Source organism: Amphiprion ocellaris, chromosome 11 (genome assembly GCF_022539595.1).
Source record: "Amphiprion ocellaris isolate individual 3 ecotype Okinawa chromosome 11, ASM2253959v1, whole genome shotgun sequence".
NCBI classification, from domain to species: domain Eukaryota; kingdom Metazoa; phylum Chordata; class Actinopteri; family Pomacentridae; genus Amphiprion; species Amphiprion ocellaris.
In genome coordinates this window covers 5,081,109-5,197,701 of record NC_072776.1, presented here as the reverse complement: position 1 = coordinate 5,197,701, position 116,593 = coordinate 5,081,109, and the positions used below count along the sequence as shown (strand labels likewise).

The 116,593-nt window shown below is 39.1% G+C and overlaps 4 protein-coding genes, 4 long non-coding RNA genes and 3 other non-coding genes across 15 annotated transcripts; 8 read left to right on the top strand and 3 right to left on the bottom strand.

The window, feature by feature from the left end:
* Window positions 1-3,574: 3,574 nt before the first annotated feature.
* wdfy2 (WD repeat and FYVE domain containing 2) lies at window positions 3,575-26,415 on the top strand. Of its 3 annotated transcripts, none has more exons than XM_055015282.1 (12): window positions 3,575-3,862; window positions 6,172-6,239; window positions 8,930-9,003; window positions 9,843-9,897; window positions 11,272-11,422; window positions 12,854-12,966; window positions 15,285-15,411; window positions 16,104-16,269; window positions 18,339-18,440; window positions 21,980-22,110; window positions 22,232-22,340; window positions 23,623-26,415. In XM_055015282.1, exons 1-12 carry the CDS (start codon window positions 3,726-3,728, stop codon window positions 23,650-23,652), a joined length of 1,263 nt encoding a protein of 420 aa, XP_054871257.1. In that variant the 5' UTR covers window positions 3,575-3,725; the 3' UTR covers window positions 23,653-26,415. The 3 variants fall into 3 exon arrangements, with proteins under 3 accessions (XP_054871257.1, XP_054871256.1, XP_054871258.1); XM_055015281.1 differs by having other exon boundaries at window positions 16,104-16,299; XM_055015283.1 differs by having other exon boundaries at window positions 3,577-3,862; window positions 16,104-16,209.
* A 1,586-nt stretch (window positions 26,416-28,001) lies between these two features.
* LOC129350059 (uncharacterized) lies at window positions 28,002-32,305 on the top strand. The gene is made up of 3 exons (XR_008603275.1): window positions 28,002-28,550; window positions 30,865-30,990; window positions 32,090-32,305. It is a non-coding gene; the product is annotated as an uncharacterized LOC129350059 (long non-coding RNA).
* A 6,485-nt stretch (window positions 32,306-38,790) lies between these two features.
* LOC111574477 (CD209 antigen-like protein E) lies at window positions 38,791-44,952 on the bottom strand. Its single transcript, XM_023279104.3, has 6 exons — window positions 44,736-44,952; window positions 44,553-44,651; window positions 43,540-43,707; window positions 42,806-42,948; window positions 39,919-40,022; window positions 38,791-39,503 (listed from the first exon to the last, which is right to left on the bottom strand). Exons 1-6 carry the CDS (start codon window positions 44,803-44,805, stop codon window positions 39,353-39,355), a joined length of 735 nt encoding a protein of 244 aa, XP_023134872.2. The 5' UTR covers window positions 44,806-44,952; the 3' UTR covers window positions 38,791-39,352.
* Window positions 42,051-48,421, top strand: LOC118470923 (uncharacterized). Of its 2 annotated transcripts, XR_004848102.2 has the most exons (5): window positions 42,051-42,426; window positions 42,858-42,908; window positions 43,579-43,720; window positions 45,363-45,423; window positions 48,285-48,421. It is a non-coding gene; the product is annotated as an uncharacterized LOC118470923 (long non-coding RNA). The 2 variants fall into 2 exon arrangements; XR_004848101.2 differs by lacking the exon at window positions 42,051-42,426 and having other exon boundaries at window positions 42,857-43,004.
* On the bottom strand, window positions 47,547-56,156 carry dhrs12 (dehydrogenase/reductase (SDR family) member 12). 2 transcript variants are annotated; one of them, XM_035952299.2, is made up of 10 exons: window positions 55,876-56,156; window positions 54,113-54,246; window positions 52,955-53,037; window positions 51,504-51,596; window positions 51,309-51,390; window positions 49,854-49,915; window positions 49,607-49,711; window positions 48,870-48,960; window positions 48,352-48,489; window positions 47,547-47,910 (listed from the first exon to the last, which is right to left on the bottom strand). In XM_035952299.2, exons 2-10 carry the CDS (start codon window positions 54,171-54,173, stop codon window positions 47,798-47,800), a joined length of 828 nt encoding a protein of 275 aa, XP_035808192.1. In that variant the 5' UTR covers window positions 54,174-54,246; window positions 55,876-56,156; the 3' UTR covers window positions 47,547-47,797. The 2 variants fall into 2 exon arrangements, with proteins under 2 accessions (XP_035808192.1, XP_023134870.1); XM_023279102.3 differs by having other exon boundaries at window positions 55,941-56,156.
* Window positions 49,374-53,250, top strand: LOC129350108 (uncharacterized). The gene is made up of 3 exons (XR_008603349.1): window positions 49,374-49,758; window positions 51,480-51,649; window positions 52,788-53,250. It is a non-coding gene; the product is annotated as an uncharacterized LOC129350108 (long non-coding RNA).
* A 297-nt stretch (window positions 56,157-56,453) lies between the features above and the next one.
* On the top strand, window positions 56,454-56,562 carry trnal-caa (transfer RNA leucine (anticodon CAA)). Its single transcript has 2 exons — window positions 56,454-56,491; window positions 56,517-56,562. It is a non-coding gene; the product is annotated as a tRNA-Leu (tRNA).
* Window positions 56,563-57,632: 1,070 nt separating this feature from the next.
* On the bottom strand, window positions 57,633-57,751 carry LOC111574485 (5S ribosomal RNA). Its single transcript, XR_002746631.2, has one exon. It is a non-coding gene; the product is annotated as a 5S ribosomal RNA (ribosomal RNA).
* Window positions 57,752-58,080: 329 nt separating this feature from the next.
* Window positions 58,081-58,190, top strand: trnal-caa (transfer RNA leucine (anticodon CAA)). The gene is made up of 2 exons: window positions 58,081-58,118; window positions 58,145-58,190. It is a non-coding gene; the product is annotated as a tRNA-Leu (tRNA).
* Window positions 58,191-63,854: 5,664 nt separating this feature from the next.
* Window positions 63,855-101,977, top strand: LOC111574480 (uncharacterized). The gene is made up of 5 exons (XR_008603311.1): window positions 63,855-64,100; window positions 79,784-79,920; window positions 88,198-88,259; window positions 99,844-99,944; window positions 100,194-101,977. It is a non-coding gene; the product is annotated as an uncharacterized LOC111574480 (long non-coding RNA).
* A 3,879-nt stretch (window positions 101,978-105,856) lies between these two features.
* On the top strand, window positions 105,857-107,636 carry olig2 (oligodendrocyte lineage transcription factor 2). Its single transcript, XM_023279106.3, has 2 exons — window positions 105,857-105,986; window positions 106,310-107,636. Exon 2 carries the CDS (start codon window positions 106,314-106,316, stop codon window positions 107,133-107,135), a length of 822 nt encoding a protein of 273 aa, XP_023134874.1. The 5' UTR covers window positions 105,857-105,986; window positions 106,310-106,313; the 3' UTR covers window positions 107,136-107,636.
* Window positions 107,637-116,593: the final 8,957 nt, after the last annotated feature.

The window sequence follows — 116,593 nt, the reverse complement described above, 5'->3', positions numbered from 1 at the left end:
GCAGCTCTAAGATGGCTATACTTTGTCTTTCTTTCCCACACCCAAATGTGCAGAAAGCGACATATTTATTCAGAAATGATGCATTAAAGCCATGATTCTGAAAGGGGAGGTAATAAAAAGTAGAACTTCTATCGTCCTTCACTAACAGGATCTTGTGTGAGGTAATGTCTCAACTAATCACACTTATTTCAATCGATCCCTGACATGCCGCACATCTTCCTGACTGATTAGGTCCACTCTGGTGCCACATGACACCCGGCCAGGCGTGCACGGTTGTGCAACAGAATTTACATAATGTAAGTGCTCGGAAAACAGCATCACTTCCGCAGAAATAAGACGAAACCACCCGGTGGCCTGAGATAGCAGAAGAGGAGGAAGGAGGTCTGCTGGGTTTGATAGACTTCTCTGGAGCAACACGCACTCTCACACGCACTTCATGTTCCTGTGTCACTGGCACGCTCTTCAAAGTAAAAGGATTCATGTGGTTGGGGGATGTAGGACACTAGAAGAGAGCAGCAGTAAAGCAAATTATTATAACATGTACTGCACTAAATTACACACATTTATTCAAATAGTAAATATTTCAGTATAAATACAAGATGTTTGTTTTCCATTTGTGCCACTTGGACTGTTATTTAACCCTCGTGTTGTCCTGCGGATCAAAATTGACCGTTTCAAGTTTTACTGTGAAAATATATGTATTTTCACAGTAAAACTTCTGATGTCCACATTTTCAACATTTTTGGGAAATGTTTGAACATTTTTTGGTGGAAAAAAGAAATGTTAAAAATGTTTCTTGAGAACATTCACAAAGAATCACAAAAAAAGAAATTCGCTGGATTTTGGTTGATTTTTATGTGAATGTTCTTAAGAAAATATTGGAAGTTTTACTGATATATATGGAATCACTTTAGATATTGTTAGGATTTTTTGGAAGACTTTTATTCATTTTTTGAAAATATTTACAAGAATTTTCTTGCCAAATTTGGGTTTTTGTTTTTTTTTAAATAAAACTTTCAAGGGAAACTTTTAAGGAATTATTGGAATTTTCTTCCTGAAGGTTTTGCAAATTTACAGAAATTTGGGGAATTTTTTTGTTGAATTGTTATATTTATTTAGTCAAGAAAACAATATTTTTTGATGCCCGTAAATGAGGACAACAGGAGGGTTAACTGGGATGTTGTCCATTTTTTCTTACAAAACACTAAATTTTCTTATAATATAGGACTGATAGATAATAATAATAATAATAATAATAATAATAATAATAATAATAATAATAATAATAATAATAATAATAATAATAATAATAATAATAATAATAATAATAATAATAATAATAAATAAATAAATAAATAAATAATCTAGCCATAAGCCTCAGCAGACGCAGCACTGGAATATTTTTTTATCTGTAAAGCAGTGCTGCTAAACAGGGAGTCCAGGAGCTCTCCCTCAGAAATAAATCTTATCCTCCAGGGCCTTCCTGATTAAATAACGGCTATAAAAATGAAATATGTCACACACAGAAACAGCCCTGTCAGATGGGCTGCTCTGAAACTTTCTATGTGGTACAACAGCTCTATACCTTCTCTATAAAACCCCAATATAATTTAAAATTTTAGCTTGAATCCTCACTGCAAGAAAATTGTTCTCTGTTGTTTTAATTTTGTTTCAATTCTGCAAGCAATATATGATGAGCAAAAATATTTACAAATGTGTCTCAAAAACTACAAATCTAACGTTTTTAGTGGCACTCCACTCTTAAAATGTCTCTTTTTTTTAAAAAAGTGTCGTTTTTTAAAAAAAAATACATTTGCATTCTTTTAGACTTTTATTTTGAAATCAAGACAACGTGTCTGGAAGTAAATGTTTTTAGCTTTACCACTTGTTGTTAACAGCTCACCAGAATTAAGAGTCTTTATGTAAGGTTGCTTGCTGATGTTAACACTAAACCTAACGTAGAACCCATAGATTAGATGGACTAAATATTAATTTCACGATTGTCCGTGGGTGGAGGAGTTTCCAAAACATACTTGATTGCGTTTTCTTTACTGGTTTTACTCTGAAAATCATGAGAAGAAATGAAATATTTATTTGTAAAGGTAACTTGATGATTGTCTGTATTTTATGTTATTTATAATGAATATAATAATATAAAACTAAAATTAAAGACTTTTATTCCGTTTCAAAGTAAGTAAAATCTCGTCTGTTTGTTCAAATAAGGACTCTGATCTGTTCTGCTTCAGTAAACTATATTAGCATATCAGCTTTTTATTTGTTTTTCATGATGTTTTAGTTTTAAAAGCTGCTAATCTATATGAAGTTTCCCACTTTCTAAACGGGAGTAAGATATTAAAATAGTGTCACTAGAATCTAAAAGACCTTAAACAGACAAAGCACCATGAGGGAGGACGATTTTCTTCATCTTGGCAATAGTTTTTATAGTTCTCCCTTTCAGCGGCTGTATAAAACATTTAAACAAATTTATTAAGTGTTAAAAATAAACTGCAGCAAGTTTAAAATTTAAATCCAGTTCACTCCTCATATGCTTAGTTCTGCTCAGCTGTCGAAAGTAAAAACTCGATGATGTCATCAGTCTGAAGAATGGTGGATTGTGGGAAATGAAGGCTTTACTTGTTTGTTGGCATTTGACGTGCAGGAGACCAAAAGTCAGTTTTTACTGATATCAGTGGAGCCCCCCCTTAAAATATAAAATATAAAATATCATGAACCCTACATGAAAGTACTTTTTGAAAAATAATTATTGCTTTTGGTTTATGTCATTCTAAAAACTACCTACGTGTTTTTGAACACCAAAAGTTGTACTAGTCTATTTTTTAATGTAATAATTAGTCAGTTTTTGTACTGATTCAATCAATCAGTCAGTTGATATTTAAATGCAGCTTGAAGTACTTTACTAGTGACTAAACACAGCGTGGTACAAATGAAAGAAAAAAAATGAAAGTCAATAAAACAATAAAACCGACAAGACAACAGAACGTTAACACTAGATGAGATAATGACAGATTAATGAAATATTAGAGAAGTAAAATCAAATAAGAAATATATATTTCAGAAAAACTTAAGTTGAGTTTCTAAAAACTTCAATCTTGTCAGCCAAAGAAAAAAACTGAAGAACTGTGCACTAACCCTAAATAATAAATAATAGTAATAATAATAATAATAATAATAATAATAATAATAATAATAGTAAAAAATTATAATAATAACAAAAGAGCTCAACCCCCCAAAAATATGTTCAAAAAGTAATAATTTTACAAATATTTCTACATTAAACAAACCGTAACTCAGAATAATAATTTTTCGGCATTAAAAATAATTATTAACAAAAACAAATAAATAACACTGCTTTAACATAATAAAACTGCTTTTTACCATCAGAAATGGACTTAGAGTCTCTGTGTGTGTGTGTGTGTGTGTGTGTGTGTGTGTGTGTGTGTGTGTGTGTGTGTGTGTGTGTGTGTGTGTGTGTGTGTGTGTGTGTGTGGGTGTGTGTGCGTGCGTGTGTCTGTGTGTATCTCTCTCTCTCTCTCTCTCTCTCTCTCTCTCTCTGTGCGTGTGGGTGTGCGCGGTCAGCTGACTACCCCCTCCACCACACCGAGCAGCTCCTCCAGAGCTAACAGCTAACAGCAGCCCGCCGAGGCTGAGCCGCCGGACCGGGAGGTTATGATTGTCAGACACGGAGCTCGGAGCACCGCGGCCTCATGGCGTCCGACATCCAGCCCCAGCCGCAGGCTCGGAAGCCCTGCCTGCTGAGCAAGATCGAGGCTTTCCAGGAGGTGGTGAGCACGGCGGTGATCATCCCCAAAGAGGACGGAGTGATCAGCGTGTCGGAGGACAGGTGAGCTCCGGAGATACACATGAAGCTAATTAAATAACGGCTAGCACACACATTATCAGCCTTCAGAGGACAGGTGAGATATGGAGCTGGTTTAAAATAACGGCTATCTGCTGTAGCTAACAGATAAACAGTCCTAAAGGTTCACTACCATCTTTACTACAGTCAGCTGACACACTGGCTGCTAGCTGTAAACCATAATTCATTTCTTTATGTTCATCACTAAGGTGAATACAACGTTGTTTAAAGGTGCAGCTGGTTCTGATCACCTGTGTAGAGGCTAACTAGCTAGCTGTAGCTACCAGGACTGAACCATTCATTAGAGGCAGCTGGTTACTGGTGTGTTTGATGGGATATTACGGACCAAGAGGAGCCTGGAAAACAGAATCTGTGAAGCCTGAGGTATTTAAAGTGCTGTAGTTATCAGGTGTGGGTGTATTTAGCGTACCGCAGGTGCGTGAGGTTCATCTGTACGTGCACAGACTGCTGTAACCATAGCTGTTCACCATCCTGCTGTCTTCATTTATGAGCACCAAAAATATTGTCCCCTTGTCTGAAAAAAAAATCCAAAAAATCTGCAAAAAAAATCCCCCAAATTTCTGAAAATTTTCAATAAAGTCCAATAATTTCTTAAAAGTTTCCCTTAAATGTTTTTTTTTAAAATCTTGTAAATATTTTCAAAAAATGAGTAAAAATTTTCCTAAAAAATCCTCAAAATATCTAAAGTGATTACATGTATATCAGTAAAACCTTTAATATTTTCTTAAGAACATTTACATAAAAATCAACACAAATCCAGTGAAATTTGCTGGATTTTGGTTGATTTTTTTGAATGAATGTTCTTAAGAAACATTTTTAACATTTCTTTTTTTCCACCAAAAAATGTTCAAAGATTTCCCAAAAATGTTGAAAATGTGGACATCAGAATTTTCACTGTGAAAATATTTTTTTCCCCCACATTTTCAGACTTTAAAACAGGTTAATTTTGACCCGCAGGATGACATGAGGGTTAATGCCATTACTTACAGCTGGATTTAATTATTTTCGGGATGTAACTGAGTAATATGATCCATTCACAGATCAGCATCAAAACCACTGACAGGTGGAGTTTGATCATCCTGGACAGGTAACAGTCTATCACAGGGCTACATATACAGACAAACAATCACATTCACACCTACAGACAATTTAGAATCACCAATTAACCTCAGCATGTTTTTGGACTGTGGGAGGAAGCTGGAGAACCTGGAGAAAACCTACACATGAACAGGGAGAACATGGAAGCTCCATGGAGAAAGATCCCAGGAAGGCCGGGACACAAACCGGGGATCTTCTTGCTGAGGTTCATTGGTGATTCTAAATTGTCCATAGGTGTGAATGTGAGTGTGATTGTTTGTCTCTATATGCAGCCCTGTGATAGACTGTTACCTGTCCAGGTGTCCCCTGCCTTCACCCTCAGTCAGCTGGGATAGACTCCAGCCCCCACTGATCCTAATGAGGATTAAACGGTATATAGATGATGATGGATGGAAATATTGAGCAGAATACAAGAACCATCACAGATGAAGCAGCGAGCACTGATCATCTGATATCAATCTGCTTGTGGGATGTACAGTTAGCTGATAAATAAGAGGTTTATCCCGTTTACACCACTACAGGGTTTATCTAGCACCACAGAATTAGAATTAGGAATAAAAGTAGCTTCGTATTTGTTGACTAGTTTCATCAGTTGAAGTCTAATTTAATCAAGTTTTTAAAACTTTCAGAAAGACCAGAAAAAAGGCCAATATTTCTGTCAAACCCAGACTCAGCAGCTGTCATGATTCCTGTCCTTGTTGTCATTCAGCACCAGGAAGCACTGTGAAGGAACAGTTGGCTCTTTAATTGACGTGTCAAATACAGGAGAAATGAGCAGAGTGGGTAAAAACCTGAGTTTATCAGACTGTTAGGGTTAGCTGAGGCAGTGTGCTGAGGAGAGACAAACCTCAGGAAGTTGAGGGATGTTCTGGAAGTGTAATCCGTAGGATCTCAGGTGTAGCAGCATATTCCACAGGGATGGTCATTACTGTATGCATGTTTCCCCTCTGGATGGCCTGCTGAACCTCCTTTACTTCCTCACCAGCAGAAATGACTTCAGTGCAGGTTAATCTGTAGAGCCCTGCTTAGATTCTGAGCCTTCACATACTTGCAGTGGCATTTAGCAGACTGGAGGTGACTTCCTGCAGCTCATTACAGCTCAGAGTGGAGAAGGTTCCACATCCAGATCTCCTCACATTCACTGAGAGCTAAAATGTGCTGCTTTCCCCCTGCAGGACGATCCGGGTCTGGCTGAAGAGAGACAGCGGTCAGTACTGGCCCAGCGTCTACCACACCATGCCATGTAAGTCTGTATGAATCAGAATCACAATCAGAGTATACAGGGTGTCCATAAAGTCTCTTTACAATTTTAAGAATTTGTTACAAAGGCAGCTGATAAGATATCTTAACCAGATTTGTTTTATTGCACTGGAAAAAATGCCCCTCTCAAAACAAGAAAAAAAAATATATTTCAAGGAACTTTTACCTTGAAATAAGTGAAAAAATCTGCTAATAGAACAAGTGAAAAATGGCTTGGTAAGATTTCTTGAAATACGATATGATATTTAGAATCTTGAGATCTCAAAATTAGCTGGGAAAACTTACTTTCAGCTATATTTTACCAGGATTGTCAAGCTTAGGTGTCTGAAAATAAGCCAGACATGCTAAAAAAAAAAAAAAAAAAAAAAAAAAGCGGTTTTGCAACCCTGAGTTACTGTGATCTCTAAGTGGGATTTGGATTGTTCAGAGTTACGTTAGAGATATCTGGAATACAAACTCTTAGTCATGGTGTAATTAGTCAAAATCCTGGGAAATTAAACTCATTCATAAAATGTTCAAACTGCTGCTGTAGTCTTAAAATGTTAAACTCCTTCCTACAACTAGAGATGTCTACCACAGTTTTAGTGCAAAATTCAAAAGTAAAACGATGCAAAGTTTTAGTGCAAAATTACAGTGAAGTAAATATCTATATCCTAATATAATATGTGTGTTTGAATAGTGTGGCCTGTTCAGTGGAACCAGATAAGTCATGACTATGTATGAGTGTCTCTGAACAGCCTGTCGTCCTGATCCTCCTCTGAGTGACCGTCTTCATGATGGATGAATCACAGCTTCCTCAGAATGACCTCCTGTAGGATCGATCTCTCTGCACTCTCCTCAGCGCTGCACATTGGTGGCGGTTTGTCCTCGTTTCCCTCCAGTTGTGCAACTGAAGGAAATCCTATGCAACGATCAGCAACATGTGGCTGACAATAGAGACTGCATGTTCAGGGTTTAGTCAGACTGAAAGTGTCCCCAAACTGCACAGTCATCACTGCTTCTCTGAGGTGGAATCAAATCAAAGTTTATTTCTATAGCCCTTTACAACAGCCCAAAGGGTGACCAAAGGGCTTCACAGTAAAAAACAAGAAAATAACTGAAAAAACTACACGGTAACTTAAAGCAGGACAAACAATCACTGCAAGAACTGAGTGAAAATGGCTTAAAAATGTAAAGTTTAGATCTAGTTCCTCAGTTCCAGATGCTCACACATACCAGACATCTACACCTGTTTGAGTTACTGCACAACTTTTCTGTGTTTGTTGTGTAAACTTCTAAATGAGGTCAAACTGTACAGACTTTGGTCACCGATCTACTGTGTGTCCGTGTGTGTGTCCCCGTGTGTGTGTCCGTGTGTGTGTCTCCGTGTGTGTGTGTCCGTGTGTGTGTCCGTGTGTGTGTCTCCGTGTGTGTGTCCGTGTGTGTGTCTCCGTGTGTGTGTGTCCGTGTGTGTGTCCGTGTGTGTGTCTCCGTGTGTGTGTCCGTGTCCAACACATTCAGGAAGTTGCAGCAGCTCAGTATTTTCCAAAATAGTTGACTGGTCACTATAACTGACCAAATTATCTGCGGTAAATCAGTTATTTTTCTCTCTGTTAACCATCCCAAGAGGTTTTAACAGACAGGATGTTGTTTCTTAAGAGCTACATTCAAAGGGATTTGCTGATTCTAATAAGTAAACTGCTGCTTGATTACAACAGGATTCATTTTAACCTCCTTTCATTTATTAAATACTAAAAGTACAGTAGTTAATTTGCTTTTTGATAACATGTTAAAATATACGAGATGATAAAAAGAAAATAGCGAAAATGCTAAATAAAAGGCCAAACAAAAAAATTTGATTCCTTCTGATTGAGAGGCTGAAATAAAGACAGACTGCTTTGTGTTCAGAGCTGTTATTGTTGAGCTCTGAATGCTGAAACAGTCTTAACAACTCTTGCGGCTGTTTCAGAGGGATGTTGACTCACTTCAGTGATAGATTTGGAACGCAGTGCAGATGGTTGTTATGAATGAAAATGATTTCTGTGCATAACTACAAAGTAGTTTAACAGCTGGAGGACATAATTTAACAGCACCGACGGGTGATGCTCATTCAGTGATCCGGACTAAATCAGAGCTCATGAAGCACATTATTATCAGCTGATTTCTGTGTTTGTGTCGACTGATTGGTAACAAGAAAACTGCAGAAACACCAGAGTTATGAGGGAGCTGATTTTCTATCAGAGCACTTAAACGTGGATTATCTTAGCTGCAGTTCTTAAATATCTAAATTTGAGCTTTTATTCTATATAATGAAAATGGGGTGAATATGAAGAGGTTAAAAAAGCAGTATTTGATTTATTATCTGTTGGTATCTTCCTCAGAACTCTAACCAGTATTAATATAGTTTTTTTTTTCTGAATTTTTTTTTTGTCCTTTTGCCAAAAAATGACCCAGAAACTCTGGAGGTTTGAGGTTTATCAGCTGGTGTTGAAGTGAACTTCAATCAAATGAGGAAAACTGTAAGATGCAACTGAAAGCGTCGTTAATATTAAACTTTTAATCCAAACTAATATCAAGAATGAATTATTTGTTGTCGGTAAACCCTTATTGTGTCAAGGTTGGACCAGAATACCAGTCAGAAACATTTAGAGTCAGCGTGTTGACTAAAATCCTTCTATTTCTTTGTGTTTCCAGCGTCGTGTTCCTGTATGTCTTTTAACCCAGAGACCAGGAGGCTTTCTGTGGGGATGGACACTGGAACTATCTGTGTAAGTCCAACCATCCAACCTGCTTTCCTCTGGCCTCTGGTTTCCTCCTCAGCTTTTCTTCAGTAGTAATTATCTGAAGTGTGCAGGTCATCCCACTTGGTTGTATGTTTATGCAACACCAAGATGCTATGAAATCTCCTGTGGATCCCTAAAACCTCTGATGACCCGGAGAACTTCCTGCTGATGTGAAGACCTGGCCCAAACATCCCTTAATGCTTTGGTCTCTGACAGACTATCAGAGTACAACAAAGTTACTGAAGGTTCTCTGGAATTCTGGGAGTTTTTCTTCAGATATACGCAGCACTTTCATGCTTCCCAGAGGATGAATCCTTTTAACTCTAAACTCTTCATCAACCTTCCTGTAGTTCCTCTGTCATGTCAACATGTTATAGAATAGATTCATTTACTAGATAAAGGCCTTTCCTTTCAGTCTCTAAAAACCAGAATAAGGACTGAGTTGTAGAGAACATTTCAGCCTCTAGTGGCTGCTAGTGAGCTTTTAGACCAGTGGTTTGTTTTTTTTGACATAATGACAAACATCTCCTACACTGAACCACTGAGACTTATATTTATTGACCGATGAACACGCAGTTGCATTTTTAGCAAGTCGTACTGATCTTTCTGAGACAGCAGGGAAATGTCTCATTCTGGTGATGAACATAAAGCTGTAAAATGAGTAAAGCAAGAATCCAAACCTCCTTTGCCCTGGTTCTGTTTAAAACACTGAACTCTTCCAGTGTTACTACAAACTGATACTTAAATACAACAACATAATTTATTCTGCTATTTATACATCTGCTTATCAACGTGTACTCTTCTCTCCACTTCCTGTCTTCCAGGAGTTCGTCCTGGCAGAAGACTACAACAAGATGACTCCAGCTCGAACCTACCAGGGTGAGATATGAAGAGTGTGGGTCGATTAATATCAATATAATACTAGTCAAATATAACAAACCTCTTCTTTAATCCTATAATACCTAAAAATTACTTCATGGAAGAAGACCGGAAGTGAGGCCATCTACTGTGAGATGAGTCTTATTTTGAAGGAGCAACAGGAAACGTTTATTAGATGTTGGGGATTATTGAAATGAAGGACAGACTTCTGACACATTCCTCTATTCTAAAATATAACACAAAGCCTTTTTGCTTCCTGTTATGTTCATCAGAGTTCAGTTAGTTTTTCATTCACACATCAGGAGGTCACAGGAAACAGGAAGTTCATGTTCAAGAGATTTCAGTTTCCTCAGAAATGGTCATGATGAATAAAATCTTCCAAAAGTTTTACTGATATATATGTAATCACTTTAGATATTTTTTAGGATTTTTTTGAAGATTTTTACTAATTTTTAAAAAATATTTGCAAGAATTTTCTTGCCAAATTTGGGGGATTTTTTTTAAAATAAAACTTTTAAGGAAAACTTTTTAGGAATTATTGGAATTTTCTTCCTGAAGGTTTTGCAAATTTTCATAAATTTGGGGATTTTTTTTGCTGATTTTTTGGAGATTTTTTTCAAACAAGGAAACAATATTTTTTGGTATCTATAAATGAGGCCAACAGGAGGGTTAAAGAAGGTGGAGCTGCAGAACCATCAGATTAAATGCTGGCACCGCCTTTCAGCTTTTGAAATATGCTGTTAAACTGTTCTCTCCATTTTATTTCTCAAATATACAGTAGTGGAAAACAATTTTCAGACGCCCCATACATTTGCATGTATGTAACATTAAGAATCACTCTGAGGTCTTCAGTGTAATTTCTTTTAGTCCAATCACAGCCATAATACCAAACAAATCCCAGAACAAAAACATTACAAACTTAAAACTAATTGGTTCCATAAAAATAAGACTTTTTGTGTATTGGATCATTTTGGTGGAATTTAGTTTTCTTAGTTTTTCTTGTTAACACTAAACAAAATAAATATAGAGTCTATGTGTTTGTATCTGTCTAATGCAGCCACACCTTTAGAAACACAAAAAAAAAATTTACACAAATATTTCATGATAATATTTGAGATTGTGTAAAATTTTAAGGGTGTCTGAAACCTTTTTTCCACCTCTGTATACTGCTGATACGCTCTTCTGAAAATGATTCCAGCCTCTAGATTCATGTCAGTAGACCTCCTGCACTGGGATTGAAATGTTAAAATGGATCTGATGAGTTATTTTCTACCTGCAGCCCACCAGAGCCGGGTGACCGTGGTGCTGTTGGTGTTAAATGGATGTGATGTTGTGTGTTTTAAATGGTTCTGGTTCTGTTGTGTATCTGTGCAGCCCACCAGAGCCGGGTGACCGTGGTGCTGTTTGTGTTGGAGATGGAGTGGCTGCTGAGCACCAGCCAGGACAAGAACTTCACCTGGCACTGTTCAGAGAGCGGCCAGCAGCTGGGGACGTACCGCACCTCGGCCTGGGTCTCAGGACTACAGTATCCTTCAGAACCTCCCTCTGGTCCCTCTCTGGTCCTACTGGGCCTTCTGCTCCCTTCAGAACCTCCCCTAATGATCCGTCTGTGGTCCTACTGGTCCTACTGGGCCCTTTGCTGGGTGAACTGGACAGCTGAGTGGGGTGGACGTAGTGACGCTCCATCTTTGGTGCTTTTGAACCATCTCTGTCTTTTATTTTGATAACACGGTCTATTTTCAGGCCACGGCAGCAGAAAACAGACTGACATTAGCTTCTACTGCGTTTGTGCTAATGGGAAGGCTAACAATAGGCATCAGTCATGCTGTTGTCAAGGAGACGGAGTGAGGAGGGTTCTGTAAAGGCCAGATGAAAGGCTGTGAGTGCTCAGAGCGACTCTGATCCATACCAATGAGCCTGCTGGCCTGCTAGCCTGACATGCTAACCTTAGCATGGCAGGAGAACTGGTGGGAGACGGAACTCTTTAGATACGATGATTGGACACTGGGATCAGCAGGTGAAAGAGGAATAATGTGTGAATGTTAAAAGATTGTTAGACATCTTTAGTACATTAAAAATGATTTCTTTAGTAACTTTTGTTCAAACAGCAATCATACAGTCAGAGAAAAAACTTACAGCCCTCTTATGAAACTCTAATTGTTAAACAGGTATTTCCTGAGTGCTTCTTAACCCTCCTGTTGTCCTCATTTAAGGCCACCAAAAAATATTGTTTCCTTGTCTGAAAAAAATCCAAAAATTCTGCAAAAAAATTTGCAAAACCTTCGGGAAGAAAATTCCAATAATTCCTTAAAAGTTTCCCTTAAAAGTTTTATTTTAAAAAAATCCCCCAAATTTGGGAAGAAAATTCTTGTAAATATTTTCCAAAAATGAGTAAAAATCTTCCACAAAAATCCTAAAAATATCTGTAGTGATTATTTTTATTTTTATATTTATATATATATATATATATATATATATATATATATATATATATATATATATATATATATATATATAATCAGTAAAACTTCTAATATTTTCTTTAAGGACATTCACATAAAAATCAACCAAAATCCAGCGAAATTCGCTGGATTTTGGTTGATTTTTATGTGAATCTTCTGAAGAAAGATTTTTAACATTTCTTTTTTTCCAACAAAAAATGTTCAAAGATTTCCCAAAAATGTTGAAAATGTGGACATCAGAAGTGACTGATCCAGGTCAAGAGAAGAAACCTCCAAGAGTCCTTCACCGACAGTTATTCTTCTGCATCGACTTCCACTCACGTCTTCATTTAATAGTTTAGACTCTGTTGAATCCAGTTAGTTCTGGAGTTTTCTGAGCGGTAAAGTCTGTCTCTGGGGCGTTGCATTGAAGTTCAGTGAGATTTGTGGTTCAGTGACAGTTCAGAATGAGTGCATCAGTAGTTTGTTGTTCTTTAACTTGAATCCTAACCCAGGTTCGATGTGGAGACCAGACACGCCTTCGTAGGCGACCAGTCTGGACAGGTGACCATCCTGAAGCTGGAGCAGGACAGCTGCAGTCTGGTCACCACCTTCAAAGGACACACAGGTAAATCGCACGCTCTAAACATGCTAGTTCATAGATTTAATATGTCTGTTTTCAGCTTCCCTGTCGCTATAAATTGGACATCTTTGGTTTGCACAAAACAAAACATTTCCAGATTCCACAGTGTGCTCAGGAGGACTGTACTGAGCATTTATCCTTATTTTCTACCATTTTAGAGCCTAAAAACAAGATGCTGGCAATAAATAAAATGGTCAGCACATTAATCAGAATGAAAATAATTGTAAAATAATTAAGCTCTGAGTTCCTGTAGCCTCTTTCTGTCTTAAAACTTCACATATTTATTCAGATATTGTCTGGAACAAGTAGAAATAATCGGTAACAGAAATTGCCTTCCAGCTACGCTTTGGATAATTTTTTCTTTCCTTCTTTCATTCTCTCTGATCAATATTAGTTCTTGAGGATCAAACAGCATCTTCTGCTTGGAGCCTCATGGGTTCTTCTGCTACTGAATGCAGAACACAGACTGATATTTTTAAAGTTTTTTTTAGTAATTACAGCGTTATCTTACCAAACAGTGTTAAATGTGGATTTAAAAATCATCAGACTGTACAGATAGGACCTGCTAATAAAGTAATTGCTGCTTTTTTGCAGTTGAGCTTTTTCTGGGAAGGAAATTAAACAATTTTTGTGTATTTAGAGGAGTTTCACATTAACCAGGCTTCATCAGGAGCTTCATTAAATTCATAATATTGACGCTGATTTAACTCCTCTGCCCACAGGCTGGTTGCAGATTTACTGAGACAGCTGGAAAAATAATTGAAGAACTATGAGTCCATTCTAGAAATATGGTTAATGGCTGTCCTTGTTGAATCTGCTTCATTAAAGGAGGAAATTAAAATGTTTTTTTACAGTTTGGTGACAACGAGGCGTCTGGATTAGTCCTAAACAGACCTGGAGTCAGTGAACAGAGATGACATGCAGCAGATGTTATTTATGAGTCAACGAGTCCAGCAGATTGTCTCTTCATCACAGAGTCATTGACAGAAGAAACTGTTAATTTTTTTAAACTAAATCCAACCAGTCTAGTGAGAACCAGAGGGAGTGAAGCCTCGGGCACCAACCCGCATCCTGAATGAATCCGTCTGGAAGCACGACCAGCAGATCTTCTATCATTTCTGAGTTAGATGTTCTAAATCACAGGACTCAGTCTGCTGATCTGTGTTCTGTTAGTGGTCAGATGATTATTTTCAACAGTAATCCATTACTGTAGACAGTAATCTGCTGCACTGTTCATTCCTTTACCACTGCATTGCACTGTTCAGATTATAACATTAAACTTTGCATCCCATCTTCCTAATAAGGTGGACAGACTCCAGATCTTTCTTTTATGCTCTTTAATAAAATCCACCAGGATGCCTCCTATATTATTAGTACTATTGTACCTTTTACTGCTTCTCTAATTCTCTGTTTTATTGTAAATACCTACAGTTTTGAAACCTTTATCCCAGGAGCTTCAGTAGAAATCAGCTGGACTTCTCTTCTAGGTTCTTCACCTCTCGTCCAGGAGGCTTCTTCAGTTCTTCAGAGGTGGAACGTCTTCAAGAACCTAAAAGAGAAGTCCGTCTGATTTCTGCTGAAGCTCCTCAGATTAACGTCATCTGAGAGACAGGAGAATCTACACAGTTTAGCAGCTTATAACTCCTCTAAGGAGGCGGAGTTATGAGACGATCTGTCTGTCTGTCTGTCTGTCTGTCTGTCTGTCTGTCTGTCTGCCTGCCTGTCTGTCTGTCTGTCTGTCTGTCTGTCTGTCTGTCTGTCTGCCTGCCTGCAACATTACTCTAAAACAGACTAACAGATTTGGATGAGATTTTCAGGGAAGATCAGATATGACACAAGGAGCAAGTGATTAGATTTTGGCAGTGATTCGGCTTATAGTCTGGATCCAGGGATTTGTTAAAGATTTCTGCCGTTGGAAATGATACGACTGAGCAGCCTTGGCGGAGTACTGCGCTCTCTGAGGGCTTTTCTAGTTTCTACTTCTTTGACTTGCACGATTTGCACATTAATTTGCACATCGTTTCCTTATCTATCCTTATCAACACATATGGATACCTTGAAATGAAGGTCTGTCTGTGTGTGTATCACTGACTAACATGGTTTCTAAATACACCAATAATAATGCGCTACATTACTGCATTACATATAAACATAATGTGATTATTTGTTGTTTGACATTCTCTGTGAGTGCAACTTGATGTGTTTGGTTCATTTATTTGTGTGTTCTCCAGGTAATGTGAAGGATTTATCTATCTAGATGTGTTTCGTTGACTTATTTGTGCATGCGTCGTGTCTTTCTCCAGGTAACGTGACGGCGCTGTGCTGGGACCCGGTCCAGAGGGTTCTGTTCTCCGGCAGCTCAGACCACTCCATCATCATGTGGGACATCGGAGGACGTAAAGGCACCGCTATCGAACTGCAAGGACACAAGTAAGAATCCCAGTGTTCCTCTGACTCTAGCATTAATTCAGCCGAATGAACGACGATGATTTAATTAGAGGATGTGTTTAGTGTGGATGGACTATAATTACTGAGCTCTTTATACCATTTAGACTGCACTAGTTTAGTGCTTGAAGGTCATTTCTAAATCAAACTGCCTCTGAGGGAATATTTCAGCCTTTATCTACCAAACTGTAGCCTCTAACAGCTTGTTCTGTAAATGTGATGGTGTCGTGTTTAAATCAGCCCCAGAGTATTTTCTAACGTGGACCTGGTGACATTTCTGTAACACTAAAGAACAAATTAAATGTTGTCAAATGAACATAAAGTCAGCAGCAGCGACGGTGTTCTGCTTTCTAAAGAGGACTGCAGTGAAGCTGTAATTCAGTCTCAACATGTTTTTAATTGACAATAAAACACTGTGAAGGAGCCATTTAACCCTCGTGTTGTCAAAATTGACCCGTTTTAAAGTTTGAAAATGTGGGGAAAAAAATATTTTCACAGTGAAACTTCTGATGTCCACATTTACAACATTTTTGGGAAATCTTTGAACATTTTTTGGTGGAAAAAAAGAAATGTTAAAAATGTTTCTTTAAGAACATTCACACAAAAAACAACCAGAATCCAGCAAATTTCCAGCTCTTTTAGTCTAATCATAAATGCTCGTGTGTTTTTATCCACAGTGATAAGGTCCAGGGTCTGTGTTACGCCTCTCACACCCGGCAGCTCATCTCCTGCAGCGCAGACGGAGGCATCGTCATCTGGAACATGGATGTAACACGCCAAGAGGTGAGAGACATGGATGGAACACGCCAAGAGGTGAGAGACATGGATGGAACACGCCAAGAGGTGAGAGACATGGATGGAACACGCCAAGAGGTGAGAGAGGACGGAGATAAACTGCTGATTTTTGCTCTAGATGTCTCAAAGGTCGCCTGATTATCCAAGTTTTCTTTGATTTTCCGTCTTACAAACACCCAGCGCAGCTCCAGCTTCTCCGTCTGCTCGTCTCCACTCACTCAGTTAGGAAGGAATCGCTTCTTTATTTCATTCTGTTCCACCTCTGTCTCCATTATTTGGCCCAAATTCTCCTCAGTTATATTTTCTGAATCATTACTTCTGTTGAGGCTGAGCTGAGCTTTAAAACAGCGTCAGGAGGTTATTGTTGTTCCCCAAACCATCCGTCAGTGCTGCTATATCAAACATTTTATTCTACTTCTGTTCTAATTCTAATTCATTTTACTGTTCAGCAGCTAATGCCAACAGGATGCTAACTAAAATCCTGAAAGAAACCTAAAGATGTAACACTGCTTCAGTTTTTTTATTAATTCTTCATATGCTTTAGATTCACAGTTAAGAATATAATTTAATATTTACAGTATATTTTAAAAATAAGCTAAATCTGTCCTTGTCACCAAAACATTGACTTAGATGAAAAGAAACTTTCTTAAACTACACACAAGTGACAGTTAGATGTTTAAAATGAAAGTTAATCCGAAGTATTTTGTTTTTTGTAAGAGATGACTCTGAGGTAAATCCGGCTTCAGGACTGGAATGAGGGGAAGCAGCTTCTTTTCTCTGTCCAGAGTTTACAGCGATGGCTAACACTCCTCTACATGACGGGTTCTAACTCATGATGTTTAGACGAACTGTTCCAGGGCGTGACCTCATCTAGGACTGGAATTTGGCTTTTTACACGTCTGTTTGTACAGAAACGAAACCTGAGGAACCGCTTTGGTCAGCTCACAGGGTGACTTTCTGTTTGTTCTAACATGTCTGGACGAGTTTCTCTGTGAGCTGGTGTGCTGGAGCTGCAGTACAGGGGAGGGATGATAGATCTGCACATTCTAGAGCAGGGGAGTCAAACACTTGTAAAGTGTAAAAATTACAGACATCAACTGCAGTTTGTATATTTGTAAAACTATAAATTTAAAATAATTTCTAGACCATGACAAGTTGTTTTGATCATAAAGTAAAATACTAGATTGTTCATTGGTTTTTTTGTCTTTTTGTGTCTGATTTTGTCGTTTTGTGTCTTATTTTTGTAATATTTTGTGCTGTTTTTGTTGTTTTGTTTGTTACGTTTTTTTGTCTTTTTTGTCATTTATCTCATGTTTTTGTCATTTTGTTTCTCGTTTTTGACGTTATATCTATTTGACAATAGATCTGCACATTCTAGAGGAATGATTGGTAGAGATAGACAATAGATCTGCACATCCTAGAGGAATGATTGGTAGAGATAGACAATAGATCTGCACATCCTAGAGGAATGATAGATCTGAACATTCTAGAGGAAGGATAGGTGGAGACAGATGATAGATCTGCACATTCTAGAGGAAGGATAGGTGGAGATAGAGGATAGATCTGCACATTCTAGAGAAGGAATGGGTGATGATAGATCTGCACATTCTAGAGAAGAAATGGGTGGAGATAGATGATGGATCTGCACATTCTAGAGGAAGTATAGGTGTAGAATGTGCAAATCTATCATCTATCTCCACCTATCCTTCCTCTAGAATGTGCAGATCTATACCATAGATCTGCACATTCTAGAGGAAGCAGCAGTGAAAGGTTAGATCTGTGCCAGCTTAAGGCAGGAGAGGAAAATGATCTAAAACTGTGACTTCTCGACACACACAGATCTTCAGACATGAGTTCTAAGGATTCATTCAGAAACTGGAGACAGAAATGAGGTTCATATGGATATTTTCATTTCCTCTGTTTCTTGAAACGGGTTTTTCTTTTCAACAAAAGCTCAAAGCTCCGTAACACTTTGACTTCTGTGTTCTACGGTGTGTAAAAATCACCTCTGTTACAGCTGACGTTGTGGGTTTAAAATGTAGTTTTAAATGTTTCCCCGTTGTTCGTCATTTTAACACGGAGCTTAGAGAATAAAACGTGTGATTCTGTGTGCTCAGACCCCAGAATGGCTGGACAGTGACTCCTGTCAGAAGTGTGAGCAGCCTTTCTTCTGGAACTTCAAGCAGATGTGGGACAGTAAGAAGATCGGCCTCCGACAGGTACCAGACTCACCTGATGCTCTTTCATTACACCTTTCTGTATGGAGAGTCCTGTTACTAAACATCCCAGTTTAGACGTCAGCAGAGATCTGCAGCTCCACCAGACCTCCTTCCAAACATCTTCCCACTAAAACACTCAGAACTCTTCACTTCTGCCACACAAACATTCAGCGGTTTTATTGTTTTATTCTCAGAAACAGAAAACAATGAATAAAGCAAAACACAAAATGAGAAAAATAAGACACCAAATGCAAGCATGACAAAAAGGAAACAAAACGACAAAAACAAGAAACAAATGACAGAAGTCAGGCAAAAAAGACAAAAAACAACAAAAACAAAACAAAATATTACAAAAATGAGACACAAAGGGACAAAAGAACAATGAGCAACATAGTATTTCACTTTGTGATCAAAACAACTTGTCTAGAAATTATTTTAAATTTATAGTTTTACAGATTTACAATCTGCATTTAATATCTTCTCTGTAATTTTTACTCTACAAAATCGTCCACGGGAACCTGTTGGACCCTCTGGAGGGCCGATTTTGGCCTGCGGGCCGCATGTTTGACACCCCTGATGTAAAGTTTCCTTGTAGATGTCAGGATATAAAAATGAAACAAACATCAAACATAATAACAGGAAAGTCCATCAAAGATTCAACTCTTGTTGGCTCATTTTCACAAACAGTTGGTTCTATTTTAAATATTTCTATTACATTTATTTAGACTTCTCTAAATCCACCTTTCAGCCCAGGTCCCTTCTGTCCTCCAGCAGCTTGGTTTAGAAGTTACTGATGAATATTATATATACTGATGACCCAGGGTCCCTTCCAGCCAATCAGAATGCTGCTGAATCAGTAATAATGTGGATGAACTTTTCCTGTTTAGACGTGGAATTAGTTCATATCAGTGGGTCCAGAGTGCAGCCAATCAGCTGTTTATTTACCTGCAAACAGAAAAGCGTTGAATCAGTCTGACAGCAGCCAATCAGAGAAGCTGAAGGTGGAGGTGTGTTTGTTGGATCTGATCAGCAGATGGACAACAGATGAGACATCAGCTGATGACGTCCAGATGTAAACAGAGTGTAGTAAACGTGCACTAAAAGTACTTCAGAAACTACTAAACTAAGTAAGACTTCATCTGTTTGCTGTCAGTTGGTGTGAAGTTTATTTCACAGTAATAAATGGAGATGTAAAAAGTATTTTTGTAGATTAATTCTGTAATTGTTGCTGTTTTAAAATGGTAAATTTACTGTATTTGGTAAATAGAACACCGTGACTTGTTTAGCATTCGAAGCACTAAATTCAGGGCTTTGATTGGACATAGAGCTGAATACCCAGAACATGTCTGTAGGATTCATCATTTCAACGCTTTTCATTTATCATTTCTGTACGTTAGAGGCTGTACAGGACATTCTGGTAGCACAGCTTTGTGTTTAGAGAGATGTGTTCTTATATTTGCCACTCCTCAACGGCATAAAGTCGACTTTCTGTCCTGCGTGGCTCGCTTTTTTCTATAATTTATTAGATTTATTTCAGATGTGCCACCGTATCATAAAGTAGAAAATACAACACACTAAACAACCAACCAAACCAAATCCAGAAGCTAAAATAATAAATTAAACTTATCGTCTCCTGCTCGCTACTTGTCTGTACATCTCAGATCTTACTGTTTCCTCTTATTTTTATTTAGTTATATTTATATGTTTTTTAAACAGTCTTTAAATATTTTTGCAGTTGTTTTGAGATCATCATCCAGACTGTTTAACCCACGAACTGCTAAACATTGACTCTCTGTGGTGTAAAGGACTTTAAAATCCAAATTCTTCCTAATTCATGCTTGTGAACATCTGCTGTATGTTACCAAACAACTTGTTAGTTTGCTGATTAAATCCCACATTATCTTCAATCCTTCCGGCTTTTCTTTCTGTAATGTTTTTCTGGATATAGTATTAAATGTGTTCCACCACACTTCTGCACAGTAGGTCTAGTCTGCTAAAACCAGTGATTCCGCAGTAGAGATGATTGATTATTGATTATCGGCCTGATTGATTACTGGGGCTGATATGTGGCATTTTTCAGATTATCGGTCTCTGTGATTTTGTTGACTGATTATTGATGAATACTTGAGGTGTGATACAGCCTCCTCTGTCTGTCTGTATCACTCTGTGGTCTCACATATGTCTCTGAACCAGGAACTGAAACACAAACCAGGAAATATATTATTGTTACATGTGTAAATACCAGATTAAGTGTTGTTAGTACTTACCTAATGAACAGTAAATTCAAATTTGAATTCAAAACAGAAATTGAAATGTAAAGTTGAAATATAACCCACCAAAAAATTTGATAAGGTCAAAAAATTTTAATGCTCAAAGATTGTTTACGTTGCTATACACATTGCAGCTGCCACTCCTGGGGTAAAATCTGAAAATTAGTGAAATCTGCTGGTTTCACCCATGATGGATCCTCATCCTTTACTGAAAAGCCTTTGAAACATCCTTAACTCAGCCAGAACATAAAGGCTTAAAGTAACAAGAACAACAAATGAGAAGTGATCAAAAATTAATCATGCCGTAATCAATACTTGTAAGCAACCAAACATTGCAATACATGACATTACTGTGCAGATATGCAATATAGAATACATTCTATCAGAAATATACAGGTTCCAAATATCACTTCTCCACCTTTCCTGATCACCAATAATCAGCATCGGCCCTGAAAAACCTCGTATCAGTCAGAACCTGCTGCTGTTTATTCAGCATCACTCAGAACAATCCATAAAATCAACAGGATATCTTCCACCTCTGACTGTTCAGTACCTGTTCCACCTTTGGGCAGTAAAAGCTCCGACTCAGTGGAACATCTGATGACATGAAGAACAGTTTCTATAAAAACCAACTAAAAACCCTGCTGAAGGACTCAGAACTGAAAACACTGATGTCTGTTTAACCCTCATGTTGTCCTGCAGGTCAAAATTGACCTGTTTTAAAGTTTGAAAATGTGGGAAAAAAATATATTTTCACAGTGAAACTTCTGATGTCCACATTTTCAACATTTTTGGGAAATCTTTGAACATTTTTTGGTGGAAAAAAAGAAATGTTAAAAATGTTTCTTAAGAACATTCACATAAAAATCAACCAAAATCCAGCGAATTCGCTGGACTTTGGTTGATTTTTATGTGAATGTTCTTAAAGAAAATATTACAGGTTTTACTGATATGTATGTAATCACTGTAGATATTTTTGGAAGATTTTTACTCATTTTTTGAAAATATTTACAAGAATTTTCTAGCCAAATTCAGGGCATTTTTTCAATATAAAACTTTAAAGGGAAACTTTTAAGGAATTATTGAGGTTTTCTTCCTGAAGGTTTTGCAAATTTTCAGAAATTTGGGGATTTTTTTTGCTGAATTTTGGATTTTTTTTCAGACAAGGAAACAATATTTTTTGGTGCCTGTAAATGAAGACAGCAGGAGGGTTAAAAGAAGTCGTTGCTGATGATAGCTGATGTGTTGGAATCTCTGTGTATCTCTCAGCACCACTGCAGGAAGTGCGGCCAGGCGGTTTGTGGTAAATGCTCGTCCAAACGCTCCACCATCCCCCTCATGGGCTTCGAGTTCGAGGTGCGAGTGTGTGACAGCTGCTACGAGTCCATCAGCGACGAGGAGTGAGTAAAAACCAGCCTTTGTCCTCTACTCAGCCTCTGTCCTCTACTCAGCCTCTGTCCTCTACTCAGCCTCTGTCCTCTGGGCTTTTCTCAGTCACCGGTTTCCCTTCATGTCTTCCAGCCGAGCGCCCACGGCCACCTTCCACGACAGCAAGCACAGCATCGTCCACATGCACTACGAGCCCACCGCCGGCAACCTGCTGACCTCTGGCACCGACAAGGTTATCAAGGTCTGGATGGAAACAGGAAGTCTCACATGAGGCCTGAAAGCACAAACACTGATATGTAGCCAGAGAGTTCACACCTGAGGCAGGGGGAGGTTTGATTTCAGTTGGTTTTCTAGATTTTTACATCAGTAAAAGCTGAATTTAGCTGCTAATAACGTGTGCTGTATTTATATCCTGTTATGTGTAAATCTCAAGTCAGATACACTGAAAAAACACACAGTTTTCTGACATTACAGATGTTAAAATCACAGGAAAAAAAACTATTAATTTCTATATTAATCTGAAAAAAAATCTGTAAATAATTCCCAGAAAAGTCAGACTTTTCATAAACTGTAATTTTTTTAAACTAAATATTTTATTTCTACCGATATTTGAGTAAGAATAATAATAAATTTTATTTGGAATGCAGTAAAATGTCAAAGTGCTACATTAAAGATATAAAAGGATAAAAACAAAACAATCAGGTAAAGCAAAAATAAAAATTTCAGGGACACATTTAATTAATTAATTGGCGCCATTTGAAAGAAAAAATATGTTCATTAAGGTTTGATTTTTTTAATAATTACATTTTTTTACAGTATAGAGATCAACTGTATTCAAATCAGCTATAAAATCTAATTAACTTGCAGACAGTTCGCCCTATTTAAATTATTTATTTTAACGATGGCGAGTAATATTTTATATTTGATATTTAGCAGTGAATAGTTTATCATATGATGGAAAATATTTTATGAACTCTTGTTTTACAGATTACAGACAAAAAAATCAACCAAAATCCAGTGAATTTCGCTAGATTTTGGTTGATTTTTATGTGACTGTTCTTAAAGAAAATATTAGAAATTTTACTGATATATATGTAATCACTTTAGATATTTTTAGGATTTTTTTCTCTTTACAGGAGTTTTCTTGCCACATGTTTGTTTTTTTAATAAAACTTTTAAGGGAAACTTTTAAGGATTTATTGGAATTTTCTTCCTGAAGATTTGCAAATTTTTAGATATTTGGGGGATTTTTTGGCTGAATTTTTTATTTTTTTCAGAGAAGGAAGCAATATTTTTTGGTGCCTGTAAATGAAGACAACAGGAGGGTTAAGCCTGGAAATCCAGCTCAGTGAATCCAGTTTCTGAAGTCCATTTGCAGCTTTAAGCAACGATCAGACAGACTTTTACACCTGTTGAATAATTTCTGAGTTCTGTCTGACAGTTTGGCTTCTTCTCTTGTATCTGAACTGATCTGTTCTGGTTTGTCTCTGAACCAGCTGATTGTGTGTCCTGTTGATCTGCAGCTCTGGGACATGACTCCTGTGGTGTCCTGAGGTCAAAGCAGCCGGCAGTCAGCAGGAGAATCTGTTCAAACTGCAGCAGAGGAAGAGTGAAGGATCAGCGACAGCATCGATGTCATCTGGATAATATTTAACAGTTATTCTACACCAGGCTGTTGCACGTTCAGTGAGCAGTGCAGGCCGGTGAAGAATGAGGCCTGGGTTGGAACGAGGTACCAGAGTCGGTGTTTGCTGATGCTTGGTGGATCTCTGTGGATCTCTGTGTGTCTTTACTGTGGAAGCAGGGAAGGAGTTTGACTCTGAAAGTAATTCACACACCTCATTTGCTTAATTTTCATGCATTCCTTACCAATTTTATATTGAAAACCCATAAAACAGTCACTAAAACTTTTCTGCACTGAGTAACGTCAAATCTGAGCTTTTTAGACGTGAAGCAGCTCATTAACCTGGACCTGAAATCAGATGTTTGTGCTCAGCAGACTTCAGATTCTCCATATGAAGGAGATGTTTGATCACTGACAGATTGGATTCACATCATCAGCAGGAGTAAAAAGTAAAAACTGACACTTGAGCCATCTGCAAATGGTTTTAGCTGCTTTTCACATCCTGTGTGTTGCTGTCTTTGTGTTATATCACATTTAAATTAAAACTCTACCACATGTTTGCTAAAATCCCAGTCTGACCTCCAGCTGATCTGTAACTGAAATACACTTCAGCTTGTGACTGCAAAACAATGAATTTTGAAGATTCTGTAATAGTGTTTCTTGATATGTGTATTTTAACACATAGAAAACATAAAACATGAAACATTTTTAGCCATGTGACCCTCAGACAGAGCCAAAGTTTTGCCTGATAAAACATGAATATTTCCATTTAAAACAGTCAGCGTCACACTCAGCCTCATTTTCTTTTGCTTTCTTTTCCGTATTTATCCCACAAATATATTTTATTTTATTTTCTGCATTTATTTTTTAAGCTTTTGCATTTTGTGCTTTATTTTTGTCCTTTTTTACATTTTTATTTGACTCTTTTCCAGGTAAATGCTTATTTTTTTCCCCTCTTTGGGCAGATTTAAGGCAGTTAAGTCTCTCCTTTACTAGCTGTTGACACAGGGTGGCAGAGAGCGGCTCATTAAAGCTCGAACCACTTTAATATTCTACAGGATTTAAATGTAAAACCTGTAAAACTAACACACCCAACAGCCACAGTTGGGGAAAAAAAGGACAAGTGGAGTTGTCTCTTGCAGGTGGCTCTTGTGTCAACACTAGAAAATGTTTCCATCTGGCCTGCAGGTGGCGCTCATGATCGCTAATCCAGGTTCAGGTGCTTCACATCATGCTCTGAAGAAATCAGCTGCTTTCTAAGAATCGTCCAGTCTGACCGTCTGAGAACTTTAACCAGGTGACTCTGAGGAAGCTGCTCATGAAGCTCCCTGGATGTCACCTCATTTAGTGTCTTCACTCTAGTTCCACCTCCATCAAGCACCAGAGGGAAGAACTGGCCTTCTGAGACGAGGCAGGGAACTAAATTTAGACAAGAGGGTTGTGGAAGGAAAAAAAAAACCAGAGTGTAGTTCATTTAATTTGAAGGTCAGGTGTGGCTGCTCTTCTGGAAGCTGCAGATGTTGATGCACAGAAAACTGAGGATCATTCAGACCTACTTAGTTTGGTCCTGTAGGTGTTAAAGTTTTCACAGATACAGAAATATGTCAGGCTGGAATCTGGAGAAATCAATGCAGAGGACATCTAAAAACTGCAGCTTTGGTTTGACGTTTGACTCAGTGCAGCATAAAGCTCTGGAACAAGCAAATGAACAACATTTATTTAACAGTGTTCTAATTATTTCTCCATTTAAGCACGAAATGAAACATTTAAGATGACGGTTTTGCAAACTCTTGTCATATTTTTGTTTAACTTCGCCTGTCATGTCCTGTAATCAGTAACCAATCAGACGGCTTCTGATCTTTAATGTATGTTTTATCATTTTATTTATTATTATTCTGTACGTGTGGTTGAAATGTTTTTGACATGTAAAAGCACATATCATGAAGCTAATCAGTGGCAGCACAGACTGAAACTAATGATTTGATTTGTTCTCCTTGTTATTTACTGTACGCTGACGTCGATGCACTGGAATCAAGAAGCAGAAATAGCTCATAAATTGCTGCTGTGAAGAGAATTTCAGACTTTTTATGATCACGTTTGTGCTTTAATGATCGGATGAATACGTTTAATGCTCAAACAGTTCAAACCCCACAGAGGATTATCCAAAGATGGTTGATTTTTTGATTGAAAATAAGATTGCACTGCGGATTTTCACCAACAACAGAGAAATAAAAACTTGTAGGCTGTTTTCTAAAAGGTTTGTCTGTACTTTCAGTTACCATGAAGGTTCAGCACCTGTTAAATGATTGTGAGTCTGGAGGTACTAAGATCCTGAAGGTCCATACTGAGGTTTTTACTACAAATCATTTTGTTTTTCATGACTAGTTTCAACTGCATGAGAAGCCAATTTATTGTCACTCTGTGCTGAAATGATGTAAGACGGCTGCCTGGAATAAAAAAAAATCCCAAAGAACTGAAACACAGCAGCGTAAGATCATATCCATGTGATTTAAATGAGCTAAATGTAAAAACCCACAGGAGATAGAAAGATGTCAGATGAACAGCACTAAATCCATCTGTGGCCAGTAGTCTGTTTTCTGTTGCAGGGATTGTTGTGTTTCAGTGTCAGTTCATGTAACTGCGTGTATAAATGACCGATTAAAAGAGGAGATGTTCTCCAGTCAGAATCGTGTTTGTTGGACTCCAGTGCAGCTTTTATTGTGTAACAGGAACCAAACCATCACTTTCTTTTCACCTTTCTTGTGCATTTTTGCATTTTCCTCTGCAGTTTCTCAGTTTCCACGCGTTTATCCACAAATATTTCTTCTGCATTTACCCCCTCTGGAAGTTTTCACGCTCTCCTGCTTTTCAACACTGAACTGTTGTCAATATAATTAGGCTAGGATTGACAAAAAAAACAAACAAAAAAACAGATCTCTAAAAACCAATGTTAAGTAAAAATGTAAAATATGAACAGTGTTTTTCAGACACAAAACCACGGGAGCACGATGGCGGCAGTATTATGACGTGAAGCATGGGAGTGGCAACGTCATGATGTGAAGCATCGTAGTGGCGGCATCAAGACGTGATGCAGACTCCAGCCAGACAGTTGTGAAGCTCCTGATGTTTCACAAAGCCTTTATTTACGTTCAGCTGCATGTGCGTTTCTTTATTTGTAGCTTGCATTTGATTTGTCTTCATGTTTTCGTCTTATTGCAGCTCTCAGTTCTATCTGGTCAGATGATACATGTCTTTATTCATATTTGCTTTCATCTGTTTCATTTTTATTTTTAGTTGACATTTTAGTGATGTCCAGTCATTTTTTGCTAATAAGTGATTGTTTCCTCAATAAATAATTACGGAGTTTATAAAGACATGATCATAATGAACATTAAAACTTTTTTTTCCTTTTTAACAAAAATGTGCAAGATACATACCATGGACTTCAAAGTCCTTCAATTGACCCATTTTCAAGCTAAAACTTGATGTATTCCTTTCAAAGTTGTTGTTTTGTTGCACTACTGGCACATGAAGAGGTAAAACCACCTATCCTGAAAAGACACACACACATACATAATTAAAGCTGCAAGCAGCGTTGGACGGGTCCTCGCATCCGTGCTGGTCGGCAAATCCACGCACGTCCACCAGGTGGCGCTGCGACCGAGAGTGTATGTCGGCCTACGGATGTGATTAGGGTCGGACTCTGATCACGCATATAAAATTTCAGGCAGATCGGACCATGTACAGGCTAGTTATAGAGCTTTTCCTTATATCCACCAGGTGGCGCTATGACTGTGGCTGTATTTCAGCATGTGAATGTCATCAGGGCAGGATTCTGATGATACATGTAAAATTTGAGGCAGATTGGAGCATGTTTAGGGCAGTTACACAGCAGTTGATGTTTCATGGCGAAACATCAAAGTTCAGGAGAAATTCAAGAAGTGTATTTAATAAATAAACAGGAAATTTGTAAATAAGTGTTGTAGTCTTTTGCAGTTAATTGATGGATAGGCGTAGTGAGAGACAGCCAGACAATGGGGTAGAAATAAGAATGAGAACAACTAATATAGCACAGGGTTGCGAGCGGGAATCAAACCAGGGCCTCAGCATTGAGGACCAACTACATGCGTCAGTGGCTTAACCCGCAGAGCTATATGATCACACATGTTGGCTGTCAGCAAAGGTGTATCAATCCAATAGAAAGTCTAGGGGTAGGGTTCGGATTACAGAGGAAGGTCCTGACAGTAGCAATGTACCAAAAACATGGATATAAAATTATACATTTTTTCATAATTTAATATTAAGTCACACTAGCCAAAAAATTCTTAGAATAAAGTTGGGGTTTTTCCTTCAGCCGTTGTGGTTGCACTGTACCTTTAGGTTATCTAGATCTACAACGGCTGAAGGAAAAACCACGGATTAATTTCTCAGAATATTCGGCTGCTTAGTATTAACATTAAAAATATTTATGTGTAATATTAATTACCCTATTTTTTTCATTACAACTGTAAGGACCTTCCTCTCCAACCCTAACCCTACCCCTAGACTTTCTATTGGATTAATACACGTTTTCAAGACCAGAACATGTGTGCTCATGTAGCTCTACGGGTTACGCCTGTGATGTTCAGGACTCATTCTTGTATTTTACACTCTCTGATGTTTTCTTTTCTTCATGTCTAGTGTGTGAATCATTTCTGGTTTGTCTCTTCAGTGTCTCATGTGGCCCTGCAGCTTCTCCTCCTCCACCTCCTCCTGAAGCCTTCATCTTCTTCATCATCAGCTGCTCAGTGACTCTGTTGGACGTCTCACCGTGTGGCAGCAGCTCAGGTCAGTGGTGAAGATCCTCTTTATCAGCTCCACACCCACAGACGTAGTGAACGCAGCGTCTGTTGTTGTGCTAATAAGAAGCTGCATCTGAGCAGCAGCAGCTCTGTTCACTCCAGCCTCAGTCACACATGGAGTCAGAGCAACACTCTGTCAGAGCTGATTCCTCAATGTTAGATCTGATTAATCTCTCTCTAGTAACAGGTTATGTACCACAGGCTTTTAAGGTTGCTGTAATCAAACCTTTACTTAAAAAGCCCACTCTAGATCCAGATGTTTTAGCCAACTATAGACCAGTTTCCAACCTCCCATTTCTCTCCAAAATTCTGGAAAGAACAGTTGCAAATCAATTATGTGAACATTTACAAAGGAATAGCTTGTTTGAAGAGTTTCAGTCAGGCTTCAGAGTGCATCATAGCACAGAAACAGCTCTGGTGAAAGTTACTAATGACCTTCTCATAGCGTCAGATAATGGACTGGTCTCTATACTTATTTTATTGGACCTTAGTGCAGCATTCGATACAATCGACCACAAACTTTTATTACAGCGACTAGAACATTCTATTGGCATTAAAGGGACAGCACTGGACTGGTTTAAATCCTACTTATCAGACAGGTTCCAGTTTGTGCATGTCAACAATGACTCTTCTGAGCATACTAGGGTTAATCATGGAGTTCCTCAGGGTTCTGTCTTAGGACCAATACTGTTCACATTATACATGCTTCCCTTAGGCAACATTATTAGGAAGCACTGTATTAATTTCCATTGTTATGCTGACGACACTCAATTGTATTTATCTATGAAGCCAAATGAAACTAATCAGCTAGCTAGACTGCAAGATTGTCTTAAGGACATAAAGACCTGGATGACCTATAATTTCTTACTACTAAATTCAGACAAGACTGAAGTCATTGTATTTGGCCCCAAACATCTTAGAGAATTGCTTTCAAAGCATATAGCTACTCTGGATGGCATTACATTGGCCTCCAGTACTACTGTGAGGAACCTCGGTGTTATCTTTGACCAGGACATGTCCTTTAACTCGCACATAAAACAAATCTGTAGGACTTCCTTTTTCCACCTGAGAAATACTGTGAAAATCAGGAACATCCTGTCTCAGAGTGATGCAGAAAAACTAGTCCATGCATTTGTTACTTCTAGGCTTGACTACTGTAATTCCTTATTATCAGGTTGTCCCAATAGCTCTCTGAAACATCTACAGCTGATCCAAAATGCTGCAGCCAGAGTACTGACGGGAGTTAGCAAGAGAGATCATATTTCTCCTATATTGGATTCTCTTCATTGGCTTCCTGTTAAATCTAGAATAGAATTCAAAATCCTTCTTCTGACATATAAAGCTCTTAACAACCAATCTCCATCATATCTTAAAGACCTGATAGTACCATATTATCCTAGCAGAACTCTTCGCTCTCAGACTGCAGGCTTACTTGTTGTTCCTAGAATCTCTAAAAGTAGAATGGGAGGCAGAGCCTTCAGTTATCAGGCGCCTCTCCTGTGGAACCAGCTCCCAGTTTGGGTTCGGGAGGCGGACACCCTCTCTATTTTTAAGACCAGGCTTAAAACCTTCCTTTTCGACAAAGCTTATAGTTAGGGCTGACTGGGGGACCCTGACGGGGTATGCTTGTGTTTTCATTTGCACAACTGACTTCCCCTCTTGACGTCCCTTAGTTCTGCCCCTAGTTATGCTGCTATAGGCCTAGACTGCTGGGGAACCTCTCTTGATGCACTGAGCCCTTCTCTAACTACCTATGTATTTACTACATATACCATTATTGCATTACATTCACTCTGTTTCTTTCTGTGTCCTTTCTCCGAGTGTCCCTGGTCCCAGAGCTGGATGCTGGATGCTTCAGATGTGTGGCTGTGTTTTATGGTCCTTGTGTCCCACCCCCCCACCTCTCTATCTCTACCCCTCTATCTGTATCCCTCTATCTCTACCTCTACCCCTCTATCTCTACCTTTCTACCTCTTCTGTCCCTCTCAACCCGCCCGGCCAGCAGGCAGATGGGTCCCCCCACATTAGAGCCGGGTTCTGCTCGAGGTTTTTTTCCCTGTTAAAAGGGTGTTTTCCTTGCCACTGTCGCCTTTTGGCTTGCTCTGGGGGTCAGGCATATGGGTTCTGTAAAGCGTCTCGAGACAATTTGACTGTAATTGGCGCTATATAAATAAAATTGAATTGAAAATTGAATTGAACTGAGAGCTCTCAGCAGTTTTCTACCCATTTAAGAACAGGACAAACCGAACAAGCTGTTGTATCGATTTGTCCACGATTTCCTCTCATGTGTCCATTTTAAGGAGTTTGCAGTCAACCAAGGCCGACTCAGAATCACTCCCACCGGGAAGATCTGTGAAGGAAGGTCCACCCGGCTGGTCCAGAAGCTCCGGTCCAGCAGAGCAGCGTCAGGATGGAGACGTAACCGGGTGAGTTAACTAGAGAGGCGACACATTCACATAGAAAATCCAACAATTCCTTCTGTTTTTACAGTTTGTGACTCTGGTAAATGGTGTCATTTTTCAAAGCTGGTGGGTTTTGGGCTTCACAGATTGAACCTAAATGCTTTTCTTAAACAAACTGCTGAGCTGCTGCACAGTGAAATGTTTGAGTGGAGCTCAGGATGAAAGCATCAGAGCTGTTTTACATGTTTTTATGTTCAGCTAATATCATTTCCTCTGGACAATGTTTGTGGTGTTAGAAGTGGACGTTTGTAGGGAGTTTTCAGTTGTAATACTTAAATGCATAAATATTTGCAGTGGTGGTTTCACTGCAAGCATCTACTGATGTCACCAGTGAAGTAAATAAAAACAGCATTTGTTGAACTTTACGCCTCTCAGTGTCTGCAGTTAGTTTAGCTGAATCAATGCAAAGATATTTCTATTTTTCTACATGACAGGAATGTCAGTGAAATCCAAATGCTAAGAATAAACAAGTGATCTGCCTGGTCACAGATCCCACTTTAATCCAAAATAAAGACTTTGCAAGGAAATGAACTTGAAATATGAGCCACCAGTAAAAGTTGTGATCAGACAGAAGGGCCTGTATTTTATCTTTGGAGAAGTTTAACATGTAAGTTTGTGCAGCTGATCAGTGGTGAGGCCTGTGGATGACTGGAGATGTGTGTGGACACTTAGACGAAGCAGCAAATGTGTTGAAAATGAGTTGTCTTCTCAGAGTCTTGAAGATGTTTTGTCAGAGCTAAGAAAGAAGTAAGAGATCCTGCAGGTGATTGTTGAGTGGTGTTGAGGAATTTGAATGTAGAGGAATAGCAAAGAGATTTTGAAGATATTTAAGCCATAAGTTGTATTTTATTTGTTTGCTGTTCTCTCCCATTTGTAGTGAAGAGAAGTGATTTGACATGAAGAATGTGATTTGTGTGGCTTTGAAATTGTGTTAAAATGTAAAAATGAGTGATGAGGAGAAGAGTGTGACTTTTTAGTATTGTGTTTTTTAGCGTGTTCTTTAAAAGTTGTAGGTAGATTATCTTCTTTTTTTGATTTTGTGGATTGTTTTTTTTTCTTTCAGTGTTGATGTCACCGCCTTGACGAATAGAAGAAAAGCCTGTATTTGGGTATGTAGGACTGGTAGTCCAGAGGTAGTGGTGGTGGTTTGGAACCTGGAGAGTGCAGGTTTGATCCCCCACCCTGCTCAAGCTTTTTTTTTACATTTGGGCAAAATTTGCCAAAAATCTTCTTGAAAGACAGGTGCCTTCGTGCCTTCGTGCCTTCGTGCCTTCGTGCCTTCGTGCCTTCGTGCCTTCGTGCCTTCGTGCCTTCGTGCCTTCGTGCCTTCGTGCCTTCGTGCCTTCGTGCCTTCGTGCCTTCGTGCCTTCGTGCCTTCGTGCCTTCGTGCCTTCGTGCCTTCGTGCCTTCGTGCCTTCGTGCCTTCGTGCCTTCGTGCCTTCGTGCCTTCGTGCCTTCGTGCCTTCGTGCCTTCGTGCCTTCGTGCCTTCGTGCCTTCGTGCCTTCGTGCCTTCGTGCCTTCGTGCCTTCGTGCCTTCGTGCCTTCGTGCCTTCGTGCCTTCGTGCCTTCGTGCCTTCGTGCCTTCGTGCCTTCGTGCCTTCGTGCCTTCGTGCCTTCGTGCCTTCGTGCCTTCGTGCCTTGCTTATGGGTAAATCTCCTGGTTTTCCTTTTTTCCAGGGTCAGGTCCAATCCAGTGACACTCCACTACCACCCTCCACAAGGTTCCCAGCGGGGATTCGAACCATGACCATCCACATGACAGACACACACCCTCTGTGTGAGCTATCTGTCACACAAGGTCCCTGGTGGAGTTTGTTGTAATGATGGTTGCAAGAGGTTGTCATGCAGCCAAAGTGTAAAAAGAGCCTTGAGCTGGATTCAAACCAAGGACCTCCTGGATGAGAGGCAGATAACTTACCACTGCGCTATCCTTCCTACTGGGTATAGCTGTTAGTTTTCGTAAATGATGGTACACAAAAGTATTAAGGAAGTGAAGATAATAAAGGTACTAAGGTACCGGGGAGGCAAAAAACTTACCTCTACACCACCTGTCCTACAAGATGTTGCTCTAACTTTGCTTAAATGATGCTATCAATTAGTACTGGCGCAACCAAACGACAAATAAAAGGTGTGAGTGGAGATCTGAATCATGTGAGGTTTGTTTGAGACTGAATACACCCAATCTCATCTGATCTGCAAAGCTAAGCAGGGTTGGGCCTGGTTAGTATTTGGATGGGAGACTACCTGGGAATACCAGGTGCTGTAAGCTTTTTACTTCTCCTCACAACCTGAACAACACACTGCTAGCGACAGCTATCAACTAAAACCTCTTGGTTTCTTTATTATACACTCTATGAGGTGGATAAGCTGCAGCTCATGCTGATTTATTGCTGCTTCTGGTTGGAGCCAAAGAACAAAGGCTTCACCTGTTGGAGCAGCTGATGTCCTGCAGCCTCTTCACCACAGAAAGCCTCTGACAGCTTCAATTCTTTACACTCTGACTGCAAGACACCAATCACATAGGAACATTTACATGTATGGAACAAAGAGCTGAGCTGACACTCAACATATGTTTGAGCATTTATTGATAAAGACATTCAAACATGTCTAGAGATAGAACACCAACGCACGGTGTAAGAAAGGTCAGAACAGACTTCACCTGCTCAGGAAACTGAGGTCCTTCGGGGTGCAGGGAGCAATTCTGAGGACCTTTTATGGTTGTGTGGTGGTATCAGCCATCCTGTATGGAGTGGTCTGCTGGAGCAGCAGCATCACGGCTGCAGACAGGAAGAGACTAAAGAAACTGGTTAAGAAAGCAAGCTCTGTCCTGGGCTGGTGGTAGACAGGAGGATGATGACAAAGCTGTTGTCTATCATGGAGGACATCTCCCACCCCCTGCAGGAAACAGGACCATCACCGGCAGCTCCTTCAGGGACAGACTGCTTCACCCAAGATGTTTGAAGGAGGTCCTTCCTTCCTGCAGCAGTCAGACTGTGTTCAATCAAGCCTGCTCCCAGTAGTTCAGATCACCCATGAAGTAACTGCAATAAAATGTAAATAAGTCAATATGTGCAATTTCACAGGGTTTTTTTTTTACGAGCATTTCTATTTCTTCTCTAAGGAGAAAGCATCTATTTATATCTGTGCACTGAGTGCTGCTTTTCTTTTTACTTTTTTTCCTATCTGCTACTGCCACACTGAAAATTTCCCCACTGCAGAATCTACCTATCCATCCATCTATCTATGGTCCATCTACCTCCCTACCTATCTATCCATCCATCCATCCATCCATCCATCTCTCTCACAGGTGTGGGGGTTGATTCAACTGTTCTCAATCACCTTAATCCACGAAGGCCCGGTTCTTCATTCTTCCGCTCTCTGCCAGACCACAGACTTTGAAACCAGAACCTTTCTCCTACAATTAGTCTGGTTTCCCCTTTTTGTTTTCACCTTGGTTTAGTTATCCTTTCTGTGTTGGTTTTAGTTTCATTCGTTAAATAAACTCCTTGTAATCTTTGACCTGTGTCTGCAGATGTCCTGTGACACCAATGATCCCATCTGATATTTAGCATGTTTTCAATTATTGGTCCCATTTCTTAAAAAAAAAAAAAAAAAAGCCCCCTGAAATCTGATCAGATAAATGAATGTGAAACTACTTTGGGTCTGCTGCAGCTGCCTCCCTCTGATCTTTGTCCTGCCCACAGCACAATCTGATCAGTGAAACACTGAAGGACAACTTCAGCATGTAAAACATAAATAAGCAAAGGCTGCAACTCGTGATTATTTTAATTTTAACTTAACTTTATGTGCTGTTCAAAAACTTTATTTTTTCTGCAAATGTGTAGTGATTCCAAATCTTGGTTATTGATCTCCTTGATTACAAAAAAAATCTGTATCGACCCGGAAAAAAAACAAACATGTCAGGCACCCTATGATGTTAACTGTTTGCCTGAATGTTTTTGTTTAAAATCCTCAGTAATAACCTTTGACTGGTTGCTCTTAACCCTGTAAAACTCACTGCTGCAAAAATACAACATCAGCTTATTTTTTAATTACTATTTTCTATTATATATATCTGAAATAAACCCTAATCTGTGGGTCTGACAGCAGCGTGAGGTCAAAGAAGCTGCCATCAGCTGCTGCACTTCTGTCCGTCCAGCAGATGGAGCCATGGAGCTGCAGTGAAGTGAAGAGCAGCACAAGGCAACCACCACTTCCATCCACTGACGCATTCAATTTGACTGACGCTAATGTTTTATTGACTTCCAACCACTAAACCAATATGATCACTGATGCACTGAGCTGAAGAAGTAATGTTACATTTCAAACATAACTGGGGAAATAACAGAAACTTCTTCCTTAGGAAAGGAGAAAGTATAAGAGTATAAAGGCAGTGCAAGAATAAATAAGAAAAAAACGGTGCAAAAATTGCCCATAGCATTATATACAGATGACTTTATTCTTAAAAAAAAAAAAACAACAAACATGTAGAAGACTATATACAGAGGATCAGGTTTCAGGTATAGATAGATCGACAGATGAATCCTTACTGTGAAAATATTTAAAGACATTGAACATTGTGCAATATAAGGTCAGTCAGAGGCCTCAGTTCATGCACCAAGAAAACTTTTATGCATTTTTTAAAAATAAATTTTCTCCATTTACAAGGCAGGGAGATAACCGAAACTTCTTCCTTAATAGTTCCTGTTTAGTTTGTATGCTGTGGTGTCAGGATTACTACACGTGGAAATGAATATCAAATTAAAATCATTTCCATATCTTGACAAGTTGTTGCGATCAAAAAGTAAACTAAAGCTGCAAGCAGCGTTGGATGGGTCCTCGCATCCTTGCTGGTCGGCGAATCCACGCACATCCACCAGGTGGCGCTGCGACCGAGAGTGCATGTCGGCCTATGGATGCGATGAGGGCTGGACTCTGATCACACGTGCAAAATTTCAGGCAGATTGGAGCATATTCAGGCTACTTCTAGAGCTTTTCCTGTCCATCCACCAGGTGGCGCTGCGACCGAGAGTGTATATTGGCCTATGGATGTGATCAGGGTCAGACTCTGATCACACGTAAAATTTCAGGCAGATCGGACCATGTACAGGCTTGTTATAGAGCATTTCCTTCCAACCACCAGGTGGCGCTGCGACCGAGAGTTTATGTCGGCCTATGGATGTGATCAGGACTGGACTCTGATCACACCTGTAAAGTTTGAGGCAGATTGGAGCATGTTTAGGGCAGTTACACAGCAGTTGATGTTTCATGGCGAAGCATCAAAATTCACGAGGCCGCCATGGCCACGCCCTCAGACTTAAGGTGAGCATTTTGATAACTTTTGATCACCCATGCCTGGACTACATCCTGGCCGAATTTCAGCTCTCTCGGTGTTACCCTATGTGAGTTTATAGCTTTTGAAAATGTACAAAAATGACCCAAAATCGTCAAAACGTATGACATATAATTCAAAATGGCCGACTTCCTGTTGGGTTTTGGGCATGGCTGTCAATTACATTTTGGTGTGTCTTGACGAGTTACATATGCCTACCAAGTTTCATAATTCTAGGTGACACGTACTGGCCGTAGTAAATGTTTGAAATTTTCCAGGTGGCGCTATGGAGCCATTTTGCCAAACACATGTGCAGTTTCCCTAAAATCTGAAATGGGTTGCCGGTCCAGATATGTGTGGCAATTTTGGCGAGCATTTGAGCATTTTTAACCTGTCAAAAAGTACTTTGTTTATTCCGGCAACGATACGTTGCCACGGCAACAGCATTTTATGAATCGTCAAAATCTTCACACTGTGCCATCGTCAATGTGTGGTCACTCACCTGACCAATTTTCAGAATCATATGACAAAGTATCAGGCAATGGCACGTGCAAATGTAATGACAATTTCTTCCTGTTGCCAATAGGTGGCGCTATGAGTATTTCTAAATTTATTAGTGTGGATGTGTTCAGAACCGGACTGGTGTCCATCACATCAAGTTTGGTCCGGATTGGATCATTTCCAGCTGAGATATTAATAATTCAATTTTTATGGCGAGAAATCGAAATTCGCCGCAATGCCACAGACACGCCCCTTGACGACGAGTCACCATTTTCTTTGGGAATCATCATCAATGTGTTCAGGCTTATGTTACCACATTTGAGGTGAATCTGATCAACGTGCTAAGAATAGTACATCAAAGTGTGAAAAATGTCAATTTCCTGCTACCATAAGGTGGCGCTATGACTGTGAATGAATATAACCACACGGATATTGTCAGGGCTGGACATTGATCACACATGTCAAATTTCAGGCAGATTGGACCATGTACAGCTGAGTTAGACACCACTTCCTGTTTCATGGCGAAGGATCCATTTTTTTGGGAGTCGCCATGGCCACGCCCTTTGAAATGAAATGAACATTTTGATAATTTTTCATCAGGTCGTGTTAGGGCGTGGTCATGATTGACTTTTTTGGGTTTCCTGATGTGCTGAATATGCATACAAAATTTTGTAGCTGTACATGAAACATCGTGCAAGTTGGCCTAATGACCAAATTTTCAATTTTCCAGGGGGCGCTATGGAGCCATTTTGCCACACACATGCGCAACTCCCATAAAATATCAAATTTTTCGCGAGGCCTGATGAGCATGCCACGTTTGATGCGTTTTGGGGTATGATAAGGCCGCCAAAAAGGCAATTCAAAAGTCCGGAAAAGAATAATAATAATAATAATAATAATAATAATAATAATAATAAATAATTCCTTGCATTCCAATAGGGTCTTCGCACCATTCGGTGCTCGGACCCTAATAATAATAAACCCTAGCATTTCAATAGGGTCTTCGCACCGCCGGTGCTCGGACCCTAATAAACCCATGGGTTTCAATAGGGTCTTCGCACCATTCGGTGCTCGGACCCTAATAAACCCACGGGTTTCAATAGGGTCTTCGTACCATTCGGTGCTCGGACCCTAATAATAAATAATTCCTTGCATTCCAATAGGGTCTTCGCACCGTCGGTGCTCGGACCCTAATAAACCCACGGGTTTCAATAGGGTCTTCGCACCATTCGGTGCTCGGACCCTAATAATAATAATAATTCCTTGCATTCCAATAGGGTCTTCGCACCATTCGGTGCTCGGACCCTAATAATAATAATAATTCCTTGCATTCCAATAGGGAAGAAATAAATGTTTTTGTTCATTTGTTCTTTTGTTTTTCTTTACTTTTTTAGTTGTCATTTTTAAAGCAACTGTCTGTTATTTTACAGATTTTCCCTTCAGATCTACTAAAATCAGGGAAAATAAAATTAATTTACGTTTTTAGCTGTAGCCATCAGCAAAACTATCACTATTTCACACATATTTGCTGTTATTTTCACAGATTTTACAGTTTTTGAACTTTCTTTTTCAACATAATTTTTTGTGGCACTCCTGCTGTCAGATTTTCATGGATTTTTTTTGTTTTGCAGATTTTTGTTTTCACAGACAGATGTACATATACGCAAGTATAGATATTTATATAGTCATGCAAGGTGTGAAATTCAAGCTGGTCTTCACACAAATAGATTTACAAGTACAACAATGAACACTCACACAAACATGTTTTTAGAATGATTTTAAAAAGAGTAAGTACCACTGTTATCTCTTCTTGGCGCTGACTAAAGAATGAGGCCCTTGCAAAACTACATCTACTTGGTCTCTAACTTTAGTGACATTTATCAGCTTTTTTGATGCAGTTTCCCCTTTAACAGTTAGTCAACACACAGTATTTGTCTTTGTAATTTATTAAAGAATAATAAAGTAAGAGAAATGCAGAGTGAATATTTCAGCTGAAGGGTAGAACTCCGACACCAGGGTTGAGTTCAGAGATCTGACCCACAGTCAAACAAGAAATGCAAACTTATAATAGCATCTGTCCTTCACACACTGCAGCTTTGATTCCTCATGAAGACGACACACGGTCTGGGTGTTATTAGACCTTTGTGTTGACGCTGGTCACAAGAGAATCACACACCAGAACAAAATAGTAGAAAACATTCACAGTTGGATCTATTATGTGCTCTGATTAACACACTGGTTTGTGATCGTCACAGTACAAATAGAATTCATCCAAGTACAAATGACATTTTGCTACAACAATGATGTTTGTTTTTTTAAATACTGAATGATCCACTTTCAGCAAATTTAGTTAGGTGTTGAATTTTAAGGCTATGTGTGAATGACAGCAGTTCTGGAAATACTTAACATAAAAGCCTGAAGTTCTCACAGTTATTTCTATAGATATGTGACCTTCAAATATACATGATCCTCAAACAAATAATGCAGCAACATTATGGTAGTTTTTCACAGATCCACTGCAGAGACGATGTACATGAAAGATCATTCCAAAGAGTGTTGTGAGGACTTCTGATAGTTGCACAGTCTTCATCACCCCATCGAGCACTTCCACCACCATTGTCAGGCTGGTTTTTGTCCCAGTACCTGGCAGGTCAGTAAACAGCCGAATTATTACACTGTTTATCTTTGACAAAGGAATCAGAACAGAAACACATATACAAGCAAGAACCAGTGGATTTAATGGGAATATTTTATTTGTTTCTCATTATCTTTATGGTAACAATGACTATGTATGTTAAAAAAAAAAAATCTGCTTTGGATGATCAGTCCACTGAGAATAATGATCCAACACTGCAGCTCTGTCAAGCATTTCAACATCTTTCAGTCTCTCTGAAAACTCCCAATGAATGCTTCTGTTGGATCAGCGTCTGGTGGATGTGTGAATAGCCTTCTTCTATGATGATAACATGTCAGATATGATGTGAATGGCTCAGCTGCTGAGCGGTTTGTGACTCCATGAGGATGTTAATATTGATGCTATACTAAAGTGAAGCCTTACCTCAGAGTCAGAGGAGTTCCATCCACCCACATCCAGGTCCCTTCTGTTTGGATGTCATTCAACCCAATCCAAGTTGGTTTGTTGGCGAACGTAGAGAGAAACATCTGTTCAACGCGAAGAAAATTACATTTTAGCTCTTAACTGCAATTCAATTATGAGCAGTTTACCAGTTTTCTATGAACACATAATAAAACTGCTCAAATTAAAACTAAACAATTCAAAAACAGCTGCAAGCAATGATAAGGAGACCAATCAGCTCAGCAGGGTCCAGTTACCGTAGCAACTGAACATATTAAAAGCATTCCTGTAAACATTTATCAAAAAAATGCATTTCTCCTTGTTGGAGTGTTGATGTGGTCTTGTTGCAAGGTTGGGGTTGCTTTGATGTATGAACAAAGTTTTGCAAATCTAAAATCTAGGCCAACTTTTGACAGGCTTGGACTAAAGATCAGCAGGGCCAGTGGTGGTGAAGACTGGAAAGAACTGTGGCCAGTCAAAAAACTGTCAATAGGGCGGATAATGGAATATAGCAGAAACTGATGTATTAAACCGTTGAATGCCTCAGGAAGGGGAGACAGGACTTGGACAGGCTATGTAGCTGAGAGGGAGAACTGCAGACTGAGGACACTGTCAAGCAGTGGAAGTTCAATGAAATGCTCTTTCAACCATGTTAACATGTACTCTGCTGAGGAGGCAGTGAATGAAGACTTGGGGGAAGACCATATCAATGGTAGAGGTCAGTGTGGTAGTCAAGAAACTCATCAGTGGCAAAGCACTAGGTGTGGATGAGATTCATTCAAGATGCTGAGGACTCTGGACATTGTCGGACTGTCTTTACTGACAAGCCTCTTCAGTGGTCATCTGGGACAGTCCACATGGAGGGGCAGTTGCAGGGTGGTGGTTCCTATTTTAAAAAATGGAAAGTGCTCCGATTACTTTGCTTAAGTAAAGAGGAATTACTTTCCTCCCTTGGAAATTTTACTCCAGGGTGCCGGAAAGGGAGGCTCGAGCGATCATCAAACTTCAGATTCAGGATGGAATCCGGCCCTGCCATGGATGGATGGATGGATGGACGGACGGATGGATGGATGGATGCACAGATGGATGGATTGGTGGACGGACGGACGGATGGATGGATGGATGGAATAATGGATGGATAGATGGATGGACGGATGGACGGACGGATGGATGGATGGATGGACGGATGGATGGAATAATGGATGGACAATGAATGTCTATGCAGCGTCTCTGGTTATAAATGCCATCTAGAGTTTAACTGAATTCTGTACTGTAGAAAGTCACAGAAAATGTCCGTTGTTAGTGTAACAGTGTATACGTGATTCAGTAATTCCACTTGCTGCAGTTTAGCTGTAATTATTGTTGTTGGCTCAGTGGCGCCCTCTCTGGAGCTGTGGTGTGCAGCTGGCGTTGGTAGCACACTGTCAGTTCCAGAGAGTCGTGCATGAGGTGGTCAGAGAGAACAGCACGGGATCATAAATGGTTTCTTTTGTGTTGTCCTTTTGTTTATTTTATAAGTACATGTGCAATATGATTTATCCAGATGTTGAATGGAGTGTGTTCACATGTATTTAATGTTTTATGTGTTTGGAGATGTGATTGGGGGGTGTGTGACACTCTGGGAGCTAGCTACTTAGCACTAGTTAATGCACGTGCTCCTTTCTTTACTGTGCTGTGCACGGGACAAGTGAGCCTGCTAACCAGAGACTTCTGTATTTTATCAGGTACATATCCTGTTTTATTAACTTGATTGTGTTCTATAATGTATTGTATGGTTCTGTAAGCACACAGTCAGTTCCAGAGAGGCGTGCATGAGCGTGCTGTGCATGAGATGACCAAGTCATTGACCAGAGGTTTCTGTATCTTATCAGAAATAAACGGCACAAAAGAAAACGCGGCCTTCCGACTTCTCTATTAAAAAAAATACACAATGCAGAGTCGAGGGGTTTGAACCAGCCAGTGACGGAGTGTTACTCTGCATGGTTACATAGTTGGGAAAGGTTTCTAATTTTTAAATATGGGCTTATTAAAGAGACACAGTTAAAGTGTACAATGTCTGTATTAAAACATTGCCATGGTTCCTCCCTTCTCTGTGCTGTGCTCCTGGCCAGATGACAGCCCAGGCCGATCGGTCACATCCGCTAAAGGAGCGCAGCTGTGACCGATCAGCAATCAGTGGCAGTTAAAGCCAGGCTCGCCCCACCAGCCGCCGCTGGTTCATTGCTCCTGCTGGCTCTCCACCAGCCACTCTGCCCAGGTCTGCCGCAGCTCCGGACTTCCCCCGCCTGCTTTGTCCTGCCCGACTACTATCCAGAGCCCTGGAGCTCTGCTCGGAGAGCCCGGCCCGTTCCCGGAGCTTCCCCCCTCTGTCCCTGCCTCGGCTCCCTCCGCCGATCTCCGCTGCATGTAGCAGCCCCGGCGTGCGCCCCACAGACTGCCGGCTGCAGAACCAGTCTGCCCCCCCCCCAACCCCGTTGGACTTGTTTGACTGTGAGTTCGGCCGTTTTGTTTACGTTGAGGTCTTAGCCCATGTAGTGGCCAGCTTTATTTATTATTCTTGTTTGTTTTAGAGCCTTGCTTGGTTTTTTGTTAAATTCATTATTTTTTGAATAGAGTTTGGTTTGCGTTGGTCTGCCCAGACAGTATCTTGTTTCCTTTGAATAAAATCCGTTAAGTATTCGTTCGTCAGCCTGTCGTCTGTGGTGCCTGCACTTAGGGTTCAAAACCCTTGGGCCTTGACAAACATACTGGAAGGGAACACAGCTATTTCCTTTTTGTCTTGAAAACTGGGCAAAGTAATGTACAATGAGGATGAAGACTGAAATACATTTCCATGTCATTTGAAAACACGCTAAAACAAGTTCTGTACCTGTTCTTCAGCGCTGTTTATCACCACCAGATCTGCTCCTTGTCTTTTGCAGTCCTCCCTGCCATTGGTCCAGGAATCAGATGCTTGAGAGAGGAGATAACGGGTACAACTGAACATCTTCCATCCTGCAGGACACGTTTTCTCTGGAAGAAATATCAAACAGTGCTGATGAGGAGTGGACCAGAATACCTGCTGAGAGGTGCAGAAGTCTCATTGACAGTTACAGAAATGGTTTAATTGCAATGATTGCCTCAGAAGGTTGTGCAACAAAATATTAAGTTAAGGGTACCATCATTTTTGTCCAGGCTTGTTTCAGGAGTTTACTTTTTAAAATAATTCTATTAAACCACAGTTCAAAAGCAATGTCTGATTTTCACTGGTTAATTTTCAGAGAATTTTTATTTATTATTACTTTTGTCAGATTCAAATTATTTCTGTGACCATTGTGGGTTTTTCTTTCATTGACCGAGGGGTACCAACAATTTTGTCCATGTGTGTAGGTTATTTTAAGGTAGTAAGAGGTTAAATTCATTTAACGAAACATTGCAGAGCATGCAGAGATGAGTTTTTGCGGGCTTAATCAATGATTAGAGAGGCACGTGAAGGTTTTTTTTTTTTTTAAATCTTATTTGCTAATTTCGTATTTTTGATTCTTTACTCATTTTGTGGTCATGTCATGACTGGAGAGTAACAGGTAGACATTTCTAGCTTATATCAGGCAGGGAAGGACTCACTCTGTTTGGACAAAGTCTGAAGTCTGTCCCGTTCTTTAGTCATTTCAGTGAGGCTGGCATTCAGGCGGTTTATCTCTTCTGTCATGGAGGAAAGTTCATCATTGCTGGTCTGCAGATGCTCAGTCAGGTTTTCTTTGATGGAGGATAAATCTGCAGCCGAGTCACGGTCTGAAATATCAAGGTACATGTTACAGAAACACCAAAGTCCTGATGCTCTACCACTAATCCTGTCTCTCTGCTTCAGTCCTAAATCTAAATATTCTTAGTTTTTATGGAACTAAGCTCAATTAATCTGATTTCTGTAGAGAACAAAAACCAAACTTGATTAATTCTACTGTTCTGACCTTAGTTATTTCCATAAAATTAATCTGAGCTCCTCTATTAAAGATTGACCTGAATTAAACTAGTTTAAATGTGGTGGGAGGCATGAAACCAAGACTGACTTTACAGGACAAGTTAGAAATACCTGAACAGAAGTGTAACTGTTTTAAAACTGTAGTTTTACAGCATCATAGTGCAAAGTACCACAGCTGTAATTAGTAAAAAGAGAAGTCCGCTTATCATATAGCGCCTTCATAAGAATGTTTCCTGTTTATGTGAAAAAAAAAAATTACATAAAACCTGCATCTGAATCAGCACTTTTTATTCCTGTGGAAATTTTTAAAACAATTCTGACAAGTGATTAAAAGAAAAGAAGGATTTACAGTCACAGGGAAGGTAGACGTCTTTCAGAGCAGAATAAGGTTCCTGAAAATCACACATTTACATTAATGTTAAACCCGCTTCTTCAATAAAAAGATTAAAGCTAGTTTATGTGTTTGGCTCTAAAAAGAAGGGAACAACTGCTGCTGCATGCTTAGCATCCTAAAATGTTTGAGTTGTGTCGTCTGGTGAGAGAGAGCTCAGAAGAATCTGATCCTAAATTCTATTCAGAATGCAACACCAAAGCTTTTACTCTGCACATATTTAGGCTGGTGAGTGTTAGAAAGTTAACTCATTAGAACCAGACTCACAGAGGACACCGAGGACGATGAGTCCAACCAGCAGGAAAACACTCAGCAGCCCCAAACAGAGAATAACTGAATGAAAACTCCTCTGAGAACTCCTTGGACCTTAACGCAGGAATAAACCAATTATCTGTACAGCAGTAAATGACAGATAATAATGTATATTCTATTTAGCCACTTCATTCTTACCTGTTTGATTCCTGGAACGTTTTGGGTTGGCAGGTTTGGAAGGTTCCACATTCTCATAAATTTCCTCCATTGCTCGTAAAGTTGCTGATTATTCCTCAGATGATCAGGTCTGGAGCACAGACTGCAGTGAGTGTGAAATGTGAGGATTTTCAGTGTCTTCAGTTCTGAGGAAGTCACAAGTTTCAGAGGTGATGAATATAGTTTGCAGAAGAATAATCAACCGCTGAAACTTGATTTTTTTTTTTTTTTGGTTTGTTCTGTGGCTGTTTGCTTCACAGTTCTCTAATAGCTGTTTTGAATAAGATGTCTGTATAGCTGCTTATTTGAGGAGGATTTTAATGGACTTTTCCACGTGATCATTACAGGGACTTTTATTGGACTACTGACTTAGAATGACCTCCAAACAAGAGTGAATGATCAGCTGCATTCACATTACATCCTCAAATGGTCCAAATCTAATGTTTCTGCATCCAAGTGACTCAGATCGGATATTATTTGAATGCGTGAACAAACCAAATCATCCATCTATCCATTGTTTATACACTGCTTTAACCTTGTTTAAACCTGACTTAGGGTCTACAAAACCAAATCAGACTTTTTTTTTTTTTTTTTTTTTTAAAATATCAGATCTGGACATCTTGCAAGACAGTCTGATGTCTTCAGTCTTTGAATGCCTCGCTTCTCACAGGTAAACGAAAATAAACACACAGAACAGAAAAGAGTTAAACTGAAAGACAAAGTTTTAAATGTGTTTAATCCAAAGCTTCCATTCAAGCCAAACCTCAAAATATTACTGTAATAATCTTAGACTTGAGTGTTAGAAGAACTGTTTCATCCATGTTTATGATGTGACCATCACATTAATGGGATTATTGGTGTTATTTATGTTTTCCTGTATCTCATATTAGAGTTCAATCTTCCACCGATGGTTTAAAATAAAAATAGGAGACATTTTTGGAGCAGAAAGTGAGAACACTTGACGCTAAAAATCAAACTTTTTAGGTGGTAATGTTGGAGCACATCTACCTCCATTTGGTAAAATGTTCCAGTGGCTGGAAGCATCAATGCGAAAATCAGCTTCACCAGTTTTCAAGCATAACCTGGCAGCAACCAGACTGATGTTCACTGGGATTTTTAAAAGGTTGATCAGGTTTGTTTTATATTTGTACCACTAGATGGAGCCAGTGACATGTGAAATGCTGTAAAATGTGTTAGTGTTGGACAGAGTAAGAAAGACTTCTTCATAAGATTAGTATTGGGTACACAGTGAATTTAGTGATTGGTGCTGGAAGTTATAGAAGTTGTATATTAATGCTAATATTCCTCATTAGTTTGTTGCTCTATTTGTGGCTCGTGTTTGATCGGTTCTTTAATTTTTGCTCGTTTTATTTTTGTCATGTTTTCTTGTTGTTGCAGATTTCTGTTTTATCTGTGCTGATTTATTCTTCTTCATATTTGCTTCCATCCAGCCCAGAGTCCAGTTTGTGACATTAGCCTTGAAAGCTTTACAAGTTTATTCCCAATGGAACACAAAGAAAGAGAAACTAAAGTAGCTCCACAGCTGACAATCTCTATTACCATCTATCCACATTTATGAACTGAAGTCTTATTTCTCTAGTGTTGTTTTTCAGTGTGCTGCTATGGAAATAACAGTAAGTTCACTTGATTACTATGTAAAGTGCCCTGAGATGACTTTATAAAAATGAACTCAAGTGAACTTAGTTATTGCAGTATACATCTACTGAATAACTTCCTGATTCTTGAAGGAAGCAGAGGTGACAGTTTTTGTTTTTACCAGAGTTAGAAAGATGATTTTTGTCATAGTAGACAGATGAAAAAAAGAATAACATATGTAATTATGCTATAAATTAAAACGTAGCCACCCTTTGCTTTGATTCCTGCTTTGAACACTCTTGGCATTCTCTGGATGAGCTTCATGAGGTAGAACCTGAAATGGTTTTCCAACAGTCTTCAAGGAGTTCCCAGAGATCATCTCTTTCCACTAAGTTCCCCATTACAAAAACACCTCTCAAGGAAGTGTGTTAATTCCAGATCACATGACCTGCTCCACATGATGTCATTTCCTCCTGAAGAAAAGACTGGCAAGACTCAAGACTTTCTGACTTATTTAATATAAAGTAGTCAACAGGTTTACTACAATATCTTTATAAATAACTTTCAATTTCAATTCTACTCAATTCTATATATAATATTTAGAAGAATCTTTCTGTAAAAATGCCATGTGGTGTTTGGTTATAGGCAGCCATGTAGATTTTAGGCCTGAAAACAGCAAAAATGTCAACTATGATTCAAAAAGTCCCACAATTCTATATTGACCCATTTCTTTTAAAAGCAGCTCCTTAATGGACTTCATGTGAGTTTGTTTTGTCTGTTCCAAAGTCTTATATGGATCTTTAGTGAAACTGATGTTCAGTGGGATTTTTAAAAGGTTTGTCAGGTTTGCTTTATGTTTGTACCACTAGATGGAGCCAGTGACATTTATAACGCTTTAATGCGTGTTTGTGTTCCACAGAATAAGGATGCGTTAAGCAGCATCCATGCATAACACATGCCTCTGCTCAGCACAAGGTCATTTTTATTGAAGATTTCTATTCGAAATGATACGTCAGTTGAGCAACCTTGGCGGAGCACTGCGTGCTCTGAGTGTTTTTCTAGTTTACAACATGTGATAGAGTTGGAAGCAGATAAAAAAACACTAATAAGTAAAGTCTAATCAGACCTGAACCTGGATATAAACTCAGTCTAGGGGTTCAGCATTCAGTCCTGGGATTCAATACAAACAAACAGACACAAAGTTGATCTGTTTAATCATTTTTACACAAATTAATATACAAAGAAAGATTGTTCTGTACACATAAAATACTTATATATGAGAAGTAGCATAAGCACTATTTGATGTTGGCTGTAAATAATGTAAAGTTGGTATTTAAAGGCTGACTGTGAGGTATCAGTAGAAAGCATCTTCATTGGATAAAACCTGATTCTGTAAACATTCATAGTAATTAGTCAGGAGTGTTTTTGGTTTTGAATTTACAGAAATATTAAGGTTTGTACTTTTGGGCGAACTCCTCCAGGACAGCCAGCAGCTTCTCCTCCTCCTGAGGCGTGGACCGAGACGAGGCGAGGGGAAGATGAGTCGCCACGGCTTTACGATCTGAAAGAAACGAGGAAGCCATGAACACGAGATACATTCAGGGAGTAGATTACGGAAAACCAGGAAAAACTATGAACTGTCCTCCTGATTGAGTCACTAATAATTCTGTCAGATGAACATGACTCTACTCACTGAATGTTATTATATGTGGGATGTAATGTTTGAATGCAGATCTCGATGTAACTTCTGTTCAAATATGAGTTACTTCTGGGTTTTTATTGTTGTAGTTTTTACTCCACTACATTTATTTGCAGTGTACTTTGTTTTAGATTACAAGATAAAAAGAGGTAATATTTTCAATAGAAGAGGCTAAAATCTCTCACAGATCTCCAGAGTTTGACCCTCGACATGTCATCTCATTTCTTTATCATCAGTTTAGGCTTTGACTCCTCCATCTGGGAGAAAAACACTAAAAAGAGGTTTCAGAGAGCAGTTTCTGACCCTGGAAGAAGAGTCCGCTGGGCTGCTTGGCGGCGGCTGGAGACACGGCGAGCCACAGCACCGTGTCGGCGCCCATGGCCTCCGTCCTCAGCTTCCCCTGCATCTTAGCGTGGAACGACGGCATGGACGACTGGACGGCTGCAGAGGAACACAGGTAGACAAAACCTTTAATGGACAGGTAATACAGTGTCTTAGTGTACAGATTAATCTATTTATGGTTCAGACTGTTTATAGTCTTTAGACCAGGGGTGTCCAACATGCGGCACGCGGGCCAAAACCAGCCCTCCAGAGGGTCCAGTCCGGCCTCAAAGTGTAAAAATTCCAGAGAAGACATTAACTGCAGATTGTAAATTGGGCCGGATTGAACCCTCTGGAGGGCTGGTTTTGGCCTGCGGGCTGCATGTTTGACACCCCTGGTTTAGGCTTTAATTAATTTCAACCAGTCTTGAAATAGATATAAAAACACAGATAAATAAACAGATAGATATGCTGCAGTGTAGCTTTTCTCCTCAGCTCACCTGGAGTGTCGGCCCAGCCAGGATGCATGGAGGAGAAGTGGATCTCTTTGTGCAGAGAAGCCCACCTCTCTGTCAGAATCACCTGCTGCCTCTGCACACAGAGAGAAACACTGAAGTATATTAACCCTCCTCTTGTCCTCATTTACACACACCAAAAAATATTGTTTCCTTGTCTGAAAAAAATCCAAAAATTCAGCAAAAAAATTCCCCAAATTTCTGAAAATTTGCAAAACCGTCAGGAAGAAAATTCCAATAATTCCTTAAAAGTTTCCCTTAAAAGTTTTATTTTAAAAAAAAAAATAAAAATAAAAAATCCCCCAAATTTGGCAAGAAAATTCTTGTAAATATTTTCAAAAAATGAGTAAAAATCTTCCAAAAAATCCTAAAAAATATCTAAAGTGATTCCATATATATCAGTAAAACTTCTAATATTTTCTTTAAGGACATTCACAAAAAATCAACCAAAATCCAGCGAATTTCACTGGATTTTGGTTGATTTTTTTTGTGAATGTTCTTAAGAAACATTTTTAATATTTCTTTTTTTCCACCAAAAAAGTTCAAAGATTTCCCAAAAATGTTGAAAATGTGGACATCAGAAGTTTCACTGTGAAAATATTTTTTTTCCCCACATTTTCAAACTTTAAAACGGGTCATTTTTGACCTGCAGTTTTGACACGAGGGTTAATAAACATGCTGTGTTATTACTAAAATGCAGATCTCTGTGTTTTTTGTTTTACTTTATTCTGAGCGTAGGCCATGGTGCCGTCAAACGTCCCCTTCTCAGACTGGAGGTCGTCCACGTTCAGCTTCTGTGTGAGCATACCGCCCGACGACACCGTGACCTGGAGGGAAAAACAGCAGCAAATGTTTTTAATAATGCAAAATAAAGGTGTGTATATGTCCACTCTGCAGATGTGAAAGTGAAATCATCTTTGAGTCTCCCAGCGTTTTCATGATTTCTCATTATTTTTCTGTTGCTCTCACCACTCTGGGTCCCTCAGCCTTCTTCAGAGCAGGAATCAGGGCAGTAGTCAGGATGTATGTACCTAAAAATAAAGATAAAAGCAGAAATCAGTTCAGCAGCACATGAAGTACCAAAAGCCCAATCTTTTGTCCGACTTTCTGATTATTTTCTCTTACCTTTCCTGATTTATCTGTTCGGTTTTAATGCGCTCCTTTGGCAGGGCAACAGTTAGCGGAAAGCATTTTATTTTGCTAAATAGAGAAATGTGTTCCCCCTCAGCAGTGATTAATTAAATATTAAATATATGTACTAATATAACAGACAGGATTAAAAATCAACAACAAATCTCTGATGCAGACGGAAATATGTTGAAAACTAAAGTTAGTCAGAACTTTACCAGTCATTTTATTTGCACAGAGATCTTTTTTAAACATTTGCACAAATTTTAAGAACAGATAAACGCACATGTTAGAAAAATAAGGAGCAAATCCTGCTGCTAGAAGAACCAGTGAAAGAAGAAACAAATAGTGCTGCTAGAATAAAGGAGTATTAATTTATAATAAAAGTAGAACACAATGTATCTGAGATTCCTCTGTCTGTTTTTCTCCTCCTTGGATTTATATAGTAGAATGTGTCACACATGAACCTTATAAAAATCACTTTTTATCCCCCCCCACACCTAAAGGGAAACTCCAGTTTGCTCCCTTTTTATGTAAAATAAAACATCTCTCCAACTTGTGGGAATGTCGTGTGAGATGATTTTGTACTAAATGCTTTAACCAACGAGCAAATGTACGTACAGATGATGAATCCAGTAGATTTACTCCTTAGGATGAAAAAAAATGTTCACATTCGCTGTTGTGTTCATAAAAAATGTGTCTTTTTTGTTGTCAGTTCAGTATCTGTGTTGCAGTCAGGCCTCTTTGATGCTGGTACACAGTATATAAACTGGGGAGAAGATGGGGCTCTGCAGGTTTTCTTGTCATTTTCATATTGAATTTGATAACAGTAACTCAGACCATTCAAAAGTTTGGGGTCACTTAGAATTGTCCATATTTTTTGAAAGAAAAGCAGTTTTTTTCCAATGAAGGTAGCATTAAATGAATCAGAAATCCAGTGTAGACATTGTTAATGTGGTAAATGACTATTCTAGCAGGAAACAGCTGATTTTTAATGGAATATCTCCATGGAGGTACAGAGGAACATTTCCAGCAACCATCACTCCTGTGTTCTAATGCTACATTGTGTTAGCTAATGGTGTTGAAAGGCTAATTGATGATTAGAAAACACTTGTGAAATTATGTTAGCACATGGATAAAAGTGGGAGTTTTCATGGAAAACATGGAATTGCCTGGGTGACCCCAAACTTTTGAACTGTAGCGTATATTAAGTATGATAAATAACAAAAGGTATCTAAAGATCTGGAAACTGCTTCTCACTGAAACTATGTTTTAAAAAACGTTCCTTTTTCTTACCGACTGTATTTGTGGCGAAGTTCTTCTCCAAACCTTCGTCAGTTAACTCTCTCTGGTTGACCATGCAGCCTGCGTTGTTGATCTGGAGGAAGGACATGTGATTTAACTACAATAACAACCTGTGACTGTGCATTATATATTATTATTATTCTATTCTATTTTATTATACAGATGAACCATCTCATTTCTGCTCACCAGCACATGGATCTTGTTGTTCTGTGAGAAGCTCTGAGCAAACTCCCAAACCTGTCTGGCACTCGACATGTCGACGATGTGGACGTGGACGTTCTGGGAAGAGAAGAAAACAGAAGAAAGTGTAGTTTGACTTTTTACAGCACCAGGTTTGTGTGCACGTTGTGAGTCTGCCTCTTCATACGGATCTTTAACTGTTGCAGTGTATTTGTGCATCGACTGCCTCATCTGGAATCCACACCTCTGTCTGTTTTGTTTTTCCATCTGAGAGAATTTTTCCTTTTGTGTTTCAGATGTGTTTTGTCACTAGTCTGGGAGATGAGCAGAGGTTTTGCTGCTAGGTGCTGCTAGTTTTGCATATTTTTAAACAGTAATTCATTTGTTATTTAGGATATTCTGACCGTTTGATTTCTTCACAGAGCGAGTCAGACTGAGGCAGAGGGAACTTTGTGGTGACTTTATCTATAATTCTCATTTTTAATCCTAAAATGTAAATCTTTCTGCAAACAGTTACTTACATTTGGGATTAATTAAATTATTATTTCTTCAGTTATTAATTCATTAAGCCTAGAACATACTGCAGGAATCAGCATTTACTGTCATCTGACATTTTCTTTAGCATGTTTCTTTTCAGATAAGAATTTTTAAAATTTTTTCCATTGTACCGTTTTTATTGGTGAAATTCATGTAAGAACATGACTGATTCGTGAAACTGTTCTAGGACTGAATGTGAGAAAATATTTTATTTTCACAAGAATTTCAAGAGCAAATGTGAATATTTTCTAGACTAAAAATGACTTAAAGACAGATGAGATCCAGAGGAAGTGATTTTAGATGTTTTTAAGAATGAAAGGAGTTTTATATTCATATAGTTTAACCCTCCTGTTGTCCTCATTTGCAGGCACCAAAAAATATTGTTTCCTTCTCTGAAAAAAAAAAATCTAAAAATTCAGCAAAACAATTCCTCAAAGTTCTGAAAATTTCCAAAACCTTCAGGAAGAAAATTCCAATAATTAAAAGAAACATTTTTGACATTTCTTTTTTTCACCAAAAAATGTTTAAAAAAATTTCCCAAAAATGTTGAAAATGTGGACATCAGAAGTTTCACTGTGAAAATATTTTTTTTTCCATATTTTCAAACTTTAAAACAGGTCAGTTTTGACCCGCAGGACGACACAAGAGTTAAAATTGACACGGCAGATTTGGGAGCTGCATGTCGACATTTCTATGAAAACAAAGACAACCTTCAGTTTGTGTCTGCGGGCTGAAAATTCATTTCACCCACAGATCGTCATCTGCCCACCGCTGACCTTCTGATCAGACGTTTCCACTCAGGAACCAAACAACAACGTCCAGAGAATGAAGTTCAGGTTCCCACAGGAAAACTTCTTTAACAGGTATAATAAGAGTTAAAACCCTTCTTCTGAGGCGGACAAACAGAATAATAAACTCACCTGGTTTTTACTCTGTTCCACTATTTCATTTCTGGCTGCTTCTGCTCGGTCTTTGTTCCTACACACCATGTGAACGGTTCCTCCTGCAGAAATGAAAATACATCAGAGGCCCAGCCAGGATTCACTTTTCATTTTTTCCCTTAACTACTGTAATATGGTGTTTAAAACTGCAGTTCAAAGCGTTTTAAATTCATATATGAAGGAGAGAATTGAGGCTGAAACAGCTGCCGAAGTTAGAATGAAATAGAAAAATGCAAACACGAAGTGCTTTAACCCTCATGTCGTCCTGTGGGTCAAAACTGACCCGTTTTAAAGTTTGAAAATGTGGAAGAAAAAAAAAATTCACAGTGAAACATCTGATGTCCACATTTTCAACATTTTTGGGAAATCTTTGAACATTTTTTGGTGGAAAAAAAGAAATGTTAAAATATTTTTTAAGGACATTCACAAAAAAATCAACCAAAATCCAGCGAAATTTGCTGGATTTTTAGAAAGCTATTACTACTTATACAATCTCACTTCAAACAAACCAAACTATCTCATCTTCCTCCTGCACTGAAGTGGGTGTCTGGCTGTTTTAGCAGTAATTTATTTCATGTGGGAGGTTAGAAGATGAATTAATGTAACGTCACTGCTGGAGGTTTTATGAACAGCACTGATAATATTGCATTGTTTTGGGGGGGAAACACTCAAGTATTTTGTCTTTTTCCACATTTATTGGGATTATGTTGCCTGGTTTTAATCTCCAAAACCTGCCAAGTAGCGAATCTTTTATAAATGCTAAATATGCAGAGGTGTTGTTTTCACCTGGTTCTGAAGATGCACATTTTCTGCAGATTGATAAAGTCATTAAACAATCAGTTCAGGCCAAATTCATGTCCCCAAAATCCACATTTTTGTTAGTGTTGCAACCAAATTAGCCCCCGTTACTCTCTGACGGCAGCCGTGTTTCCGTAATGTATTTTTATATATAAAAAAAACACTTTTTGTTTTTAAGTGTATTTGCCTCGTTTTGTTTCTGCTAATTTCACTGGCAGGAATTTGTGCCGCTTTAACTAAACGGCTTCATTCACATATTCGCTATATCACACTGGAATACTGATGCCTTGTAGCCCTGTAAAAACAGAACCATGCAGTAACTAACTCTGAAACTCTCACCTCTGTTGGCGATCTCCTGCGCTGTGGCTTTTCCAATCCCGCTGTTGGCTCCAGTCACCATGAAGGACCTTCCACTGAGGTTCACCTCCAGATCTCCAGCACTAAAATGCTTCGCTGCAGCTTCATAACCGCTTCTGTTCATAGCAGAGAACATTAGAATCAGTCCACTACATTATGATATGTGATATTACCACATTTACTGATGGAATATGATCTATATATGGCTATATTCTTCTGGTTTATGCTGCAATCAAACAGCACAACCACAGAAAATCATCTGAATTTACCTTAGATGCTCCAGTAATTGGACCCTACACTCTAACACAGCGGGTCAACAATCACCCGTATAAGAATCAATGTGTTTTTATGACATTTCTGTCATTTTGGTTCAGAATAATCATTTTATGTAATTGTTTTATATTTGACCACACAAGAATGATTTCATGTTGGAAATCTGTTTATTTTTCACTAACAGATTTTGAACATTTTGATAACTGAAAAAGAAGAACATTACACAGAACAGCAATGGAGGAATGCCAGCATCCATTTTGCTGACATTTTTCCCACTCCTTTCCTCTGCTTTAAAAGTATAAAAGGTAACTTAAAATGTAAATGGAATGATATCAAAAGTATGTTTTTTGAGGAATAACTGGAATATGAAACGATAAGAACGTTTCATTACAAAGATATTGAAAGAAATTGACCTCAGAGGGTCATTTTAGACCCACAAGGGTTAAAAAAAAAAAAAAAAAACACACTTAATTATTTTAATAGTTTTTCAAGCAGGAACAACAAACATTTGCTTTTTTCAGCTTTTCTCAAATGTGAAATATTTTTTGAGCTGCTTGATTAAATCAAGCAATCTGAGAACATTGGGCTGTATGATATTATAAGATGCATTTTTCACTATTTTCTGACATTAAACAGGCTAAATTATTAATTGAGCCCCTGCTGTCTATAATCAGATGACTACAGGTGGTAATGTTGGTTATAGTGGTTCATTTTTTACAGGTTTGTACTCATTTTTGTCATGTGCAGCTGTATTATTAACAAAAATGGCTTAAAGTATGCTTTTTTAGGTTTTACTTTGGCTGTGGAACGTAATTCTTGCACTCAGTGACTTTAAATAAAATGGTACTGATTTACAGGTGTATTTACAGGTGCAACGAGGACATTTATCAGTGTTTCCCCACACCCAGGATGACGTCCTCAAACACCCTGTTTAGTCCACAGCCCAAAGATATTCGTTGATCAGCATTTTCATGCATTATTTTCTGATCTTAACTAAAATGAATAAAGAAAATTGTCGACATGAAAATAATTGCTAGCAACAGACCTAATAGAGCATTTTCCTCCTCCTTATTTCATAATTACCACAAACTGTATCAGAACACATCCAAGTCCACTGAAAATTAATCAGTTAATCCATGATTTAGACAGAAACTTCATTTCATAAATTAATAATCATTTAAGTCACAGATCAAGTAAAAGATGGAATATTTACTGCCTCCTGCTTCATACTCTACTTTTTTTGTCTGCTTTCTAGCTTTGTAAATGTTATAGCATTAAATTTAGGTTACTGATTAGTTAAAAACTACTTTTCATGTTATATAGAGGTTGTAAAAACGCCCCAGTAACCACAAGTAGTTGAATGAAATATATTAATATATATAAATAAACTGCATTTCATACAATAATTTAAACTAATAAAGCAGCACGTGTGGTTTCACCTTGAATGCTGTCTATACATGAGGAGGACTGACCTTAGAAACTACCAGAGCTCCGATCAGCTGCTTTACTTCTCATTGTAAGTAATAATCTGACTTACTTCGTGTACTCCTGCAGACCTTTAACAAACCAAACGGCGTTCCTGTAGAAAGACATTGTACCGCATATGGAGCTGTTTTCTCTCAGTGTTGTAATAAGCTGCAGAATGAACACAGCTCGGTGTTTTTGTGTTGTAACTGGCTGTGTTGTAAGCTGCAGATAACTGGGTGTGTTTAAGCTGTTCACTGTTCCGAGTTTCATAAGAATCTCTGAAGGCTGTTGTGTAGTCGACTGGGCGGGGAGTCACGTGGTTGGTAACCCGGAAGTAAACATAAAAGCTGATCCTTAGCGCCCCTGGAGGACAGCTTTGGTTAAACAGTTACGGATAAAACAGCTGTAAGTTTCTATATTTAAACGCTTAAACGGAACAAGAAAATGTCGAAAAAGATATTTAAAAGAGTGGAAAACATAAATAATGCGTCCCTGTGAGTATTCCGCAGTCAGACCATTAACATAGAGACATATGTAAAAATGTAGGTTCTTATTCTGTTGTTTCTGCGGCGTCTACCCAGTTGTCAGGATGGCCGAGTGGTCTAAGGCGCCAGACTCAAGGTAACTCCTTCCTGTGAAGCGGGACTTCTGGTCTCCGAATGGAGGCGTGGGTTCGAATCCCACTTCTGACAATACTTTTTGTTGTATCTCACGTCTTTTACTTTTACCGAAACCAGGACTAAAACAGCTGCTAGCTCCAGACTAAAGTTAGCCGCCGAGGTAAAAGGCTAAAAAGCGCCGTTTCCATGGTAACAGTGGCAGAAACAGAGGAGAGCCGCAGACTGCAGGATGTAGATTTAGTGGCGGTGAAGATAAACAAATGCAGACCTGTAATTATTAATGATGCATTAGGTCAATCTATAATTGAGGGATTTTTGAAGTCCATGGAATGTATCTTGCATACATTTTTATTAAAAGAAAAAAATGTTTTTTATGTTCATTATGATCATGTCTTTACAAATTCCTTAATTATTTATTATGGAAACAATCACTTGTGAATAAAAAATGACTGGATATCACTAAAATGTCAACTAAATAACCGTCTGAATTTAATAACAGCCACCTTCTAATTAGCTAAAGAATAATAAAACGAGCTTATTCAGAAATAGTTCTGATTGTGTTCTTTTTATCAAGTTGAGATAATCATGACAGATATTTAATTTTTAGCAATATATCAAATTTTATGTGGAAAATGACAAATCACATTCAAGTAAGTAACCCATTACAAAAACCCCTCTCCAGGAAGTGTGTTAATTCTAGATCACATGACCTGCTCCACATGATGTCATTTCTTCCTGAAGAAAAGACTGGCAAGACTCCAAGGCTTTCTGACTTATTTAATATAAAGTAGTGTGTGAGTCAAGTGTCAACTGGTTTACTGCAATATCTTTGGAAATAACTTTCAATTTCAATTTTACTCAGTTGTATTTATAATATTTAGAAGACTCTTTCTGTAAAAATGCCATGTGGTGTTTGGTTATAGGTGACAATGTTGATTTTAGGTCTGAAAACAGCAAAAATGTGAACTATGTTGCAAAAACTCCCGAAATTATATATTGATCCACAAGTCTGTAAATGCAGACTTGCATGTCAGTATTATTATTATTATTATTATTTATTTGTTGATCAATCATTTTGCAGTCTCCACGCTTCTTATCGGTGTAGCTTTAAAACTCGTCTCCAGTAAAGCAGGAAGAGAAAAAGCTTACAGCACCTGGTATTCCCAGGCGGTCTCCCATCCAAGTACTAACCAGGCCCGACCCTGCTTACCTACCGAGATCAGACGAGATCGGGCGTATTCAGGCTGGTATGGCCGTAAGCGGTAGGAAAAGTTCCTCTCAATCTTTTTATAGACGCTGCTAACATCAATAACTGTCTGAATTCCATGTTTTTGTCTCCCACGTGTCTTTCCTGTCTGTTCCTGCCGATTTTCTACATTTAACTAAAACCACTAAATCCCTTCATCAGCGGATGTCGGATATTAAGAGATAGCTGTGACTGCATGTCCCCAGTAGTTATCTCTAAAACACGGAAAAAGTTATAAAACGTTATGAAAAAGTTGTGTTTTCTTGAAAATCTAAATGACCGCCGGCATTTGCATTCGTTAGCAGCAGTCAAACAGCCTACTAGCGCGGCCATGGAGCGCAGTTGTCAGGATGGCCGAGCGGTCTAAGGCGCCAGACTCAAGGTGACAAACCTTCCTGAACATGGGACTTCTGGTCTCCGAATGGAGGCGTGGGTTCGAATCCCACTTCTGACAATGTCTTTTTGTATGCCTCACCGATCTGTTATGGCGGTGTTGTCAAGTCAAATCGGCATTTAAAAAACGGTTTTGGCAGTAACATTAATGTACATGTATTTTTAAGAAGTAACCCTGCTGTTATGCTTCGGGTCAAATTGACCCATTTTAAAGTAAAAAATAAATAAATAAATAAATAAATGTTAAGAATTTTTTGGTATAAAACTTCTTCTGCTTGGCTTAATAAGTGTAATCAACATGTAAAATGGTTAATTTCACTTATTTGTGTTTAAATAAAATTTGCTTTCAATACAAATCCTCAGGACTAATTTGTGTTGATTTGAAATATGTGGGTTTATTTATCAGCACTTCATAAAAAGAAAAAACAAAACAAAATGTGCAATAAATTTTAAAAAATCAATGTAAAGTAAAACTATTGCATTTTACATGTAGGCCTTTCCAATATATAATAAAATAAACGGAACTTGCATTTTTTTAATGAAAAACTAGTGAATTATTCTCATTGAACCTGTGAGAGGTAAAGAACACCGCTGCCCTAGATATTGATTGAAATGGTGAGTGATGGGGTTGACAGTGAGATATAATTCAATTTGATTTTATTTATATAGTGCTGATTACAGATCAAATTGTCTCAAGATGCTTTACAGAACCCATATGCGTGAACCCGCAGAGCAGCCCTAAGGCAGCAGTGGCGAGAAAAACTCTCTTTTAACAGGAAGAAAGCTAAATGATACATACAAAGTACAAGCTAGCATTGAAATTGATTCATAGATTACTGTTATGGTGTACAGCTCAGGCATTAAATATACATTAAATACTACATATATAGCTGGCAGGAAAATCCAAGCAGTAAGTAGATGAGCATATCAAGTATAGTGAGGGTGATGCAGAGTAGATTGGTGGAAATGGGCAGCTGGAAGCAGTGGGCTGGAGGAAGGTCAGCAGCAGCATCCCACAGTGGACATGATGGAGATTAGGCCAGCTGGTGGGAGAACAACCACAGATCTGAAGCATCCAGCTCTGGGACCAGGGACACTCGGACAAAGGACACAGGCAGAAACAGAGTGAATGAATGTAATAACGGTATCTGTAGTAAATACATAGGTAGTTAGAGAAGGGCTCAGTGCATCAAGAGAGGTCCCCCAGCAGCCTAGGCCTATAGCAGCAAAACTAGAGGCAGACTAAAGGGACGTCAAAAGTCAGTTGTGCAAATGAAGACTCCAGTTGACCCCCCTCAGGGTCACCCAAGTCAGCTGTAACTATAAGATTTGTCAGAAAGGAAGGTTTTAAGCCTGGTCTTAAAAGTAGAGAGGGTGTCCACCTCTAGAACCCAAACTGGGAGCTGGTTCCACAGGAGAGGAGCTGATAGCTGAAGGCTCTGCCTCCCATTCTATCCATCCATCCATTATCTATACACCGCTCAATCTGCAGTCTGAGAGGGAAGAGTTCTACCAGGATAATAAGGTGCTATCAGGTCTTTAAGCTATGTTGGCGATTGGTCGTTAAGAGCTTCATATGTCAGAAGAAGGATTTTGAATTCTATTCTATAAGCGATATTTATTAGAATTTTTTGGTTTCTGACACTTCTGGGTAATTAAACATTACCCAGGAACATTATTGCTTTTCCTGAGAAACAAACATAACAGGAGGTTAAATAAATTTAGATGTAATTATTGGATTAACACACAGTTTGAGGGATGATACAATGATGAAAGTTCCATATAAAGATTTTTTGAATAAAATTTTTAAGGAATTATTGTAATTTTGTTCCTGAAGGTTTTGCAGATTTTCAGAAATTTGGGGAATTGTTTTTGCTGAATTGTTGGGATTTTTTACAGAGAAGGAAATATTTTTTGGTGCCCGTAAATGAAGACAACAGGAGGGTTAAAAATAAATCTAAAAGTCATAATAAATAGGGCTGTCAAAATTAACGTGTTAAGGTGGATTAATCAGACTAAACAATTTAACGCAATTAACGCATGTGCAGCACAGAATGACTCAAAATCCTCTCTGGCAACACATTTCGGGCAGTTTGTCCAAGTAGACTTGCCGTCGCGTATGACGTCGCGCATGCGCAAATGGGCAGTTGATCGGTAGTAGCAGAACCATACAGTCTATGAGCAGAACCAAGCAACTCCAAATGGAAGACGGTGAACAGTAGGGCCCTTTTCAAAATAATTCTCATCAGCCGGAGTTTTGCCGATTAAACGCCGATATATTCTTAATTTCTCATAAAACAGGAAATGCTGTTGAATGACGTCCTTTGTCCAATCCATGGAGCTCTGACTCCATTCAACCCTCAGTAACGTACAGGAGGAAGCTAAAGCTAGGAAACATTACAGGAGTGGGCTGAGCCGACAGGTAAGTTTATAACGACGTAGTGAAATTAACAGTGACTCAACATGTCTCCCGTTTCAGTTTAACTCTCTTTACCATGTGTTATGACGTCGGTCGTGCTTTTCATTTACGTTGCTAAAGTTGTGCTAACCTAGCTTAAGTTACTCCCTGTCTGTTTATGTTAACAATAACCTAGCATAGCTAGTATGTAACTGCAGAAATAACGTAAATGTACAAAATATTTAAGAGTACAGAACGAGCATTCATCACTCTGTCAGCTGCATGTTGAGGAGCATTTAAGGAGGAGGATGTGAACGCAGAGGGGGGGAGGTTTATTCAGTAAAATGATTAACATTACTGTCTGTCTTCAGCAACCATCATGATGTCACTCTTAGTTTTACTGTCAGAAAATCCTAGAACGTGACCCAGACTGGAACAGCAACTGACTGTGTTGTTATGGAGGGAGGAACATTAGTGTTAGGCTATTTGTGATCATTATATATTTAACCCTGGTGTCGTCCTGTGGGTCAAATTGACCTGTTTTAAAGTTTCAAAATGCGGAAAAAAACGTATTTTCACAGTGAAACTTCTGATGTCCACATTTTCAACATTTTTGGGAAATCTTTGAACATTTTTAGGTGGAGGACAATTTCGCTGGATTTTGATTGATTTTTTTGTGAATGTCCTTAAAGAAAATATTAGAAGTTTTACGGATATATATGTAATCACTTTAGATATTTTTTAGGATTTTTTTGGAAGATTTTTACTCATTTTTTGAAAATATTTACCTGGTTAGTACTAGGATGGAGACCGCCTGGGAATACCAGGAGCTGTCAGCTTTTTCTGTCCTCATCAGTGGACCATGCTGCTTTACTGGAGACAGAGCTGTGGGAAAACTAGTCAACTTTATTCAGAAAGAACATTTAAAAACAACAACAGTTGAACAAACGTGCTGTAAAATTAAAGCTAGAGTTCATAAGACACAATGAAATCCAACCACTACACTACAAATAAAAATAAAAAGACAAAATGAACAGATTTCTGGGTTTTGCTGAAGCCTCCAATGTTTGAAGATCCATCTTCTCCACGATGAATGTTCTCACATTAAACACTAGATGTCAGTGTTCTACCAGGGTTCCATAGAATGGTTCTGTATGAACATCCAAGGACACAACGTGAAAACAGCTTTTACAGAAGGGATGTGCAATATGTGTTAACAGGTGGCTGTGGGCTCATGCTAGGAATTAAATTACTGTCATTTGGTCAGCGTGTTTGTTTGATTTTCACGTCTTATGGTGTTCTGTTTTGATTGTTAAAATCTTGTTTTTAAATGTTCTTTCTGAATAAAGTTGACTAGTTTTTCACAGCTCTGTCTCTGGTAAAGCAGCATGGTCCACTGATGAGGACAGAAAAAGCTGACAGCTCCTGGTATTCCCAGACAGTATCCATCCGGGTACTAACCAGGCCCGACCCTGCTTGGTTCAGGCGTGTTCAGGGTGGTGTGGCTGTAAGCAAAGAATCTACTGACTAACTATTTATGGAAACAAGCTGTAATATTTCCTTTAAATTCTTCGTAATTTATGACTGGCTTCATTAACATCTAAACAAATCTGTGAAAAGAGCAGATAGAATTGAATTAAACACTAGATAAACCTGCTGAATGTGTATAAATCAACAGCACTACATTTCCCACAATGCCACTTACCGTCCAGGTGGAAACGCACCTGTTTCAATCAGCTGTGATTCAGAAACACCTGAGTAGAACTGGGATATCCGGTCACAGTTTAAATACCAGCTGCTGACCTGAGCGACCTGCAGACTTTTACTGATCTGATCTTCAGTCGTTCTGCTGCTAACCACTCCAGAACTTCTAGTTTTAATTTCATGAACTGTTTTTTGACAAATTTTTTCACAAGTATTATCCTGATGCATGCGCCTCAATGTCGGAGCCACAGATTTCCCTCCATGGAGGTAACACTACACTTTAATTATCCTCTATAATCTTTGGATTTGACATCTTTACTGGTTTTTAGTGAGTTTCAGCCTCAGCTTGTGAGGATTTATGTTTAATGTCATCCTGGGATTTACAGGAACAGAATTATTGAACATAAATCCACCAGAATGCAAGAAACTCTGTTGTTTGTGTTGTTTTCGCATTAATTTATTAACTCACCAATAAGCTTTATATCTATTTATTTTTTTTCCTCTCTGTTTGACTGCCTGGACTGTAGGATCAAATGAAAACCAGAAGATTTCTGCTCTGTTTGACACATTTTATGCAGCTTTTAGTGTTAGAGGTTTTATATTTTCTAATCCAGTACCATAAAGTCAAGATTCAAGACCTTTATTTATCACAAACACAATTATGCATAGTACAATGCGCAGTGAAATGCATTGTGCACCTGTTCCAAACCGAAACAATAAGAATAAAGAAGAAAAACACACAAGATATAGACAGGCAGAAATAAGCAAAATAAATATATAAATGAAAGGGAAATTATGCAAATAATATATATATATACATATGCAAGGTGAAAGTGAGCATGGTATCAGTATTTGTTAGTGTTATTTGACCTTATTGTCTGTAGTTGTTCATTATTTAGTTTTTTTTAGGAGCGTATAAAGGAATGGATAAAGCCATCTGAGGATCTTCTTAAAACGGGTCAATTCTGACCTGCAGGACGACACGAGGGTTAAATGTTATCATATTTACTATTACACCGTACTTTTCTATTCCAGTCTTATTTCAGTTGTGTCACGCTGATCTCTGTTTTCTATTCAGCTCTGCATTTCCTCTCAGTTCATTTTGTTTTCTATCCCAGAACGTCCTTCAGGATATTAAAGTTCTCGTCTCATCTGTTCTAAAACCAGTTTAAAATAGTTTGGAGGCTCCTTCTGACCAGAACATGCTATTTGTCCTGTTCCCATGATCCGTGCTCGTCGGAGGGTTCACGCCCCTCCGTCCTCCAGCCCCCTCCAGCAGACCCAGGGTCCACAAACAAGACCCGGGGTCCACTCAATTTGTCTGGACAAATGTGGGGATTTGGGGCCTCGGCGGAGCTTTGCAGGATGAGTGCTAATTGTTTGTGTGCCAAGTAACTCCCTCAGTCCGTCCATTCAGCCCGGCTTTGTGTGGTTTGTCTTGAACCTGACGCATCCAAGCACTGACAGTGGGATTCAACTCATTTCTGGTCTTCTTTTACAATTAATCTGTCTTTTGCAGCATTTCTCCATTTTTTTCCTTGCAGTCAGATGTAACAAACTGTCATTTTTCTTTGACCAAACGTACAGTTTTGTAAGTCTTGCGTCTTGCTTCTCCTCCAGGGTCACGGTGAGAGGATGGATGGATGGATGGATGGGGGGCAGATGGGGGTGGTATGTGCGAGCCTCCCCTCCTCGTACCTCCACCTCCCGGGTCAACAATGAGCCGAGGTCGCAGAGCAGCAGCACAAGTGGCTGCAACAATGTGAGAGGGAGTCTGCAGCCCGGCGTCACCTCAGGGCCTCGGCTGGCATGCTGATCAGAGGATTAGGCCTCCGAGTCAAGAGCAGGAAGGCATGCAGGGAACATGAGGTACACGCCAGTTTCACACCAACCCCACACAAGCACACATGAAGACCACACACTGGCTGCATCACAGGCAGCCGGCCAGCAGAGGGCACCACAGAGCTGCACCCTTTACACAAGGAATCATTTAAATAACAGCGTTTTAACCTTGGTGTCATCCTGCGAGTCAAATTGACCCGTTTTAAAGTTTGAAAATGTGAGGAAAAATATATTTTCACAGTGAAACTTCTGATGTCCACATTTTCAACGTTTTTGTGGAAATTTTTGAACATTTTTTGGTGGAAAAAAAGAAATGTTAAAACTGTTTCTTAAGAACATTCACATAAAAAATCAACCAAAATCCAGTGAAATTCGCTGGATTTTGGTTGATTTTTTTTGTGAATATTCTTAAAGAAAATATTAGACGTTTTACTGATATATATGTAATCACTTTATTTACGATATTTTTAGTTTTTTTTTTTTTTTTTAAGAAATAAAACTTTTAAGGGAAACTTTTAAGGAATTATTAGAATTTTCTTCCTGAAGGTTTTGCACATTTTCAGAAATTTGGGGAGTTGTTTTGCTGAATTTTTGGATTTTTTTTCAGACAAATAAACTATATTTTTTGGTGCCCGTAAATGAGGACAACAGGAGGGTTAAACAATATCTGATTAAATAGGGGAATAGACTATAAAATATCTCTACACTTCTTATTTTCTTTACCAGCAACTGGAAACACAAGCAGAGTACCCACTGTAATAATAACATCAGATAAGGTAGAACTAGAACTAGTAATTAACCCAAATGAAACCCAGAAACCATCGCAGACTAACTGGAGTCTTAATGGCAGCTTCTTTAAAAAAAAAAAAAAGAAAAAAAAGAAAATGTAATAAAACTCAAATTGGAAACAACAAAACAGGATGAAGTCCAGAAATTTTTATGTATTTATTAATTTTTAACATCTGAAGAAAATCCATGTCAAAGAAACTATCATCCCTATTTAATGGCCCAGATTTTCATGCTGATTAATGTAAATTAATTTATTCTTGTACATTTAATGGGACAAGTGTCCTAGTTGGAGATGTTAGTATTAAAACCAGTTATTATGTAAAATCAGGCACCACTGACACAAAACTGAAGAAAGAACTTAACTTTAACTTAACTGCAAATACAAGAGATTTACTAAATAAAACTCCAGTAATGTTCTTGTAGATGTGAACACAATTGATCCAGACCAGTTTATCTGCTTTTCTCCACAGTGGAAACAAATCCTCATCCAGCTGAGAGAACTTTAGTCTGGATTTGGTTCTGTTCATTTTATTTTGTCAGTATTTTTGCATATTGTAAAACTGAGCTGTTGCATTGACAAACTTTTAAACTGCTGCATCTCGGTCTCGTTCCAAAAAATGAAGCATCATGTATTTTTTTTCCATCTCTGGCTTCTTCCTTCTTTCCTGATGTTTGTGCAAAAACAAGGCATCATGAATGAATACTTCATAATTTAATATCTGCTGATGTCTGACCTCCTTTAATTTGTTGTTTTTTATGATCAGAATGGCGTACCCATTCATGAGCTTGGAGATATTTAATTTGAAAGCCAAAGCTGTGCACTTTTAACGCACTTTTTTTGAACAGTTGCTCAAGGAATCCTCTCAGGTTCGAGGCAGGATTCGGTGATAGTTCAGTTTTAGAATTCCCTCATTAAGGTGGAGCTTTAGGAATAAAAAATGCTCCTAAAATTACAAATAAGACACTTGACTTCTCTATTAGAATGATTTTTTTTAGCCTCCAAAGCATTTGTCGCTGGCCTTTCCACTCCAAGTGAAACTGTTGGCACGGCGCTCGGTGTGGCAGCTTTCCAGACTGTTTTGCTCTCTGAGCATCCACCTCCATTTGGAGCTCATTATGACATTAACTCTGTTTGTTCGAGTGGCAGAAACACAGATCAGGAGGTGGAGACACCAGAAGGCTTCAGGTTTTTAGAAGCAGTCTTCTTTTTGACGTCTCCACACTTCCAACGTCTCTGTTCAAGGAATCGATTCTTATGTTAAAAGATTTAATACGTTGGGGTAAATGTGCGTTTTATCATCACCAAAGTAGAAAGTAAACACACTCAGCTATCAGCTACACTACAGCAGACTTTTTAGTTCCTTTTTCTGAACACATTAGGCTTCAGTAAGTATCTTTATGGGTTTATAGGAACAGCATCCAGGATTTTAGCTGCTGTCAGATTATTCATTCATTCATTCATTCATTCATTCATCCATTTATTTGATCAGGGAACATGCAATTAACATAGAACACATCTAATGTATTACATATAGAGTGTATAGCATTGAGCTAATTTTCAACTCCAATCCCTGGTTGGGCTTTTCAGTAGAAGTAGTCAGATGAGCAACAGCACCAGTAAAAGCAGCTCAGACAACATTATAAACCTATAACACACACACACACACACACACACACACACGCACAATGACACAATCCACAGTCAGTGGGACCTTATAGATGTCATGTGGTACGTTCTTGTTTTCCTATTCATTTAGGTTACGTTTAGGTTATTTGTGGTTACGTATAGAAGGAATTTCTAAAATGTCCTCACTGAGTGCTTTCAGTAAATGTTGTCATTTTAAACATTTTAAAAATAAAATGTCCTCCATCAGTTTAAAACTCAGATTGATTCAGACAACGGGAGGCTTTTTAAAATGTCACAATGTTCTGAAAGTTTCTCACTTTGTGTTCTCTTGTTCTAAAACTCCAAGTGGTTTTAAACGGACAGTTATTTTTTGTGAATTATTTGTGCAAAATCCAGCCACCTTCCAGATTTTGTGCTTCATTTTCAGTCTAAAATTAAAAACTGTCAGAGAATACATGAACGTCCTGCTCCGTTCTGTCATTTGGAAATATGTCACGACTTTGTGTTCACACTTTCCAAAACATGACAGAAACTTTTCTTAAATTCCCTCACGATTTAAAAATATTCCTAATTTCCAGAAATCTTGTTATTCTCAAATTAAAAACATTTAAATGTAAAATATTTCTAGTCCTCAGAAGAACAAAAGTTTTCATACATAAGATTAGTTCAGTTACTTTCTACAAAATATTTTTTTTCTCTTAATGTCTTTGCTCTCAGGCTGAAACTTAAATCTGTCCTTTCAAGTAGAAAAGAACACTATATACTTTCCAAAATCTTCTCACTTTATTAACACTTCCTGCCTTTTGAAAGAAATGTTTACTTTCTAAAATGTCCTCCCTGCGTTGTCAGAATGACCAGAAGTCAACTTCAGTTTCTCCAAACGTTGACGCGGTCATTAGAAAGTCTGCAGCTCATTCAGGCCTCTTGTGTTTTGTGTGTTTGGTTCTGACCACTGATCAGCAGGTGGTTTAAACTAAAAGATCCTGAATCTACCCGAGTCAGGACCTGAATCTGACCATCCTCACCTCCTGAACACCTTGTTCCCCTCAGGAAGGGCTCTTTGGCTCTTCTATTGCTCATCATGGAGGCGAAAAGGGCAACAACACCTGAAACAGACTCTGTGTTAGAGGCGTCTGCAAACTCTTGGACAAATTCCACATCCACAGTTATGTCGAGACATTTCAAAAGACATGTTGTTGGTCATAACAACCCCAAATGTCTCTACCCAGACCTGAACCCCCAGAGCAAGCCCTAAGGCGACAGTGGCAAGAAAAACTCCCTTTTAACGGGAAGAAACCTTGAGCAGAAACCAGCTCTTTCTGTGAGGGGAAACATCTGCTGCTGGCCGGCGGGTTGAGAGGGGAAGAAGAGGTAGAGGGGTAGAGAAGTAAAGGTAGAGGGGTAGAGAGGTAGAAGAATAGAGAAATAGAGGGGTAGAGAGGTTTTACTGTTGGCAACTCTCATTCTGGAGCCACAGTCGGCCCAATTATTGCATTAAACTTTTGATATCTGAGAATGAACACAGAAAACATTGCTGCAGTGTGTGTTTAGATAATATAAAATAAACTTGACTGATCCACCACTGGGGAAACATTCCAACAGCTGGATACAGCTGAAGCAAAGCAAGAAATACAAAAGTAAAATAGGGCTAAAAATAAAGATATAATTAAAGGTGTGTACACTATTCACAAGTGTGATCTGATGGATAATGGACCAGGCTGAGTAGAGATTTACACACAATAGTAGTGCTACATCTGTTATTGAACTCAAAGTCATCAAGAGAAAAGACCCAGGTTACCACCATGTTATATTATATATTACTATTATTTAATTGCACATGAAGAGCTGTAAGAGAACAGTGTTTACTTTGTTCTTGATCTGGAAGAGCTGTAAAGAGTTTGTTTTTGGACATTTTGTTGCCCAGATGCACTCATTTTTCACATTTTCTACGTGAATCCTTTACAAATGATGCTAGTAATGCACAAATGCTGCTGCCTGCAGACCCAAACAGGACAACCAAGAGGCACAATAATTAATTATATGAGAATTTTTGGTATTTTGGTGAAAAAAAGCCCACCACTTTTGATGCAGATTCTTCTCAGGATTTTGTCTTTTAGCGTGCACATGGCTCCAGACGTGTGGAAGGTGGTCCAGCTGATTGTTTAGGGCTGTTTTAGCCGTGTCAGGTTGGACACGCACGGCACAATATGGGTTTTAATTCAGCCCAACAAGCCTCTCTGTCAGAAAGGAGGGCAATTAGCAATTAGCCCCGCGGAGGAGGGAGAAAGACGAACGAACGGAGGGAATTGTGAATTTGACACATTAAATGGTGGCCGTCATTAGCATGTGGCTGTGTGGAGTCGGCCGTATTCACTGGATCCTTGAATGCATATAGCTTCAGAACCTCCTCCTCAGTCTGTCCATCATCCCCATGGACACCTTTCACTTGTAATCACCCTGTTTGGCCTCCTTTTTCCATTCACTTTCCACAGCTTTTCTGTTGTCTTCGTGGTTTTTTTATGCCTGGAAAAGAGTCTCTGGAATCCCTAAATCAAAACAAATTAAGCTGGACAATTAGATGGAGGAACAAATGAAATGTCACGTACTAGTTGGTAGGTTCAACACCAGGAACAGCGTGAGTTTATCTCCCCGGTGTCACAATATAAATCTGATTCTGTTTAAAGAACGACACATGAAATAACTGTGATGTTACTCAGGAGTTCCTGTGGGGTTTTTTTTCTTCTCAGGACGCATTAAAAACTCATTTTGACTTGAATCGGTCTCATTTTGCTGACACAGCTTCTGTTGGCACTGACTTTCACTCGGCTTGTTGTCTGGGCTTATATGAGCCTGGAAAAGAGCAAAATAACGGCCCAGTGTGGTGCCTTTCCCTCCATTGTGCAGAGATCACCTCATGCCAGCTTTCCCCTGTCACATTAGCGCTCATCAACACAGCCAGAAACACAGAAAAGGAAGTTTGTCCTCTGAGTTTCTAGTTACTCAGGAGAGATTTCGGTTTGGAGGTCTGTGTTTTGTGGTGCAGAAAGGTCATTTAAATGACTTTAAATACGTCTACAGTTGCTTTTATGTAGATCAAACAGTCATAACATGGAAATACATGTAACTTTATGTACAGCTGGGATAATACGAAAGGTATGTCTTTGGAAAACGCAACATACACCGATCAGGAATAACATTATGAGCACCTGCCTAATATGGGCCCCCTTATGTGGTCAAAAATGCTTTGAACCATTGGGCCTGGACCAGAGGACCTCTCAGGGTGTCCTATGGAGTCCGGACCAGAGGAACTCTCGGGGCGTCCTATGGGGTCTGGACCAGAGGAACTCTCGGGGCGTCCTATGGGGTCTGGACCAGAGGAACTCTCGGGGCGTCCTATGGGGTCTGGACCAGAGGAACTCTCGGGGCGTCCTATGGGGTCTGGACCAGAGGAACTCTCGGGGCGTCCTATGGAGTCCGGACCAGAGGAACTCTCGGGGCATCCTGTGGGACCTGGACCAGGATGTTGGCAATGGACCCTTTGGGTTCTCTGGGTTCTCCAGTGCATTCTCTGGGAATCTAACTTGTTCCACTGCATCCTGTTGATGTTTGATCTGAATGGGGTCTAGGAAGTTTGGATCTTGGGCAACTGTCATGTTCCTCAAGATGTTCCTGATTGTTTGATGTTTTTGTGATGTGGTGGGGTGTATTTTCCTGCTCAGGTAGACCAGTGCCATTTGGGATTGTTATTTGCATGAAGGAGTGTGTTTGTTCTGGGATAACGTTCATTCAGACTGAGGGAGGAGAAGAAGCTCCAAGACCAAAAGAAAGACGAAGACATCCAGAGGCTGAACCATCTCGATGATTCTCTGGCTGTGATGGTCTACAGCATCAAAAACCAGATGTTGGCTAAAGAACACCAGCAGAGAGAAGAAGACTGGAGGACTCAGCTCAGCCATCTGGAGAAGCTGAAAGCAGAGGTGGAGACTGATAACAGAGACATGGAGGAGACGATTAAACAGCTTCTAGAGCAAGAAGAAGAAAAAGTCAAAGAAGAAAAAGAGATTCTGGCAGCGTTTTTACCCCCCCAAAAAACCATCATAGTGATTTTTTTTTTTTTTTTTTTTTTAACTGTTTTTAATATATTTAGTGTGTAGCAGCTGTATTTTATGTTCCGTGTATGTTTCCGTCTAAAAGACATTTTCTTGTATCTATCCTCTGACTTCAGCTTTTTAATAATGTTCACACAGAGTACAGTGTGAAGTTCTACCGTTTTCACAGTGTAGTTATATGAAGGAGTACTGATTCTGATAGTTACATGGCAGATTATAGCTAAATATCAGGATTTGTTGGTGCTTTTTATCACTGGAAAATGCCATTATCTGTCTTGACTTCATTCTGAAACATTAACTCTGGACATCCCTACAGACAAATGCATATTTTTGGTTTATTTGTGTTTTCTACTGATGTTCCCGACATGTTTGTGCTAAAACCCTTTGCTGCTGTAACACTGCAAACTTCACACACTTCCACATTTTCAACATTTATGGGAAATCTTTGAACATTTTTTTGGAAAAAAAGAAATGTTCAAAGAACAGAACAGAAGAACATTCACAAAAAAAAATCTACCAAAATCCAGCGAATTTCGCTGGATTTTGGTTGATTTTTATGTGAATGTTCTTAAGACAATACTAGAAGTTTTACTGACATATGTAATCACTTTAGATATTTTTAGGATTTTTTTGGAAGATTTTTACTCATTTTTTGAAAATATTTACTAGAATTTTCTTGCCAAATTTGGGGGATTTTTTTAAAATAAAACTTTTAAGGGAAACTTTTAAGGAATTATTGGAATTTTCTTCCTGAAGGTTTTGCAAATGTTCAGAAATTTGGGGAATTTTTTGCTGAATTTTTGGATTTTTTTCAGACAAGGAAACAATATTTTTTGGTGCCTGTAAATGAGGACAACAGGAGGGTTAAATCTCATCCAATTCGATGTCACTCTCATTGAATCTTAATCTCATCTAATTCAAGATGATCCAATTCAATCGTAATCTCATTGAGTTCAATCTCAATCTAATTCAGTTTCCATCTCGTCCAGTTCAAGCAAAATTTCATTCAATCTATCTCATTCAATTCCAAATTAGTTTCTTTTAATCTCATTCAATCTTAGTCTCATTCAATCTCAATCTCATCCAGTTCAAACTCAGTCTCATTCAAGCTCAATCTCTATCCCATCCAGTTCAATCTCAATTTGATTCAATCTCAGTTTCATCCAGTTTAATGTCAGACTCTGGTTCTGGATTGGTGGCCCATGTGTAGTTTGATCTTTTTGCTAGAAGCTCATCTTCCTTTTCCACGATGAAATGCTGCATTGGTTGGAGACGGTTTGAGCTGCAGATCGACAGCAGGAGCTGAGTCCATATAAACTTTGGTGTGTTGTTGTATGAAGGAAAACGTCACAAAGTGCAACAGTTTGGCTGCTGATGCCTTTCTGGACTACAGTGGAGCTCTATGGCTCAGATTTCATGATTTGATAGATGTATTAATCACTGTTTTGGGGCTTTTCGTGGCACAACCAGTGTCAGTTCTGTTCTTGTTCCTCTTGTGTTCTCAGTAAATCCCTCCTATCCAGTCCTTGTTCCTACTTGGCCTCCCTCTCCCCTCCCTCTCCTCAGCTCCCGTTATGGCCGAGCTGTCAGAGCAGCAACAATCCCGGTCCATTAGTATGGTAATGAGGCTGCGGGCCGACAGGTGGCCTGGTAGACAGCTCAATTAAAGCGCTCATTAAAGAGGAAAGTTAACGAAGCTGCAGCCTGGTGCCAGTACGGCTTTAGCACACAATGTGATGTCACAGGCAACAAATAGCTGGTGAGGAGGGAAGTGTGTCAGTCTGCCGAGTGTGTGTTTGTGTGTGTTTTTGTGTGTGTGTGTGTGTGCGCGCACTTCCCAGTCGATCTGAGCTCATGTATGGATGCATGTTTGTGTGTCTGTGTGTGTGTGTGTGTGTGTGTGTGGCCGGAGATTGAAATAACAGGTCGGAGGAAGTTAGATGGACGTTGCTAATAAGGTGTCGCTGCGACTCGGTGATCAGATGAGATGAGAGACGGGGAGGAGATCGGACGGAGGAAGAAATAAGTCAGTCAGACTTGGCCTTTTAGCGTCCCATCAGACTCGCAGCAGACGAGTTCTCTGCATCATTAACTGGACAAGAACACTGTAATGCTCTAATTACTATGAAAAACATCCAGAAATGAGAAAAAGACAAGTTATTTAAATACTGTCCACGTCCCCGCTACGTATGTTAAAGACACAGTCGGTGTTTTTGTGTCGTAAACCTAAACACATTACCACAACCCAACTGCGATAAGCAGAGGGAAATGGATGGAGATTACAAATAATAATAAAACAGGTCATTACTCCAACAGGATCTGTAGATATGTGGCACTTTTGGGCTACAAAGGTCAACTTCGGTGACCTTCATCTATATTGACATCATGAAAAATACCATAAAAATCCTTGAAAAGTATATTAGGGAGAAGAGACAGGAGCACTGTGCTTATGGAAGAGAATAATGATAAAGGAGGACAGAAGAGTTATAACAAAAAATAGCATAAAAATCCAGGTCTACGCACTTAAGGTGGGTTTGAAATATAAAAGACCTTTATTTTGAAGGGCTATAGACATTTTTTGAATCTTCATGCTCTAAGGAGCGTGCAGTGTTGACATGTGTTGGTGTGTTTTTACTTTTTAAACCCATCTTGACCTGGATTTTTGTATTCCTCTTCCTTTGTACATAAACAGCATCAGAGGGGACATGAGAGGTGTCCCCTCTCATGTTATTATTTATACACTTGGCTGCGTTTTCACTCAGTCTGGTTTTGTTTAGGCCACAGAATTCCTTAGTTTAGTTTGGTTACCAAACTACTTGGTTAAGTTCAGAAAAAGATCCTGGTTTGGGTACAAATGCATCCATGTAAACGCTAAACACTGAGCTTCGGATGTTTTCTGGTGACAAAAATAGTCTCTAAAAAAATATAAGCATCTCACATTTTTGCATCCTTTTTTTTGCAAAGATGTTTCGTTTTGGTGAGAGACACTGAGCTAAACATAAGACATGCTTCAGATTGACTCTAGTGGCTTCAGTAATTATAACGACAGCTATGTAAGGCGACATATTTGTAGAACCAGAGAAATGGCATCGGGAGGAGGTTGGGGTGGTTGAATGGGTCGACAAAACATTGGACTTTAACATGTGAAACTAGTGTTTGTTTCATAGTTTACTCTTTTAAAGAGAGTCAGTGTTGTTTCTTTTAGCTGTGATCGTCACGTAAACCTCAACCACCAGTTTACTGTAACCATGACAATGAGGAATTTATAATCTTAGCAAAACACTTATTTTACCCCAAACCCCAACCTTTCTCTATATCGAAGCACTTTCTGCAGCATTTTCACATCACAGTTTATCTGTTTCCTCCAGTTCAGCCTCATGAGTCGCATCAGGACAAAGTACTGATGTTCACAGCGTAGGATGGAGGATGTTTTTTAGGTCTACTACAGATTTTTGTTTATTCCGTCCTGTAAAACTATACATAAATGACCACACTGCACCAATATTTTAACTACTAATGCAGATTTAATGATCAATCATCATCTTAATGTAAAAACCCTGTAAATAACATTTTAGATACATTCTGATTTTATAACTGGAGCCTAAAAATGAAACTTACATGGTCAAAGTAGTTGTTTTAATGCAGAATTATGTATATTTCGAATTTGTTGATTATGAGAAAACTCACCAGTTATGTCTTAAATGATCTTATCTTAACTTCCTACGATCTGAGCTTTGGTTGGGCTGCATTTTAGATTTATTCCAGTTCTTTGGGATAAAAAGTCACCAATAAATATAATAATATCTGATTATTATGTTTATTATATTTATCTTGTTATTATTGTAGTTATTATTATTATTATTATTATTATTATTATTATTATTATTATTATTATTATTAGTGTTATTATTAACAATACACTCTTTTTGAAAAAAAAAAAGGATGTCCACATATGTGGACGGCAGGTCTTAGGAGGATATATCATCTTATCTTAAATTATTTTTAAAAAGGTTGATATGAAGGAATGTATGTTTTAAACTTTAGGTTTTCTGCTTTTGAAATCATGTTAAATCTCTGGTTAGAGGTGCTGTCATCTGCTAAAAGCTCAGTTGAAGTAATTTACACTAAATTTTTAAACCGAGTTTCTCTGTAGAACCTCGACTGTAAACATTACACAAACATGAATCTGAAGATGCACTAAGAGACTCCTATCGACATAAATTAAACTAAATCTTAAAGGAAATAAATATACTTGTTGCAGCATGTGATTTTCCATCTTTTTCAGTTTTTATTGTAATGCTATTAGTGTGGTGGGGATGGAGGCTGGGGGGTTACCGAGTGCAACATGTTTTAATGGCTGCTCATTGTTTATTATGTATGAGAATAAAGATGTAACACGACATGGTAATCAGTTTGTAACCCGGACCAATTTAGCCTGTAATCCGGGGGGCGTGCTCTCTCAAGTGTGAAAACGGGGCCGAGTGTGTCTCGTCTTCCTCTCTCGCTCCCTCGCGCTCTCTCTCTTTTGCATTTCGGTGTGTGTGTCTGCGACATGGAGGATCATGGGAGTTAATGGGGTAGGACTGTGGTCAACAAACGGGGTTATGTATGGGCACAAACAAGAACACAGTGAGAAAACAGACCCGCCAGATTCGCTCAAAGCTGTCTGAAAGATGTCTGCCCTTATGAATATGCTAATCCCAGTTTAGCATGAACAAAAAAAATGCTCATTAATTAATCAGCAACAATGGCCTCCTTTAATGACACACTAGCTGCCGTTGGAGATGAAACTGGAGTATGAGACGGTCTAATATGAAACATTTTTAATCCAAACCGTTCAGCAGTGCATTAAATATTTTAGATGTGCTCTTGTAAGCCGTGGCGTATGAAAAAAGTGGGAAAATCAAGCGTAAAACCTCACAAGCTTATTGAAAAGACTAAAGATTTGACAGACACACAGTCAGAGGTGTGTTTGTCTGAATAAGCTGCGTTGGTTATTAACCTACATTGAACGGATCTTTTCAGCTCACAGATGATGGGAACCACACTGGATAAAAACAGTTAACAGAAACGCACAGTCTTAATGAGCCGAGACATAATAGGTTAGTGTGCTATCGACCAGGACCAATCAGAACGGAGCTGCCTTAGTTTCATCTACGACATCCAAGACTAAAATAAAATTAAACTAAATCAAAGGCAGTGTTTCAAATGAAGAACTATGATGAAGTGTCAGCTAGCAAAATCTGATTGAAAAGTTCAAGATTAATTACTGTTTCGATTGTGTGTTGTTTATTAACCCTGAAGTTGATGAGAGAACAACACCTGTTACCATGGTAACCACACACAAAGCTGCAGCAAAGATCTGAGAATTAAAAATCCAAGAATAGAAAACTGTACTCCAATCTGTCGAGCTGTTGTTGTGCAAAATGGATAAAAATGATGAAACTTTGAAAGTTAAGATCAAAACTGAATCCACATCTGATGCCAAAATCAATCTTTAGTTAACTGGAGGGACGGTTTGTCACTTGAAAGTCAACTGCTCAAAGGATTGTGTTGTTTTTAGTGATCAATATGGAGTCATGAGCTCAAGAACTCACTTTATAAATAAGGAAACTATAACGGTGAAATGTGGCTTGATAAGATAAAGTTAGACACAATATGAGCAGTACAACCTCAGAAATTCACAACAAAAGCTCTTTATCAGTTTATTTATCTGTTATTGATCAATATCAGTTTAGTTCAGTCACGTGAATTTTCTGTCATTGAGCCTGGCACTGAGGCACAAACCAGCCTAATAAAACACACTACAAGATGAGACAGAATGAGTTCAGTTTCTTTTCTAGTCTTGTGTTGTAGGGCTCCAATGATTTCTAATGCTGTAGGTTCTGTCCATTCTCAATCCTGCCTCCACAAAATTGTGTTCCTGTACAACTAAACTGCATTGTCAGATATGTTTTGAATTGAATTTTGTTGGGAACGATCTGTGAGCAGTGAGGTGGTGGAAAGAAGGTCAGGTTGAAAAAGCAGCATATCTGTGTTTGGGGTTTGGATCTGAGAATTCCTGTCCTGAGATGGAGCGTCAGTCTCAGAATGAAGTTTAAATTTCTGTCATTTTTTTATTCAGAGTTAAGTTTAGTCACCAAAACTACAGATTTGGGTTTAAGAAAATAACACACTTGGTTAAAAGTGGGCACCAAAATTACTGGTCAGGAAAATGTCACAGTTTGGATTAAATACGACCCTTTAGCTACATGTTGGACGCGCTTCTGCCATTTTCTGAGTTAATGTATGATTGGTTCGCTGAAAGATAGATGATTAGAAAGATAGTTGTGATAAATTACAAACAAATATAATCTGGCAGAATTACTTTCCCTTCAAAATGTCATTAAGAATGAATAGAATAGATACTTTATTGATCTTAATAGGAAATGAATTTGTCACAGCAGCATGTTAACGTAGAGAAGGAGGAGTGAGGTGAGGTAGGACTGAGCTGATGGAGGTAAATTCTGCAGTTATTGAGATCTCAGTAAGATCAGAGGCTCCTGTTGGGAGTAAACAATATCTGTCTGGCTCTGTTGCTCCGCTAGTAGAACTCCACTGAGCAACGGTAGCAACGGTCTTTTCCATCCATTTCCTCCTCTCACTCCTCCAAGATAATCAAATAAAGCAAAATGAAAAAAAAAAACTTAAATCGCCGATTGTAAAAAAAAAAAAAAAAAAAAAAAAAAATGTTTGCAATCAAGAAAGAAATGCACTAAATTGAAAAACACAGGACGCTAAAGCTGCTGTATAACAGACATCCTCTGGTTGAATGTCTTGTCCTTTTGTTGAATGCAGTTTAGTTGTTCAGAAACACAAGTTTTCTGGTTGCCTTTGTAGAAGAATTTGGTATCCAAGAAATAATTTACATCTCTCGTTATTAGATTGACCATTTTAATGATCTGAAGGTTGCGGGTGTTCTCTTTACACTGAAAACTTTCACTTGATCAGCTGAAGTCATGACACAAAACTTTGGAGATCTTGAAAATTTTCTCCTGAATTTTGGAGTTTTTCCGCACAAGTATAGAAAAGTGTATTTGTGATTAAATCCTTTGGAGTTCCAGTCTGGCCTCCAGGACCTTCGAACACCTCACTGTTGTCCTTCCATCTGCCCTGTGGCCTTCAGCCGTGGATCTGAGGTCCGAGCAGTCGGCCGGCTGCAGCCTGCTGCTCTATTATGCTGCTAATTGGTGGCATGAGTGAGATGGCTACCATATCAAAAGGCAGGAAGCGAAGGCTGGAGGGGTGAGGGGGGGTGAGGAGATGGAGAGAGTGAAGGAAGGAAAACTGAGAGACAGAAAGCAGAGATTTGTTCTCATTAGAGGAGGGCGTGACCATTCTTCATGTCAGAGCCAAATGAAGTTGACAGGCCAGAGACGAGTTTAGTGTGTGTTTATGAGTCTAAGTGGGTTCTGGTGAGAAATTGCTGTGTACGAGGCGGACAATGGAAGTAGCAGGATGGCTTCCTGATAAGCTGCTCTTATTAAACCGACTCCATTGGTGGGAAACTGTGGGAACTCCAGAGTAAAGCAGAGGTGGAGAGAGAAAGGTTAGCGCTGAATAGAGGTGAGATGTTGGAGTGCTGAATCACAGAACTCCTGTTTTCTTTAACTTGATTGGCATTGGTCATATCTGGCCAACAATGCTGCATTCTGCTCCATTAAAGGAGCACTCCATCAGTTTTACACATGAAGATCAATTGACTTGACATGAAGAGTCCCAGTCTGTAGAAACAGGTGTTGGATGAAAACCAGATTTATAGTCGATGGAAGCAGCAACTGGAGCCCTTTGTAGAGTTTCTTTTGCTGCTGAATGTCATATTTCACTGATGGAAGTCTGATTAGCTTGAGTCCTGCTTTATATCCAATATCTGGATAACTTTAAATATCATTTTGAAATCACTGAATAGGAGGCTACCATTTAGTCAGTGACAACAGTAGGACTGCAGCTATCCATTACTTTAGTAATCCAGCATTGTATCAATTATTCTGGTGATTAATCGAGTAATCGGATTCCACGCTTGGTGTTTCAGCATCAAAAGAGGAAGTGAGCGCACTGTGCAACATAAATAATTGTCCAGGTGGAACGTGGTGGACATCTGCGGTGCAGCGTAGTTTAGATTCAACTAAAACTAAAGCCACGGAAAACCGACATGTATTTAGTTGTTGATGCAGAAATCCCATAAATCTGTTTTTATGTTTGGTCCGTTTAAACTGCTGTTACTGCAGCTGATAGAACAAATAAGAAAACTGATCAGTTTATTGATTACAGAGAATATTCAATCAGTAACATTAGTAGTGATTTCCTTCGTTATGAGACAGAGTCAGACCCAAAGTACAGTTGCTTTGGTGTTCCTGTTCATTAATATGACTAGATGCAGTTCAGACTGAACAGATTTCCTCCATAAAAGACGAGGCAGCTGAGGAAACACAAGCAACAGAGAGGATGAAGTTTAACTATCCACAGAACAGAAGATGTTTCATGAATTCCTGTGCTGCGCTGAAAGTAGAAATGTTTCAAAGACCGACATAGTAAGACCTGACTGACCAGGATCTTCATCTAGATATGGAGGCGACACGTTCAGATGTTGTCAGGTTAACTAAAGTGCACGTCTGAAAGGGGCAATGCATAATAATAATAATAATAATAATAATAATAATAATAATAATAATAATAATAATAATAATAATAATAATAATAATAATAATAATAATAATAATAACAACTTTATTTCTATAGCAGCCTTAAGAACAGCTTTGACAGTTAAAACATGTAAACACAGACAATCAGACAAGATATAGGAGACAAGTCAGTGCACTTAAGTAAAAATAAATAGTAATAAATTAATAATTAGCTAGATTAGCACTCATAACAAACAAGGGAACTAGGCAGTTTGAAAATTGAAGAACAAGATTTAGAGTTAAAAGTAAAAAATTAGAGAGACATCACACCAAAGAACCAGGCAGCTAAATGTAAAATAAAACCAGAGAGAACATCTAAAATAAACAGGACATAACACAGAATAAAACACTAAAACTAAGTAAAGCTAAAAGTAAACCTCACATTAAAGCAAGTCTGTAAACGTGGGCTTTCAGAAGGGATTTAAAAGAAGTTACTGACTCTGCAGGTCTCATCTCCCCTGGCAGGTGGTTCCAAAGTGAAGATCTTGATGGAGAACGCTCAGTCACCTTTAGATTTAAACTTCAACTTTGGAATGACCAGAAGGATCCACCTGAGGATCTGAGGCTGCAGTGGGATCATACGGGGTCAACAGATCCTAAATGTAAGTGTACATGCTTGTAGATAATTTAATTGCTTCCTCAGTTGCATCGCTCCTCCTCTTTGTTTTTGCTGACATCTGATTGTGAAGGTTAAACTCGATTTACTGCATTTAATTATCAACAGATGAGTCGCAACATCTGAACTTTGAGGCCCGTCTCCCAACAATCCCAGTCAGCAAAAATGCATTTTAATTAAACATTTTAGGGGAAAACTAGTCCATCACTTTTGTGACTCATCACAAATATCTTCCTGATCATCACATCTTCTCCATTTATTTTATTGCTTTCCAACTGGGGCTCATTCTTAAGTAACCAATCACAGATGGGATAAGCCTGGACCCATCACCGTGGTAACCCAGAAAATGGAGGAGAAGTTTTTCTGTTAGAACCAAACAAAAGTGAAGTGTAAAAATGGTGGCTCTACATGGGCCATAACCAGTCAGGGATCATCAGGAAACAAACATAACTCCAAATGCATTATTCTGATTGTTGCTCCTGCAGGAGGTGTTTGCTGATGTCAAATCAACTCTAAAGGTGTCAGAGTTGTGTTCACAGGTCGTTGTGGTCGGCTTTCTAACGGGTGCAAGTGTTAAAATGAACATAAATACATGTTGGGAAGGTGGGGGAGGAAGTACTGAGAGCTGAAGGAAAAGGGGCACCAACACAGTGTAGAAATACTTTCATAATATTACTACAGTTAAAGTGCAGAATTATTAGCATTTAAAGTTTTTATTGATATGATTCATCAATATAATCTGAATCTGAAAAAACTGTCGAACAAAGAGCTTGGCATAAAAAGTACAATATTTACCCCTAACTAAAACACAACTTAGGAATATTCCAGTAAAGTGCAAATACAGATAAATAAATGAGGTTTGAAGAGTAAAAAAAAAAAAAAAAAAAAGCATTTAGGTAGTTTAGATAAGACGCTGGCTTTGTGTATTTCTGGTTGTGATTAAAAACAGACCTTCCATAAAGTGCACAAAGACAAGTGAACAGTTACAATAAAACTGAAACAGCTGAAAGATTTCACCTCTTTGTGTTTAAAATAGTCCTATTATACTCATTTATTACCTCATGTTTAAACTCTAATCAAAACAAGTGACATAATTGCACGATTCCCATTCTTTGTTGTGGGGAAACACCAACGTGCCTGACATCCCCTCTTGCCCCGCTCTCCTTTGCCCCGGGGGGATCTTCTGCAGGCTCCTAATCGCCCCCCTCTCCCCCGTCACTTCCACTGGCCCCCAGTTGTGAAGGGAGAGAGCAACATTACATCTTAATCTCACCCGCTTGATGGAGAATGCAGGTCCCTGAAAGCAGCATTTTCTGGTTACATGAACACATTGGGGGTGGATCAACCATATGCCGATGGACATGGCCGGGGCTGAATGGACAACGGGGATTGTAACAGTGGTCCTCGGACAAAAAGCCCCCCACCGACTCCCACACCTCCACCAGAACCCAACAGACGTTCTGCTGCCGCTGACACAAGGCCAGACCCCCCAACAAACCCCCGACACACACAAACACACACCATCGATCCCCGACCGGCCGGCCTCTAGTCCTGTTCCTGATATGATGGGTTAATAAAATAGGGAGAGCTTGCAGTGAATGCTGCATTGAGTTAATAATTATAATAATATAATAACAATTATGCACCGGAAGAAACACTTTAACTCACTGTTTTAGATTACAGTTGAGCTAAAAGTCATTTAAGTCATTTATTGAAAAAAAAAAAAACACCTTTAAAGTGCTCAAAAGTCGTTTTTTGATGGGTCTGTCCGTTTTACATTTTAATTATTATTAAAGTGGCATATTGTTTAAAAATATGTATAATTATAAATATATGTAAATATTATATTTTTGTCATGCCCCCATGTATGATGATAATAAAGCTATTCTGTTCTGTTCAAAAAAAAGAACATTAATGTTGGTTTCTGAAGACCAGATTTTGGTAGAAATTATATAATTTCAAGTAATATTAAGATTTAGTGCAAAAAAATTATTAATGATATACGTACTTGAGATTTCGTAATATAGCATGTTTGACCAAATTTAAATAGATTTTTATTGCTTTTTGTTCAAAATAAATAATACCCAACGATAAAATAATGATGCATTTACTTGCCACATCATAATATCGCACGTTTGCGTACATTTATATAGATTTTTGACAGCTTTTGGTTGTAAATAAATAATAACAAGCCATGAAAGTAACCAATGTTTTGAAGATAGAATAGAATAGAAATACTTTATTGATCCTCAAGTGGAAATTCTGTTAAATATCTGTTAAGATATCGAACAAACAGATTTTTGATGCATTGTGAAATCTGCTCTTATTCTCTAAGGATTCAGATTTAGATTGACTCCTATTATCCACTCTCTTTTCTCCTGAACAAAGTGCTCTAGATCTCCTCTTTCTTTCCTTTGGAAAGCAAAACCAAAAAATATAATCATAAAATGCTGATAAAATGTAAAACAAGCACAAGTTTCCACGTTGGCTAATTATTTTTGATTGTTTGTATTTTCAGTGCAGCCCGTTCATGGCATGTTCAACTAGCATGTTTCCTCGTAGAACACGGACATGTACACGTGTAATTAAACCGTAATCACGTCGTGTTGAACTCTCCATCTCTGTGACAAACCAACAAAACAGCTCTGGTCTTTTCCACACCAGTGATCCCACATGAGAGTGAGACGGCCGGGCTTTAGAGGAAATGTGTCCTGATTGGAGAGGCAAGCTGTCCCCGCCACTCCAGCGACTGTACCGCTGGAGAGGCCAGTGCGTTCACCATATGGGACAGGGATGGTCAATAGGATTACGCCCCGCAAACTCTCCTTCTCCCTCTTCTCTCCACCACATAATCAGCCAGGGGGATGAAGTCCTGGCCCACCAAGCCTGGCTGAAGTATCCCAGATCCCCTTTCCCCTACTTGGGAAGGGTATCGGGGCAGTGGGGGTCTCGTGGGCCGAGAGAAAGAGCAGGGGGACCGGCAGATGGATTAACATATTCAACAGAGGCAGAGATCAAGCCTTTATAGAGTGAGGACAGAGGGACACTTTCTCTCACACATACAGAGTCTGAGAGAAAACAGAAATGAGTGTAAGCTGGATTTGTTCTCATTGTCATGGAAAAACTGAGATGGTCCGAGTGATAACTCAGCCGGGTTCTTCTGACTAATGCAGCAGGATGGACACCAAACTTACTGAACAGTATTTAATACGCATGTTCATACTACTTTATACTGCTCCATATTCATGGAGAAATATGGGACTTTTAAGCCTTAAAATCAACATTTTATTTCAGTTCAACATTAAATCTATGTTGGTCGTTTTCTGGAAGACGACACAAAAAGCTGCAGCAGCAAAAGTTTAAGTAAATGAAAGAAATATGACAATCTGAGAGGGAACCCTTTTAAAAAATGACTTTATTTCAGTGCACATGTTAACTTGTTAATTATTAACCCATTAAAGGCCAAAAACTTCCAGATGGTATGGATCAATGTTATCAAACAAAAAAAAAAAAAATCATGGCAAGCACCTGTTAAAAAAAAAAAAAAAAAAGGATTTTTCACTTTGGTCCACTAAAAAGTTTATAGAATATCCATATAATAAATGTGTTTTTATGACGTACCAATGCTGTGATCGAGGCTTTCCTCCAGTGGAGGGAAAGATCACTATTAAAATGTAAATTATTCAATGCTAGTTCCATTTTTACTGATATATGTTATTTTTTACTAAAATGTGAAAATTTCCTGCTTTTCAACAAGTCCTTCAAATTAAAAAAAAAATGAAGTGTTTGGCCATGCACTAGAACATTTAGAAGCTTTTTAGATCTGGAATTATTATGGAATTATTATGGCAGGAAATTAAATCTGTTTTGATCATGAAACAACTCCATGGTTGACATTTTTCCATGCAAACACAAACTTTAAGTTTAGTTAAAGATAATAAATTGGGGTTTAAAGTCCTAATTAATTCGTTAACGCTAATTACATTTTGCTGGTATAGGTAAATATTGTTTGCTTGGTACAGCCTCTAAAATATGAAGATTTCCTTAAATCCTTAAAGTTAAGCAAAAAATACATTGCAGTAGAACATATGGAAGCTCCGAAAAGATTAGTGCCTTTCAAAGCTATTACAGGAAAATAAATCTGTGTTATGATAACATAACCTGTGGTTGAGGATTTCCATACAAACACATATTAGTTAAGTTTAGGATCATGATTTGTGTTTAAAGGACTAATTTGTTAACGGTATGTGGACTTTCACTGTCATAGCTTGGGTTAAAAGATACCAAAGTGAGTTTCTTTTGGTCCAGTGTGATGTTTTGTTGACCCATCCATCCACCCCCTCATTACAAACCTGTTGGCAGCTTCACTGTGAACCTGCAGAAACAGCAGCATGTTGAATTCTGTAAGAATCTGTAACAGCTGCTGGATGAAACGATGTGGAGGGACATCTCTGGTGATGAGAGTTTGGTTTGGAGCAATAACCCAGACGCCTCCTTTGCTTCCACCATAATTACTACAAATGCCTTTTTGAACTGATGCAGTCTTTCTTTTAGGGAGGACATCAGTCCTTTTCCCTGTTTTATATACTTAGAAATTCAGTATCTTTGGATTTTGTACCATTGATTGGACAGGAAAACAACCATGAAAAAAGTCAACACAAGATAATGCTTTATATTCATTAAAAAAATAACTTTTCTGCCAGAGACCATGGTTGCTTCAGAAATTATCCAAAATAACTCAGGATTTATCAAAAATGACTCAAAAATGGCTCAAAATTGATCCAAAATAACACAATCTTCTCCAAAATGCTGTTGAATGAATAGAGAAACAACCATGAAAGATCTCAACACCAGATAACGCTTTATTTAAAAAAAACACTTTTAATCCTTTTTATTCATTTGACTGCTGTAGTTTCTAGATAATTAATATTTTCAACATAAAATAGGAACAGTTTAGAACTCGTTATTCAGGATTCTAGATTATGACTAGTTGGTAAAAAGTTATATTACTTTTTTTTGTTGCTTTTCCAAAGTAGCTGACACATTTAGTGACACGGATCCAGAAGTATCTGGATGTTAACACTATGTTAAAAAAGTTAGTTCAATGAAACGGTTTTATTTGTAATTATTGTAGTATTTTTAAAGTTTGGTACTTTTCTTAAAGTATGTGAGTCCTTGTGGGTAAACACCAGAACTAGCAGCGCTGTTAGCGAACCCGTGGCCTCCTCCCAGCATGGCACCAGATTAGAGACCATTTTTTTTGCTGTTCTCATAACATGTGAAAGGCCCAGTGAGATAGTGGACCAACATTATCCCACATCAAAGATGAGCCCAACGGCCGGAGGGATACCACCCTGAAGAGAGACCCCGCTGCTAATGTTGGATTAGAGAGTAGTGAGTGTTGTGTTTATGAGTGACCGTTGATATCTGATCAGGCTAAATTCTCTTTTCTTTTAACCGACGCACTGTTTAGCCTGCAGTTTGTCTCTTCTTACTGCCATAGTGAAGCATTCAAGCTTATCCTGGTCAGACAAAGGCAGACTGACGTGTGAATCTCACATTTAACCCTCCTGTTGTCCTCATTTACGGGCACCAAAAAATATTGTTTCCTTGTCTGAAAAAATCCCAAAAAATCAGCAAAAAAATTCCCCAAATTTCTGAACATTTGCAAAACCTTCAGGAAAAAAATTCCAATAATTCCTTAAAAGTTTCCCTTAAAAGTATTATTTCAAAAACATTCCCCAAATTTGGCGAGAAAATTCTTGCAAATATTTTCAAAAAATGAGTAAAAATCTTCCAAAAAATCCTAAAAATGTCTAAAGTGATTACATATATATCAGCAAAACTTCTAGTATTTTCTTAAGAACATTTTTAATGTTTCTTTTTTCCCACCAAAAAATGTTGAAAAATTTCCCAAAAATGTTGAAAATGTGCATATCAGAAGTTTCGCTGTGAAAATATTATTGTTTCCACATTTTCAAGTTTTAAAACGGGTCATTTTTGACCCACAGGACGACACGAGGGTTATTCTGCATCATTGTGCTCATTAAGCATCTGCTGTGTTGCCTTCAGCAATCAGCATTTTAGTTTCACTTTAACCAAACGCACAACAGAAGGTGTTGATATGGACAAAAGTTTATGGGAAGCCAAACAATAAACCTGCAGAACAAATCATTGTAAATCGAGAAGAGCACTCAGAGAGAGCAGTCCTCTTCCAAGGCTGCTCAGTCGTCGTTTTATTTCTGACAGATGAAATCTTGAAAACAGTTGTGGCAGAAGTCACGGCAATATAGAATGGGTCCATTTATTATAGATGTTCCCACAAACAAAATGACCTTGCGCTGAGCACAGGCGTGTATTATGCATGTGTACGTTATGTACAGATACCGAATCATGTGGCCTATATATGTAGCGGGTGGCAGGAATTGATGGGACTCAGAAACACCCCCACAATTTAATCAGTTGTTCCTTGTATCATTTCTGATGGATAAGTCCTGATAAGTCTTCAGCAGTGGATTTGTAGTAGGATCACAATCATGTGATCATCAGCAGGCAGCTGACGTAGCGTTCACTTGTTGTCATGGTTACAATGACGCCTGTCTGTCTTTCTATGTTGTGTGAAATTGACGTTAAAACAGGAAAGGACTTTTCCTAAAGTGATAAAGCTAAGTTTCAAACAAACCTTGAAGTCTGAAATATAATTTGAGGCTTCTCTCACTGGAACTATGATTCCCAAACCAAGAGTGAAGTCAAAGAGACATTCTATTAAATCAGCTTTATCATACTGTTGTCGAACAGATAAACAGAGCTGTCAGAAAGTTCTCTTGTGGATGTTGGTGGAGCAGCTCCAGAAGAAACTTTTCTGTTCTAGAATCCAGGAGAAAGGAAAGAAGTGAGAAAAGCATTCAGGCTGCTACAGAACAATGTGGGTGAACAGTGAATGCCAGGCAGACATAAAGGAACTCTCCATCAGTGATATTAATCTGTTGAGCAGCAGCATGGAGGAGAAGCGTGTGATTTGTCTGGTTTGGCAGTCGTACACTAATCTAAATCAGTGAGCTCTGAGTGGAACAGGACAGAGTTATATGGATGCAGAGAAGGAAACAATGCGGCGGCAGAAACAGAAAAGAGGGTGAAGCTGCTGCTGGAGCTGTGATGGATGAGGTCAGAGAGAGGCTCAGGGGTCTTCAGAGGGTCAGCTGGAGGTTGGGTGGAGGTCAGAGTGCAGCTAAAGGGGAGACGAGGAGTCGGAAAGTTCAGCATTTAAACTTCAGGTGCTTCATAAGCAGGTAAAATACGGTCTGAAGCTACAGGGAGTTTTCATTTAAAACACATTAGTTCTGCTGTGTTTAAAACCTTGTATGGAGTCCAAAAGCTCCAGTGTTGATGACTTTAGCAACAGTGATGACCCTATTTTAGTTTGAACACTCCAGGGTTGTGTTTTAGTCTGGATAGGCAGGAATAGAGACTTCTGGAAAAGCAATGATGCAGGAAGCCATGTTTATTATCACTAAACTCAGTCCCTGATTGGCCCTGCACCGATCACATGACCATGTGTCAGATTAATACAGACATCAGTCTTTAACCACTGGTTATTTCAGCACAGATATCACGTTTACAACTCCAGCGTCATCGTAGTGCAGATAATCATGCGATGTGGCTTTTCTACTCGTGTTGGTATTAATGCTAGACACGTTTATGGGGAAATTACATCAACCATTGGATAGATTTACATAAAATCTCATTTATTATCACCTGAGGAGCAATCCTAATGTCTGCTAGAAATTACGCTCACATGCTGAAGCTCAACTGATAATTAATTTTCTGAGGTGCTGATATCAATTTTAGGGAGTGAAAAATTCTGATATTGGTATTTGTGTAGCCTTTCAGAGGAAATGCTTCCACTTAGACTCCTTGAGGATTTCAAGAGGAGGACTGCATGTCTTCAGAAGCACCAGATTTTAGACAGAAAGATGAAGATGTTTGATAATCTTGTATAAAAAGGGGAAAAAGGCACCTGTTGTTTTATAGGAGATGGATTTTTGTCTTCAAACTTTACATCTGTCAAGCCTCAGAGAAGAAACTTCAGTCTCTACTTTCATTTAATGATTAATTTTTGAGTTTTTTGTTGTTTATGGTGATAAGCGTCTTTTCCTTTCAGGGATCATCTTTGTGTTAACAGAACCAATGAAATGCTGTAGTTACTTCTGCTGATGTTTCTCTGTTTGGATTTTATTTTGTGGTTTCTTTGTGTCTTTTCCAGTTTTTGAACTCTGAGGCTCCTGGATTTACTGCATTTGTGGACTTCAGAAAAAGCATCTTAAGGTAAGAAAACCCACTCTGTATATTATTTATTTGTGTGGTTTTAATTGATAAAAAATATTTTGGGGGAAATAGTGCCTATATTTGATAAAGGGCACAGTTCTGATGACTTGGATGCAAACTTGAGATTCTGGTTATAGACCAGGAGACTGGAGATGGTTTAAGAAGCAGATTTATGACTGTGAACTGGGATATAGATGGCTGTAATGTTGGCATATAATATCATTTATCCCTTCAGGTGCATTCACGTTTAATGAAGAGCAAATCATGACTTTTTTCCTGCTAATCTGAATGCTGGAGTGTTGTTATGTAGAAACGTCAGTCTGAACCGAAGTAACCGTCACAGTTTTTGTAAATCTAATTTGCTTTATTGGTTCTTATTGATTTGTGTTTTGCACCACAAATAAAACCAGTTTAGTTTGATCGAGGGCTGCATGATGTTGGAAAAACCTGACGTTGCAATATTTAGTTTTTCTGCAGTATATAATGGATTATGAATAAATATGTTAAAGTATAGCATGGCTATAATTTACAGAGAAAAACAGATGTGAAATTGTTATTGCATATGTGATTTCTCTTTGCTGTTTGGAATCTTTCTCATCTGATGGAACACTAGCGACAGCATCCAAAATAGTTCTTTATTTTCTTTCCGTGGCATTCAGATCTAGCTTTGACTCATCATACGGAGTTCCATGGTGCTGATTTAAACGATTAATTAGTGGTTAGACATACAAGTTGCAAGCAGAATCCCTGTTTTTGATTTCTGTAGCTACAATAAGTACGTATGAATTAAGCTGTATTTCTTTATTTTATCTTTTGCAATGTGATCTTACATCATGGTGTTTTCCTGGTTTTGATGGTCATATGAAGAGCTGACTGTCAATAATACAGTAGTTTGGAAAACACTGAAGTATTTAAGAATCCTTAAATCTGAGTGGATTGTTGTGGGACTGTGGACATTTTCTTTTCATATCAAGCAGCAATACAGTTGATGTGTTGAAGTTAATTTGACTTGAAAGCACACCGTCTCCAGTGTAATGCTAAAAGAAAATCTGCACATTTTTCATCTTCCTGGATGCTAATTAAATAACGTGTCACATACATCTTCCTGCGCATGTTATGTTATAGAAGCAGAAAACCATGTTTCAGTTTTTCAGAAAGGGTGATGTAAAACAGAAAAAACTTATGATCAGACTTCTAAAGGTAATGGAATAAAAGCCGATAAAACAAGAACACCAGCATCCCTGGAACATTTGCCCTGCCTGGACTGTTAGCGCTCATGCTAATTCAGACACACAAAAAGCTCTCCATGCTGTCACTTAGTGTTCCTGGGTGGAAGGGCCAGCGGTGGAGGAGCGATGTGTGAAGGTAAACCATTTCCAACCCTGTTGGAGCCACTTGGTAAACACACACTATAATTACTGCTTATTAGAGACTATAGGGGCCCATTAGTGGCGGCGGCCCGGCCCCTCACTGCCTGAATCCTCATTATAGAAGCCAGCACAGCTCAGTCTGCCTCATTACCACCTGCCTGTTAAACTCTCTCACACACACACACACACACACACACACACACACACACACACACACACACACACACACACACACACACACACACACACACACACACACACACACACACACACAGTCTGAAGCGCTGCAGGTGCTGCCAGGAGGAAGTCAGGTTTGACTTGTTAACAATCAGATGGTGGAAAATGTCTGTTTGTGTGCATTGCATTGGGCGATATTAGTCTAAAGTAGTTAACAGACATTACTTTTAGGACTTTTTGCTTCATATTACAGGACAGAGTGAATATTTTTATTACTGAATCTAAAGAATACCAATTCTGTGTAAAATAAACTAGTCTTAGGGCATAATTCTTTAGGCATTCAGGGACAATTTGCTATTTTTGCCGACGTTTGTGTGAGTACAAACTTCTAAAGTACAGAATAAAATAGAATAGAAATACTCTGTGGAGAAATTCTGTTTTTATAGCGAGCAGAAAGAATAAAGTGGATACTACCACAATTGAAAACTAGAAAAGCACTCAGAGCATGCAGTCCTCCTCCAAGGCTGCTCAGTTGTTGTGTTATTTCCAATGGATCTTTAAACAGTTCGTGGTCCACAGTGGTGGATTTGTTGCAGGATCACAATCATGTGATCGTCAGCAGGCAGCTGACGTAGTGTTCACTTGTTGTCATGGTTACAGTGACGCCGTGCCGCTATCTGGCAATGATACACAAATCTTTATCAAATCCATGGATCCAGACTATAAGCCGCATCACTGCCAAAATCTAATCACTTGATCCTTGTGTCATTTCTGACCTTCCCTGAAAATTTCATCCAAATCTGTTTCAGAGTAATGTTGCAGAAAGACGGACTGACGTTGATCGTCACATAACTCCGATGTGTTCCTTGGTGGAGTAAATATAAAACATAATAGAAATATAATAGAAAAATATACCAAGATACAAAATGTACAATAAAGTGTAAAATATATTATAAATAAAAACAGTATTAATTTGAAAAATGCACCATAAAATGTGAAATACCAACAATAAAAAAAACAAATGAATGAATAAAATCGTGTAAACAGCAGCATGTGCAGTTAATGCAATGAGACAAACAGAAACTACAAAGATGTCAAAAGAAAAAAACCAGAGTGCTGAGAACAGAAGCAACTTATAGATCAACATGAAATGACTACGTGTTGTATTTTTTAATAAACCAAACACTTTTTTCTTTTTTTCTGTTTGTGACATTTCAGATGTGTTCAAGTGCTTTCATCTCAGTTAACTTTGTTAGCGTGTCAGAGGTGATGCCACTGAATAAAATGTGCAGATAGAATGTAGAAATGTCCTCTGTCTTTCTTCCTTTCCTTTCTCCCGGCTGTAGGACTGTACCAACATGCATTATATGTGCACAAAAACAGAAACCTCTCTCTTAATTGCCCCTCGATGTGCCCCATTTTGACCCAGTCTCTATTAATAAAAACAATAATGTCACATTCCAGCCCATGCCACCCTACGCTGCGAACAAAAGCCTCCTCTCTGTCAGCAGCCCCTGAACTGGGTGCAGCTGCCACCGGCGTTTCTTCGCTCTGCTGGCAGAGCCCCGACCTTCTCAACAGGCCTGATTTACTGGGGAATACAGACACTATTTTCTCCCCTCTCCGTCCCTCGGTGCCCTCGCCGTGCCCCCTGGTAGGGTTACAATTTCTTAGCTGTGTCTGTTTGACTCTGCCATGGCAGCAGAGCAGAGAGGAGCTGCCAGCACGCTCTCCTTCTCTTTGATTCTTTTCTCCTCCTCATTCTTTCACTCTGGCTCTCTTGTGGAGCTACAGCAGAGGACTGAATGGCTCCATGGCAGCACTGGCAGGTTCATACTTGTATCTGTCTCAGCTGCACACTCTCTGGGAGCTTGTCTTTGTTTCCTGCTTTTCTCCAGGTGAATGTCGTGCAGGAAAGGCTGCCAGGGAAGCAGATGGCCTCAAGAAAGCAAAAGTGTAGAAGGAAAAAGTCATAAAACAATGAGTTGGAAGGAGATTTCTGGTCTAATAGGGGATGGAGCAACAGGTCCCGTTTCTTAAAATACCAGAAGTGACCTAAAATGATCGATATGCCTGCTGGAAAACTGACAAAGTCTGGTTTACTCTTGATTAACAGGTCATTTATTCATTACTTTCACAGGTTTAGCTTTTTTTCCTTCATTTTCTCCTCTTAATAAGTTTGTCTAACTTGATAATTTAAACCCGACTGATTCTCTGACTCCTCCAGGACGTCCAGAAACAAGAACCAAGCTGTAATAAATTGGAATAATCGTTGACGATTAAAGGAGGACTGTGGTGACAGTTTAGAAAAGAGGAGATTTTGATAAATCCTCTCTGACCTCCTCTTTTTCTGCACTTTAACATCAGTGTGAACAAAGTTATAATCCAGAGCAGAAATAATGTAGAAAATACAGATAAAAAAATCCAAAGAACACCAGAAACGTCCAATTAAAATTAATTTATTTCACTTGATTCAGATTTTTTAATGACATTTGTACCGTTTATTGGATAGACAAGATAGAAAAGAAGGTCCAAAAATAAAACAAAGGGAGAGAACTGGAGCAGATATTGTGATTATATTATTTCCATCTTAACCACATGCAAGAAAATAATTGTTTTTGGTGAATTTAAAATCTTCTGAGTGAATGGTGTGTTTTCCATTGTGGTTTCACTCAATAAATTGGCACTTTTAATGCTAATTTTAAGGAAAAAAACTTCACCAAATGATGTACGTAATAGTTTTTCAAACAGAAAAAAGGGATTTAGACCTATAGTTTCATTTCAAAATGAAGCAACCTCAGTGGTCGGGACAAGTTCTAGTGCAAAACCTCCACTGATATCTTCACCTTTAGATAGGGCTGGATGGTTGGATGGATGAATGGTAGTTTTTGTGTCTAAACCCAAGTAATCAGTGACTATAACCAAAATTTACGTGTGATTTGGGCGACAAACTTTTGAAATCTCACCATCCCCGTGCCTCCAACCCACTGAAAGTTGAGTCTGGTTGCTTTTTCAATGTGGAATCATTCATACTGGTCCTTTCAGGAACACTTCCATGGGTTGCTGCAGACAATTGGGCCAAACAACCCATCCGTTGGACATAAATAATTAGACCACAGGTTTAACTAACACTGAAACAATTGGTGTCCCAGTGCAGGAATGTGCAGCAGATTTAAGAGAGAGGGCTTTCCAACATGCCTGTCTCCGACTCTCACCCAAAGTTAAGAATCATCAGCCTGAAGCACCTGTTAGTCTCACATTTAATTAGGAAAGAAAAGAGTTAGCTCACTTCACCTGCTTCCAACAACAAGTTTCTCCACAAGCATCCCTCAGACTCGACCATGAGGGCTGGTTTCAGAGGTGGCTGATAAAAGGAGCATGTGTGGCATTCAACATATAAGCATATGTGTGTTTGTGTGTGTCCACTCCAGAGTGCTCCAGACTCTGAGGACAGCCCCTCCAGAAAACACAGGCCCGGCTCTCCAAACTCAAAGGACGAGCTCCATTCACCGCCTGGCAACGGCGCTGAGAAATGGAGAAGAGATGGGCAGAAGGAATGGGTGGGCAGTAAATTACCAGCTTTTAGAGGAGAAGACACGATATTTATTTATAGCGTTCAGTCGGGGAGGGTTGGGATGGAGCTGGGAGGGGGGGCGAGCGTCTTTTGGAAGGGGCATCTTAGGTGGTCAGCATTGACCTGCTCTAACCTCTGGTATCCTGTCTTATTCTCCCACCCTTCACACTTGTCTTGTACCCAAAGCTCCCGAGACCTCCCTGGCAATTAGGGAACGAGTCACACCCACTCCCTGCCCCCAAAGCCAGTAAATTTTCCTCCTTCTCCTGGCCTTGTGACACACACACTCACATCCTCACCATTCAGCCCGGTTCCCTGCTTGCTTTATCCCCCACTCTACATTTTATCACCACCCCTTGTTTTGTTTCGCTGTCTCAATCCATCAATCTTCCCATTAGCCCTCCATATTACGGAAACCACGGGGAACGCCCCCTTTACACCGGCCCTTCAAATCTGTCTTCCTCCTGCACCTCCCTCGGCCTCCATCCTCCAGCTCCAGCCTCATTAGTCCTACCTGTTGATCGCCTCCACCCCCCTCACCACCCTCTGAGGTTAACATCACACTTCTGATGGAGCGAGGGCGGGATGAGGCTGGGATGGACGGAGGGAGCGGAGGGCTGGTGGGGGAGGCAGCACTTTGGGTGGTATGTTTCCTGCGAGGGTGGGACACAAAGCCCCCAGTGTTCAGGCGGACCCACAGGAGCTTGTTTTACAACAGGGGAGGGGCGGCCTTCAATGGCAGGATGATGTGAACCACCCTGAGCCGATTCACGGTGACAAACAGCCCCCACCAAGCTGCCCCCACCAAGCTGCCCCCACCAAGCTGCCCCCACCACCACCTCCTCCTCCACATTCTGTTCTGTTGGACCTAAACCAGGACAGCAGCAGCAGCTCAATGGACTGGAAGTGAGGGACACACGCCCACACATGCACACACACATACTCAAAATTTCTCACATGCATAATGGACATACATGCATACACTCACGTGCACGGACACGCACACAGGAACCGGCCCTTTCTGTGCTTCTCCTAATGACACATCGAGCATCTTGCTGGGACACGAGTTGGTATTAGTTTAATTAAACAGCGTGGCCTTATTTGTGTTCCTCTCGTCGTCCTCAGAAAGGCAGGGTGGTTTGATGACAGCATAACTGCTGAAGAATTGAAGGAGAGCTGGTATGTTGGGCTGCCAAGTGGGCCCAGAACCCCCTCCTGATCTGTGGCTCCGCTGTGGAGACTTCAGAGGTCCATGCACATCTTCAGACAGCGTTTCCTGACTCATCTGTACCTGAATCCTTTCAACACCAATAATATAAAGTTCCCAACCAGTCAGTGAAACTATTGGTTCTGTTTTTGGACAGAACCCACGTTTACTGCCCTCTCCATGTGTCCTAGGATGCATTCCAAATCACATCCTCTATACGTTCTACAGCTGCTTACATCTACTGGTCTGTGCAGCATGCATAGAATTATCACAGCTTCATCAGAATATTGGGCCTTGAACTTTGAATGTTGAGTTTCTACATCCATGCTAAATGAGCTGTCATCTCTCTGGATGTTTTTGGAAGCTCAAATGTGTTCATACTAGTGTGAGACATACATGAAATATCTTCAGCTGCAGAGGATGGTGGGTCAGAATGCCTTGCAGTAGGAAAACCTAGTATTTCTGCTATACTGCATTTGACATAGTATGTATTTGGACATACAGTCTTTTTCTGTAACACTGGACAGTCTAGTAGTTTCATTATTGGAACGCACCTCTGTAAGCCCTTTGTATGGCTTTTCCTTAGGCGCTATCCGTCCATCCATCCGTCCATCCATCTGAGCTAAACATTCATTTTCCTTCTGTCTGCTGTTTTCCATGTTGAAATGCACATTAGTTTTATTTAGTGTAAGTACTTTTAGAGAAAAGAAAACACATAATTGCCTAAAAAATCTGCTTCTGAAGTCCTCCCATCTGCCTTTATCACCTTCCTTATTCCACATTTAGGCCTGAATTACTCTGTATGGAACTAATACAGACCTCTCATTCATGTGAATGAGGTCAGTGTGCAGCAGATAATAAAAATATCCATGCTGTCTTCTATAAAAGATTAAAACCTGGCTTCTTAACATTAGAGATGTGACAGTGGTTCTGTAAATGTTACTGGTAGATCACTTTGTAATATTTTATCTGCCGTCTTGTAGGATTATAAACCAATGAGCTGTTTTAGCATCTGATAAGCCTTAAACGCAAGCATTTGTTCCTTAAACCTGCACTTCCTGGATGATGTTTTATCCCCATGCTTTGGTTTTAATGCACGCTGTCCAGATATCTCTACCTTCACCTGTCTGATCGACCCTAAACCTCCTGTTTGATTCGATGCATGGGAAACACTAGCTGACCTCCCTCTAACTGCTGCAGACTGATTCCACCCTCCAGGTTCAACCCTAAAGGTGTTAAAACCTCTTCTTTTTTTTCTTGGGAGTGTCTGTGAGTGTGAGTGTGAGGTGGTGTGTGTGTGTGTGTGTGTGTGTGCGTGCGTGCGTGCGTGCGTGCGTGCGTGCGTGCGTGCGTGCGTGCGTGCGTGCGTGCGTGCGTGCGTGTGAGAGCGTGTGTGTGAGTGTGTGAGTGTGTTGGGGGTGTGACAGCTGGTTAGCAGTGAGGTGGTGATAAAGTAGTCCGCCCCCTTGTTAGGGTTGATGAGCCTGTGATGGGATCAGGAGGCCGGTAGTGAGAGTAAAGGAATGTAAGTCAGAGCCTCCATATGACGCTAATTGCAGCAGAACGGGGATGGCTGGGCTGCTGGTGTATACCATTGTTATTCCTCCGCCTATTGTCTCATGCCTTCTGACAATCGCCATCTGAATGAGAGCCTGTTAAGCCTGGCAGATCCCCATCATTAGAGCCCTTTACAGCCATTGTGATGCAGCGCTGAGGATGCCGTAGGGCTATCACTGTCTCTCCACTGCAGCCACACAAACCACATAGATTCTCTTTTTGTTCAGGGCTGCAAGTCCACTTTTCCCCGTTGTTTTTCTGAAAAGTAACTCTAGGGTAGATAAATTTGAAGATGCCTTTATGGAATACAGACTGTATCCTTTTTATGATGCTCTGTTCTCTCCACAAGACACTAAAGGCTGAATGAGAACTTTAATAGTCTGCTAGTATAATTAAAAATTATTAGAAATAGACATTTTTACTTATTAAAAGAAGAGCCTGTGCTGGAGTAATGCCCAGTGTGCCTACCCGTTTCTACAGCAGGCTGCTAGTCCAACAGTTTTACAAATCCTGAAAGACTTCGAACTAAATTGGAACACCTGACAACAGAAACGGATTCAACATGTCGGTGATGATGGTATATTGCAATGCCCTCAACATGTTCCATCAGAGATAGTTGGTGGAGACAAAACCTGCTGAGGAAAATACAGACACCCAACTCCAGTCGACCAGCTGGTGGCACTAAAGCAGTTTGCTGTGTGCTCAGAGAAAACAGAACTTTAATATTAAGACAGTGGTTCAGTTTGGACAGGGAGCTTTGAGAGCAAACCAGACAGTTCGGATGTTTATTTTATATTTGCCAGCATGAGTGTTGATTAGTTCTAAACTCAGATGATCCTGCAGGAAATAATCCTTGCATTAAGGTTATTTCAGTTTATGCTGAAACTGAGAAGCAATTATTCACTTTTCAGGTCATTTTGCAGGCTGCAGTACTGCTTTATATAGGGATCAGTTATGTTCCTGAACCTGTTGTCACTGTTGTAAACAGGGTGGAAAATGTAACAAACATGCATCAGTGCAGAATCTGACTCATAATCTTCCTTACATGACCCTTTGTCACAGCATCTTTAAATTTTCTGCTCTGCTACTTGCTTTGTTGTAACATAAATGTCTTGAATATTGGATGAAAACAGCTTTGGTGCCTTAATGTTGATGTAACTGTAGATTCCATAACCAGCACAAAACTTTCAGGTGGAGGGAAAAAAAAGCGTGAAGGAGTTTTATTTTTTTGTCCAAACTCTCTAAACCTCTTTAAAGACTGTCAGCAGTCAGCTGTCAGCCATCTTTTCCCTTGCTGACAGTTGACGCCATCACTCCAGCAAACGTGACTCTTTTTTTTGTCAACAGGAGTTCGTTCGTCCGGACTCAAACCGCCAGCTGGCTGCTCTGGGCAGACAGCGGCTCAGTCTAGCCTCCATCTCCCTAAAACAAGCATCTGGAGGCCTGGGCAGTGAATACGAGTGTGAATATATTCATCCCCATGCTGCTTTGTTAAATCTCTGGGCGTAAAGCTGTTGTACCCCCGTGCCCTCCTGGGTGACCCCGGAGGATCAGAGACCAGGTTGTCGAAACATTTGTAACATTTGGCCAAAGCAAATCTCAGGCTGCCTGTTGAATTGAAGCTCAGACCAAAGAGGAGGGAAGAAAAAAAAATCCCCCTGGAACCCTCCAAACACTCCCTTACGCCGGACCGGACCCCCCTCTTGTTCCTTATCCCTCACGCACACACACTCACACACACCGAGCACAGAGCTCAACCCCTCACAACCTCCAGCAAATCCCCTTTATCTGTCCCCAGCCAGATGGGGCCGCTGGAATAATAGCTGGAGCCCAATGAGTTCCATTCAATTTGTCATGCCGTCTAAAGGAGCTTGTAAGCTTCCCATTTGCAGTTATGTTATAGTAACCATGGGAGGCTCTGCAGTGTTAGGACTTAATTACCTCCTAATAGCTGTTGTAGAGATAAAGCCCCCGGCAGCAGAACCCAACACTGTCCAGCCTGGAGACACACAGGCCTGAACACTCCCTCAGCAGCCAGCATCCACACGGTTCTTTATGTGTTGGATGGCCTGCACCTGACTACCACAGCGACCTCTTCACCCCACATCTATCCACACGGAGGCAGGCCAGCAGCTCAGTCACTGCTTAGATCACACTTCTGCTGGGAGAGAGTTTACAAGAACTCCTGAGAGGCTCTGCCACTGGAAGGACTTTTTAAAAACATACTATTTTTGCACATAATTTAGAGATGAAGTCTCTCGTGGCCCGCTGGTAGCGTTGTAGTCTACAGAGAAATATCTTTATAGCTATCAGATGTGTACAGACTAACATACGAAGAGACTTTATTCATCTCACAGTGGGGAGACACACCAGCTTTTTGTGTCCATTTGTCCAAAAACAGCCCCAATCTGAAGATGATGGGACAGAAGAAGGCACATTTTCTCAATACTTTAACATGGATAAATTTCAACTACGTGGAAATCAATGCATATAAATGATGAACTCTGACAGACCTAATTCAAAGTTCATATTCTGGTTCTCAGATCATCATCAAAATGGACCAGAGAGAGTATTTCAGATTTTAGATTATGTCTGATAATTTTCAGTACATTTTCTACCGTTGCCTCCTGGTTTTCATGAACAGACGTTGTAACGTCACCTGATGGAGGCTGTAGATTCTGTATCTCAGTAGCCTTCACCATCCATTCAGTTAATGGACAGGTTAGCATTAGTGAGACATATTTTACCCTCCAACTTTATGTTGATCCATTCTTGGTTTTGTCCCTGTCTGACAGCTGTAATATTAATATTTTTACGGTTGTTTTCCATTTCCTAAAATGACTCCTGAAGCAGCAAAAACCCATTTGTCTTTCTGTGTGCTGACTTGTGACGACAGGACTTGAAACCTTTCTTGCTTTTCTTTGGAATCATTTTTGTGAATGAAACTTGAATGAAGTGGAGAACAGGTAGCCCTATGTTAAATATTTTTTGGGCATCAGTTACGCTAATGAATGCAGATCTCACAAATGTGCACCTGCTCATGAACAAGTGTCATTCATCAGGTTGAAATGTGTGATTTACAACTAGTTTGTGCTGCTGAGAGTTCCCTGGGTCAAAGGAACAAACCTCACAATAAAAAGTTAGTTTAAAACTGACAAGCTATGAGGTTTTAGGACCTAAAAGTTCTTTTCTTCTGTGTATGAATGAAGGCAAAACCCTGAGACAAACAGGAAGTGAAGGCACCACATCACGGAGATGTTTGTAGGTCTGAGATGAAGATCAGTCACTCACAGTTCAGGATTTGTCACCAATTTTGACAAGATTTTGCAACTTCCACTTGAAAAATCTCCCCAAATTTAGCCAGTAATTCCTACAACAATCTGAGGGCAAAATGAAAAACCTTGGGCCTTATGGATGAGATACACTCTCCTCTGCCTTATCCTCATCCCAGATCAGACTGAAACTTAAAGAGGAAAACATCTGCCTGAATAAAACATATAAGAGCATCAATAAGCTTCTAACAGCCTTCTAACAATGAAGCAATCGCACTGTTTTTGAACAACTCAGCAAATGCCCCATCCATTCTAGTCATATTATATATTATTATTACTATCAATCTTATTATATATAGCACCAGATAGCTTTGTGAATTAATGTGCCATCCTTACTAATCTTTGGAAAATGTTGTTTTTCTAGCAGATATGTCTGCATCCATCCCAGGAGCCTCCAACTTTCTCTGTTGCTGTTCAGAAAAGACTAAACAAAGTGCAGAGGAAGTAGAAGCTACACGTCTACAAAAGGTAGATGGATTTTTCTCTTGAAACTTTCATTTAATGATATATTTTAGAATTTTCTTGTTGTATAACCTTTTCAGATGACAAAGGCCATCTTCCTCTCACTGAATGATTGATTTTAGTAATCTGATGATTAATTTTACACATTTTTTCTCCATTTAGTATCATATTTGTGTTAACATAAATGTCTCTGAACTCTTGTGCAGATGTTTCTCCTTTTGAATTCATTTTGTGTCTTGTTTGTGTCTCTTCCAGTTTTTGAACTTGAACTCTGAGGTCCCTGAATTTGCTGAATTTGTGAACTCAAGAAGAAGCATTTTAAGGTAAAAACACACAAATGTTTCTGCTTATGATGTAAATGCTCATTTGTGTAGCTTCAATTGGCAGAATATGTATTGGGACAACACATTTCCTTCCATAACGTCTTACTTCCTTCAAATGAATCATTGAAAACTTTCTGCAACTAACTATAATTGATAAAAGCCACGGTTATACTGACAGGGATGTAAACTTCAGAGACTTCCTCAGATGGTCGCTGTACCTCGTTAACGTTGCCGTTAAACCTCCAGTAAAGCGTTAATGCAGGAGAGCTGAATGTGAAACTAAGTGGGAGACAAACTCACACAGTAACAGCAGTGGTTGGAGGCAGGCGGCATCTCACGTTCCTCACTACAGAATTCAACAAAAGCGAGAATTTTGCTTCATTTCGTTCCAAGATTTGGCAGAGAAAAGGATGGAGGGGGAGAGCCAGGACATTATTCATGTCTTTCAGCTCCAGACAGAAAGAGAAACCTTCTCTCATGTTCTTCCACCCTCCTCTCCTTTCTGCTTTTTTTTTTTTTTTTTTGTTCCTTTTCTTTTTTTATTTTGGAGGCAGATTAGCAGGATTAAGTATGGCTCACATATGCTCCTCCTCACTATTGGTATTCACTGCTGCACCGGCCCAGCGCCACCCAGCCTGACGGACAGAGACGGAGACGACGGCGGTGAGGAGTGTCGATGCTGAGAGTCACAGTTAGGAAATGTTAATAACGCCGCTGTTCGCATACTTTTGTCTTCTTCTTTTTTCTCCCAGTTTGGCTTTCAGTCATTCTGAAGTACAGATTTCTAAAGTTGAGTGTTTCAGCGACACTGAAAGCTCAGAAAGAAATGGTTTTCCCAGTTTGGTGTGGAAGAATTTAACCGGTCTGCACAAAGCCCCGTGGGGAAGTGGGTGAGATCTGATCAGCATCAGCAGCACTAAAGCTCTAGAGGCTGAATGGGAGAAAATCCCTGCAGCCGAGTCCAGAAATCTGGTGGAAAGCCTGAAACCAGAAAACTGGAGGTTGTTAAAGATGACATTTATGCCCGAGAGCTGAGAATACATGTGTAACGTCATTATTAGCTTTAAAATCAGATATAGGGGAGAAAGTAGGTTATAGATAACTGCACTCTGTCAGATTCCACCTCTTTTTCAAGATTTTGACCTTTTTATTATGTTTTTTATCAGGTGTTTGATGGTGTTAAAATATCTTTAACCAGATGTGGTATAACTTCACTGCAAACCGCTGGATAGAGGGGTGAAATGCACATTTCTACCTATATAGAAAACGGTTTTATTCAGCTTGTTGGGACCCAAATGAGCTCAAATGTTAGCATCACCAGTCAACTTACAGGAAGTTTGGGAAAATCTACACTTAAAACATCCCTACAGCTAAGCTCATAAATCTAGTGGAAAGCCTGAAACCAGAAGACTGGAGGCAGATTTATGCCTGTGAGCTGGAAATACATGAATGTAATGTCATTATTAGTTTTAACCCTGAGATGCTCCAGTGATTAGACCCTATACTCATCCTTTAGTGGGTCAAAAATGAGTAATGACAGACTTTAGTAACCCCCACAGAGAAATTCTGTAATATATACAGGGTTTTATATAATATGGCTGTTAAAGAGCCCCCTTGTCTTAAAAATTGTGTTCTTTTTATTAATTTATATATTATATATTTGACAATTCTAGAATGTTGGTGTAATTTTATTACAAACTGATGGTGAAAAGTAGTTTTCAAGCAAACCACATACAGAAAAAAACAGTTTCATTCAGCTTTGATCCAATTTAGCTTAACTTTTAGCATAACTAGTCATGTCAATATATAATTACAGGACTTTTTGTATCATAGTTGACATTTTTGCTGTTTTCAGGCCTAAAATCAACGTGGCCGCCTATAACCAAACAACACGTGTTATTTTTACAGAAAGATTCTTCTCAATATTATATATACAATTAAGTAAAATTGAAAGTTATTTCCAAAGATATTGTAGTAAACCTGTTGACACTTGACTCACACACTACTTTATATCAAATAACTCAGAAAGCCTTGGAGTCTTGCCAGTCTTTTCTTCAGGAGGAAATGACATCATGTGGAGCAGGTCATGTGATCTGGAATTAACACACTTCCTTGAGAGGTGTTGTTGTAATGGGCAGCTTAGTTTAAAGTGATTTAATTTGTTATTTTCCATATAAGATTTGATATATTGCAAAAAGAGAAATATCTGTCATGATTTTCTCAACATAATAAAAAGAACACAAAATTATTTCTGAATAAGCTCACTTTATTATTGTTTAGCTAATTAGAAGGTGGTTGTTATTAAATTGGGACGGTTATTTAGTTGACATTTTAGTGATATCCAGTCATTTTTTATTAATAAGTGATTGTTTCCATAATAAACAATTATGGAATTTGTACAGACATGATCATAATGAACATAAAAATTTTTTTTTTTTTTACTTTTAGTAAAAATGTATGCAGGATATATCCCATGGACTTCAATAGTCCCTCAATTATAGATTGACCCGGTCAGCTTACACTTGTGATGAATTTTGTAAATAAAATATAACATTTTCAGGAAAATTGAGAAAATTCACATTTAACTTTGAGGTACCAAAAAAATCTGTGTTTTAATGCAATAATTGTTGTTTTGCATCAATGATATAGCTTAATTTCACAACCTCGAGGTTCCCATTTGTGCAGAATATTTCTCCATCTGGTTCTATAGATGCCTGCAGGGCTCAGGCTAATTCCTGGTAGATGTTAGCTAACCTTTTTTAAGTAGTGAGTGAGACCAGGCCAGTAAAGAGGGAAAGCCTGCAGTCATTGTGAGACTGTGGGAATGTCTAATGAAGCAAACTGTGGCAGATTTAAACCTCCTTCAGCCTTCATTAGCATAATCTGATTTAACGGGAGTAAACAGAGCAACGGACGGAGGCAAAAACAAGGAAATGGAACGACGTGGAGAAAAAGGGGGGCAGTGCGTGCGTGTGCGTGCGCGTGTGATTTGTTGCACTCACTAGCGGTAGTAACCGTGACTACCGGACACCTGAAGGACCAAGACACACCTGCCTGAAGCATTAGTTTCTGATTGGCTGGCAGGTGACTGTTAAAAAGCACAAACGTAGTTCCGGTTTTTAACGGTTTAACCACCGTTCTGTATCAATGCGCAGGGTCCTGTTAAAACTATGGGTAACCATGGCAACAGCCCAGCGGCTTAATTCGATGAAAGTAAGTGGAACTAACTCACTACAAAACAAACAAACAAACAAAGAGAAGATTTAATGACTGTAAAATAAAACACTTCTTGATTGAATTTCACTGAAAACTGTTCGGTCATTAATCTTTTTTTGTTGTTAGTTTTTTGCTCTGTTGTTATTTATCAGCATACACTGTTAAAAAATATACAAATAAAGAAATAAAAAATTGGTAAAATAATACAAAAATCTGGCAGCAAGGGTGCCAGAAAAAATACTTAAAATACTATAATATTAAAGAAGAGTGAAAATAATGTTGAATAAAAGTCCAGTAGTGATGATTTTAGCTGATTTAAGTAAGTCAGACTGTATTTGGATGCTGACCTTACAGCTTGATGTTGCTTTTTTAAGATTTTTTTGCTAGATATCTGTAATTAATAAAACAGGGGAAATCTATAAAATAGCTATTCAAAAAATGATTTAACATTTTCAATCTTCATCAAATATCTGTCAAATCTGATTTAAATCAATTTAAACTGTAAATTTACGAATTTTATTATTTAATGCTGTTAAAATCAACTTAGCATTCATATTTCATTTGCATGTTTCAAAGGAAATATTTCACTATGGTATGTATGACTTACTGCCAGTTTTACTTAGTATTCTACTCTTATTTTAGCTTTTTTATTTTAAGTAATCACACTTTTATCTAATTTAGTGTTTTGAGCAATATCTTGTTTTGCTCTCATTTTTTATGGAATGCTTGTAAATTTAGAATTTTATTTTCAATGCATTTGCTAGTTATCTGTAATTGATCAAAACTGTGAAAAATCTGTAGAATAACAGCAAATCTTTTAAAAGATTAGTTTAAAAATGTTACCAGTGTTTATTTTTTTACAGTGTAGCTCATCCTGGATCTTCTCCATCCAGTCCAGAAAATAAAAACCCTGAAGCTGATAGAAATGAGAGCATTTACCAGATTTATTACCCTTATGCAGGAGGAATGTATGATTAATGCATAATGCCATCATTAATAACCTCACTGTTGTATTATCATTGTTCAGGTGCACTATTTCTAATAATAATAATAATAATAATAATAATAATAATAATAATAATAATATATCTAATACGTCTGTTTACTTTCAGTTCATTTTCTGTTATCTTGTGATTAGTCTACATTTTAAATTTGTGTTATTTTATATTATATATTTTTATTTATATTTTTACTTTTTTCTATACACTTCACACAAAGACTTTTAGACACTGCATTTTCTATTCTTTGTCATTTCTATTTCACTACTAACCTCTGTGTATATGTTTATATTCCACTAGCCTGTTTATTGTGTTATAGTCTGGCAAAACTATTTCCTCCGGGATGAATAAAGTAGATCTTATATTAATGATCCTAGTTAAACCCCTCCTTTTAGCTGTGATCTGTTCCTGGATGTATTTTTATTCCTCCACCATCCAGATCCAGATCCAGCTCCTTCCTCCTCCTCTTTCTTCTGGAAACAGATCATCTTGTTGAGGCAATTAGCGCTGATTGCGTCCGACTGGACAATCCTCTTCATATTTGGGGACAAAGCAGCTGTCAGCTCCGGTTAGGCCCGACGTGGCGGAGCCTCCCGGCGGCCCGGGGCCCTTCTGTCGGCCGGCATCAGCAGCAGCAGGCCACACCGGGGGCTATCGCTCACCGCGCTAATTGAAATCTGACGGATCATAACCGTTAAAGACACATTTTGCACACTTCATTAATTAACGTTAAAGACGCACTGAACGGCAGCTGCTGGTGGACAGAAAAAAAACGGAAAACACCGAATTAACTCCCGGAGCTGCAAGCAGGAAACATATTGCGCCGTTTTTCTTTTAGTTTTTTGTTCCTGCTTCATTTGGAGGTGATTTTCTTGTCGGATACGTTAAAAATAAAACATATAAAAAATCCCCAGAAACGAATTTTCAATGAAAATAAGGTATAAAATGAACTATTACAGACTGCATAAATAAAAATAAATACAGTTTAAATTCATAATAACATTTTCAGACATTTCTTTAATAAAATCGCCATTATGTGATTCTAATTCATGCAGATGGTTCAGATGGGCTCTGATTTATTTTAAAACTCTCCTCAGATAATAACTTTGTGACTCCTGAAGGCAGAAATGTGTCCGTTATTAGAATAAATCCATCCACAGGCAGGACAACGTTTCCAGCAGCAGGAGCCATATGTAGGAGGGAGTGTGTTGGTTTCACTTCATGCTGATGCTGTGTGTTGGTAATTACATCAGGACCCTCCTCACCCTCCTCCCCCATCCTCCCTCCCTCCCTCCCTCCCTGCCCGCCCGCCGCTGATTGGTCGCGGGGCTCCAGCCCGGACAGAAGCTGCGTTGTCCTGGTGACCCGGCCTCTGCGCGCTCCAGCCCGTTATAAAAGCCCGCGGACGCACGCAGACGTGCCAAATGGGCTGTCAATGCGATTTGGAGTAACAAGTGGATTGGACGTTTAAGATTTTTTTCCCCCTCAACATCGCGTTTGGAAACTCTTTGGTAGGTGTTCCAATGTTCTTTAATGTTCTAAAGAATTTATGGCGACAAATTACGCAGATTTAAAGTCGAGTTTTGAGTCCAAACAAGAACCGAGCTAGAATCCAGAGAACTCCTTATTAAAGATTAGACTCTTACTGATAACTGAGGCTGTCTGTAATGTGCTTTTCGTGTCATAAATTATATTTTTTTTAAAAAAAGATTAAATAAAGCTAAATTATAAAGTGTGTTGGTCAGTAAATAACGCTGATGAAATGACGATAAAAGTTTTTTTTTTATTATTATTTGGATGAACTCTTTCATTAACCGGACTCTGTCTCCTCCAGCACCATGGACTCAGATACCAGCCGTGTGTCGAGCAGACCGTCCTCCCCGGAGGTGGACGACATCTTCATCTCCACCCTGAAGAAGTCGGTCCACGGCTTCTCCGGCGCGGTGTCCTCCACGCAGAGCGACTCTCCGTCAGAGCTCCCCGGCCTGCGCGGCCTCTCCGCCGCCGACGAGGAGGCTCTGGCCCTGCGGATGGCGTCTAAGAAGGACCGTAAGCTGCTGTCGGAGGGCGAGCTGCAGACCATCCGCCTGAAGATCAACAGCCGGGAGAGGAAACGGATGCACGACCTGAACGTGGCCATGGACGGGCTCCGGGAGGTCATGCCCTACGCGCACGGACCTTCGGTGCGCAAACTCTCCAAAATTGCCACCCTGCTGCTGGCCAGAAACTACATCCTGATGCTCAGCAACTCCCTGGAGGAGATGAAGCGGCTGGTGAGTGAGATCTATGGCAGCAGCGGGCACCACGGCGGCTTCCACCCGTCGGCCTGCGGGACTATGACGCACGCGGGACCCGTGCCCGGACACCCGGCGGCTTCCCACGCGTCTCACCCGGCTGTGCACCACCCGCTGCTGCCGCCGGCAACCGTCTCCACCGCGTCTCTGTCCGCCCCCGGTATCTCCGCCGTCACCTCGGTCAGACCCCACCACGGACTCCTCAAAGCGCCGGCCGCCGGTGCGGGGCCTCTGGGCAGCAGCTTCCAGCACTGGGGCGTCGGTACCGGCATGCCGTGTCCGTGCAGCATGTGCCAGGTCCCGCCTCCGCATGTGTCCAGCATGAGCTCCGTGAACCTGCCGAGGCTGACCGGAGACTCCAAGTGACTCCAGACCCGGAACTTTGTCAGACTGTCTCCTTGATCCCGCTTTTATTTATCTGTTGCTCAAACTGTGGTCCACCTCTGGTTCTCCTCACTGGGACTCTTTTTTTGAAACTAACTTAGTGTTTTCTGATCATTAACCTCTATTGTAACTTCAGCTCATTCTGGAGAACCTTCCTCATGTTATTTAAAGATCAACTCTCCATTCTGTGGATCCAGAAGGATCCAAAAAGCTCCAACTTGAACTATAGATTGTAAATATGTAGATGGATTATTCTAGTGGGAGATATTCTATATTAGAGTGTGTTGATGTGGAGGAAGTCCTCACATGTTGCTTTATTCTCCTGGTTTCTTCTCCCAGTAGGTTGGCTTCTCTGCCCAATGACCACTTCTTTATTTTTTTAATAAAAAAACATTTGAAAATGATATTTATTTACTTATTTTGGAGGGAGTTTCAGATGAATCTCTGCTTCTGTTGGGGGTTTGAAATGTAAAATAAAGACGATTAATTTGAAAAGGAAAGAAGTCTTTGGGTGATGGTTTTTCTTTTTTAAAAGAAGAGATTTAATATTGCACACATTATTACACACACACTAGAACAACTGAAACATCTTCACAAATGAAGTTGTAAATTAATGTATTTTAGGCCATAAAAAGAGAAATATTAGCATGGAAACTGAATTACATCAGAATTATATAAAGGTTTTTATTTTATATTTGCATTAATAACATGAAAATCTGAATGCTGAAAGTTAAAATAAATGTAAAAAAAAATACTGTTATACTGTTACGATTCTTGGTTTCAGGAGTTTTTTTTAAACTTTTTATTATTTTTAGTTTTATTTAACAAAAGTGACTTCATAGAAAATCTTTCTAAAAATGTCTGCAACTTAGATTCAACCAGAAAATATAAAAAAAATATAAGATCTACTTTATTCATCCTGTAGGAAATTGTTGTGTAACAATATATTTGGTAATACTTAGACCTTTATGATTAAGATCTGAACCTAATCAGTCCATTATTCCTAAATAAAATCTGGAAATGCTCCTTAAAACGTGACTTTCTTCAACACAAACAACCGTTCAGGTGGAGAATTTCCATTTTTTTAATCATTTTAATGGACAAAATAAAGACGTATTCAATAATTCTAATAATTAATAAGAGACTTCTGAATAAAATAAACCCGTTTAGAACTCATCCTGTCCTGCTGCTTCACATAAAACACGTTTTTCTCACAGTTTTCTTCAGGTTGTTACGAGCTTCATGGTGACTTTTCCAGGCTCCCGTCGGTTTCACTAAACTTTCCATCCTCAGAACTCTATCTGTTGATTTTTCTTTATAGAGACACTGAGTGCTTGTCTGATTTCCGACCTGTGTGATGAAACGTCTTTGTAAACTCTGGTTATGAAGACAGAAAGCTCTGCTGGCGGTGATGAGGAGGAAAAGCCAGGTTTCTTCAGGAAAACCAAGCAGCTGCACAGCAGACTGAGCATGCTGCTGCAATATTTTATAACGGCTTCTGAAGCTGGACCAATACAAACTAAATCTCTGAATATTCATGCATGCATTTGTTTATTCATCTCATTACTGGAATTGAATTATTCAGAGTCCTTCAGGGTTTTTGTAGGACGTTTAGCGAGGAAGAGGTCATTTGGTGCAAAGCAACAGAAATAATACAGATTATTTAAACTGAGAGAGATGGTTCAGGGAAGAATTCTTTTACAGCTGAGCCTTCAGTCATTTCCTAAACTGGTTTTGCTCACATTGCAGCACATTAAGCAGTATTTTCTTCTCCTGCAGACAGATCCATGTTGGATAATCACACTAAACGGGTCAACAATCACAAAAAGGAAGCACAATTGCTCATATTTCAATTTGTTTTCAAGGTAAATGCGACTAAAATTGAGTCAAAAATAGAGTTTAGTTTTGTAAGAAACTGAGCAGAAGCAGGAGAATTAGAGTCTAGTTTAGGTGATGACAGCTCCAGCAGCTTTCATTTAATAAAGGCTGAACAAAGTGTTTGTAGGCCCAATTAATGCTAAGGATTATTATTGAATAGGTGTGCACTGTCGTTGAAAAGTTTGGGGTCACCCAGATAATTCCATGTTTTCCATGAAAACTCACACTTTTATTGATGTGCTAACATAACTGCACAAGGGTTTTCTAATCATCAATGAGCCTTTCAACACCATTAGCTAACACAATGTAGCATTAGAACACAGGAGTGATGGTTGCTGGAAATGTTCCTCTGTACCTCTATGGAGATATTCCATTAAAAATCAGCTGTTTCCAGCTACAATAGTCATTTACCACATTAACAATGTCTAGACTGGATTTATCATTCATTTAATGTTATCTTCATTGAAAAAATGTTTTTCTTTCAGAAATAGGACATTTGTAAGTGTATTCTTGTCATTTAGGATAAATTCAGGTAATTCTGGACATAAATTGTGAGTCTTTTTTTTTTAAAAAAAGGTTTTAAGTCTAAATATCCAAAAACTGGAACCTTGTCTGGTCAAAATTTAACACATCAGATTCTACTGATGTTAGACCCTCATAAGTTGGTGAAATGTCGACCAAAGACTGTATTTTAGTAGAAATATGAATCCATTCCTTTATATACACTAACAGGAACTTTATGGAGACACTAGACCAGCCTGGATTGGAGGTTTTGTACTTTTCACCATTTCAAGAGCCAATGATTACTGACACTATCATTCATATGATTCATTTAATGTTGTCTTCCTTGAAAAAAAAATGCTTTTCTTTCAAAAATAAGGACATGTCTAAGTGACCCCAAACTTTTGAACTCTGGTGAATCTGAGGTAAAAATGAAAGTATTTCCAGTTTTTCTAATTTGACCTTCTAAGGTTGAGTCAAACCATTTGCATATTTCTTTCATTTTCAAACTCGATCTCCTTCCAGACATGTAGCAAGTTGTTATTCTTCTGTAGCTTTGAACGCTCAGGTTGCAGAGTTTCTTAAGTTCAGTGTTTTGTCAGATGACTGCACATATCTGGAGTCATGTCGTGTTCAGTTTGTACTTCAGAGCTCTTCTTTAAACCCTGAATCACTCTTTAATCCCTGATGTTCGTGTTTTAAAGTAGTGACATCTCAGAATGCATCTGTGAAGACAAACCTGTAGTAAAGTTCATGGTTTTCAGATTTAAATACACCTGTTATATGTAATGTATTTAATAATATTTCAATTATGATATATTTTACAATATAAATTCTGTACATTACACTAGAATATCTTACATTTGAGAACAAAAACCTGATTTCTTGTTCAGCTCAGGTCAATTTGCAAGTTTCTACAGACATTTTAGTTAAATGCAAAGTTTTTATTAACACAATTCATACTTGCTGCATATTTTATTTTGCATTTTGGTGTTTGATTTCCCTCACAGCTGCAAAAGACTCATGTTCATTTTCAGATATATGAAACCTCACAACAAATATCATTAGTAAAACATCAAAAATCTACAATCAAAAGTGCTGAGATGTTAACCACCTTACAGAGGCCTGCAGAGTTCACGACTGAGTGCAGCTTCATTAAACAGGTTCACTTTTCTCAAGTTGAAAGTTGAGTTTATTGAGATTCTGACCATATTTTTATAGCTTACAGATGAATGCAACATATCTAATAGCAAACTGTTCAGGAAAATGCAGTAAAAGCTGTCTGGAATGTGGTGAACACTGCAGATCGATGCTGTACATAGAGCGAATTAATCCAGAAATATTTAAAATCCACTAAATACTATTAAAAAGTCTTGTATTTAATCCTATATTAGCTCTATCTGCAGTCAGCATCATGTTATCTCTGATTCTGCCACTGAGAAAACATTTTAAAGGCGCTTTAAACACCACGCTATGGGATTATTGGTCTTGGAAGCATCTGCTTTTCCTCGGGTGTCGTCCCGGCACCATTTGTCAGGGTGAAATGCAGTTAACATGGATTACTGAGGATTGCATTTCAAAAATAATTAGGACCTCCTCCTCCCTCCCCAAAGACTCAGTGTCAGTGTAAATTTAACGATTACTCCTCGTTCTGCTCTGAAGGACTCAGAGAAGAGAGAATTCCAGGTTTCAGGAAGTCAGGACCACAACATGAACTGCATCTTCTAACAGCAACAGATAGTGACAGATTAAAGGAAAAGCAAAGCGTCTGAGCGAGGTGTTGTTTCGTCAGGAGCCTCCAGAACAGCTCAGTGCACCTCCACATAGATCCTACAGGCTTCTGAGTCTGAAGCAGCTCAGCAGAGACATAAAGATGTTTAAAGTGTTCTTAGTACAGACAGGTTAGATGGTTAGACCAGTTGGTTTCTCAACAACAACCATTTCAGCTCAGTTTGATGGAAAGTCCCAATAACTCCTACAAGGTTGGGCCTCCAGGTTTCACAGGTGTGGTTGATCAGAGGTAGAAGGTGGTGATTTTCATACTTTAACCCTCGTGTTGTCCTGCGGATTGTTTTTTAGCAAGTTCTGGACTGGGAAAAACACTGAATCATTGTATTCAGTTACAAACTTAAGTTTTAGAGGAGAGGATTGACAAATAATACAAAAAGAGCATTTTAACACATTGCTGCAAAATATCTCAGATATATTCATGAATTTGTGACGTTCCTCAAAAATGTTCAAATTAAGCTGAACATGGAGTAGTGAATAAAAAGCATGTTACCTCTGGGACATTTCATGTGTCAGAGCTTCAGATCTTCAGCTTTCTGCATTTCATTTAGCAGCATTAAAATAGCGTAAAATGGCGTACTGAATGCAAAACATTGTTCATTCTTTTTCTTTATTTCTGCTCTAAACGTATATTTGACTACCACGTGCACACTGAAGTCATGGTGTCTGATGTTGGAACATTTTTTGGAAAAGTTAAAGCTGAACATCTGACATTCATGAGAGTTTATCCAACTATCTGGACAAACATGTTGCTGAAGTTAAAAGAGGAGCTGACTGAGCTGCATCTTTTCTCTCTCTGGCCAATAGCAGCTGGGATCTGAATAAACAGCTCCATCTCCGCTGCTGGAGGCAGCTGACTTATCCACTGGTGCTGAGAGTGTGATTCTGTGACAGTTTAAATATTCATAACTGTGGACAGAAGGGGAGCCATCAGTCTAACACTGCTGTAACTGGGTTTAAACCTTCCTGAAAACAGCGCACAGATGTACACCCTTTCAGCTCCGCATCATGTTGTGTTAGCCGAAGGGATTAGACATTGGTGGGATGCTTCAAAGGTGGCGCAAAAACAGAAAGAGAAACAGAGTCCATGACGGAGAAAAGGAGGAATAAGGGAGAGGAGATGAACAAACAGAGAAGCTGTCAGAGACAAAGGCAGGATTTAACTCTGACAGGGAGTAGATGGAGCTCTAAGGTGGAGATGAGACCTCAGAGGTCACTGATGTTTACTCCAGAAGCCTCATCTGCTCTCTGATGGACTCAAAGCACAAAGGAACTCCGACTGTATGGGACGGATACACAACAAACAACAAGTGGCTGCATGGCTGAGAACGTTGATGTTGATGAAGAAGGTTTAGTTAGTGAGTGGAGTTACAACCTGTAGATAAACTTCATCCTGTGTACGCAGGAGTTTTGGTATTTACCAGTTTCTGACTCACCAAGTTTGATGTATGCGGTTTAAATCCAATAATAATGCCGTCAGTACAATGGAAGAAATAGAAAACCTCATGTTATTCCAACTTGGACATCTACACACATCATTAGATATTATTGTTCTTAAGGTTTCTACCCTACAGGCCAAAAGTTTAGAAGCAACTTCAGGTTCACAATGTCTTTCTTAACCCTCCTGTTGTCCTCATTTACGGGCACCAAAACTATTGTTTCCTTGTCTGAAAAAAATCCAAAAATTCAGAAAAAAAATCCACAAATTTCTGAAAATTTGCAAAGCCTTCAGGGAGAAAATTTTGCAAATTTTTAAGAAATTTGGGGGAATTTTTTTTGCAGATTTTTGGGATTTTTTTCAGACAAGGAAACAATATTTTTTGGTGCCCGTAAATGAGGACAACAGGAGGGTTGAAGTCCCTCTGGACAAAACTGAACAAATTCAAACAGGACGGACATTTAAATTTCTCCCCGGCCATCGATTTAACCCCTAAAACCTCATGTTTTGTATAGAAAATCAAGAAAATAATCCCTTCACGCCTTAAAATGGCTTTATGTAACTAAACTGTAGCTTGCTTCAGAATGTGGATCCATGAAGTCCACCTACCACTCCCATCAAACACTATAAAACTACTCTACTGCACACAATAGCAAGTTGTAATGTTGGAGTAATTCAGCCGTGCACAGTCAAACTGGAAATCAATTCTGAAGAAGAATAACTACACAGAAAGTTTACAGGATTGATTCCTCATGTTTGTTTCACATCATCCTAGAAGTTTGAATCCATGTTGTTGGTAAACTGCAGTCATCTGTGGTGTTTACTGCCGATTTCACTCATGATGCTTCTTCCAGAATATAAAAAACACCATATGGACATGTTAGCAAGGTTATAAAATGTGATTTTTGTCTATAAATGTTATGTATTCCCCGTCAACCTGAATAGCGTGATGTTAAATAAGTCAATCGTGTGTTTCTTCCGTTTGTGTTGTGTGTTGTTAAAAACCACTGATGCTAAAAGGGATCTTATTTGGAATCAAGTGAACAATGTTTGTGATTTTTGATGTTTTTAGATCAACTTTGTGTCACTTTTAGTCGACTTTAGCCAAAACGATAGAACAGGTAAAAGTAAGACAGCTCTGGTAATCAGTAAAAGACAGAAGTACAATGTCAGCGTAATAATAAAAACCTTAAGTTATCTGGAAACTTGTATTTTATAAATCTGGGACTCTTTATCTACCCACTCTTACTATAGTTGATGCTATTACAGTTTTTGGAATACTGATAGGAAGCATCTATTGTGGGTGTTTTCCCTCTGATGACACACAGACTCAGCTCTGTCCATGCTTTAGTTATCATTTATTATTATTTATTCAGTGGGTAGCACCTTGACATCCCCACTGAGACATTTGCTGTGAATCCAGCTGAGTGTTTAGAGGTGAGAAGGTGACTGGAATAGAAAGGAAGAAGTCGTTCATGTGTGTGAAAGAACTTGTGTTTTCTTATGTTTTTCAGAATTACTTTGCTGCAACATTCCAGAAACATTGTGCTTCAAGAAAATGTGGGATTTTTAAAACGCTTCCGATAAGTTCTGGTGTTTACGCTGTACATAGTGCTTCAGATAGAAGTCTGTTTGATTCTAGGTACAGGTCCTACGTTAAGAGGCTGATTCAGATCCAGAATTGATTGAGGGACATTTGGGACTAACAGATTGAAAATGTGTTTACAAACAGAAGAGCTTGGGTTGGAACAGCAGCTACATTTCCATCATTGCTAACTCAGACATTCGTTCACACCAGAACCAAAACCCAGAAGTGCTGGAACTCAGGAGCATCCACAAATATATCATGAGATTCACCCACATATCTAAATCCTGAAACCCTCTGAGTGGTGCTTGTGTGTACGTTTGTGTGTCTGATAAGCTATGAAGAGCAGATGAACCCTTCGATTGGACGGATCAATGTGTTTAGTAAAAGCCCGGAGGGACAAAGACAGGAGGGAGTGACGGAAAACCAAAGAAACAAAGCGAGAGGAGCAGAAGATCCATTGAGTGTGTTTTTTTGTGGCTGAAGAATCGTCCCCAGCGGCTTTGAAAGGACGGATAATCCTGTCAAGTAAGCAGACCTTTGGATATTCATGACTGGCCGAGCGGCTCGGCGGCCTGAAGGAGGACACAGTCAGGGTGGGATTAAACATCAAAGTGAGGAGCTCCAGGAACACTGAGGTCTCAGAGGGGTGTGATGGGGGCCAGCGGGGACCAGTGGTCTGCTGGGTGGACACCAGTTTAAAAGACTGCAGGATGAGGGGCTCCTACATGCGACATGGGGTGCACACCTGCCCCCCAATCTGACAAATGTATACACATAGATATATACATAACCACCAGAATCAGTCGCAGAATGAGCTCTCATTAGCATCATCTTTCTGTCTGCAGACAGGATGGGCTTCTGGGTTTGTTATGTGGGAATCTAGAACTCTGAATTAGTGTCTGTGAGACTCCCAAACATAAGTTTTAATTTCAAGGTGGAATTATAGAATTGCTTCAGTTTTTTAAACATTGTGTACATTTGGTTAAGGAGGATTTTCAGAGTAGGAATTCATTGCACAGTGCGACTGTCTGGTTTGACCTTAAACCTCCTGAATCTCTAATCTTATAACCACTCATCCATGGTGTTTACTGCTGATTTCACTCATGATGCAGCTTCCAGAATGTAAATAACACCACACGGACATGATAACAAGGTTATAAACTTGATTTTTGTTGTCAAATTTTATGTATTCCCCATCAACATGAATAATGTGATGTTAAATAAGTCATTAGGTCATTTCACTGTTGATTTCCTTGATATTAGGTTTGTGTTTGTCATTCATTGATGTCAAAATGGATCTCATTTAGAATCAGGAGTCTATAATTTGAATCTTTTACATTAACGTTTGTTTCATTTCTTTTGTTGATTTTAATCCAGTCTGAGAAATATATACATGCATAAGCATCAGAATTATTCACAGAATTGTCTCTCATTAGTGTCACCTGTCTGTCTGCCATGTAAGCTGACAAGATTGACTCCTCAGGTTAGTTTTGTATGAAAGTAGGAGTTTATATCTGTGTTCATGAGGCTGTCATTAGTAACCTGCAGTTTCAAGGTGGAAATGCTAATTCACAGTGTTTACTCCTTTATTACTGCACTACTACTTCAGGCAAACAGTTGACTAATTTTTCACTTGGCTTCTTGAGTTACCACTGAACAATCACTAAATATTTCTGTGGTATATCTACATATGGTAACACTATTTTCTTTGGAAATGGACATTTTACATTGATGCTTTTACTGTTTCTACTTATGACCAATGAACAATTTAATATTCAGTAAGTTAGCAGGTTGGATCAATTAGGTTTAAGCATTTGATATTAGGTTTGTGTTTTGTTGGTGTTGATTGATGCCAAAACGAGTCTCATTTAGAATCAAGTGACAATCTTTTTAGACTTCATTCTTTTTAGAGCAGCTTTGTGCCATTTTTAGTCAAATTCAATCCAGTCTGAGCAACATATCCACATATAAGCATCAGAATCAGTCATAAAATTAGCTCTCATTAGTGTCATATTTCTGTCTGCTGTCCAAGCTGACAGGATTGGCTCCTCAGGTTTGTTATGTGTGAAACTAGAAGTTAAAATCCATGTTTTTGAGGCTGTGACTGGTGGACTGTAGTTTCGAGATGGAAATGTTCATCAATTGTGTTTATTTTACTCATGATGTGTCTTCCAGAATATAAAAAACACCATATGGACACATTAACAAGGTTCCAAACTTGATTTTTGTCTTGACATTTTATGCATT

Bases quoted from the DNA above. Each gene is read 5' to 3' on its own strand.
- wdfy2 (XM_055015281.1), top strand. From the start codon at position 3,726: ATGGCGTCCGACATCCAGCCCCAGCCGCAGGCTCGGAAGCCCTGCCTG. The intron at 3,863-6,171 runs GTGAGCTCCGGA...TTCCCCCTGCAG, and splicing joins ATCAGCGTGTCGGAGGACAG to GACGATCCGGGTCTGGCTGA. The intron at 11,423-12,853 runs GTATCCTTCAGA...ATCCTAACCCAG, and splicing joins GCCTGGGTCTCAGGACTACA to GTTCGATGTGGAGACCAGAC.
- LOC111574477 (XM_023279104.3), bottom strand. From the start codon at position 44,805: ATGGAGGAAATTTATGAGAATGTGGAACCTTCCAAACCTGCCAACCCA. The intron at 42,949-43,539 runs GTGAGTCCTTCC...TATTTCTTCCAG, and splicing joins TCAGACTTTGTCCAAACAGA to AGAAAACGTGTCCTGCAGGA. The intron at 39,504-39,918 runs GTAAGGCTTCAC...CTGACCTGCCAG, and splicing joins GGAACTCCTCTGACTCTGAG to GTACTGGGACAAAAACCAGC.
- olig2 (XM_023279106.3), top strand. From the start codon at position 106,314: ATGGACTCAGATACCAGCCGTGTGTCGAGCAGACCGTCCTCCCCGGAG.
- dhrs12 (XM_023279102.3), bottom strand. From the start codon at position 56,140: ATGAAACTCGGAACAGTGAACAGCTTAAACACACCCAGTTATCTGCAG. The intron at 49,916-51,308 runs GTAAGAAAAAGG...CTTTATTTTTAG, and splicing joins CTTCGCCACAAATACAGTCG to GTACATACATCCTGACTACT. The intron at 48,961-49,606 runs GTAAAACAAAAA...CTCTGTGTGCAG, and splicing joins TGGCCTACGCTCAGAATAAA to AGGCAGCAGGTGATTCTGAC.